This window comes from Gobius niger (assembly GCF_951799975.1).
Source record: "Gobius niger genome assembly, chromosome: 22".
NCBI lineage: Eukaryota > Metazoa > Chordata > Actinopteri > Gobiiformes > Gobiidae > Gobius > Gobius niger.
Genome location: NC_136873.1, coordinates 8,128,293 through 8,253,058, shown reverse-complemented (window position 1 = coordinate 8,253,058; position 124,766 = coordinate 8,128,293). Strand labels below are relative to the sequence as shown.

The window sequence follows — 124,766 nt, the reverse complement described above, 5'->3', positions numbered from 1 at the left end:
ATATTGCAGTGGAGAAATACCCCCACAGAAGACATTGACTGCAGTCCAGCGCAGAGGCTGATGGCCCGGAGGCTGAAAAGTCCGCTCCCCGTCACAGACAGTCTTTTGGGGCCATGCGTGGTTACAGGTGTGTCAGAGAAGCTAAGGGCTAAGCACCAAAGAGCTAAGCTCTGGTATGATAGATCAGCCAGGGACCTGCCTGAACTAAACATTGGCCAGTCAATCAGAATGCAACCACTGCCAGGAGACCGGACGGGCAGGTGGAGGAGAGGTGTCTGCCTCCAACAGGTGGGCCCTCGGTCATATTTGGTGGATGTTGAAGGGACTGTGTACAGGCGTAACAGAGTAGCCCTAAGACCAGCTGAACAGGACACATCGGACAGACCCATTGAACCACAGGAAGGACAGGTACCAAACGTGGATGCAGCAAGAGCGGAAAAAGATATGCAACAAAACACAAATGATCAAAGGCCAGCTGAACAATTTACAACCCATTCACCAGAGACAAGGGAATACAGGACCAGCAGGGGCAGGCTGGTGAAGCCACCAAAAAGACTTGATCTATAATGAGAAGGAAAAAGAGAGACAGAGAGAAGTTGTATGTTTTCTGTGCCTGGTAATTACGTTCAAAGTCAAAGTACAGAAATGTTGTTTTTTATTACAACTATAAAAGGGGAGATGTTACGGGCTCCCCCTCTGTAACCTATAATGGTACAGTCCAGCCATACTGTGAAGCGGGAGTGTTCTATCACAAAGTGTATGTTTTGAAGACGCTACTAAAATAACAGCCAAACGTCAACTGCTTGTTGTGTCTTCATTCCTCCACAAACAGAAAACGCCTCCAGCCAAGATGTCTCCCCGAACTTTCAAGGAACACGTCCCTCGAGTTCAAGGACACACCCCCTTACGAAGCAACAGCCAATCACTATCGACTATAAAATGCATCTTTAGAACTGACCAATGAAATGGCTGACCATACAGCACGAAAAAACTGTTGTCTTCCGTTCCCATAGCAATAATATGAAATTAATTACGAAGAAATAACCTCACTTGCTTAAACCTACACATTAATCTGAAGCTTGAGTGACCTATGTTTAAATCACTAAGAATATTAATGATCTCCTATCATGTAATAACGAACATAGAGCTCCACAGTCCCGCCCCTCGCGGTTTTGTTGCTCCGGTCCGGAAGCAAAAAAATCCCCGTCTACACGACCGTCGATTTTCCAAAAATTCAAATATTAAGAGTTTAACGTCATCGCAAAAAGTAGTCAGCTCTGTAGCAATTCGTGACCATAAAATGTTTCATTTCAATCCAAAAAGACGACGACATGTTGAAGAAAAGGCAAAGGTACAAGGCTGTGACATCATTCACTTCCTGACTATAGAAACTCCGTATCCCAAGAACCATTGCGACATCGCGCCCGCTGGTCAAGGCAACCAGGTTTTCAGCAAACACGGCCAGTTTCTTTTACTTTGCAGACACAAGTTCTATATTATTTCACTATTAAACAATCTGAATCCTACTAAGTGGAATAAAAATGATGGCTGGTTTGTTTAATTGGATCGTTGGGAACATTTTTTTGATCCATCTGACGTTTTTGAGTGTTAGACATTGATAAAACGTCAACTATCTGCCTGCATTATGTTTGAATACATTGTTTGTAACATGTTGTCTACATTACAATAAATAAACACGTGTGGGAACGTGAAGCTCCACCAATCAAAAGCCTCGTAGTAGATCATGGGGCTCCCGAGCATCCTGGGTAATGTAGTTCTCGGACGAAGGCTCACAGTTAAACTAGATGGATCTCATACGTGCTTTTTTCACCTGCGTCTGACTTTGCGGTCGTTTTATAACCACAGAGCTGGATTCAGCCCAAGCTGACGGAGTTACCGAGTTAAAGACTTTATTCCAAATCAATACGGTCTCAAAGCAAGGGGAGTTTTACTTCCGGACCGGAGAGGAGGCGGGACTGTGGAGTTCTATAATACCATGGTCTGGGTGAATACTCGATTCTGATTGGCTGGTGGGTGCTAACAAGCGTGCATTATTTTCGTTTAACCGCACATGTAGTCCGGTAGTTAAATCACTGGGATATCACTCTGTGGGCATCGCCATCGCAACGACTTTAGCGACACCTTAGCAACCGTAGAACGCTCTTTAGTGATGACGTAGAAGGTATGTGCACTTAAAATACAGCACTCTTATTTGTCGGTATTTGACACTTTTTTCTTATATTGATCAGATTTTTTGATTTGCTATATTTATATTAACCCTTTACCGAGCACATTTTCCACCTGAACCGAGCACATTTTCCCCAGTCCAAAAGCTTCTGGAAAAAAGCTGTGAAAAAAGCAACAAAACTGAGACGAAAACAATGATGGAAATGTGACCAAAAAAATGACAAAAATGTGCCAATTTTTTTTGCAAAAATGTGATAAAAATTTGACTAAAAAGTACAAAAAATGTGACGAAAAAATGACACAAAAATGACCAAAAAAAAGTTGACTACCCAACAAAAAAATTATGGAAAAAAACTCTACTGACGTGAGGAAAAAGATCCTCTCGGTTCAGGCGGGAGTTAAGAGGTTAAACTGCATTGGTAATTTACTTGACTGTGTGTGGAGTCAGCCATTATTTGTATAAATGCACTTCTGGTGGAGTTTTCTTCAGCTCAGGTGTAGCTCGTTTTATTTTAGAATGTTTATACAATTATTTGATTCATTAAAAAGTTGCATATTTAGAAATGCACCTTATTTAGTTTCTTTTTAATATATATTGTTTGCGAAGTTGGTTCCACGCAGGAAACTAGCTCCTCCTTCACTTTGGGCAGCCTGCATCAAAACAAACGTAACCCGTTCATAAGTAATAACGGTATAATTACACAAAATTGTCCTTTTGGTTACTTGAATTTTGTCCATACCTGGCATTTGATACACTGTGCAGACTTGGTCCTCCAGCCACTTCTTCTATGTTTTTGTTTCTTCTTCGTTGACTTTTGAGATGCCCCTGTATATATTCGGGGTTTGACCCCTGCCTCTTCCCTTTGCAAATCTGATATTGGGAAGAGTTTGGGCTGGATCTTGTTAGCGGCACATGTTGATTGTATTTTTGTATATATTTTCGCCAGAGTAAACGGAGACCGCCTCCAAAAGTTACCGCTGTGTCTCGTGGCTTCTTAACACATCACCAACTGCATAAACTACACAACGCAGAAGTCCACCGGTCACACAAAAACATCCACCATGCTGACAGGACATACGTGCATCGGCATTTTGAGGAACAGCAGAACCACAGGTGTTCATTTTTTATTTTTTTTTATCAGAAAGTTATGTTACATTGGCTGCAAAACAACATGCCGGAGCAAGATGGTGGCATGAGAGTCGTAGTAAAATAAAAGGGCAGTGCGACACAATGAATGACAGGATGATGAGAGTTTATGACCAAACAGAGAGACGGTGCTGACCACACACTCCCTCCCCCTTCTATAAAAGAAGCCGCTCTGCTTTTGTGGGAGGACTGACAGGCTCCTGAGGGTGAGTACACTGCACCATGACATTTGTTTACTACTAAAAGTAAAATAAACAAGCCACCATTTAACTATTTGCGACTTGTGTTTAAGCCGTCATGAGCGCAGACGCAGAGGTGGAACAGTTTGATAGATAAGCGTACACTTTGTGGTGGATGATCCAGAGATGTAGCTCAATTGTAAAGTTGTCAGAAGATAGGGTAGAGAAGCCTCGTGTGAAACTGAAGGAGAAGTTGTAGAATTGACCGGTTCATTAATATACACAAACTTTCAGGAGAATCTGGACCCAAGCTCTTACCCACGGCATGTGTAACTGGAGCACGGGTCACCAACCATTTGCCCAGATTCCCTTCGGGGCTTCTCCAGTCGCCCTTAGACTTTTTCTATAAATATAACAGTACAATTGCTTACATCTTGATGTTAAAAATATAGTTATTTGAGTTCTTGAGACTCAGTGTTTGTTTTAAAGCATGAATTTGTCTTAGATTATGCTTCATAGTCTATAATTAAACAATTTGACTTTAAGTCTTCGGGATGTATTTTTAACTGGTTGCCCTTAAATGACTTAATGCTTTAAAAATAGCCCTCAGCTCTAATAAACTTAGTGACCCCTGATCTGGAGTGTGGCGACTGGAAAGAACAAAAAAAAAAACAGCTGTAATGAACATTTCTTGTTATCGACTGATTACATGGGGGATTGTTATTTGGTCCAATGTGATTTTTACATTACTATAAAAAAACATGACACAAACAGCAACTATACAGTTGATACCATTTACAACTTGGAAGGGAGGCAGCGCAACTGGCGGCACGAATGCTGGTAAATCCATGATGGCACGAGGGGCGTATGGTAGGAATGGAGCGGACAGTGGGGCAGAGAGGGGTAGAGGAGTGTGTTTATTTAAACTAGCCAGCGGACACTCTGAATGGCTATGAAGCTTTTGGTAGTTCCCCCTCAGATCAATAGCACTATCACCATGTTATGTTGATCAAATGTGTGCAACAGAACGGAAGACATGGCCGTGAGGGCTCACCTCAAGGGCTTTATGTGTCGAGCTTATCCTCACAGAGTTCTCTGCATCAGGGATCTATGTGAGGACAGATAGACAAATAAATGTCAGTACAATGCTCATCTTATTCTCACTCAAAATACCTACTCTGGGTTGTTCTGCGTCGTGGTGCGGTTGTGTCGGTGGGAAGGCATTGACAAGTCATCTTCCGCCCGCTCCCTTGTTATACTAGTACTTATTCAATTTCTCTATTGAGGACTTTGCTGCCCAAATAAACCAAAACTAACGAACTGAAGGCAACAAAAGTAATTGTTTATTCTTTTTGTATGTTATCATTATTCTAACAGAACACCAGTCTTCTGAACACCAAGAAGAAGCTGGAGTCTGATCTGGTCCAGGTTCAGGGTGAAGTGGATGACTCAGTTCAGGAAGCAAGAAATGCTGAAGAGAAAGCCAAAAAGGCCATCACTGATGTGAGCTCGCATGTCCAACAGCAGAGTACACTGTACAACAGTACACTGTTTATGGCAGTATGAACTTACTGTTGAAACATTTCAGGCCGCCATGATGGCTGAGGAGCTGAAGAAGGAGCAGGACACCAGCTCTCATCTGGAGAGGATGAAGAAGAACCTGGAGGTCACTGTCAAGGACCTGCAGCACCGTCTGGATGAGGCTGAGAACCTGGCCATGAAGGGAGGCAAGAAGCAACTCCAGAAACTGGAGTGTCTGAAATATTATTGGAAAATTTGGTCCAACAAGGACCTGCCAGGTATTTCTTATTTTTTATTCATTTTTTATTAACATTTTATTGAATTAACCAACATAAAAGGCAAAACACAAAGGACTAAACATCAGACCGGACATATTACAAGGACAAAAAGCAAAAAGACAGGCGAGACATACAAAACACCATATAAGACAGAACAAGACAAAAACCAGGGGATTCACAAGACATCGCCATGTGCTATAACAAAGTTTTTGTTTGAGCATCTCTGTATCCCACTAAACAGGTAGCTGGGCAAATTTGCGTCTAAAAATGATTGATCTCAGGACCACACCATAGCATGTGGATTAGTGTTCCCCTTTTGACCGCAACCTCCCCAGCATAAATCAGCAACATACGGATCTATTACTTTGAGTTTGGCTGGTGTTACATAAGCTCTAAGCAGTGTTTTAAATTGTATCATCCGAAGTCTCACTGATTTGGATATTTTCGTTATGTTCCTCCATATTGGTTTCCATTCTGACATGGGTATTATTTGGCCTACATCCTGTTCCCACTGTGATTTTGTACGTTTATTTACAGTACGATCGGAACAATTGAGCAATTTATATAGACCAGAAACAGTCCCTTTATTAACAGTCAACTCTCTACATTTATTGTCCATTTCACTATCATAATAATAATATTGTTCAGGTAACTTGGAGCAGATTGAAGCTATTTAGTCCATGGGCCAGACCAAATATCGGTACCGAAAAGGTGGCAAAGGCTATCGTTGATTTTTAAGTAGGTCCATGTCTGAGGTTTATATTTTTGTATGATAGCCTTTTCAGAGTTACAGCTTTATCATAGTTTCCAGCTATTGAAGTGAACCAACGCCATGTCAAAAAAGTCGCTTTTGACACTGGTCCTTTTTTTGGTTGAGGCCATTTCCAGCCCATTAGATACTGATTTACACCATTGTATTTGGTATCATTGTAAAGAAGACATTTTCATGTTTCATTTGAGCCCAAATGTACTACACTGTGACTATTACCATGGTAACCATAGCTCCTCAAACTCAAACCTGTGGACATGTTTTCACCATTTTCATAAAAACAGTTTTACTATGTTTAACGCTGTTTCTTAAAAGAACATCACAGAGACAAATGTTTGATATTGGGGAACTCTCTAGACTCTGAGGATTCAGGAAATGTATAAAATGTCAGTACTTTTTCAACTTAAGGCCTCACAGTGAGCCCTGAAGTAAAAGAATGTCCACCTTACATGAGCCTCTCCCATTGAAATAAGCCTATATCTGCCATTCTAAGGTTGGAACAGCTGGTGAGACTTTCTGTCCAGGAAAGGCCAACGCAACTTGAAATTACATTTGTGGAGAAGAACAGCTCTGTATTTTCAGCAAAAAGTTGTTTATCTATTTTATATATTGTAGATATTTATCATATAATATGCTATATACACACAATGCCATTCTGTTTCTTTCACTACTATACATAGTCCTGTACATTTGTCTAAAATGTCTCAATAATCCAAGATAATTCCAAAAGTGTGTCTTTGTAGACACCACATGGTTGTGCCAAAAAATACCATATTTTACACTAGATACTAACTTAGTTGTTAATGTTGAATTTGAAAGTTGAATTTGAAATTGAAGTTGAATTTGAAGTTGAATTTGAATTTTTCATAAACCACACGTTTGAACAACATCCTTTTTTACTGATTAGTAAGTTAATAAAGTAAAACATTTTGTAAGGTAATTTCAGTAAAGTTGTTTTATTTCATTACAAATAAATAAAATATAGTAGTATGGAGATGGTGAGGTGTGAGGTGTTATAGATTATAACCAGGACATGAAGAGTCAACTCAAAACTAAAGCTTAGCCTCATCCAGAACTAAATCACAGAGGAATTTCTCCAGCTTTTCTGTTTTTTTGTGTATGTGCTGTATTAATGTATTTGAGTTTTTTTATGTTGTGTAATTTATTTATTTTCTTCCCAGGCATATTGAGTCTGTGCACATGAAATATGCTGTATAAATGAATTATTAGTTTTATGGACAGAAAGACACAGCCAGGAACCGGAGGGTGTCTGGTTTGGGAACCCCAGGATCTCAGGTGTTGTTCTGTTGGTTTCATCAAATCAGGACCTTCAGCTGCCCTGGGGCAGTTTGCAGCCAAGTGTGAAGTGGGATGAGTATCAGCATCTCCAAATCCGAGGCCATGGGTGGCTTCCCCTCTCCAGGTCGGTGGAGAGGCCTTGCCTCAAGTGGAGGAGTTCAAGTATCTCAGAGTCGTGTTCACGAGTGAGGGACGGATGGAGCGTGAGATCGATAGACAGATCAGTGCAACATCGGTAGTGATCGTTGTGTCGGACTGTTGTGGTGAAGAGGGAGCTGATTTACTGATCGATCTATGTTCTGCCCACCTATGGTGATAAGATCTGGGTAATGACCGAAAGGACAAGGTCGCAGATGCAGGCAGCCGAAAGGAGTTTCCTCAGTCACCTAAGAGGAGCTTGGAATAGAGCCGCTGCTTCTTCCCATCGGGGAGAGCCATCTTAGGTGGCTCGGGGACACACTGTCTCTATGTGGCCTGGGAAGCTTCGGGATCCCTTCAAAAAAGCTGGAGGAAGTGGAGAGGGATGTCTGGAAATCTCGGCTTTGCTGCTGCCTCCATGACCTGACCATGGGTTAATTATCTTACCACCAAGTGTGGACTGAATGAATTAGTTTGGGCGACTTTTCTCATGTGAAGAGTATTCCTTATACTCATACTCTATCCTTTCTTCCCTAGTTATGAACTATATCTCAAGATATTTTAACTTGACCACTCAAAGCATGCCTCCTCTAAAACCCCAGACCTCAGACTTGCCGATGCCAATCCTTGGTGCCGTGTACAAAGTTCAAGGGCCAGATCTTGTGACTGGCACAGTCCGTGCGCAACTCTAAACGCAACGTGGTGCACGTGCGATCTTGCATGTGGCGCAGGTTTTGCGCTAAAGGCTGTGCTGCTAGGGAGAGGGCGTTGTTTAAGAAAAAAAGGCCGACTGAGGCGTGGTTCATTATAAGCAGCATTCGCGCTGCTCTTCTATGGCAACCTTCACATTATGTTCCTCTTTACATCGCGCTGCCTTGTCTTCTTCTACGTCATATTGAAAACAAAAGCGAAATTGCCTTGAAAAGTCTGTTTGAGCGTAGGTTACGCACGGCCTACTTTGATACAGTAGATCAACACACACACCCCTAACACCAAACACACCCCTACCACCAAAACAATTATTTTGTTTTCCACAAATAAACCACTCATGCCTCAAGTGCCACAACACCAGGTCTGATCTGAGTTTTAAGGAGACATTTCCATCCTGTGTCAGTGTTTACCTCCTGATGATGCTCCATGTGTAGCCACAGCTCAGTCCAAAAGAAAGAAGCGCATTTTACAGGGCGCATAGCAACGTTTTTTTTTTCCAATTCAGCCGCTCCAAGAATCCTGCAGCTGTAGCGCAAATGTTCCTATACGCTACAGTTATCTTGCAACTGCTGCATAACTCTGACCCCTCTGCAGCCGATATGATAGTTTCTGATCAATTAAATCCTGTACATTTCGTAACTTTGCGCATTCGAACGGTGTCCAGCGCGAGGCTGCTGCCTCTCTGTCCCGCCCGCTCAGCTTGGATCTGCAGCGAGTGGCTGCAGCAGCGGAGGAACACTTTTATTTCTTTAATCTTTATTAAACATTGCACGCTGCATCATGGATGTTACGCGTTTACAAGAGAACCCTCCCCTCGCTGAGCCACCTCTGCAGGGCTCAGCATCACCTCAGGCTGACAATAGTTATATCGAGCTCAGTCAAATGCAACTAGAAAACTGTCTCTTGGGAGCTCAGCAGGCACCACCTCTGATAGCTCTTGTTGCCTCTTGTGCACATTTTATCTCAATACCAGCATCTTTTATGTTAATGGAAGAAACCAAAGCATCCAAAGAAAATCTGTCCACACAGACAGAGGATGTAAACTCCACACAAAAACACCTACATTGAGCTTCATACTGAGAGGCAAGACAACGCTAAGCACTAAGACTAACCACTGAGGGCATGCAATCTCTCCTGCGCATTCAATAATTTTTGGGCCAGATCTTCCACCTGGCGCAAGGACAGCGCTGCTCCAAACAAGACAAGACCCACATTATTTTCCTAGCTTACATCGTGCTGCCTCATGTTCTTCCTTTAGTGTTATGGGCTTCTATAAGCTCTATCAGATCAAACAAAAAACTTGAGCTAACCACTGTCCGTGTCTGAGAGAAAAAGATGTAAAGCCGGTCCTGCTGTGGTTCCAGTCTGTACTGCCGTAATTCACCCCCACTTCTCCCTTGCCCCTTCACAGTCGCAGAGTCTGGTTGGAAGAAAACATAACATTGCTATTGGCCACAGGTCGCCATTGTCAACTGTTGCAGGAAAAGCTTGGTTCTTGCATAACCAACTGTCTAACCAACTACAGTTTGTGTCTCTGGGAGATAGCTCTCCCAGATCTCCCTCAGCTGCAGGAGTTATGCAGGACACAGAACTGTGGCTGTGTTTAAGCGGTAGCTAAACTTAAAATTTCCACAACTTCTTGGACATAAAGGTATTCCCTTCACCCTTTTCTATCAGCATAATGTTTTTTGTACAAGGGGATTCAAGAGTGACTGAATGTCTAGCTGTCACCTCACAGCAAGACATTCCTGGGTTGGATATCCCAGGCCATGTGGGACCTTTCTGCATAGAGTTTGCATGTTCTTCTTTTTGTTTCATGTCCCCTGAGTCAATTTTCTGTAGAATCCACTTCTAGTATGGTAGAACACCTTGGTACTTCTAACCTAGCTTTTGGCTCAAAATCTAGCAATAGTTAACCCCCTTTTGTATTTGTCCCGAGGGCCATTCGACTGCACAACTCTCTGGAAGCAAAAGACAATGGTGTCTGCAATGTTATATTGCTAGAAACTTTATTTATTTGCCAATTACCAATGTAGAATTATGTGGTTTCAGTAGTGAATGAGTGAAAGTGATTGAGTTGCATTGGCCTTTCCTGGACAGAAAGTCTCACCAGCTGTTCCAACCTTAGAATGGCAGATATAGGCTTATTTCAATGGGAGAGGCTCATGTGAGGTGGACATTCTTTTACTTCGTGGCTCACAGTGAAGCCTTAAGTTGAGAAAGTTCTGAAATGTAATACATTTCCTGAATCCTCAGAGTCTAGAGAGTTTCCCAGTATCAAACATTTGTCTCTGTGATGTTCTTTGAAGAAACAGCGTTAAACATAGTAAAACTGTTTTTATGAAAATGGTGAAAAAATGTCCTCAGGTTTGAGTTTGAGGAGCTATGGTTACCATGGTAATAGTCACAGTGTAGTACATTTGGGCTCAAATGAAACATGAAAACGTCTTCTTTACAATGATACCAAATACAATGGTGTAAATCAGTATCTAATGGGCTGGAAATGGCCTCAACCAAAATATGGACCAGTGTCAAAGGCGACTTTTTTGACATGGCGTTGGTTCACTTCAACAGCTGAAAACTATGATAAAGCTGTAACTCTGAAAAGGCTATCATACAAAAATATAAACCTCAGACATGGACCTACTTAAAAATCAACGATAGCCTTTGCCACCTTTTCGGTACCGATTTGCCAGATTTTGGGGTTTGGCCCATGGACTAATTTGGGCATATTGCAGAAAGGCATTTGTACATAGGCTATATTTGCTAGCCAGCTTCTTGAAGGACAACAATGAGCCTTGATGAGATTTGTAGTGTAGTAATTATGCTGTTTCCACATCTTATTTGTTAAAGGATTCTCTGCTGCTGTAATAGTCATATAATGCCATATATTTGCATTACTCATTTTCTGGTGCACTTTCTTTATAGTTTTACAAGTCAGTCGCATAATAGGGTTATCCAGTTTGGCGTGTAGGTATGGGTGGTGCCATAGTGATGGTAGTGAAAAGGATACATGATTTTCTTTCAATAATTGTTCCTCCAGCCAATCCCAACTTCCGTCCTCCCGTGCCCTCTTGCAGCTCTAAATCAGACAATATCTAGCATTGAATGCAATATAATAATTAAAGATATCTGGGATACCGAGACCTCCTTGGTCTCTTTGCAAAGATAATTTCTTTAAGCTTATTTGGGCGGTTTTCTCTTTCCATAAAAAGGAACAAAACGTTTTCTTAACATCATCAAACCAAGACATAGGTATGTTAAGAGGCACAGAAGAGAAAGGTGAGAGGATTGTTAGGAGAATATTCATCTTGATTGTTTCCCTTGATTGTTGCCCCACAGAGACAATGGCGAGGCTGACCATCTCTTGAGATCTTCTTTTATAGTATTAGTTAATGGTTGTAAGTTTCTCTCCATAATTGTATTACTTGGTAGCCCAAGTAAGGTATGTTTTCATGAGTGATACATAAACTTCCAATTAATGTCGATAATCAGCTCTGTGGTGTGAGAATAAGGTATTTATTTATTGTGACACATGTGTTTTCTTTTACAGACTGAAGAGGACAAGAAGAATGTGACCAGACTCCAGGATGTGGTGGACAAGCTGCAGCTTAAAGAGACGAGCAGAGGAGGCTGTATGCCAATTCAAATCAATACTACAACACCATATATCACACATTCATGACATGTTATTGAACGGGTTGGATTATTGTTTTGACATAAATCTTGCAGGAGGAGTATGTCCAGGCTCAGGAAGGTTCAGCATGAAGTTGAAGAAGCTCCAGAGCGTGTGGATATCGGCCTATGTCAACAAGCTCAGAGTCAAGAGCCGTGATGATGGAGAGGTAAGGACTTCATCAACTTTATTTTATTTTATTTCTGTCTCTCCCTTTGGTCAAAGTGAGGGCACCTTCTGCTTAGTGTCTGAAATCAGCAATGGGACGAGCCTTCCTGTGAACCGGCCTGTCAGGTCCAATCAGGAGGGGAGGGGGAGCTTAATAGTTTACTTTTGAAAATTCTGTTCTAGGAGTATCTTTCTGGTCCAATCAGGAGCAGGGGGAGGGATTTGTTGACTATCAAAGTCCACTCACTCTCACCTCACTTTGCAAACTTACAAAATATCTCTTACTTGTTTGCCTTTGTACCTTTAACCTTAACCTTAAACACACGTGACTTTCTATCAACTATTAAACCAAGAATTACAATATTAAATGTAGAAGTAAACAGGGTTAGCATTATCTTCTGCTGTCACTAATCAAAAGAATATAAAGAACACAAGAATATAAATTATATCATTTGATTATTGACACTTTGTACAAATCACATCAAGACAGTTTAGCATCTTCTAGCATGATTTATTCCATAATCAGCCAAGCGTAAAAAGTAGAAACATTACTACAAACTTACAGTTCAATAAGCACATTTAAAAGTGCTCTCCTCAGACAGGTCCAGCAGATGGTAAAAAATGAAAAATCAAGTCCAAGCGCCGAGAATTGCTCCTTAAGTATAACCGAGCATCAGCTCTGACTGACACATGAACCTCACATAGCAGATGCCTTTCTACTTTTACACTTTGACTCTGACATTAAACTAAAATGTTTAATGTCAGAGTGAGCAGTAATCGAGTCCCAAGATGGGTCAGAAATCTGATATCTTTTCCACAGTCCGTACCGAACCATGTAAAGGTCTGTAATCAGAGTTAGATTAATATTTATTTCAAGATATCTAGGGCAGTGGTTCTCAATGTTTTCAGCTCTGGGGCGTCCCTTTCATCTGCCTCTCCCTAACTATGTTACATCTGCACTTTAATGTCTTAATAATGTGTTGAAAAGAGTGGTTTTGTTCAGAACATTGACAGGATGATGGAGGTTATGTTGGCCACATTAACCTTAATAAGTCCATGTAAACTAGGCCACATTCTATTCTATTATAGATCGATCTTTTAGTAAGAGGTTTGTTTACCTGCTTTACTCAATTCAATCACTTCTTGTGATCTTCCTCAGTAGGTAAAACCCCTCTGACGCCTCCTCCAGGACAGACAGCACGGGAGAAGGCGTACGCGCCGGCGTCTACAACACTTTCACCACCAGGTGACTCTTCTGAGGAAGATTACTGCAAGTGATCGAAACTATAGCAGATAAACAAACCTTCTGTCTGACTAAAACAACAATCTATAATAGTTTCAACGAAGAAGACAGTATGAACCTTTTTCAAACACATTCACACGAAGGAGATTTTACCTCAGAAATATGAAATGGCTTTTGTTCCAAACTTTGTTGTGCTGATCTTGCCTGTTTTTAAAACAAAATGTGTCTTTTAATTCAGCACAAAAAAATTAGACCTCATGCTGTAATACAACCTGAAATTGTTAATTTGGCATTCCTTACTTTACGTTGTGCATCTGTAACCCACAGGTCTATAGGGCTATCTGAACACAAAGACCCCAGGGATCCAATGCAACAGATGTATCGCAGGTGCATTATTGCTGAGTAGGGGTGTTGAAAAATATCGATCCCCCGATATAGCACCCGTATCGATATTTAAACATCTATTTTTGGGGAAATATTCATAGCTTTCTCAGATACACCCTCTGAGAAAGCTACAGGAGACCCTCAACCTGCAGAACATCTAGTATTCCAGGGAGCCCATGGGACATAATGCACTTGGACAAATGATGTCAAACATCAGCAAGGCAGCTGCACTTTCGAGGCACTACACCAACCACAGCCTGCGCAGAACAGCTGTGCAGCTACTGTCAAAAGCCGGCCTGCAAACCAGAGATCACGACGGTTACCGGACACAGATGCGAGACCAGCCTAAAGAGCTACTGGGCTCCCACAACATCCGACCAGGAGAAGTGGGGCCAGATCCTTTCTGGTGAGTTGCCTAAGGCCTAATGCATTTTTCCGATCTACCCAGCGATGTCATGGCGATGTGAAAATAGGAAGCAACATCCCTCTCTCCTGTTACAGCTTAATTTTTTTTTTTTTACCTCTTTCTGCAAACTGTATTGTGGTTTCTGTGTTCCACATTGTTTTTCTGGATACTTTTGTACGCCTTTGCGGTGTTTTTGTGGAGATTTGGTGGATTTGAGTCCAAAATGGTCCTGAAGAAACAGCTTTTAAAAGGTAAACAAAAGCTAACTTATCAGGTAAACCCATTTGAGACCTACAAATGTCTTCTTCTGAGACACTGAAGAGGCACCAAGAGCCCCCACACCTGCAGCACAGTGGAGGCGTCAGTGGAGGAGCAACAGGAAACAAAAAAGGGACAAACAAGTTTCTTCCGAGTGCTACAGTTTCCCCGCAGCAGCTCAGGACTGACACCTGAACACTATTTCGTTGTGCGTTTGTAAAATGACAATAAAGCACTCAAGTACTTATCAAGTAGCCTATTCAGCATGGTATACAGTGGGATGCAAAAGTTTGGGCACCCCTGTAAATGATTTTCCTCTATTTATCATTGGTTGTCTGAATAAGAAATTTCAGTTAAATATATCATATAGGAGACAAACAGTGACATTTGGGAAGTGAAATAAAGTTGTGCATGTGCATAAATGTAGGCACCCTTGCCATTGTATTTATTTCAACACCTTTGACACCAATCATTAGAACTCAATTTTAGATTGTTAACCTCAGTGACCCTTGACCTCCATACACAGGGAAAGGGTATTTAAGGAGGCCAATTGTAAGTGTTTCTACTCTTTGTATCTTCTCTGAAGAGCGGCAACAGGATGGTGAGAAAAGTCACGTCAACCCACAGACCTACAACATCATCCTGCTGCAGATGAGGTCACTGTGCATCGTTCCACTATTCAGCGCACTTTACACGAGATCCTGTACAGACGAGTAACGTGGACGTTGGGGGTGAAATATTGAACAACAAATTTAGCCATCAATAATAATCCTCTGATCCACAGACTCCAAAACAGGGTTCGTCACATAGAGAAAGTACAATTGTTTTAATTCAAAACAAAGCTGACTTTTACTTCTACTACTTGTACTTGTACTGTAACATCAGAATGACCTTTTACGAAGGTTAAGAGAGTTATTTTTGTCGGCTGACAATTCTCAGCCAATCAGTACCCGCCAACAGCCGGCCCGTCTTCGGCTGCTACTGTCCTTCAGTATAGTCCTGCAGCATACCATTGAAGCAACTGGACACGGCCAAAACAGCAGAGCGACACTTCACCAACATCTTAGCTCAGAAATGGACAGGAAATATTATTATTTTTTGAATATTCAGCAACTATTGAAGGTCAACTTTTGAGAAATTCATATTTTCACCATCTATGTTGTACAATAATGTAATGTTTCAATGTGTAGTCGCCATCCATGAATGAGCAACAACAGGCATGATAAAAAAGAAAAAACAATATGCAATATACTAAAAAATGAAGAACCAGAATAAAAATTAGAAAAAAAAACAATAAAAACAACAATAACAATGCATGATACTTACTAAATACAGGGCAGTCGACAGACATGCTGGGGCAAGAAGATGTTGGGACTTGGGACTATGTTGCCATGCCAACAGCATCCATCTCGTCAAACAATGATACACAGTCCAAAAATGTTCTAAATGTCAAAAAAGGTATAGCAAAAACAGCAAAAACTTCATGAGCAATGACACAATTCTCACAATTTGAAATGAATATTGTAATCAACTGGAAACAACATGTAGCATCTGTCTGGATTTGCCAACTGCAAATTTCAACTGTCAACTATATATATAATTTCATCCTCTACTCATCAAAAAATGATCTATTCAAGATAAGGAGAGACACTACAGGGAGACTCCAAACTACAAGGTATGTTCTATGACTAGTTTATTGAAAGAAAAAAAAAACAGATCCAAAATCCCTCTGAGTACATCTTTGAAGCGAATATATCTACTAGTAAATGATCAAATAAAACAATCTGGCTTGATCCATTTTCTTTCCTTTTTTTTTTTCTTTTTTTTCCCACAAAATTTGCATTATTTTCTCATTTATGTCAGAAATATACAGCAACACTTTCAAATTGATATCACTAAATTATTTAGTTCCCCTATTCATCCAAGATTTTTGTGTATGCAGTCTAAGAGAGGTTTGATTGCCTGTGGGTTGTTTTTCTTTAGGGGTAAATAAAGTTGACTCCTCAGCGTAAAAATAGAACGCAATGTCGTATTTCCTCAGGATGGAGGGAAAACAGCAAAGGTCCAAGAAAGAAAGATTAGTCTCCCTTCTTTCATCAAAAAAATAAAGTTTTGTTCGCTCCATTCTTTAGTAATCGTCCATAGAAAATAGGTTTGAAAATGCTGGTTTATGACAGTGACTTTGATGCTATTATCTTTTACTTTATTGACATCTCAAACATCTGAACAGTGGTTTCCTTCTATAAAACAGAAGCATGTAGGTCCGGATGTGGGCTTGGTGTTAGCATTTCTAGCATGCTTATCAGGGGCTTTTTTTTTTAGGTCTGCCTCCTTGATCCCCGTTTTCCACCATTACTACGAAAACCACTGAAAACCAAAACCTGGTCAAGTGTAAGTTGCCTGTAGTTTTCCTTACGTTTGGCCATTCTCTCTGGATTTTCTCCACTTGTCTGAGACCACGTCAGATCAAAACAAGTATCTGCGGTTACTACTTCTACTACTTGTACCACAAGGATCCATTCTTGGACCTTTGCTGTTTTAGGGTACCCCACATGATAATGGGGCCGAGGAAGAAACAAATTCTCCAAGACCAACACAAAAAGACCTCCCATGATCTGAACCAGCCAAAGGCTGAAACACGAATCCACACGCAGTGCTCTAACCGGGAGGAGGAGGATCCCATGGTCAACAATATAAAAAGCGGCTGCACAGCAATTTAATGTCAAAAATCAAAGGCATATGGTTGGAGAACACAGCATCAAGTAAGTCAAGATTTTGGACAGACAGAGTTAAACTGAGGTCAAGAGTGTGTCCACGCTCTTGCGTAGGGCCCGACACGCGCTGTACCAAATTTAAGTTGAAGAAGTCCTTTGACAACGGCTTTTCAGGACAGTTGACATGGATATTGAAGTCGCCAACAATTAATAGCTTGTCATATTTTGATCTAGCGCCAGCAAGGAAGTCAGAAAAGTCACTGATACAATCCTTATTGTATTTAGGAGGTTTAAAAACGCTTGCACACAGGATTGGAACGGGGCGAGAAAAGTCAAAGGTACAAAGACCAAAGCTTGCATATGTAGAGGGAAGCGTTAACTGCTTACACTTATACATTTCTTTACATAGTCGCAATTCCTCCTCCACACCCCGAAAACCTCGGGGAATTGAAGAATGCAGACGGTAAAAGTTCAGAGAACAAACCGGACTCACCAACGTGGGACCTGAAGAAATCCTTGACAATGAAGGTTTTATTCCCAAGCGATCGAGCGTGTCCTGATACTTGCATCCTGGGCTGAAGAGTTCACCAGAGCAGTCTAATGCACAATAAAACGGGTTGTGTTTAAAGTCACTGTATGCCAGTCCCTTTCATTTTTCCCCTACCATTATGGGATGTTGCATAGCTTGAATAGTTGGAGAAGGCCCTACCTTCTGCATCTGAGGGCCAGTTTTTAGCCTCCTCTGATAATGGTGTTCTCTTTTCATTTGTTCTCTCTTCTCTCTCCATGACGTCTGACTTCTTCCTCTCCGCACATACATTTCTTTTGTCTTTTTCTGGAAAAGATAAGCCTCACATTAAAACAACAACAGCATCATATGAAGGCTGACTGTGACTGTCGCTGCCGTTTCATTGATGGATGTTTTGTATTATAACTCGTTACATTACAAAGTATGTTTTAAAACTTTGCCGTGAACGCGGAGCCTCAGACTCAAACCTAGACCAGAGTCTGTTCACGCTCTGCCCACGGCTCCTCTCCCTCCCTCCTTTACTTTTTTATCCCCTCCGCGGGCAGCACGGGAATGTACTAGTGCCGGGTTCGATCCCCAGCTGGACGGGGCCTTTCTGTGCGGAGTTAGCATGTTCACCCCGTGTCTGCGTCGGTTACCTCTGGGTTTCTTCCGGTTAAGCCACTATAATATCACCTGCTCTCCGCGCAGCTACATTCGGGTCACAATCAGACTAAAGTTAGGCTCTGGCAACAAATCAAAAAACTGCAATTTGTTTACTTACCGCAAATGCCATCATCGGATTCCACAGCCAAGTCAAGCACCGGTGGTGCTGTCTGTCCCTTTTAAGAACTTTATCATATATTCCCGTTCCCCTCTACGGTCTTCCTCTCTTTTTCTTTTTTCTTCTTTTTCCTGGTTTTCCCGTTAATGGGCCTGATATCAACAACAACAGTGTGCTAGATTGACATATGGACTTTTCCCGCTGCGGAACCACGTACGTGCGTGGGGTCAAACCATTTTCTTCTAAAATACATTTGAGTAGTTGAGCAGATTTTAAGTAGGAAACTTCATTTACATGTCATATCAATAGATTTTTATTTTTCTAGCTCACTTTGGAAATGAATCTGCTTTCATAAGTCAAAGGATGAGCCCCTCTGGTCGGTCATGGCCTTGTAGCTGACACAACAAGAAAGAGACATTGCTCCTGTTTAGGTCATGGTTTGGGAAGTATATTTATAAAGTCAGTGTAGGCTCTCAGACAGACAGGAGTACTCTGTCGTTGAATTGTCCAAAGTTTCCTATCATCCAAAAGGCTTTGTCAGCAATACTAAAATTACAGTTTATAGCAAGCTTTAGTTCTAATGAACATAACATTGAAAAAGAAACAGCTCTCTACCATTCTGTTTACCCAATTTATTTTGGTCCAGAGCGATATCATTTGATATGCTGGCATGACGACAAATAAATAGTCAGTGCAACCACATAGTTGAATCTAATAGACGGGTGAGCTGACATGGCCAGGCTTAGAGAGGAATCCCTTTCATAAACAATCCTGTGGAGAAAACTTAGTCTTTTTATTAGCATTCTGTTATTGCTCTCAAAGGAAAGTAGATGGGTGAATTTTATTCCAGATATTTGCCTGTCATGTAACTACACACTGGCATTTTGATTCTCATCCATATTTGAACATTGCTGGCAGGAAAATTGGATCGAGCGGGAGCCAAGTTTGTATTTCATTAGGATGGATTATTTTAACTTTGTTCACTGTGATCCAAATCCATTTACTTATTTTATAACTTTACATACTGAAGATGCTAAGCAGCTTAAGTATTTCAAAGCAAAAAAGATTACAGTGAAAATGTTACACACTTCTATCTACAGTATTTTATTATTTATGAAATATATAAATGCACATTATTACATTTATATATCCCAATAAAGGCAATGTACATGTGTGTGTTCTGTATTGAATTGAGAAGTAATGATATAAACAAAGGTAAAGCAAAGACACAGAAAAAGTACACATTCAGTAAGTAAAATAAAACCTGATTGCTGATGATGCTGTAATGTATCACTATGAAGCAACGTGGTGTGCAGGATTCCTGACCAAATTAAATGGACCTCAGTTGCTGATGGGGCAGATGATGTCTGTATAAAACCACTGCAAAGGACTTGGGCTCTTAACTGACAGGCATCTAAGGCAGGTGAGTGAACACACGGAGCTTTATGTGACTTATGTTATCATTGATGGTTTTCAATATTGGTGCTTGTTTATGACATTTTATTTAAGTGAGATGCTGAGTATTTTGAAGAAAAAAAAGAAAAGAAAATAGTTTATTGCTATATTTAGGTTAGACATTAAAAAAAAGCGAAGGACGGTCTATACATTTACAGCTGTTCCCATTAGACACTGAACAAGTTCATTTGCAATAACAGATAAATCCTTCATTTTCAAGGTTATTTTATTTGTACTGGTAGATTTGATTTGCCTTGAGATCAGATTCAACATCCTCATTCACACGCACGTGCACACCCACTCACACGCACGTGCACACCCACTCACATGCACACACAGTATCTGTTTCCTACTGAGTAAAAATAATTGTTTCTTTTTCCATTGTGAGTAAATATTTAAGCGACAAAAGCTTCATCTATTGTAATTTTAATACATCGATTGTATTTTCAATACAAGTTTTCTTGTGCTCTTTATTCTTTAGAATTATTTAGTTATTCTGCCATTTTCTTGGAAATGTCTTCACAAGATCAAAATTTCCACATGATCAGACTTTTTCTCTAAAACAGTTGCTCACAGTACTCAAGTAACTGAAGTTTTCTTAGTTTACTTTTACTTAAAGTTGCATTATGCAACTTTGTATGCAAGGGAAAAAAGTTGGTTTTCGTGCGTATTTGACCTTGTAGTGACCGAGCTGTATGAGTGGTCAGCATGGCGCCTGTACTTTCCATCACGGCGGCCTATACAACAGAGGGTCCGTCAGCAGTGAAAACCTTCCAAATAGTTGACCCTGGAGCGTCCTAGAGACCACTCTGACGGGAAGTAAAGGCTTCTACACAAAGACAAACAAAGCATACCTTGATATTTTTCACTGGTACTTTTCTGTTTTTGCAAATGAACCATTATCTTTTTCTATAAAAATGGACAGCCTTGTTTGTTTTAATGCTTAATATTTTGTAATAAATAATAATGTTTTTTCATCTTAATGTCACACAGCCAGCTGACATCTACCCGGCCCAGAACCTCATTTCTTCTGTAGTAGAAAAGGTACCATTAGATTGAACATTTTTATGAAACAGAATTTGTTTTGTTGACGTATGAATAATTGTGCAGACACAACCTACGTGCCACCATGAGCACGGACGCGGAGATGGAGCAGTATGGCCCGGCGGCTGTTTACCTCCGGAAGCCAGAGAGGGAGAGGATTGAGGCCCAAACCTCCCCCTTCGATGCCAAAACGGCCTTCTTTTGTATCGACGAGGCTGAGATGTACCTCAAATGTAAAGTCACCAAAAGAGAGGGTGGTAAAGCCACATGTGAGATTGAAGGAGCCGGTGCAAAGGCACGTTTCTATATATTTCAAAAATAGAATTCATATTTTGAGTTCAACAATTTTGAACGAGTGATGTATAATAATGCAAATGTGCCGTCTTTAGACTGTCGTTGTCAAAGAGGACGACATCCACGCCAGAAACCCTCCCAAGTATGACAAGATGGAGGACATGGCCATGATGACCCACCTCAACGAGCCGTCTGTGTTGTATAACCTCAAAGAGCGTTATGCCTCATGGATGATCTACGTAAGTTTAATCTTCTACAGTAGATCCACAGAGAGTAATAGAACCACACACTCATTACTTGTGTCTTTTATTCTTACTACTTCCTGCTTCTCAAGAGTAAAGACGTGTCTCAGTTTGCTGCTGTTGCTCGCCTCTATATTCTCTTTTTAATCATTTTTGGCATATGTCTTGGATGGGATTTTATTCTCTTCTTTTAAGTGAACAAAGACTTTTAAATATTTTTTTTATTATTACTACAGCGACGACAATCTTGTCAACATGGCTGAGGGAGTAAGGCAAACTTCTTATGAAAGCTGGCGGATATATAAACTAGAAATTTGCTTTCTATGGGACAAGATTTTTGCCTTAAACACGGTCTCTGCACTGGCTTCCTGTCGCTCAGAGGATAGAATTTAAAACAGCTCTGCTTGTTACAAGTGTTTTCATGGTTTAGCACCAAAGTACATCTCTGACATGTTAGAGCCGTATGAACCGTCTCAAGCCCTGAGAACTTCAGGGAGGGGTCTCCTGGTGGTTCCCAGAGTCAGGAAAAAACACGTGTTGATGTTTCATTGCTTTGATTTGCTTTCTTGTAATTTAATTGTGATTTGCCTTATGTTTGAACAGAGCTCTCTAAATAAACTTGCTTTGCTTCAGACCTACTCTGGGCTGTTCTGCGTCGTGGTGAACCCCTACAAGTGGCTTCCCGTGTACGATGCAACCTGTGTAGGAGCCTACAGAGGCAAGAAGAGGATTGAGGCCCCACCCCACATCTTCTCCATCTCTGACAATGCCTATCAGTTCATGAGCACTGGTGAGACACAACACGTGAAAAAAAGAAAAAAAATGCATAAATATTATAAACATTAATATGAAATATTTCAAATGAATGTTTCAGATCGTGAGAACCAGTCTGTTCTGATTACGTAAGTAGAGAAGGCACAGATAATAAGAATAATTGAAAAGGTATCAGTTGCTTTAAAATATGCTTGTCCTAAACCAGCGGAGAATCCGGTGCCGGAAAAACTGTCAACACCAAGCGTGTCATCCAGTACTTTGCAACAATTGCAGCACTTGGAGCTAAAAAGGGTGCCCCTGCACCTGGTGCTGGCAGCAAAATCCAGGTAAACCCTGTCAAATACAGACAGACAAATACATCAGTTATGAGGGGGGTAATGTTGCACCCAAACTTCTCCATTTCAGGGATCTCTTGAGGATCAGATTGTCGCTGCCAACCCTCTGCTGGAGGCTTACGGTAATGCCAAAACTGTGAGGAACGACAACTCCTCTCGTTTCGTGAGTATATACACATGTCACACTAAAGTACACATTCAAACCACAGGAGTTCATCAACATTTCTTTTAAATTCAGGGTAAATTCATCAGGATTCATTTTGGCACCACTGGCAAGCTCGCTTCAGCTGATATTGAAACATGTAAGTTTAAAACGAGCAAATGTGTGTTCAAGAAAGAGTGACTTCATATGTTGTTATTGCACTAATATTAAAAACAGGGAAAATAAATGGTACTTAGATTTTTTCGTCTGTTTTTACTATAAAACTTATTTATATTACAAAAAACAACAACTGTAATGGGGATACTAACTCAAATAGTTAGTTTATTGTAATGTTTCTCCGCACAGACCTGCTGGAGAAGTCCCGTGTGACCTTCCAGCTGTCGGCTGAGAGGAGCTACCACATCTTCTACCAGCTCATGACAGGCCACCAGCCTCACGTGCTGGGTATGTCATGTCACATAATGCCACATGTTTAGTACAGAGGTTACTGTCTAAAACACTGTACTTAAACTGAGTTTTTCAACATTTGTCCGTCAGAGGCCCTTTTGATCACCACCAACCCTTACGACTATCCGATGATCAGCCAGGGTGAAATTACTGTCAAGAGCATCGATGATGTGGAGGAGTTCATTGCAACTGATGTAAAGGAGAAAATACAACTCAACATGACAATCAATCAACCACTGAAAACAGACAGGCTGAGGAAATGCAGACAATACCACACTATAGTCCGTATAAGCAATTTCTCCAGTGTCTCCAAAGCACCTGGACATGATACTGCTCTGGTCAGGGCTCATAAGAACAGTTATCATTTCATTTTGTGAGTCCATGAGTCTCATCTTAACTTTATATGCAACATTTCTTTAGATGCGTTTAATGTGGTCACATTATTCTGCATGAACAGCTGACTGGCACTTGTTCAGCGAGGGACTTTCAATAGAATCCTGAGAGCATTGTTGTGTGTTACTTACACAACATTAGCTTTGGTGCAGCAGCACCACCATGTGGCCGTGCAGAGTGGTGTGCAGTAGGCTTTAATCAGAGTTATTTTCCATACACATTCCACATTTTTTGTTTGCTTGTGCATAGAGTTAACAACGGTAAAGAAGATATAAATGTTGCTCAATCTTTGTTCAGACTGCCATTGATATCTTGGGCTTCAATGCCGAGGAGAAGATTAACATCTACAAGCTGACTGGTGCTGTGATGCATCACGGCAGTTTGAAATTCAAGCAGAAACAGCGCGAGGAGCAGGCTGAGCCTGACGGCACTGAGGGTAATTAAAATAAGATCTATATGACAGTTCTTAATGGAAGGTTAGAATATCCTATGTTTAAACCTGTTTAACCAATATTTAACCTAATTTATTTAACCTTTTTCAGTGGCTGACAAGATCTGCTACCTCTTTGGCATAAACTCGGCGGACATGCTCAAAGCATTGTGCTACCCAAGAGTCAAAGTCGGAAATGAGATGGTGACCAAAGGTCAAACCGTCCCACAGGTAAAGCATTACTGAAATACACAAATATAATATCACTACATCCTCTACTTTTGTGATTTATTACTTTCTTCTTATGTCAAGGTCAACAATTCTGTCAGTGCTCTGTGCAAGTCTGTCTATGAGAAAATGTTCTTGTGGATGGTTATCCGCATCAATGAGATGTTGGACACGAAGCAGCCAAGAAACTACTACATTGGAGTGCTGGATATTGCTGGATTTGAGATCTTTGATGTAAGTTTATCACTAACATGAAACAGGCTTACTCACTATTGCTATGAAGCGCAATAGTAGTTTACCTTTGATTTGTAGTACAACAGCTTGGAGCAGCTCTGCATCAACTTCACCAACGAGAAACTGCAACAGTTTTTCAACCACACCATGTTTGTCCTGGAGCAAGAGGAGTACAAGAAAGAGGGCATTCAGTGGGAGTTCATTGACTTTGGTATGGACTTGGCGGCCTGCATTGAGCTTATTGAGAAGGTAATCTGAAACATTTGTAACATGAATAAAAAAGTATGCATTTCATTAACATAAGATAATTCTTGACAGCCAATGGGAATCTTTGCCATCCTTGAGGAGGAGTGCATGTTCCCCAAGGCCTCTGATACAACATTCAAGAACAAGCTGCATGACCAGCATCTGGGCAAGAACAAAGCCTTTGAGAAACCTAAACCAGGCAAAGGCAAGGCTGAGGCTCACTTCTCCCTGGTCCACTACGCTGGCACAGTCGACTACAATGTCACTGGCTGGCTGGACAAGAACAAGGACCCTCTGAACGACTCAGTTATTCAGCTCTACCAGAAGTCTGCAAACAAACTCTTGGTTCTCCTGTATGCCACCCATGGAGAAGGTAAGTGCATCTCTTACAAATTGGAACATGATATGACACAGAAAAATAATCAAATTGTATTTTTTTAGCTGAGGCTGCTGCTGCTAGTGGCAAGAAGGGTGGCAAGAAGAAGGGTGGTTCCTTCCAGACTGTGTCTGCCCTCTTCAGAGTATGTTTTTGACCTTTAATGTGATATGACATCAAGGAAATGTGCCATAATTCCTTATATTATGATCATCAGGAGAACTTGGGCAAGCTGATGACCAACCTGAGGAGCACTCACCCTCACTTTGTGCGTTGCTTGATTCCCAATGAAACTAAAACCCCAGGCAAGTATCCCTTTAAAAAAAAAAAAAAAAAAGAAAGAGGGGTCGTAGGTGATCTGTGTGATCTATGAACATCATTTTAATAATAAAAGTATTATACATTCAACTTCAGGTCTTATGGAGAACTTCCTGGTCATCCACCAGCTGAGGTGTAATGGTGTGCTGGAGGGCATCAGAATCTGCAGAAAGGGTTTCCCCAGCAGAGTCCTCTACGGTGACTTCAAGCAGAGGTACTTTTTACATTTCAAATTGAAGAGGTTGAAAGCAAAAAGAAAGAACGTATTATTAAAACAACAACTTTCTCAGATACAAAGTATTGAATGCCAGTGTCATCCCTGAGGGACAGTTCATCGACAACAAGAAAGCTGCAGAGAAGCTGCTTGGCTCCATTGATGTGGACCACACTCAGTACATGTTTGGACACACCAAGGTCTATATTCAGTTTAAGCTGTTATTGTGATTTATCATTATTTACCAATGTTTCATCACTCAATGTTGTAATAGGTGTTCTTCAAAGCTGGTCTGCTGGGTCAGCTGGAGGAGATGAGAGATGAGAAACTGGCTTCGCTGGTGACCATGACTCAGGCTCTCTGCAGAGGCTATGTTATGAGGAAGGTCTTTGTCAAGATGATGGAGAGAAGGTACAGATAAATTCCACTAAAGAATTCATAATGTCCATGAAGTATTGATCAATTCTTTTCTGCTTACAGAGAATCTCTCTACACCATCCAGTACAATATTCGCTCCTTCATGAATGTCAAAAACTGGCCATGGCTGAAGCTGTATTTCAAGATCAAGCCTCTCCTGCAGAGCGCTGAGACCGAGAAGGAGCTCCAGCAAATGAAGGAGAACTATGACAAGATGAAGACTGACCTGGCAGCTGCTCTGGCAAAGAAGAAGGAGCTGGAGGAGAAAATGGTTTCCCTCCTGCAGGAGAAGAATGATCTGCAGCTGCAAGTGGCATCGGTCAGCAAGAAATGAAACAATAGTAATTTCAAAGAAAACCTCTGTGAGAACCTAACATGTTCATCTTTATGCATCTTATATAGGAGGGTGAAAACCTCTCTGATGCAGAGGAGAGGTGTGAGGGCCTCATCAAAAGCAAAATCCAATTTGAAGCCAAACTCAAAGAGACAACTGAGAGACTGGAGGATGAGGAGGAAATCAATGCTGAGCTGACTGCAAAGAAGAGGAAGCTGGAGGATGAATGCTCTGAGCTGAAGAAAGACATCGACGACTTGGAGCTCACCTTGGCTAAAGTGGAGAAAGAGAAACATGCCACTGAGAACAAGGTTTGTTTGTCTGTATATTTAAAACGCTCCTTTTCATTCAAACTGCACTGGCTTGGCAGTTTTGTTGTAAATGTATTAATGCCATTTTTGAATGAACTAAATATGTGAAATGAACAAACATAGATGTAAACAGAGCAGGTTAAATTGAAGAATTATGACATGATAACGAAATGCTCTTACAGTAAAATTGTTTCAAAAAGTGAAAATATGTCAATGCTGTTTCAGGTCAAAAATCTTACAGAGGAGATGGCCTCTCAAGATGAGGCTATTGCCAAGCTGACCAAAGAGAAGAAAGCCCTCCAAGAGTCCCACCAGCAAACTCTGGATGACCTCCAGGCAGAGGAAGACAAAGTCAACACTCTGACCAAGGCCAAGACCAAGCTGGAACAGCAAGTCGATGATGTGAGGCTGTCAAAGTATAGTCAAAACTATTATACTATTATCTCAATTATTAAAACATTACAATGTTTGATAGCTTGAGGGTTCTCTGGAGCAAGAGAAGAAGCTCCGCATGGACCTTGAGAGAGCCAAAAGGAAGCTGGAGGGAGACCTGAAACTGGCCCAGGAATCAGTCATGGACCTGGAAAATGACAAGCAGCAATCTGATGAGAAGATCAAAAAGTATTTCTTACATTTAATCAAATGGTCTTTTGTTTAATAACACAAAAATGAGAAAGTTGTACTTTCTTTTAGGAAGGACTTTGAGACCAGTCAGCTGCTCAGCAAGATTGAGGATGAGCAGTCTCTTGGTGCCCAGCTTCAGAAGAAGATCAAAGAGCTTCAGGTAATAAGTGGTGCTGCTTCAGTTTGACAGTGTTTTGGTTCACACGAGGAAACATGTTGATCCTATGGTCTGTGATGAAATGTAGGCTCGCATTGAGGAGCTGGAGGAGGAGATCGAGGCTGAGAGAGCAGCTCGTGCAAAGGTGGAGAAGCAGAGAGCAGACCTCTCCAGAGAACTCGAGGAGATCAGTGAACGACTCGAGGAAGCTGGTGGAGCCACAGCTTCTCAGATTGAGTTGAACAAGAAACGTGAGGCTGAATTCCAGAAGCTTCGTCGTGATCTTGAAGAGTCCACTCTGCAGCATGAGGCCACGGCTTCAGCTCTGCGCAAGAAGCAGGCCGACAGTGTTGCTGAGCTGGGAGAGCAGATCGACAACCTCCAGCGTGTCAAGCAGAAGCTGGAGAAGGAGAAGAGCGAGTACAAAATGGAAATTGATGATCTCTCCAGCAACATGGAGGGTGTGGCTAAGTCTAAGGTAAACTGCTCCTCTCTGTGATTTTAAAAAATGGACTCTTGTCACTATAGTGAAACTTAAAACATTGTATCCTGACAGGGCAATCTGGAGAAAATGTGCAGAACTCTTGAGGATCAGTTGAGTGAGCTCAAGACCAAAAACGATGAGAATGTCCGCCAGCTGAATGACTCAAGTGCACAGAGGGCCAGGCTCCAGACAGAGAATGGTATGGTCTTAAACTGAAAGTGTTTTAGTTTTAAAGCCCATCGATGAACTAAATGAGGCTGCAATTACAGGCGAGTTCTCTCGTCAAATTGAGGAGAAGGAAGCTCTTGTTTCTCAGCTGACCAGAGGCAAGCAGGCTTTCACTCAGCAGATTGAAGAGCTGAAGAGACACGTTGAGGAAGAAGTCAAGGTATGAACAATCTTATCACTTAGCCAGTAAGCTCAAAGATATCTTCAAATGACTGCTGTACACTGATTATTAATGTTTACAGGCCAAGAATGCCCTGGCTCATGGAGTCCAGTCTGCCCGTCACGACTGTGATCTGCTCAGGGAGCAGTTTGAGGAGGAGCAGGAGGCCAAGGCTGAGCTCCAGAGAGGAATGTCCAAGGCCAACAGTGAAGTGGCTCAGTGGAGATCTAAATATGAGACCGATGCCATTCAGCGCACTGAGGAGCTGGAGGAGTCCAAGTAAGTAGAATGATTCTTTTAGTAGAACTCTAATGATCATAGTTATCTTAAGTTGATTCTCTTTGTGTCTCTATTTCCTTCATCACAGGAAAAAACTGGCCCAGCGCCTGCAGGACGCTGAGGAATCCATTGAGGCTGTGAACTCAAAGTGTGCATCTTTGGAGAAGACCAAACAGAGGCTGCAGGGTGAGGTGGAGGACCTTATGATTGATGTGGAGAGAGCTAATGCTCTGGCTGCCAATCTGGACAAGAAGCAGAGGAACTTTGACAAAGTAAAAAATTAATTAAAACACACAAAAACAGATGGATGTTTTCTCTCATTCATGTAAACTCGAATCTAATATTTCCAGGTCCTCTCAGAGTGGAAGCAGAAGTATGAGGAGGGCCAAGCTGAACTGGAGGGAGCCCAGAAAGAGGCTCGGTCTCTGAGCACTGAACTTTTTAAGATGAAGAACTCTTATGAGGAGGCCCTGGATCATCTGGAGACCATGAAGAGAGAGAACAAGAACCTGCAGCGTATGTACACCGACATTTTGGGATATACAACACTATACTATCATTGTAGCTGCACAGTAAGCAAGGTTGATGCTTGTTTCCTATTCAGAGGAGATCTCTGACTTGACTGAGCAGATCGGAGAGACTGGAAAGAGCATTCATGAGCTGGAGAAGTCCAAGAAGACAGTAGAATGTGAAAAATCTGAAATCCAGACTGCCCTCGAGGAAGCTGAGGTAACATTTCATCATTAGAGAAATGTGTTATATAGGCAATTGCAAGTGTTATTTCCATATAGGAATGAATGATAACACAAGTACAATGGCACTTCTAGGGCACACTGGAACATGAAGAGGCCAAGATTCTACGTGTCCAACTGGAGTTGAACCAGGTCAAAGGGGAGATTGACAGGAAGCTGTCAGAGAAGGACGAGGAGATGGAGCAGATCAAGAGGAACAGCCAGAGGATCATTGACTCCATGCAGAGCACCCTGGATTCTGAGGTCAGGAGCAGGAATGATGCTCTGAGAATCAAGAAAAAGATGGAGGGAGACCTGAACGAGATGGAGATTCAGTTGAGCCACGCCAACAGACAGGCAGCTGAATCCATTAAACAGCTCAGGAACGTCCAGGGCCAGCTCAAGGTCAGAGAACTGATGCAAGTTCAATTAAAGATTATGCTGGAGAATATTTTCATACAATGTTTCTCTGTGGTCAGGATGCCCAACTGCACCTTGATGATGCCGTCAGAGGACAAGAAGACATGAAGGAGCAGGTCGCCATGGTGGAGCGCAGAAATGGCCTGATGATGGCCGAGATTGAGGAGCTGAGAGCTGCCCTGGAGCAGACAGAGAGAGCACGTAAAGTGGCTGAGCAAGAGCTGGTGGATGCTAGCGAGCGTGTTGGACTGCTTCACTCTCAGGTTTGGAAAGAACAATTACTGTGAGAAAGTATGGTGCAAAATACATGTAAATACACAAACTATTTTTATCATTATTCTAACAGAACACCAGTCTTATGAACACCAAGAAGAAGCTGGAGTCTGATCTGGTCCAGGTTCAGGGTGAAGTGGATGACTCAGTTCAGGAAGCAAGAAATGCTGAAGAGAAAGCCAAAAAGGCCATCACTGATGTGAGCTCGCATGTCCAACAGCAGAGTACACTGTACAACAGTACACTGTTTATGGCAGTATGAACTTACTGTGGAAACATTTCAGGCCGCCATGATGGCTGAGGAGCTGAAGAAGGAGCAGGACACCAGCTCTCATCTGGAGAGGATGAAGAAGAACCTGGAGGTCACTGTCAAGGACCTGCAGCACCGTCTGGATGAGGCTGAGAACCTGGCCATGAAGGGAGGCAAGAAGCAACTCCAGAAACTGGAGTCCAGGGTGAGTGTCTGCTGAAATATGACTCTAGAATTGCATTTATGAAGATGATTATCATAACCCTTCTTATTAAAAGGTGCGTGAGTTGGAGTCGGAAGTTGAAGGTGAGCAGAGGCGTGGAGCTGATGCTGTTAAAGGAGTCCGTAAATATGAGCGGAGAGTCAAGGAGCTGACCTACCAGGTAAGTTCTCACTCGACTTGGGGAAGTTATTTTCTCCCACTCATCCTTTGCACTGTACCATTCAGGCAGTATTCATTACCAGTAAACTGTTGCAGAGCTTCAATACTACAATCACACTTTTTAAATTACAACATGCATCATTTTTTCGCGACCTTTCCTATATACTCATGCATAGACGGAGGAGGACAAGAAGAACATGACCAGACTCCAGGATCTGGTGGACAAACTGCAGCTCAAAGTCAAGGCTTACAAGAGACAATCTGAGGAGTCTGTGAGTTGTGAAAAAAAGAAAGAAAGAAACTTCATATGGCATGTTGTTTATGGATGTTTACAAATCAACGTTCAACATTTTCAGGAGGAACAAGCCAACACTCACATGTCCAGGCTCAGGAAGGTTCAGCATGAACTTGAAGAAGCTCAGGAGCGTGCTGATATCGCAGAGTCCCAGGTCAACAAGCTCAGAGTCAAGAGCCGTGATGCCGGAAAGGTAAGGATTTACAAAAAATGTCTATAACAGAAAGTGAATAAAAATCGATTGGATGTACTTTTTCTCCAGGGTGAATCTGCTGAGTAACCGTCTATTTCTAAATGAAGCTGTTAAATGTTCATAAAATATGACCACTTAAGTAGCTCTGTGTAAAACTTCAATAAAGCCGATATAAAATCCTCTTTGTTTTTTGTACTTAATCAGATATAAGAAAAAACATACAATAAATCATCAGCATTGATCATTTTGAAGAAAAACTACTAAACACAAAGGCTGTTGCACAAGACTTAACACCAGACTCAGCTCATAGGAGCAGGTCCCAGTGCTGGCCTTCAGAAACACTTGATTCTGGAAAGAAAAGCTGATCAACTTTTTCTGCTAGATTGCTTTACTATTCAGTGCCTCCAGTCTTTTTAACCCAGCGTGTTACTTAAGCGCAAAGCAAAAGAGAGACAGATGTCACTAGGCAACACATGGCAAGATTTAAAAGTGTGGACAGATTTCTCAAACCTTACAGACACCACACATGGAAACAAAACATGTAACAGTTTGGTCGTAGTGTGTGGTGTGCAGCCACACGGCAAAATCAACACACACAAACTGAATTCACTCACAAACATTCTCAGGCAAGATGGGAAATCTCTCAAAACCTATTGCGATGACTTCAGAGTAAACCAACAGAGGCAGTCATAGAAATAAAAACGAGAAGCTTCCTCCGATCCTTACGCATGTGGACAGTTTGCAGAAGTAGAGGCTGCTCCGATATACTTTTCACATTCCATTAGCCTGCTGAATGTATTTTCCCTATGGTGCCATGTCATTGGTCCGACAACCTATTAACCCTGAACCAAATTCTATTTTTCAACCCCTACACAATGGGACATTTTCGTAATACAGTCGTCCCGCTATAACGCGGTTCACCTTTCACGGCCTCGCTCTTTCGCGGATTTATTAGCACAATTTTGTATGCTTTTTTTAAGTGGCGCAACTGAGCACAGTACCTTTCAGGATTTGTAAAACATAGTAAGAAAAAAAAAATGGATATAATTTATGTCTCATGGCATGTGTTATGTTTCAGTTTGACAGAAGTACCTTAGTACAGGCGCATTGAGTTGCCTTGTGTACGAAATGCGCGGTATAAATAAAGTTGCCTTGCCTTACCTTTTGAAATGGATGTCATTTAAAAAAAAAAAAAGTTTTCAGAAGTTTATTCTTTACATTGCAATAAAAATGTTCTTGTATGCATGTTTGTGTGTATTCCTGCTTACCTCAAAGCAACAGCAAGTCTTTGTTTTGGCTCAATTGCAGCCCTGTAGTTGGTGCTCTGCCTGTACATTTCTGGTCCAATATAGGAGAGTAGGTGAACCATTTGCTCAGCACTCATCCTATATTATTGGTGGAGTCTTAGGCTGTCAACCCTCAGCTCGGCCACAAGGTGGTAGAAGTCACCTTGCTGATGATGCTGCTGGTTAATAGGTGGTTCACATTTAGAATGTGATGATGTCATAATGTCAGATGGAGGGCGGGGCCAATAAAACTCTATGGGAGAAATACAGTTTTTGTAAGAAATCTTCAAAACGAAAATTGACAAATGTTTTCCTCATGATCGTGATTGCATTCACAAACCTGTGATATTATTTTTATGTCTGAAAGTCCTTTCTATTGGACAACATCACAGTCAAGTTTTCGCATATTGTCACCACTTTTTGACGTTTTCCGGAGAAAATAATTGGACATTAGTTCATATGTGCTGACAGAGGAGACAATGAACTTTGTGACAGTTTCATGTTGATTCCTCCAGTAATGACTGAGATATGAGCCAAAAAACAAACACATCAAAATATGCATTTTGTCAGTTACCACAGTTACCATAGTTACCGTCAGTTACTCCACCTCAATTTTAAACCATAGGCTCTTTAGAATGTTGTGACGTTACATGAACGCAACCTATTGGATGTACCCATAGTCAATCGCCTGGTCTGTTGTCTCTCCTGTCTCCTCACTTCTTCTACCAATAATTCCATAAATTGGCAGAGCTTGATGTACGACTAGCAAAATGTATGATGTATAATTAGAAATGTTATTACTTACCGACTTATATAGGCAAAATTATTCCAAGTGATTTGGGGAAGAACAAAGAAACACACGCGTAGCTTTAGCTGCTCTGACGCTGCATCACATCATCAACCTTCCACACCAGACGCTTGGAAGGGGCTCTTGCCTGAATAACTGCTGTTTGGAGGCTCTAGCCCGTCTTTGCTACTGCCATGCCCTATAGACCGGGAGCCAGACCCCCTCCTCAGGCACATTTTTGCTACCTTTTCCAAACTAGTATCTTTCAATAGAGTATATCCTGGGTCATTACCAGTGGGGACCCCCCATTGCAACTCGGCCCCGTTCGGCTGTGGGACCCCAAAAAACACTTTAACGGGACAGGCTTCAAATGGAACTTTGTGATTCTATCCAAAGTGGTGCTGTGGTCACATACAGAGTCACAGATTAATGAAATTTAGAACACAGAAAGCTGACATGATGAGGAACAAAGGAATATGAGTGTGTTGGGCTTTAGCTTTTTCTTTTCCATATATTCAACTATATATCTGCAAAAATGAAAAATAAATGTCATATAGATAAGAAAAGCACTTCACAAATGAGTGCATTATTGTCTTTTTTGTTTATTTTTACCTTTTCAAATGTAAATAGAAAACTGCCCCAACTCATTAGCTTCACCTTAAGCCTAAGATGAGCTCAGTACCTCAAACGGATCAGCAGCTATAACAGAAGATGTGTTCCATGTTCCCTCTCAGAGCTGTGGAATTCTCATGCATTTGTCCATATAGGCCTGTGGGACCATTCTATGGTGTAGTTACAGCTTTTAGGACAACAGTTCAACTTCACCTTTTTGGATTTGCTTTAAACTTGGCACAGTCGATGTTGATATACTACATATTCTGTGAATAAAATTTGAGCTGCATATCTTTTTTAATTTCTGAGTTTTAGGGGTTTTCAAAGGGGGGTAGGGTAAAATCAGGCCTTGATGCAACAACAAGTTTCACCAACTTTGGGGACGTTGGACATTTGTGACAGACTGTTGGGAATTTTGTTACTTATTAAATTAATATACATTATGCATTATTATATCAAAACATTACAATGGCAATATATACCGAATATGTTGCCATTGTCATCACTAAGTATGATATATGACGGTTCAAACATATGTAACATTAACTTAACAACAACTAAGAACAGTTTAGGACCTGCTCATCAGCCTTATCCGACTTTACTTAAACTACTGAAGCAGCATGTATTGCTTTGTGGTTTACCATCTCTTCTATGCATTTTTATTGCACATACTGTGTTACTAGTCCACACGTGGGTATTAACGTATTGAGGAGAGACACAACTTTTTTTCATACAGTCATCAATTTTAGGTTCTTTGTTTATGTTTTCTCACTCCACATCTTAGTTTTATTGTCACAGTAAATATTGGACCAAATTCACACATTAAAATGACCATTTGTGAATATTCGCCTTTGGATTTTTTCCTAAAATTATTAGAAATGTGTGTAACACATTCTCCACTCACAAAAACCTGACCTGCCTGATGCTGTTATATTAGAGTAGATTGAACTTTAATGTCTACATCAGTTTAGATTTGTCTTTGGTTTACCATCAAGTGCTATAGGTTGATACCATGTACAATATAACTGAAGCACAATTCAACTTATAAAGCCTTCGTAAGGTTTTTAAGGATTTGTCTGAAGGGTTTTTCAATCTAATTTCTAGCCTGAGTTATAGGAGCTTCAATCCCTTGTGTTTTGGGGATTCAAATAATTAATTACACAGACCAACGTTTCAGGAATCATCCATTTCACTTCTTCATTGGGAAGAAGAATTTCAGTACCACTATATTGTAAAATGGCTGGTTATTCATTATTCTGAAAAACAGAGTATTCTTATCTCTATTCTAGACAATTGAGTTTTTAAATTCAATCTAAACCACGTCTGAGTCTATCTACACCTATTGTGGTTAAGCTTCGGTTTAGACCGAGTTTATGTGTGTTTAGACTGGATTTTAGATCACATTTAAACCCAGTCTAACCTTAAAAGAACAAGTTTAAGCTCTGAATAGGTAAACATAGACTCAGACTGTGTTAACTCAAGCTCCAATTAGACTGATTCAGGCAGGGTTGCCAGGTCCTTGGGCAGGTTTGACTCCTGAGACCTGGCAACCCTAGACTTAGGTCAGCTTTAGACTGGGTAAAGGGGAAGGGAATCTTATTTTATATAGTGTGTTTCATGACACAAGTCCCCCAAAGTTCTTCTCAAAAGGAATGGGGATTGTCATTCATGTCACACCAGCTGCAATGCAGCCAGTTTCTCCTGGGGCAGACTGACAGAAGCGTGGCTGCTTACATCTAGACCACCAACTCACACTCACTTAGATGTGATATTTAGATGGGCTTTAATTGGATTTAAAGTGGATTGGACGAGCTCAAATTGAAATGATTGAAATATTACCAAATACAAATACCACCAACAATTGGGTCTCGAGTACTCTGCAGTGATAAGCTACTGTTGTAGCCACAGGTGCCCTGGGAGCTGTGGCTATGGAAGCAAGGCTGCCAGTATATGCTTCGACCAATCCGACCAGCACCATTCACTCACACACTACATTCATATATAGACAATGTGGGCTAAGTTTCTTGCCCAAGGACACAATGGCAGTATGCACCTTCCGGAGCTTGGATTCTCCGCTTTACAATCTGAGCCACTGTCGAGGGTAGAAATGGGATTAATTTTTAGAAACAGTCCACAGTTACTGAGGTTTTATCAAATATGAATGATATCACATGTATTATTGTTATATCATTAAACCATACCAACCTTTTATCAACCAAGGGCGATTTCAAGAGCATTAAGTTGTTTGAGAGTTACCAGTTAAAAACAAATCCTAAAGACTTAGACGTTCTGTGTACTTGTAGGATATTGACCCCACATTATAGCAAAATAGTTTTGTTTTAACCTCATATTGAGTCACATGAACAGAAACAACTGTATTTGTATTTGATTCAAGAAAAATACGTTTTTTACACCTTAAAAAAAGTACTTTCGTAGGTGACCCCTGCGTTAAACCATTGTGTATCTTATTTAGAGATGACACTGGCAACATATTCGGTATTGATTGTCAAAGATATTTTGAAAAGTAGAAATAACTAATAAAATTCCCAACAGTCTGTCACAAATGTCCAACGTCCCCAAAGTTGGTGAAACTTGTTGTTGCATCAAGGCCTGATTTTACCCTACCCCCCTTTGAAAACCCCTAAAACTCAGAAATTAAAAAAGATATGCAGCTCAAATTGTATTCACAGAATATTTAGTATATCAACATCGACTGTGCCAAGTTTAAAGCAAATCCAAAAAGGTGAAGTTGAACTGTTGTCCTAAAAGCTGTAACTTCACCATAGAATGGTCCCACAGGCCTATATGGACAAATGCATGAGAATTCCACAGCTCTGAGAGGGAACATGGAACACATTTTGTGTTATAGCTGCTGATCCGTTTGAGGTACTGAGCTCATCTTGGGCTTAATGTGAAGCTAATGAGTTGGGGCAGTTTTCTATTTACATTTGAAAAGGTAAAAATAAACAAAAAAGACAATAATGCACTCATTTGTGAAGTGCTTTTCTTATCTATATGACATTTATTTTTCATTTTTGCAGATATATAGTTGAATATATGGAAAAAGAAAAAGCTAAAGCCCAACACACTCATATTCCTTTGTTCCTCATCATGTCAGCTTTCTGTGTTCTAAATTTCATTAATCTGTGACTCTGTATGTGACCACAGCACCACTTTGGATAGAATCACAAAGTTCCATTTGAAGCCTGTCCCGTTAAAGTGTTTTTTGGGGTCCCACAGCCGAACGGGGCCGAGTTGCAATGGGGGGTCCCCACTGGTAATGACCCAGGATATACTCTATTGAAAGATACTAGTTTGGAAAAGGTAGCAAAAATGTGCCTGAGGAGGGGGTCTGGCTCCCGGTCTACTATGGATCTCTAACTATACCCCCATGGACTACACCAACACCAGGATCTGCAGGAGCCCATACGATTAAAAAGACGGACATTATCTGTGCAGGTGGACAATGGTTTTTCGAGGTTACCCGTTAGCTTGTTATAATCGACTACAGCTCATTGTTGATGAAAAGTCAGCAATAAACCACAAATGTGTAAAGCCAGGCTCATTGTGTGATCATCGTAAAGGCTGCTTCGAGTAGTTGCTGCTTTATTGACGTTATTTGTGCATAATATGCTGCCTGTTTTCAATGAATGTTGTGAAGGTGAAGGTTGTTAGCTTGTCGCGGCTAATAGTGCCTTAGCTCCGGGAGAAACCACTCGTCTATGACCCATTGTAGATGAAATGTGAGCAATAAACTTCCAAATCAACAAGCCAGGCTCCGTGTGTGATCATTGTTAAACGGTTCTTTATGTGTGTGGTGGTTTTATTGACTTTATTCGTGCATATTTCTCGTTTTCATGTGATGACTCGAGGTTTAGCTTAGCATTAGCTTTCTCCGGAGGCTCTGTGCATCATCAAGGCCCAGCGCAGAACCAGACACTGAAGTGTTCTTGTCACCGGTTTTAATCCTGGGTGTTTAGGTAACAGAAACACTGATGTGTGTCTTTGTAAAAGTCTGCTGTGGCTCCGGTTCACAACACATGAAGCTAATCCTCCATGATGACTCTGTTTACATCTTAGGGCTACACACTGCGGGGAGGGGGTTCTGCTGAGGAGCAGTGGTTGGATACTCGGCTGGTGACGAAAGCTCGGAGGCGTCTCCGAGGAGGACTCAGGCAAACCTATCCCTAAAATGGCTGCCATCAGAGTTTTTAGATTACTCAAAAATACGTGAATGTGCCAAGGCAACACTTAGGCATGTTTTTAATGAGGGAATGGCATAATAACATGATGTAAAGCTTGAAAAAGTCGATTTTGCATAATACCCCTTCTTTAATCGACAACTAATTAGGCCTGGGGTAACCGTATTACCGCCATACCGCAGTCACTGGACGCACACCGTGGGTCACCTCACAATCATCACCGCCACAAAAAAAAAATGCCATCAAGTAAACGAAATTTAACCAGAAAAAGAACTAATAATAAACCAGAACAAGTGTCTCAACTAGACTAGCCACAGGTGAAAATAAAATGAAAAACCTGCCGCCTGGGTCACACATCAGGCCTACGTGAGCGCGTAGTGTGTGGATACAACTGCATATGTACCCAGGCCCTTTGTACCAACAAACTACATTTACAAATGAAAAAATAGGAACAGACAAAAGGCGCGAACTCTCTCACACGCGCACACACACGGTCTGAGCTGTACATTAACGGTCGTGGGGTCACTCACTCACTCACTCACACACACAGTACTCACGGCTCCGGAGCTCCCCGACGGTCCGACCGGAGTCAAAGCACCCTCGTTGCAGGCCTTGTTTTACTCGTGCTAACCGCTCAGGAGGTCGAACCCTCTCATAGGTTCAGACACTTCGATCTCCGTGGTCCGGTGGCTTGAGTGCGTTGAAATGGAGCGGTAACGGTAGCTCAACGTTAGCCCGCGGTTGCTTCTGCCTCGCTAACGTCCGTCCACACAGCGGTCCCCATGGCTCCTCCGGTCCCACGAACGATTCTGACTCACGAACCTTCCCGCCTCGGTGAAGGCGACTCACGAGTGCTAGTCGGCGTCTACGAGCCTCCCGCTCCGGGTCGCCGAGGTTCGTGAACGTCACTAACGTCACTAACGTCCACTGCTCCGGGAGGAAAACGCCTCCAGCCAAGATGTCTCCCCGAACTTTCAAGGAACACGTCCCTCGAGTTCAAGGACACACCCCCTTACGAAGCAACAGCCAATCACTATCGACTATAAAATGCATCTTTAGAACTGACCAATGAAATGGCTGACCATACAGCACAAAAAAACAAAAAACTGTTGTCTTCCGTTCCCATAGCAATAATGTTAAATTAATTACGACGTGCATTGTTTTTCGTATAACCGCACACGTAGTCCGGTAGTTGAATCACTGGGATATCTATGGAATCAGATTCGAGACAAAACTATTAAAATTACTTTTAAAGGAACTCAAATAAAAAAAATATATATAATATATTTTGGGTGAATTTCATAAGATATTTTTTTCATTCCAACATAAAAATAGACAATAACAAAATAGAAAAACTTTAAATGCTAAACATGAATAATAAAAATATTAAATAAAAAAGTCACTTAAGTAAAAAAGAAAAGAAAATATTATATATATATATATATATATATATATATATACATCTATTATAGAAAACGCTATCTCAATGGCCGCCGTCTGGGCGCCGCCATGTTTATTTCCCATATCGATTTTGAAGCTAAGCAGGGAAGTGCCTGGTTAGAACTGGGATGGGAGACCGTTTGGGAACACCAGGAAGCCTGGCGACAGTACTGAGTGTGTGCGTGGTTGGTGTTGGGGTCTGATGTGCGCAGCCTGGTTGCCTGTCCATGAATAATGCACCAAATTGTTAGGCTACTTTGAGCGTTTGGAAAAGCGCTATAATGCATTATTACTCTTATTATTATTATTGCATCCGCGGCCGGCCCCCACGTGACGGTCCCACCGCCCGCGGGCATTGGCCGCGGGTCCCTATGGACCGCGGTGCTGCTGTCCGAGGACAACCCGCCGTCACAAAAACGCGAGTGCTCGAGATCTGACTGCCGTGCGTGTGCGCGCATCCAAACAGGGCGATGTGTGTGTGTGTGCGCGCGTGTGTGTTCGTGCGTGTGTGTATGTATGTGTGCGCGCGCATCCAAACCCGCCGCTGCTCCGACTGATTTATCCTCCGTGTGAGTGAAAGCAAAAATGAAACTACAACTTAACGAGCGCATGGCCTGCACTGCGTAGTTTTTTTCTTTTTTTTTTACGTTGCTGCTGGACCATTTGTTTTTTACTTTGCTTTCACGTATTGTGAGCCCAGAGGTACATTTTATTCTAAAGCAGCTTTGAAAGCATTGCCAATTTCATTGTAAGGTTATAAATACTGTCTAACAACGATCATTAGGCTATTTCATTTCAAAACCAACTTATTATTTTTTGATTGTAAACTACCGTGATGCACCAAACCACGGGTCCTGCACCGTGAACTAAACCGTTAGAGCTGAACCCCTAATATTTATCAATAATTATCCCACTGTCTCTTGAATCCTGTTCCCCGAGTTCAGCGAACATATTGTCGTTGTAGTTTATAAGAAAGGAGCACGGGTGCATCAAACACTCCAATTGCAGTTTGTTTGAAATTTTTCTTAGCCTTCATTCTTTTACACATTTGTAGTGGCCATAGTTTTTGGACTGGGTTGGGAACCACTGGTCTACAGCTGAACTGTGTGACGGGTTGGACATTTCTTTGTTATAACTCATAATCTCACAATATCACATGTGGAGACTAGCGAGGCCCGGCCGAAGGCCGGGTCTCAGCTAGTATATATGTGTGTGTGTGTTTTTGCTAAAAAGCCGATAGGGAGGCGGGCCTTAGAATAGTGCTTTCTCATTGGCTGACAGGTGGCTGAAAGTAGTTTTCCGTGACAGAGAGAAACACTTCTTTTAGAACTGCTTTTACCTCACGAACCTTCACGGAAGTGTGATCCTCTGCTGCTCAGAAAGATCTAGCCAAGTAATTCAGAACAAGGCAGCAAGACTGGTCCTTGGACGCTCAATTAAAACTAATAGAGAGCACATGTATTCTACTCTGTAATGGCTCAATCTAAGTCAAAGAACACAAGTCACTTTGGGTACCTTAATATATGACAGCCTATCAGTCAGAATGCCTGTTTTTATATTCAATCAAATTGTTCTTTTAAACTCTGTGCATAATCATAATATTACAATGGCGTCTCAGAAAGACACGCTGACTGCTTAATGCTCTCTGCTAATGGGATCCATATCAGTCAGTCTCTGTACAAAAGTGGCCTGAATATATAAACTATCCACCCACCTGGAGGTGAATGTTTTCACTTGTCCCCAAATACCTGCGTAAAGGCGGTGCGTCTTTACACATCTTACCCACAGCAGCAGCGCCAAGTGTCAGAGGTACCAGCACGCAGAGGCACCAGGACCACCCCGAAATGCTCCAGCACTTCTACCCATCCCGTCAAGAAGTGTTGGCTACTCTTCAAGTTTGGCCTGTCTGAGTACGAAAACCACCATCTCCCAGCGCGCACCACCCATTGCCTCTGGATCATTGTGCGCTCTTTTGGCCCGGGGATTACAAATCTATACTACTGTAAATGGTGAATTTATGAATTCTTCAACTTGTCGTAAGAGTCAATATGCCAGATAAAGTTAAGTCTCCTTAAAAAGTAGTTTCTTCTTTGAAGTCTCCTGGTTGGCTTTCTGGACACACTGTAAGGATTATGCACGCCTTACTTTCTCACGCCTAAACCATTTTCTCTGCACTTGGCGTACATCCACCGGTATCCCTGCTGTCCAGAACCGTGCACACAACTACATCATTCTGGTTACGTATTCCTTACGCCTTGAGTGCCCCCTGTGCCATTTAGCCACCTAAACCTGGTGCTTTGCCACGCGCTGGTGCCAGCGCTGCTGCAGAGTGGGGAAGATGCGCAAAAGGTGCACGCAGCTGTTTGGGGACAAGCGACAAAATTCACCCTGGGGTTGGTGGATATGATCGTATATTCAGGCCAGTTTTGTCAGCTCGTAGGGGAGTGACCCTCTGTCCTGATCTCGGGCCTGGCTGTGCAAATCTGAAATCCTGTAACAATTCTCTGCCCCAAGATCGCCTCCCATGACTCTGCGACATCCTCCAAGACCTCGTACGTGCGTTATTTTGTAATAATTATTGTGTTTCATTGCAAAACTGTTGCATTATTTCGCATGTGTGAGGTGGCAAGGGCATCTGTTCCGGATGCCTCCTGGTCGCCTCTCGTGGGAGGTGTTCCAGGCATGTCCTATTGGGACAAGGCCTCGTGGAGGACCCAGGACACGCTGGAGGGACTATGACTCCGAGCTGGCCTGGTGTCACCTTGGGGTCCCCTCAGAACAGCTGGAGCAGGTGTGCGTGAAGTCTGGGCATCTCTGCTGAGACTGCTGCCTCTGCGACCCGGCCCTGGAAGGAAATGGATGGATAATTCGCAAAACTTTTGCAAAGTATTGCGAAATAACGTAATGATAAAATTGTCATGTCCCCTGGCGTCTCAACCCGTCTAATATTTAACAATGGGTTGGTGGTTGATGGCTATAATAGAAGTAAACAATACCAAATCTAAAACTGTGTGTTTTTCACTCATAGTTAGTGGTTATGTGAAACCATTTATGGTCAAACAAGTTTTTGAGTTTGCTATTTTTAAATCAAAATGACCGCAATTTTTTGTTGACAAGGCCTATGATTAAAAGTGCCCATACATACAGTGAAATATGGAGGTGTTTCGCTGATGTGGCTCCAGCAGAATAAAGTGAAGGTCCGTTAGTGCCATCTCAGTCTCCTGACCTCAATATCATTGAACCACTGTGGGGAGAGCTCAAATGTGCAGTTCATGCAAAACAGCCCTGGAATTTACAGGAACTGGAGGCTTTTTGCCAAGAAGAAAGGACCGCTTTACCATTAGATTATAAACAGAACCTTCACCACAACGACCACAAAAGACTCAGAGCTTCATTGATGTTAAAAGGGGCAATTCACAGTATTAGACTGGGGTATGTAAACTAAATCAGGGTCATTGTGGTACTTTTTTTTTTCATTATAATTTCAAAATAGGAAAGTCAGTTGTTTCACCACAAATGGCTATGAGTGAATTGTGTTATCTTTCATATTCTTTGAAAAATTGTTGACAAATCTAGAATTCTGCCAGAGTAATTAAACTTTTAGGCACAGCTGTATAATTCTGTGTTCTCATCTAAATGTCTAGTGTGTGAAGGGAGAGTCGTAGTAAAACAAAAGAACAGTGCGACACAATGAATGACAGGATGATGAAAGTTTATAACCGAACAGAGAGACGGTGCTGACCACACACTCCCTCCCCCTTCTATAAAAGAAGCCGCTCTGCTTTTGTGGGAGGACTGACAGGCTCCTGAAGGTGAGTACACTGCACAATGACATTTGTTTACTACTAAAAGTAAAATAAACAAGCCACCATTTAACTATTTACGACTTGTGTTAAAGCCGTCATGAGCGCAGACGCAGAGGTGGAATAGTTTGATAGATAAGCGTACACTTTGTGGTGGATGATGCAGAGATGTAGCTCAATTGTAAAGTTGTCAAAAGATAGGGTAGAGAAGCCTCGTGTGAAACTGAAGGAGAAGTTGTAGAATTGACCGGTTCATTAAGAATCTTGACCCAAGCTCTTACCCACGGCATGTTTAACTTGAGCACGGGTCACCAACCGTTCAACCAGATTCCCTTCGGGGCTTCTCCAGTCGCCCTTAGACGTTTTCTATAAATAAAACAGTACAATTGCTTACATCTTGATGTTAAAAATATAGCTATTTAAGTTCTTGAGACTTAGTGCTTGTTCAAAAGCATGAATTTGTCTTAGATTATGCTTCATAGTCTATAATTAAACAGTTTGACTTTAAGTCTTCGGGATGTATTTTTAACTGGTTGCCCTTAAATGACTTAATGCTTTAAAAATAGCTCTAATAAACTTAGTGACCCCTGATCTGGAGTGTGGCGACTGGAAAGAACAAAAAACCCAGTTTTAATGAACATTTATTGTCATCGACTGATTACGTGGGGGATTGTTATTGGTCCAATGTGATTTTTACCGTACTATAAAAAACATGACACAAACAGTTGCTATTGTTTTTGGCATTTACAGTTTGACAACCCTCTGGTACGTGCAGGGTGTTCCACTTAAACACCCTTAAACACCCCTCTGAGTTAGTTTAATGTTAATGATGCGAAATTATTTTATCATTTTGATACATCAGTCGTTATTTAGCTGACAATTATGCTTGTGTTACTAAATTTATATCTGGAACAGCAGCCCAGGCGCCTCCAGTTAAAGCCTTTTGGCCTGGAATGGCATAACTTTGAGTCTTAATTCAGTTATTGACTCATTATTTTGTTCTGACTATGCAAAAGCACTATGATCGAGCGGCACACTGGGAAACGTCCCGACTCTCCTGATTACCCTGCAAGAATTTGTTCAGTTTGCAAATATGGACTGTTCACACAAGGACTTACACTATGAACCCTTTGTTTTTAAAATGGTGAAAGACATACAAATGTAAACTGCCCACACACAAAAAGTAAAGGATTTCCAGGCTCTGTATTTACAGTTTTAGAAGGGGCACAACAGTGAAATTACAGAGCCTCTCGAAAGTATTAATACACCTTTAACGTTTGCAGATTTTGTCATGTTTACAACCATAAACACAAAGATTTTATTTTGATTTTTTTACTGAACGTTCAGACACAAGTATCAGACAACTGTGAAGTGAAAGCAAAATGATACATGATTCTGTTATTTTTCAAAAAATAACGAAAAGTGTGGCGTGCATAAGTATTCATACAGCATGAATGAATACTTTGTGGCAACTGCAAAAACAGCAGGAAGTCTTCTGGGGTTTGACTCTACAAGATTAACAAATGTAGAAACTGACATTTTAGCCCATTCCTCTTTACAAAACAACACAAGCTCTGTCACATTTGAAGGAGAGCGTTTGTGAACAGCAGTTTTCAGATTTTTCCACAGATTTTCAAAAGGATTTAGGTCAGGACTTTGACTGGGCCACGGCCGTGTCTTGGTAAGTTGGCAGTGGTGCTATGCTCTTTCCATTTCTGATTGTTGGATTGAACAGTGCTCCGTGAGATGGTCAAATCTTGGGAAATCTTTGTTTAACTTAACGCTGCTTTAAACTTCTCCACAGCTTTATCCCTGACCTCTCTGGTGCTCCTTGACCTTCATGATGTTGTTTAGTGACCAATACACTCCGACCACAGCTCTGAGGCCCTCACAGAACAGCTGTAAGTATACTGAGTAGATTACACACAGGTGGCCTCTATTTAATGGTTAGGGCAAGGTGTGAACATTCTGCAGTCATTAGGAATGTTATAAAGGCATATTATAAGTAAGTATATTATTTAATGCACTCAGAAAAATGCTGTATGAATACTTATGCATCCCCCACTTTTCTATTAGTATTTTTTTTTAACAAAAAGACAACAAAAAACACACATTTCACGTGAAAAAGGTGAAGTCACATACAAGACGAAGCAGGGCAGGGTGTACTTAACAGAAAATATTATGTTACATTTAATGTTTGTTGGCAATGAGATATGTGCCAACCCATAAGCCACTGCATCGAATTAACACTGTGTTAATGACCTCACTGTGTGTTCATGACCTCACGAGCATCTAAATAGAAAGCGTATAAATTACAAAAAAAATCATTAATCTCAATCACTGGGTCCATGATCTCTCTGTTCAACACCACAAATCTCAAAAACAAAATTATTTTACCTGCCCCCCACCTCATTAAATATTTAATATTTTATAGGCCTTCAGAACACTGTGATGTCACCTGAAACCCGGCAATACTATATGGGTAATATAGTTTTTTCTGAAACAGCTGTTGGTGATGTCACTTCCCCTGTGTTATCCGTCCTGGGTAAGGATGGCTGGATTGGGCAAATATCTCTAAAGCTCTAGTTCCTAACTGCATAGGGGTCTAACAGTTGATCCCATGAAAGGTTAAGGATCAGGAACTAGGATCAGGACATAGGAGCTATCATTTGAGCAATTCAGACGCAGCCTGCCATTTACAACTTGGAAGGGAGGCAGAGCAACTGGCAGCACGAATGGTGGTAAATCTATGATGGCACTGGGGGCGTATGTTAGGAATGGAGCGGACAGTAGGGGCAGAGAGGGGTAGAGGAGTGTAGCCAGTAGCCAGTGGCCACTCTGAATAATTATGAAGCTTTTGGTAGTTACTCTAGATCAATAGCACTATCACCATGTATGTGTCGAGCTTATCCTCACAGAGTGCTCTGCATCACGGATCTATTTGAGGACAGATAGACAAATAAATGTCAGTACAATGCTCATCTTATTCTCACTCAAAAGACCTACTCTGGGTTGTTCTGCGTCGTGGTGCGGTTGTGTAGGTGGGAAGGCATTTGGAAGTCATCTTCCGCCTGCTCCCTTGTTCTACTAGTACTTATTCAATTTCTCTATCAAGGACTTTGCTGCCCAAATAAACCAAAATGAACAAACTAATTGTTTATTCTTTCTTTTTATGTTTTCAATGAAGGTATTCGAGTCGTCTTCTGTACTCAGTGGTTGGAGCCTCGAAATGTTATTATTCTAACAGAACACTAGTCTTCTGAAGACCAAGAAGAAGCTGGAGTCTGATCTGGTCCAGGTTTAGGGTGAAGTGGATGACTCAGTTCAGGAAGCAAGAACTGCTGAAGAGAAAACCAAAAAGGCCATCACTGATGTGAGCTCACATGTCCATGTTTATGGCAGAATGAACTTACTGTGAAAACATTTCAGGCCGCCATGATGGCTGAGGAGCTGAAGAAGGAGCAGGACACCAGCTCTCATCTGGAGAGGATACATTATTTTCTTTCAATTGTTCCTCCAGCTAATCCCAACTTCCGTCCTCCCGTGCCTTCTTGTAGCCCCAAATCAGACAATATCTAGCATTGAATGCAATATAATAATTAAAGATATCTGGGATACCGAGACCTCCTTGGTCTCTTTGCAAAGATAATTTCTTTAAGCTTATTTTGGGGTTTTCTCTTTCCATAAAAAGGAACAAAACATTTTCTTATCATCATCAAACCAAGACATAGGTATGTCAAAAGGCACAGAGGAGAAAGGTGAGAGGATTCTTAGGAGAATATTCATCTTGATTGTTTCAGCTCTGCCCCACAGAGACAATGGCGAGGCTGACCATCTCTTGAGATCTTCTTTTATAGTATTAGTTAATGGTTGTAAGTTTCTCTCCATAATTGTATAACTTGGTAGCCCAAGGAAGGTATGTTTTCTTGAGTGATACATTAACTTCCAATTAATGTCGATAATCAGGTCTGTGGTGTGAGAATAAGGTATTTATTTATTGTGACACATGTTTGTTGTTTCTTTTACAGACTGAAGAGGACAAGAAGAATGTGACCAGACTCCAGGATGTGGTGGACAAGCTGCAGCTTAAAGAGACGAGCAGGGGAGGCTGTATGCCAATTCAAATCAATACTACAACACCATATATCACACATTCATGACATGTTATTGAATGGGTTGGAATATTGTTTTGACACAAATCTTACAGGAGGAGCATGTCCAGGCTCAGGAAGGTTCAGCATGAAGTTGAAGAAGTTCCAGAGCGTGTGGATATCGGCCTATGTCAACAAGCTCAGAGTCAAGAGCCGTGATGATGGAGAGGTAAGGACTTCATCAGCTTTGTTTCTTACTGTCTCTCCCTTTGCTGATTTCAGACACTAAGCAGAAGGTGCCCTCACTTTGACCAATGAGACGAGCTTTCCTTTGAACCGGCCTGTCAGGTCCAATCAGGAGGGGAGGGGGGAGGAGGTTTATCATTTACTTTTGAAAATTCTGTTCTGGGAGTGTCTTTCTGGTCCAATCAGGAGCAGGGGGAGGGATTTGTTGACTGTCAAATTCCACTCACTCTCACCTCACTTTGCTTATATCTCTTTTACTTGTTGTCAATATCATTTTCTTTGTCTTTGTACCTTTAACCTTAAACACACGTGACTTTCTATCAACTATTAAACCAAGAATTACAATATTAAATGTAGAAGTAAACAGGGTTAGCATTATCTTCTACTGTCACTAATCAAAAGAATATAAAGAACACAAGAATATAAATGACATCATTTGATTGACACTTTACAAATCACATCAAGACAGTTTAGCATCTTCTAGCATGATTTATTTGATAATCAGTCAAGCGTAAACTACAAACATTACTACAAACTTACAGTTCAATAAGCACATTTAAAAGTGCTCTCCTCAGACAGGTCCAGCAGATGGTAAAAAATGAAAAATTAAGTCCAAGCGCCAAGAATTGCTCCTTAAGTATAACCGAGCATCAGCTCTGACTGACACATGAACCTCACACAGCAGATGCCTTTCTACTTTTACACTTTGACTCTGACATTAAACTAACATGTTTAATGTCAGGGTGGGCAGTAATCGAGTCCCAAGATGGATCAGAAATCTGATATCTTTTCCACAGTCCGTACTGAACCATGTAAAGGTCTGTTAGGTCTGAGTTAGATTAATATTTATTTCAAGATATCTAGGGCAGTGGTTCTCAACGTTTTCAGCTCTGGGGTGTCCCTTTCATCTGCCTCTCCCCAACTATGTTACATCTGCACTTTAATGTCTTAATAATGTGTTGAAAAGAGTGGTTTTGTTCAGGAACATTGACAGGATGATGGAGGTTATGTTGGCCACATTAACCTTAATAAGTCCATGTAAACTAGGCCACATTCTATTCTATTATAGATCGATCTTTTAGTAAGAGGTTTGTTTACCTGCTTTACTCATTTCAATCACTTCTTGTGATCTTCCTCAGAAGCGCCCCCTGGTGGTGAAGTGACTGGGCAGCTCACATGGATTAACCTGTCAGTAGGTAAAAGCCCTCTGACGCCTCCTCCAGGACGGACAGGACGGGAGAAGGCGTACGCGCCGGCGTCTACGACACTTTCACCACCAGGTGACTCTTCTGAGGAAGATTACTGCAAGTGATCGAAACTATAGCAGATAAACAAACCTTCTGTCTGACTAAAACAACAATCTATAATAGTTTCAACGAAGAAAATATGAACCTTTTTCAAACACATTCACACAAAGGAGATTTTACCTCAGAAATATGAAATGGCTTTTGTTGTGCTGATCTTGCCTGTTTTTTTAAAATGTGTCTTTTAATTCAGCACAAAACATCAAATTCCTAAAATTAGACCTCATGCTGTAATACAACCTGAAATTGTTAATTTGGCATTCCTTACTTTACGTTGTGCATCTGTAACCTACAGGTCTATAGGGCTATCTGAACACAAAGACACCAGGGATCCGATGCAACAGATGTATCGCGGGTGCATTATTGCTGAGTAGGGGTGTTGAAAAATATCGATCTGCCGATATAGCACCCGTATCGATATTTAGACATCTATTTTTGGGGAAATATTCATAGCAGCGTCTCACTTTGGTCCTGCACTTTTACTCCCACCCACTAGATGGCAGTGCACCGCGCAGCCCGCTTGAGTAACACTAGAATCTAGTGAGAGTTAGTGAAACACAGGAAGAGTTCTACCATGGAAAAGAAAGAGCTATGAGACGCTCGGGGCTCTTTTAAAACTTTACATTTGGCCCCACTTTGCCTTTTATAGCAAAGACATAGGCCTGGATTATTACGAGAGCCTCCAGCTCTCAGGATTTAGCTTCGTAGCATTTTATTACGGAATTAAACGAATCCGAAGGAAAACTAAATACAGCAGCTCATGTTAAACTTGTGTCTCACCACTGCAGTACTACAACACTACTTTAACATGAGCTGCTGTATTTAATTTCCCCTCGGCTTCATTTGTGCTACTGCTAACACTAAAAGATTTCGCAGAGATGAGCGCTATTGTCACGGTGACAACGGTGTTGTCATTATGTCCCTGATCTACGAGTTATATCTGTTGTGGAGTAGATCAGGTTTGAAATACCCCGTCTGAGAAATGGATGAACTAAGTCCGTTTCATCCATAACAGTTATTACTGATCGCTAAGGACTCTCAACTATAGAAATACTAGAAAACGTACATCCCCAGTTAAGTTGGTTTCATTACTAGGTTTCCAAGAGTCTGTTTTCCGTTCCAAGTTACATAATCACTACAAAACACCACAGTCACAAGTACATTGATGAAAAGCATTTAGACGGACGGACGGACAGTCACAATGAAGGTGGACTAGTTTACTGAGTAGTTGTCTAATACATCAATATCGGGATATACAGTGCCTCTCGTTATTATTCATACACCTTGAGCTTTTGCACATTTTGTCATGTTTACAGCCCTAAACATAAATATTTTATTTTGATTTTTTTACTGAGCGTTCACAAACAAGTAACAGACAACTGTGAAGTGAAAGCAAAATGATACATGATTCTGTTATTTTTCAAAAAATAGAAAAGTGAAAAGTGGGGCGTGCATAAGTATTCATACAGCATTTTCTGAGTGCATTAAATTGCCTTTATAACATTCCTAATGACGGCAGAATGTTCACACCTTGGCCTAACCATTAAATAGAGGCCACCTGTGTGTAATCTACTCTCAGTATAATTTCAGCTGTTCTTTTAGGCCCTCAGAGCTGTGGTCGGAGTGTATTGGTCACTAAACAACATCATGAAGGTCAAGGAGCACCAGAGAGGTCAGGGATAAAGCTGTGGAGAAGTTTAAAGCAGCGTTAAGTTATACAAAGATTTCCCAAGATTTAAACATCTCCCGGAGCACTGTTCAATCCATCATTCAGAAATGGAAAGAGTAAAGCACCACTGCAGACTTACCAAGACACGGCTGTTCACGTAAACTAACAAACTGAACAAGGAGAACACTGGTCAGAAATACAACCAAGTGCCCCAAGATAACTCTGGAGGAGCTGAAGTCCTGCCGCTGAACTGGGGGAATCTGTACATGGGACAACTGTAAGTCGTATCTACACAAATCTGGCCTTCATGGACGTGTTGAAGAAGAAAGCCATTATTAAAAGGAGGCCATAAAAAATCCCGTTTGAAGTTTGCTAGAAGTCATATGGAGGACACAGCTCCATGTGGAAGAAGGAGCTTTGGTCAGATGAGAGAAAAATGTAACTTTTTGGCCCAGATGCAAAACGTTATGTATGGAGCAAACCTAACACTGCTCATCGTCCTGAGTGCTCCATCCCCAGTGTCAAATATACGGGGGGGGAGCATCATGCTGTGGGGCTGCTTTTCCTCAGCGGGGACTGGGAAGATTGTAAGAATAGTTGGGAAGATGGATGGAGCCAAATACAGAGACATTTTGGAGGAAAACCTGCTGGAGTCAGCAAGAGAACTGAGGCTGGGGCGGAGATTCACCTTCAGCAGGACAATGACCCTAAACACAAAGATAAATCTTCAATGGAATGGTTCAATAAAAACATATTAATGTGTTAGAATGGCCCAGTCAAAGTCCTGACCTAAATCCTATTGAAAATCTGTGGAATAATGTGAAAACTGCTGTTCACAAACACTCTCCTTCTAATGTGACAGAGCTTGAGTTGTTTTGTAAAGAGGAATGGGCTAAAATGTCAGTCTCTACATGTGCAAATCTTGTAGAGTCAAACCCCAAAAGACTTGTGCTCGCTTTCACTTCACAGTTGTCTGTTACTTGTGTGTGAACGTTCAGTAAAAATATCAAAATAAAATCTTTATGTTTAGGGTTGTAAACATGACAAAATGTGCAAAAGTTCAAGGTGTATGAATACTAACGAGAGGCACTGTATCTGTGTATCGGGATACGTACCATATCGCCTGAGACGAGGCGATACACACCCCTATTGCTGAGCCAACCTTCTATGCTTCTATGCCTCTACCTACACCCTCTGAGAAAGCTACAGGAGACCCTCAACCTGCAGAACATCTGGTATTCCAGGGAGCCTATGGGACATAATGCACTTGGACAAATGATGCCAAACATCAGCAAGGCAGCTGCACTTTCGAGGCACTACACCAACCACAACCTGCGCAGAACAGCTGTGCAGCTACTGTCAAAAGCCGGCCTGCAAACCAGAGATCATGACGGTTGCCGGACACAGATGCGAGACCAGCCTAAAGAGCTACTGGGCTCCCACAACATCCGACCAGGAGAAGTGGGGCCAGATCCTTTCTGGTGAGTTGCCTAAGGCCTAATGCATTTTCCGATCTACCCAGTGATGTCATGGCGATGTGAAAACAGGAAGCAACATCCCTCTCTCCTGTTAGAGCTAAAACTTTTTTTTGCCTTTTTCTGCAAACTGTATTGTGGTTTCTGTGTTCCACATTGTTTTTCTGGATACTTTTGTACGTCTTTGCTGTGTTTTTGTGGAGATTTGTGTGTTTTGAGAGTCCAAAATGGTCCTGAAGAAACAGCTTTTAAAAGGTAAACAAAAGCTAGCTTATCAGCTAAACCCATTTGAGACCAACAAATTTCTTCTTCTGAGACACTGAAAGTACTGACTATTACACCGAGTGGACATTCAAAGCCAGTTTGTGGGAAAATAAGACCTTTTCTTCATACAGGACCAATGAAGCTTCGGGCTGGACCAGGATGCTAAAGGTGAGAGTGGGCGAGGCTGTTGAGTGATGCCCAAACCTTTGCATACCACTGTATTCTGTTTCCAGATGTGCCTGCCACTACCTCTGTCTCTGTCCCTGCGAGAGAAGGTGAGGGAATTGCTCGTGAAGTTAACAGTAGTCCGATTTCGGCCTTCATAAAAGTGTATGAAGTTTTTTTGTGGTTGTTCAGTTGGCAAATAGCCATATAATAAGCGGGATAATGTATAAAACTGGTCATTGTTGGGAAAATAAATACCGACAGGGTGAACCAGACCCTTGAGGGGCAAAACAAGAATACATGTCTATACAGCGTTCTGTTGTATAGAACACTGTATAGACGAGCGTTCTATACATTATCCCTTTCACAGAGCCTAGTGCTATCAAAACATGAACACCAAATCAGGTCAAGTCAAGAATCTGAGTCCCTCGTGTTGCCTCTTCTATTAAGCTATGAAAAGCTATTAAAAGCTATATTCATTCCAAGGGATGGAGTGTTTGGCCTTAATTTGATATCTGAACCTTCTGTCTGCCAAGGTCGAGCTAAAAGCCCATACACAGCTCATTAATAATAGAGCATTTAATATTTGTATGTTGTTTGATAGAATAAACTCTCCTTTTGTGTGCGCGTGTGTGTGTGCTCTTTCACGTGCACGTCCATTCATGTTAAACACTAAACAGCTGAAATAGTTGGAATTCTACTGCATGTCATAAATTAGGGGTGAAATATTGAACAACAAATTTAGTCATCAATAATAATCCTCTGATCCACAGACTCCAAAACAGGGTTTGTCACGAAGAGACAGTACAATTGTTTTAATTCAAAACAAAGCTGACTTGTACTTCTACTACTTGTACTGTAACATCAGAATGACCTTTTACGAAGGTTAAGAGAGTTATATTTGTCGGCTGACAATTCTCAGTCAATCAGTACCCGCCAACAGCTGGCCTCTTTGGCTGCTACTGTCCTTCAGTATAGTCCTGCAGCATACCATTGAAGCAACTGGACACGGCCAAAACAGCAGAGCGACACTTCACCAACATTGTAGCTCAGAAATGGACAGGAAATATTATCGTTTTTTGAATATTCAGCAACTATTGAAGGTCAACTTTTGAGAAATTCATATTTTCACCATCTATGTTGCATAAAAATGTAATGTTTCAATGTGTAGTCGCCATCCACGAATGAGCAACAACGGGCATGATAAAAAAGAAAAACAAAATGCATTATACTAATAAATCCATAACCATAAAAATATATATATTTATTTATGGTGCTAAAAAAATAAGACGGAAAAAAAGACAAAATAAACATTAGGAAAAAACAATAACTAAAAACAACAATGCATGATACTTAGTATATACAGGGCAGTCAACAGACATGCTTGGGCCTGGGGCAAGAAGATGTTATATTTTTGTTTGAGGAAAAACACAATAACGTTTTCACATGTTTCTGAGGAATTAAGGCAGAGTCAATGGTCCTAAAAAACACACGAGGTTTATGACAGTTATTTGCAACTATATCAGAGAAATAGATCGTTTTTGACTCTTTTACAATTTTCTGATAATGGCGGCAGCTTTCTTCTAGGATTTGGAAAGATACTTCAAGTTTATCCACTTTGTACTTGCGCTCAGCTCATCTGCACTCTCGCCATAGATATAATATAATAAAGACGAGCGGGTTCCATTCAGCCTCATTCATTAAAAAAGGTTCCCGAGTCCTGTGTGAACTTTAATGGCGGCTCTGTCTCCTCCTACGCAGCTCTGGAGCCAGTCAATGTACTGAAAATGCTTCCAAGTTTCAGGCTTCTAAACAAAAACTAGCGTGGTTAAAAATGTTTCACATACCCCAGCGTGGTCACAAGGGTCATAGCTGTTTTTAGAAAAAGAAAAACTCTTTGGAGCCAGGCTTTTAAGCTGTTCTTGGGACGTTTGAAGTCCCATTAGAATCAATGTTCCCAAGTGTCTCTTTGGTGGTATAACAGCAATGTCAGCTCCCTGCCATAAGGACCATACAGAAACATGTTCCTCACCCATTGACTCTCGCCTAGCATCGCGGGTATTCTCATTTAACCAGGGCTCTGGCGTAGGCCAAGACGACCTTATTTTAACAGGAGCAACGGACCCTAGTCTGACAGACTGTATGAAATCTAGAGGAAAGCAATTCAGTATCAGTGCAAGTAGACTGGTCAAAAGTAGCAGTAAAAGTATCAGCAAACTGAGCTGCAGTAGAAGGGTTTGGCCATTACACACAGCAATTTAAAAAAAAAATCAAAAATCAAAGGCATATGGTTGGAGAACACAGCATCAAGTCAAGATTTTGGATAGACAGAGTTAAAACGAGGTTGAGAGTGTGTCCACGCTCTTGCGTAGGGCCCGACACACGCTGTGATTGGAACGGGGCGAGAAAACTCAAAGGTACAAAGACCAAAGCTTGCATATGAAGAGGGAAGCGTTAACTGCTTACACTTATACATTTCTTTATATACAATCGCAATTCCTCCTCCACACCCCGATAACCTCGGGAATTGAAGAATGAACATGCAGACGGTAAAAGTTCGGAGAACACACCGGACTCACCAACGTGGGACCTGAAGAAATCCTTGACAATAAAGGTTTTATTCCCAAGCGATCGAGCGTGTCCTGATACTTGCATCCTGGGCTGAAGAGTTCACCAGAGCAGTCTAATGCACAATAAAACGGGTTGTGTTTAAAGTTACTGTATGCCAGTCCCTTTCATTTTTCCCCTACCATTATGGGATGTTGCATAGCTTGAATAGTTGGGAATGGCCCTACTGTCTGCATCTGGGGGCCAGTTTTTAGCCTCCTCTGATAATGGTGTTCTCTGTTCATTTGTTCTCTGTTCTCTCTCCATGACGTCTGACTGCTTTCTCTCCGCACATACATTTCTTTTGTCTTTTTCTGGAAAAGATAAGCCTCACGTTACAACAACAGCAGAAGCATCATATGAAGGCTGACTGTGACTGTCGCTGCCGTTTCATTGATGAATGTTTTGTATTAGAACTCGTTACACTAGGTTTTAAAACTTTGCCGTGAACGTGGAGCCTCAGACTCAAACCTAGACCAGTCTGTTCACGCTCTGCCCACGGGTCCTCTCCCTCCCTCCTTTACTTTTTTATCCCCTCCGAGGGCAGCACGGGAATGTACTAGTGCTTGTGCTTCAGAGCTAGAAGGTCCCGAGTTCGATACCCAGCCGGATGGGGCCTTTCTGTGTGGAATTAGCTTATACTCCCCGTGTCTGCGTAGGTTGCCTCTGGGTTTCTTCCGGTTAAGCCACTATAATATCACCTGCTCTCCGTGCAGCTATATTCGTGTCACAATCAGACTCGAGTCCGGCTCTGGTAACACATCAAAACATCTGTAACTTGTTTACTTACCGCAAATGCCATCATTGGATTCCACAGCCAAGTCAAGCGCCGGTGGTGCTGTCGGTCCCTTGTAAAAACTTTATCATATATTCCCGTTCCCCTCTATGGTCTTCCTCTCGTTTTCTTTTTTCTTCTCTTTCCTGCACACCTCACTTTTGTCTAGCAATGTTTTCTCGTTAATGGGCCTGATATCAACAACAACAACAACGGTGCACTAGATTGACATATGGACATTTCCCGCTGCGGAACCACGTACAGTGCACGCGTTGGGTCAAACCCTTTTCTTCTAAGTTAATTTCAGTAGTTGAGCAGATTTTATGTAGGACATTTCACTTACATGTAATATCAATAGGTTTTCTTAAAAATAAAATCTATTCCTATTATAGGAATAGATTATTATTATGATTTTTTTTTTTTATCACATTTTGGAAACGAAGCTGCTTTCAAAAGTCAAAGGATGAGCCCCTCTGGTCTGTCATGGCCTTGTAGCTGACATTGCTCCTTTTTTGGTCATGGTTTGGGAAGTATATTTATAACATCTGTGTACACTCTCAGACGTCCAGGAGTTGTCATCTTTTGTACTCTTTCGTTGAATTGTCAGACGTTTCATACATGCCTCTCATACAAAAGGCTTTGTCAGCAATACTAAAGTTCCAGTTTATAACAAGCTTCAGTTACAATGAATAAACACTGAAAAACAAACAGCTCTCTACCATTCTGTTTACCCAATTTATTTTTGTCCAGAGCGATATCATTTGATATGCTGGCGTGACGACAAATAAAAAGTCAGTGCAACCACAGAAATAGTTGAATCTAATAGATGGGTGAGCTGACATGGCCAGGCTTACAGAGGAATCCCTTTCATGAACAATCCTGTGGAGAAGACTTAGTGAGTGCATTCATTAGCAGCCTGTTTTTGCTCTCAAAGGAAAGTAAATGGGTGAATTTTATTTCAGATATTGCCGTGTCATGAAACTACACACTGGCATTTTGATTCCCATCCACATTTGAACATTGCTGGCAATAAAATTGAATCGAGCGGGAGCCAAGTTTGTATTTCATTAGGATGGATTATTTTAACTTTGTTCGCTGTGATCCAAATCCATTTACTTAGTTTACAACTTTACATACTGAAGATACTAACCGACTTAAGTATTTCAAAGCAAAAAAGATTACAGTGAAAATGTTCCACACTTCTGTCTACAGTATTTTAGTATTTTATAAAACATATAAATACACATTACATTTATATATCCCAATAAAGGCAATGTACATGTGTGTTCTGTATTGAATTGAGAAGTAATGATATTAACAAAGATAAAGCAAAGACACAGAAAAAGTACACATTCAGTAAGTAAAATAAAACCTGATTGCTGATGATGCTGTAATGTATCACTATGAAGCAACGTGGTGTGCAGGATTCCTGACCAAATTAAATGGACCTCAGTTGCTGATGGGGCAGATGATGTCTGTATAAAACCACTGCAAAGGACTTGGGCTCTTAACTGACAGGCATCTAAGGCAGGTGAGTGAACACACGGAGCTTTATGTGACTTATGTTATCATTGATGGTTTTCAATATTGGTGCTTGTTTATGACATTTTATTTTTAAGTGAGATGCTGTGTATTTTGAAGAGAAAAAGAAAAGATAATAGTATATTGCTATATTTGAGCAATATACTTTTGCTCAATTAGAAGCTCATTTGCAATAACAGATAAATCCTCCATTTTCATTTTCAAGGTTACTTTATTTGATATGACAGCCTCTCACTCTCTCTCACACACACACACACACACACACACGGTACAAGAGTTTGCATATTCTTACCGTGTTCCTCTTGGCACTCCGGTTTCCCCTACCACTAAAAACATGTGCAATAGGTTCCCCTCAGGGGCCAGGACTCCCCTCAAAAAGAGATTCTTAATCTCATTGTGACTTTCCTGGTTAAATAAAGGTCAAATAAAATAAATAAATTACTAGTCATTCTCACTCCACTGAAGCAGAGGCGGGTAGTACTCAGTTACATTTACAGTTTTTTTTTGTATATATAAGGAATAGGCCACCGTTTTTACATACTGAGATATTTTCTTACTTGAGCTTTGACGAGTTCTTTAGGACCTGTCTGGTCTTCACCCCTGCCTTCAGTCACGTAAGGTCCTAAAGAGCTCATCAAAGCTGAGGTAGGAACATATCTCAGTATGTAAAAACGGTGGCCAGTTCCTTTAAGCGGCAAAAGCTTTATTTTGATCGATACAACGGATGTAGTTCGTCTCGTGCTCTTCATTCTTTAGACTTATTATTCTTGGAAATGTCTTCACAAAATCATAATTTCCACATGATTTTATGTTTTGTTTCATTCAATTTTTGGAATAATTGAAAATTAATCTACTTTTTTACTTTTACTTCAATAATTGTTTGGGTCACTACAATTTACTTGTACTTGAGTAAAAATATTTTAAAGTAAGAGTAACGTTGCTCTTACTTGAGTAAAGCTCGACTCACCTCTGAGAACAAGTCATGGCATTACATGAGCTCGGGACACTTCTACATTTTTTTTCAGTTGTACTTTTCTGTTTTTGCAAATGAACTGTTTTCTTTTTCTATAAAAATGGACAGCCTTGTTTATTTTAATGCTTAATATTTTGTAATAAATAATGTTTTTTCATCTTAATGTCACACAGCCAGCTGACATCTACCCGGCCCAGAACCTCATTTCTTCTGTAGTAGAAAAGGTACCATTAGATTGAAGATTTTTACAAAACAGAATTTGTTTTATTGACGTATGAATAATTGTGCAGACACAACCTACGTGCCACCATGAGCACGGACGCGGAGATGGAGCAGTATGGCCCGGCGGCTGTTTACCTCCGGAAGCCAGAGAGGGAGAGGCTTGAGGCCCAAACCACCCCATTCGATGCCAAAACGGCCTTCTTTTGTATCGACGAGGCTGAGATGTACCTCAAATGTAAAGTCACCAAAAGAGAGGGTGGTAAAGCCACATGTGAGATTGAAGGAGCCGGTGGAAAGGCACGTTTCTATATATTTCAAAAATAGAATAAATATCTTGAGTTCAACAGTTTTGAACAAGTGATGTATAATAATGCAAATGTGCCGTCTTTAGACTGTCGTTGTCAAAGAGGACGACACCCACGCCAGAAACCCTCCCAAGTATGACAAGATGGAGGACATGGCCATGATGACCCACCTCAACGAGCCGTCTGTGTTGTATAACCTCAAAGAGCGTTATGCCTCATGGATGATCTACGTAAGTTTAATCTTCTACAGTAGATCCACTAAGACCAACAACTGCAATCTAAATACACACTCATTGCTTGTAATAATGTCTTTTATAATAATAATAATAATAATAATAATAATAATAATAATAATAATAATAATAATAATAATAATAATAAATTTTATTTGTCGGTGCCTTTCAAAACACCCAAGGTCACCTGACATGAGATACAATGAAATGAGAATGAGAAATGAGAATTAAAAAGGGGCAGTGAGGTAATTTGAACTCCAGAGATTAGGGGCTGCGCGGCTAAAGGCTCAAGCACCCATGGTGGCTAAGTGGGCAGTAGGTACAGACAGAGGGCAGAGGAGGACCGGAAGGGGAGAGGAAGGGAATCTTATTTGTATAGTGCTTTTCATATGACACAAGTCACACCCCAAGGGCTTCACACATGAAAGGGAGGGGGGTTCATTCACTCCATGCTGATGGTGGTAAGCTACATTTGTAGCCACAGTTTCCCCTGGGGTAGACTCCATGCGACCACCACAAACCACTCACACATAGGCATTGGGTAAAGTGTCTTGCCCAAGGACACCCAGAGGGTGCGGTAGGGAGTAGGCACATGAACGGAGCTCAGTGAGATATGGAGGGGCCAAGTTATTGAGAGCTTTGAAGGGGAGGATATCTTGTATTCAATGCGATGTTTAATGGGGAGCCAGTGGAGCTGCTGGAGAGCTGGGGCGATGTGATGAGTGGACGGAGTTCTGGTGATTATACGAGCGGTGGAGTTTTGGTCGAGCTGAAGGCGGTGGAGTGATTTTTGGGGGAGACAGAAGAAGAGTGAGTTACAGTAATCTCATGTGACAAGACTGTGCACCAGAATGGCAGCTGTACTGGGGGTGAGGTACATGATAAATAAAAGAGGGCCGAGGACAGAGCCTTGGGGAACACCAGAGGAGAGGGGAAATGGCTGGGATTTAAATGATTTAAACTTAATGAACTGAAAACGATCAGAGATGACATGATTTGAACCAGTTAATAGTTGTGCCAGAGATGCCAACGTAATGAGTCTGTCAATTAGAATACTGTGTGAAATCGTGTCAAATGCTGCTGTTTCTTAGCTTATTCTTGTTCTCTCGCTTCCTCCTGCTGCTCGCCCCTTTATTCAATTTTTAAATCATTCTTATGCCTTTTTTTTAAAAGAACTTTTACATCTGACGAGCCAGCGACAACAATCTTGTCAACATGGCTGAGGGAGTAACGCAAACATTTCCTTGTTAAAGCTGTCAGATACATCAACAAGAAATTTGCTTTCTATGGGGCAAGATTTTTTCCTTAAACATGGTCTCTGCACTGGCTTCCTGTCGCTCAGAGGATAGAATTTAAAACAGCTCTGCTTGTTACAAGTGTTTTCATGGTTTAGCACCAAAGTACATCTCTGACATGTTAGAGCCGTATGAACCGTCTCAAGCCCTGAGAACTTCAGGGAGGGGTCTCCTGGTGGTTCCCAGAGTCAGGACAAAACACGGGTTGATGTTTCATTGCTTTGATTTGCTTTCTTGTAATTTAATTGTGATTTGCCTTATGTTTGAACAGAGCTCTCTAAATAAATTTGCTTTGCTTCAGACCTACTCTGGGCTGTTCTGCGTCGTGGTGAACCCCTACAAGTGGCTTCCTGTGTACGATGCAACCTGTGTAGGAGCCTACAGAGGCAAGAAGAGGATTGAGGCCCCACCCCACATCTTCTCCATCTCTGACAATGCCTATCAGTTCATGAGCACTGGTGAGACACAACACGTGAAAAAAAGAAAAAAAAATGCATAAATATTATAAACATTAATACGAAATATTTCAAAATGTTTCAGATCGTGAGAACCAGTCTGTTCTGATTACGTAAGTAGAGAAGGCACAGATAATAAGAATAATTGAAAAGGTATCAGTTGCTTTAAAATGCTTGTCCTAAACCAGCGGAGAATCCGGTGCCGGAAAAACTGTCAACACCAAGCGTGTCATCCAGTACTTTGCAACAATTGCAGCACTTGGAGCTAAAAAGGGTGCCCCTCCACCTGGTGCTGGCAGCAAAATCCAGGTAAACCCTGTCAAATACAGACAGACAAATACATCAGTTATGAGGGGGGTAATGTTGCACCCAAACTTCTCCATTTCAGGGATCTCTTGAGGATCAGATTGTCGCTGCCAACCCTCTGCTGGAGGCTTACGGTAATGCCAAAACTGTGAGGAACGACAACTCCTCTCGTTTCGTGAGTATATACACATGTCAGACTAAAGTACACATTCAAACCACAGGAGTTCATTAACATTTCTTTCAAATTCAGGGTAAATTCATCAGGATTCATTTTGGCACCACTGGCAAGCTCGCTTCAGCTGATATTGAAACATGTAAGTTTAAAACGAGCAAATGTGTGTTCAAGAAAGAGTGACTTCATATGTTTTTATTGCACTAATATCATTAAAAACAGGGAAAATAAATGGTACTTAGATTTTTTCGTCTGTTTTTGCTATAGAACTTAAATATATTACAAAAAACAACAACTGTAATGGGGATACTAAGTCAAATGGTTAGTTTATTGTAATGTTTCTCCGCACAGACCTGCTGGAGAAGTCCCGTGTGACCTTCCAGCTGTCGGCTGAGAGGAGCTACCACATCTTCTACCAGCTCATGACAGGCCACCAGCCTCACGTGCTGGGTATGTCATGTCACATAATGCCACATGTTTAGTACAGAGGATACTGTCTAAAACACTGTACTTAAACTGAGTTTTTCAACATTTGTACGTCAGAGGCCCTTTTGATCACCACCAACCCTTACGACTATCCGATGATCAGCCAGGGTGAAATTACCGTCAAGAGCATCGATGATATAGAGGAGTTCGTTGCAACTGATGTAAAGGAGAAAATACAACTCAACATGACAATCAATCAACCACTGAAAACAGACAGACAGGCTGAGGAAATGCAGACAATACCACACTATAGTCCGTATAAGCAATTTCTCCAGTGTCTCCAAAGCACCTGGACATGATACTGCTCTGGTCAGGGCTCATAAGAACAGTTATCATTTCATTTTGTGAATCCATGAGTCTCATCTTAACTTTAAATGTAACATTTCTTTAGATGCGTTTAATGTGGTCACATTATTCTGCATGAACAGCTGACTGGCACTTGTTCAGCGAGGGACTTTCAATAGAATCCTGAGAGCATTGTTGTGTGTTACTTACACAACATTAGCTTTAGTGCAGCAGCACCACCATGTGGCCGTGCAGAGTGGTGTGCAGTAGGCTTTAATCAGAGTTATTTTCCATACACATTCCACATTTTTTGTTTGCTTGTGCATAGTTTACAATGGTGAAGAAGATATAAATGTTGCTCAATCTTTGTTCAGACTGCCATTGATATCTTGGGCTTCAATGCCGAGGAGAAGATTAACATCTACAAGCTGACTGGTGCCGTGATGCATCACGGCAATATGAAATTCAAGCAGAAGCAGCGCGAGGAGCAGGCTGAGCCTGACGGCACTGAGGGTAATTACAATAAGATCTATATGACAGTTCTTAATGGAAGGTTAGAATATCCTATGTTTAAACCTGTTTTACCAATATTTAACCTAATTTAATTTAATTTATTATTTCAGTGGCTGACAAGATCTGCTACCTCTTTGGCATAAACTCGGCGGACATGCTCAAAGCATTGTGCTACCCAAGAGTCAAAGTCGGAAATGAGATGGTGACCAAAGGTCAAACCGTCCCACAGGTAAAGCATTACTGAAATACACAAATATAATATCACTACATCCTCTACTTTCGTGATTTATTACTTTCTTCTTATGTCAAGGTCAACAATTCTGTCAGTGCTCTGTGCAAGTCTGTCTATGAGAAAATGTTCTTGTGGATGGTTATCCGCATCAATGAGATGTTGGACACGAAGCAGCCAAGAAACTTCTACATTGGAGTGCTGGATATTGCTGGATTTGAGATCTTTGATGTAAGTTTATCACTAACATGAAACAGGCTTGCTCACTATTGCTATGAAGCGCAATAGTAGTTTACCTTTGATTTGTAGTACAACAGCTTGGAGCAGCTCTGCATCAACTTCACCAACGAGAAACTGCAACAGTTTTTCAACCACACCATGTTTGTCCTGGAGCAAGAGGAGTACAAGAAAGAGGGCATTCAGTGGGAGTTCATTGACTTTGGTATGGACTTGGCGGCCTGCATTGAGCTTATTGAGAAGGTAATCTGAAACATTTATAACATGAATAAAAAAGTATGCATTTCATTAACGTAAGATAATTCTTGACAGCCAATGGGAATCTTTGCCATCCTTGAGGAGGAGTGCATGTTCCCCAAGGCCTCTGATACAACATTCAAGAACAAGCTGCATGACCAGCATCTGGGCAAGACCAAAGCCTTTGAAAAACCTAAACCAGGCAAAGGCAAGGCTGAGGCTCACTTCTCCCTGGTCCACTACGCTGGCACAGTCGACTACAATGTCACTGGCTGGCTGGACAAGAACAAGGACCCTCTGAACGACTCAGTTATTCAGCTCTACCAGAAGTCTGCAAACAAACTCTTGGTTCTCCTGTATGCCACCCATGGAGAAGGTAAGTGCATCTCTTACAAATTGGAACATGATATGACACAGAAAAATAATCAAATTATATTTTTCTAGCTGACGCTGCTGCTGCTAGTGGCAAGAAGGGTGGCAAGAAGAAGGGTGGTTCCTTCCAGACTGTGTCTGCCCTCTTCAGAGTATGTTTTTGACCTTTAATGTGATATTACTTGAAGGAAATGTGCCATAATTCCTTATATTATGATCATCAGGAGAACTTGGGCAAGCTGATGACCAACCTGAGGAGCACTCACCCTCACTTTGTGCGTTGCTTGATTCCCAATGAAACTAAAACCCCAGGCGAGTATCCCTTTTTCTTTTTCTTTTTCTTTTTAAAGGAGTCATAGTGGATCTGTGTGATCTATGAACATCATTTTAATAATAAAAGTATTATACATTCAACTTCAGGTCTTATGGAGAACTTCCTGGTCATCCACCAGCTGAGGTGTAATGGTGTGCTGGAGGGCATCAGAATCTGCAGAAAGGGTTTCCCCAGCAGAGTCCTCTACGGTGACTTCAAGCAGAGGTACTTTTTACATTTCAAATTGAAGAGGTTGAAAGCAAAAAGAAAGAACGTATTATTAAAACAACAACTTTCTCAGATACAAAGTATTGAATGCCAGTGTCATCCCTGAGGGACAGTTCATCGACAACAAGAAAGCTTCAGAGAAGCTGCTTGGCTCCATTGATGTGGACCACACTCAGTACATGTTTGGACACACCAAGGTCTATATTCAGTTTAAACTGTTATTGTGATTTATCATTATTTACCAATGTTTCATCACTCAATGTTGTAATAGGTGTTCTTCAAAGCTGGTCTGCTGGGTCAGCTGGAGGAGATGAGAGATGAGAAACTGGCTTCGCTGGTGACCATGACTCAGGCTCTCTGCAGAGGCTATGTTATGAGGAAGGTGTTTGTCAAGATGATGGAGAGAAGGTACAGATAAATTCCACTAAAGAAGTCATAATGCCAGCGAAATATTGATCCATTCTTTTCTGCTTACAGAGAATCTATCTACACCATCCAGTACAACGTTCGCTCCTTCATGAATGTCAAAAACTGGCCATGGCTGAAGCTGTATTTCAAGATCAAGCCTCTCCTGCAGAGCGCTGAGACCGAGAAGGAGCTCCAGCAAATGAAGGAGAACTATGACAAGATGAAGACTGACCTGGCAGCTGCTCTGGCAAAGAAGAAGGAGCTGGAGGAGAAAATGGTTTCCCTCCTGCAGGAGAAGAATGATCTGCAGCTGCAAGTGGCATCGGTCAGCAAGAAATGAAACAATAGTAATTTCACAGAAAACCTCTGTGAGAACCTAACATGTTCATCTTTATGCATCTTATATAGGAGGGTGAAAACCTCTCTGATGCAGAGGAGAGGTGTGAGGGGCTCATCAAAAGCAAAATCCAATTTGAAGCCAAACTCAAAGAGACAACGGAGAGACTGGAGGATGAGGAGGAAATCAATGCTGAGCTGACTGCAAAGAAGAGGAAGCTGGAGGATGAATGCTCTGAGCTGAAGAAAGACATCGACGACTTGGAGCTCACCTTGGCTAAAGTGGAGAAAGAGAAACATGCCACTGAGAACAAGGTTTGTTTGTCTGTATATTTAAAATGCTCCTTTTCATTCAAACTGCACTGGCTTGGCAGTTTTGTTGTAAATGTATTAATGCCACTTTTGAATGAACTAAATATGTGAAATGAACAAACATAGATGTAAACAGAGAAGGTTAAATTGAAGAATTATGACATGATTACGAAATGCTCTTACAGTAAAATTGTTTCAAAAAGTGAAAATATGTCAATGCTGTTTCAGGTCAAAAATCTTACAGAGGAGATGGCCTCTCAAGATGAGGCTATTGCCAAGCTGACCAAAGAGAAGAAAGCCCTCCAAGAGTCCCACCAGCAAACTCTGGATGACCTCCAGGCAGAGGAAGACAAAGTCAACACTCTGACCAAGGCCAAGACCAAGCTGGAACAGCAAGTCGATGATGTGAGGCTGTCAAAGTTTATCATATATGCTGTATAGTCAAAACTATTATACTATTATCTCAATTATTAAAACATTACAATGTTTGATAGCTTGAGGGTTCTCTGGAGCAAGAGAAGAAGCTCCGCATGGACCTTGAGAGAGCCAAAAGGAAGCTGGAGGGAGACCTGAAACTGGCCCAGGAATCCGTCATGGACCTGGAAAATGACAAGCAGCAATCTGATGAGAAGATCAAAAAGTATTTCTTACATTTAATCAACTGGTCTTTTGTTTAACCTGTTCAGGACCGCCGTCCCTGATCAGGGACTGATTCCAGTTCCATTGACTTGCATACAGTATTTAGGCAAATTATATTTCGAGCAATATAGACATGTGGCACAGATTTTTAAACAGGCAATTTTCCCCTAAACATCTATTCCAGTCATGGAACACCATCATATAAATCAAAACATTAATTAAGGACAGAAAAATAAAAAAAAACATGAAAATCGAGCATTAAAATTAAGCATTTCTTATCCATATTAAATTATTTGTGGTCCAATCATAGGTTGACTGGATTTTTTTGGTCCAAAATACTCATGTAAAATATAATTCAACAAAAATTTCAACAAAATACTATTTTTGGAAAATTTGGCTCATTATTTTCACGGTCAGAAATTACCTAAAAATACTCCACAAATGAGAAAATCTTCTTGTAAACAAACTTTTTGGCAATTCCAGTTCTGTTCCCTTAATCCTAATGACTATTCTCTTCAAAATTAGCTATTTCCCAAAGAAATCCATTGATATTTGTGCTGGCAGTGCTCAGTGGGTGCCAGAAGCACATGTTAGCCACATGTTAGCCACATTAGCATTTAGGCACAAACTTGTTGATTTCACAGTGGACAGTGGTACATCTGCGTAGAGGTTCATTGTCTCTGTCCAACAATCTGCCATAGTCCAGATCAACAGTGAATGAAGACGTGTAAAAGCTTTTTTCTGAGCAAACAAGGCGGCCATTTTGTTTCGGGGGAAGGTGTGACTGACGCACCTTTGTGCACTGAGATAAATATGGAAAAGAAATTACCCACTTCATTTTGCTTTGATTTAGTCCATTTTTGGGAGGTTTGTTGTTACTGCTGCACTTTTGTTTGACACATTTGTGAAAATATTTTTGCTTTTATAACATTTGGCACTTTGGAGAGGTTTGTGCACGTTGCTAATGAGATATAGCACCAAAAAATTGAAAAGTTTACAAATCCAACATACTTGGACCTAGACTTCTGAAATTTTGCACACATGCTGAGCACCAGTAAGGTTACAACTGTACTCAATTTGGAGTGTTTGCTATGAAGTATATTTTCAGGAAAGACATTTCAGTTTATGTGTAATTTTCGATATATAAAAAAGCTATATTTGTATTAATTTTATAACTAAAGAACCTTTTTACATGTTTTTGTCACAATGTCCTTCTAAATGTACAGAGAAGCTACTTCTTGTCCTGATTCCTGTGATGGTTCACATAAGCAATTTGGACAAAGTATGTTGTTTTAACAGTAATTTTAATATGGAGAGGTTACTGTTTAATTTAGCCAGGCGAGAGTACATCAAAATAGGTGGTCCTTCACAGGTTAATAACACAAAAATGAGAAAGTTGTACTTTCTTTTAGGAAGGACTTTGAGACCAGCCAGCTGCTCAGCAAGATTGAGGATGAGCAGTCTCTTGGTGCCCAGCTTCAGAAGAAGATCAAAGAGCTTCAGGTAATAAGTGGTGCTGCTTCAGATTGACAGTGGTTTGGTTCACACGAGGAAACATGTTGATCCTATGGTCTGTGATGAAATGTAGGCTCGCATTGAGGAGCTGGAGGAGGAGATCGAGGCTGAGAGAGCAGCTCGTGCAAAGGTGGAGAAGCAGAGAGCAGACCTCTCCAGAGAACTCGAGGAGATCAGTGAACGACTCGAGGAAGCTGGTGGAGCCACAGCTTCTCAGATTGAGTTGAACAAGAAACGTGAGGCTGAATTCCAGAAGCTTCGTCGTGATCTTGAAGAGTCCACTCTGCAGCATGAGGCCACGGCTTCAGCTCTGCGCAAGAAGCAGGCCGACAGTGTTGCTGAGCTGGGAGAGCAGATCGACAACCTCCAGCGTGTCAAGCAGAAGCTGGAGAAGGAGAAGAGCGAGTACAAAATGGAAATTGATGATCTCTCCAGCAACATGGAGGGTGTGGCTAAGTCTAAGGTAAACTGCTCCTCTCTGTGATTTTAAAAAATGGACTCTTGTCACTATAGTGAAACTTAAAACATTGTATCCTGACAGGGCAATCTGGAGAAAATGTGCAGAACTCTTGAGGATCAGTTGAGTGAGCTCAAGACCAAAAACGATGAGAATGTCCGCCAGCTGAATGACTCAAGTGCACAGAGGGCCAGGCTCCAGACAGAGAATGGTATGGTCTTAAACTGAACGTGTTTTAGTTTTAAAGCCCATCGATGAACTAAATGAGGCTGCAATTACAGGCGAGTTCTCTCGTCAAATTGAGGAGAAGGAAGCTCTTGTTTCTCAGCTGACCAGAGGCAAGCAGGCTTTCACTCAGCAGATTGAAGAGCTGAAGAGACACGTTGAGGAAGAAGTCAAGGTATGAACAATCTTATCACTTAGCCAGTAAGCTCAAAGATATCTTCAAATGACTGCTGTACACTGATTATTAATGTCTACAGGCCAAGAATGCCCTGGCTCATGGAGTCCAGTCTGCCCGTCACGACTGTGATCTGCTCAGGGAGCAGTTTGAGGAGGAGCAGGAAGCCAAGGCTGAGCTCCAGAGAGGAATGTCCAAGGCCAACAGTGAAGTGGCTCAGTGGAGATCTAAATATGAGACCGATGCCATTCAGCGCACTGAGGAGCTGGAGGAGTCCAAGTAAGTGGAATGGTTCTTTTAGTAGAACTCTAATGATCATAGTTATCTTAAGTTGATTCTCTTTGTGTCTCTATTTCCTTCATCACAGGAAAAAACTGGCCCAGCGCCTGCAGGACGCTGAGGAATCCATTGAGGCTGTGAACTCAAAGTGTGCATCTTTGGAGAAGACCAAACAGAGGCTGCAGGGTGAGGTGGAGGACCTTATGATTGATGTGGAGAGAGCTAATGCTCTGGCTGCCAATCTGGACAAGAAGCAGAGGAACTTTGACAAAGTAAAACATTAATTAAAACACACAAAAACAAGATGGATGTTTTCTCTCATTCATGTAAACTCGAATCGAATATTTCCAGGTCCTCTCAGAGTGGAAGCAGAAGTTTGAGGAAGGCCAAGCTGAACTGGAGGGAGCCCAGAAAGAGGCTCGGTCTCTGAGCACTGAACTTTTTAAGATGAAGAACTCTTATGAGGAGGCCCTGGATCAGCTGGAGACCTTGAAGAGAGAGAACAAGAACCTGCAGCGTATGTACACCAACATTTTGGGATATACAACACTATACTATCATTGTAGCTGCACAGTAAGCAAGGTTGATGCTTGTTTCCTATTCAGAGGAGATCTCTGACTTGACTGAGCAGATCGGAGAGACTGGAAAGAGCATTCATGAGCTGGAGAAGTCCAAGAAGACAGTAGAATGTGAAAAATCTGAAATCCAGACTGCCCTCGAGGAAGCTGAGGTAACATTTCATCATTAGAGAAATGTGTTATATAGGCAATTGCAAATGTTATTTCCATATATGAATGAATGATAATACAAGTACAATGGCATTTCTAGGGCACACTGGAACATGAAGAGGCCAAGATTCTACGTGTCCAACTGGAGTTGAACCAGGTCAAAGGGGAGATTGACAGGAAGCTGTCAGAGAAGGACGAGGAGATGGAGCAGATCAAGAGGAACAGCCAGAGGATCATTGACTCCATGCAGAGCACCCTGGATTCTGAGGTCAGGAGCAGGAATGATGCTCTGAGAATCAAGAAGAAGATGGAGGGAGACCTGAACGAGATGGAGATTCAGTTGAGCCACGCCAACAGACAGGCAGCTGAATCCATTAAACAGCTCAGGAACGTCCAGGGCCAGCTCAAGGTCAGAGAACTGATGCAAGTTCAATTAAAGATTATGCTGGAGAATATTTTCATACAATGTTTCTCTGTGGTCAGGATGCCCAACTGCACCTTGATGATGCCGTCAGAGGACAAGAAGACATGAAGGAGCAGGTCGCCATGGTGGAGCGCAGAAATGGCCTGATGATGGCTGAGATTGAGGAGCTGAGAGCTGCCCTGGAGCAGACAGAGAGAGCACGTAAAGTGGCTGAGCAAGAGCTGGTGGATGCTAGCGAGCGTGTTGGACTGCTTCACTCTCAGGTTTGGAAAGAACAATTACTGTGAGAAAGTATGGTGCAAAATACATGTAATTACACAAACTATTTTTTATCATTATTCTAACAGAACACCAGTCTTATGAACACCAAGAAGAAGCTGGAGTCTGATCTGGTCCAGGTTCAGGGTGAAGTGGATGACTCAGTTCAGGAAGCAAGAAATGCTGAAGAGAAAGCCAAAAAGGCCATCACTGATGTGAGCTCGCATGTCCAACAGCAGAGTACACTGTACAACAGTACACTGTTTATGGCAGTATGAACTTACTGTGGAAACATTTCAGGCCGCCATGATGGCTGAGGAGCTGAAGAAGGAGCAGGACACCAGCTCTCATCTGGAGAGGATGAAGAAGAACCTGGAGGTCACTGTCAAGGACCTGCAGCACCGTCTGGATGAGGCTGAGAACCTGGCCATGAAGGGAGGCAAGAAGCAACTCCAGAAACTGGAGTCCAGGGTGAGTGTCTGCTGAAATATGACTCTAGAATTGCATGTATGAAGATGATTATCATAACCCTTCTTATTAAAAGGTGCGTGAGTTGGAGTCGGAAGTTGAAGGTGAGCAGAGGCGTGGAGCTGATGCTGTTAAAGGAGTCCGTAAATATGAGCGGAGAGTCAAGGAGCTGACCTACCAGGTAAGTTCTCACTCGACTTGGGGAAGATATTTTTCCCACTCATCCTTTGCACTGTACCATTCAGGCAGTATTCATTACCAGTAAACTGTTGCAGAGCTTCAATACTACAATCACACTTTTTAAATTACAATATGCAATATGTAAATTACAAATCGTTTTTTCACCACCGTTCCTATATACTCATGCATAGACGGAGGAAGACAAGAAGAACATGACCAGACTCCAGGATCTGGTGGACAAACTGCAGCTCAAAGTCAAGTCTTACAAGAGACAATCTGAGGAGTCTGTGAGTTGTGAAAAAAAGAAAGAAAGAAACTTCATATGGCATGTTTTTTATGGATGTTTACAAATCAACGTTCAACATTTTCAGGAGGAACAAGCCAACACTCACATGTCCAGGCTCAGGAAGGTTCAGCATGAACTTGAAGAAGCTCAGGAGCGTGCTGATATCGCAGAGTCCCAGGTCAACAAGCTCAGAGTCAAGAGCCGTGATGCCGGAAAGGTAAGGATTTACAAAACATGTCTATATGGTGAAAACAGAAAGTGAATAAAAATTGATTGAATGCACTTCTTCTCCAGGGTGAATCTGAGTAGCCGTCTACATGTAAAAAATGAAGCTGGTAAATGTTCATAAAATATGATCACTTTGGTAGCTCTTTGTAAAACTTCAATAAAGCCGAAATAAAATCCTCTTTGTTTTCTGTACTTAATCAGATATGGAAATAGCAATATGTTACACGTGTGGAAAGATGGGCCAACACATTTATTTTGGTGGCACAAGCTGTAAAACACGTACAAATACTATTAAAACCAGAGCTTGCTGCCTCTGCTTCACTCATATGACGTACTGGCAGGACTTCATCCAAAAATATTCAAAGTCTGGAGTTGAAAAATTTAACAATATTCAAATCCCTTAACAAAAACCTTTCAAACAGTTTTTAAAAGGTACAGGAGAAACTCTACTACAGTGTAATGTGAGTTTTACCAACCAGCTTACTTGTAAAACATGTACAAATGCTATGCCTCTGCTTCACTCATATCACTACTTCGTCTACAGCACCAGCTACTGATACCAAACGCACCAAGCGCCCTCTGCTGGTGTTGCCATGTATTGCATTAAAACACAGTTAAACCTTAACATTACGAAAAGATTTATAAACAGTATTTAATTGTAGTTTTATGACCTTAAAGAGTTTTTAATGGGGGGCAACTATTTAAATCTATAAAGTAAGACACCCAGTGCCACACATACAATAATCATCCAAAACATCTATCACTTTGAAGGAAAACTAAACACGAAGTTTGTTACACAAGACTTAACACCAGACTCGGCTCATAGGAACAGGTCCTAGTACTGGCCTTCAGAAACACTTTCAGCCTAAAGCAAAATCAACGAGTCAACACTGAGATTCTGGAGAGAAAAGCTGGAAAAATCAACTTTTTCTGCTAGATTGCGTTACCATTCAGTGCCTCCAGTCTTTTTAACCCAGTGTGCTACTTAAGTATAACACAAAAAGAGAGACAGATGTCACTATGCACTAAGGTGTTTTTAGGAGGAGGAAGATGATACTTCAACACAACTGAGTTTCCAAACTACGTTAACGTCACAGTCAGCTGTTACACACAAAGAAAATAATTGCATTGCACAATTGATTAACCTATGTCAAATACGTACCGGCAACAAAATAAGCTGAGACAATTCAAACGTTATCCAGGGAGGGAGGGGCTGTGGCCATGAAATGAGTCGTTTGTGCCGCTGACAGAGAAATGATAAGGGAGGCGCTGCTGTGTTTTTCTGTCTTTATCTCACTCTGTTATCGGGGACGGTAAAATCACTCACGTTTCTCCAAATCGGGTTTGATTTTCTGCGACTGAGGTTTAGTTGTGTCTTTCTGCCAAACACACTTCACGATTCGAACGCGAGTCCAGTCGTGACCCCCCCACACTATGAGACACGACTCTGTGCAACTGCCTTCGACAACTCAAGAAGACTCGGCACGACTGAAAATTAGAGCCAAATCGGGCAAAAAAGTCCTGTAGTGTGTGCTGACCTTCAACCTATCATTCTTTTTTTTTTTAATGTACTAAATTTTTCTCCCATTTATTTGGAATTACAAAAGTCTCAGGAAAAAACAGAATTGTATCTGCAAAGCAAACATTTATGGTGGGCTAGCCTTGCCAGAATTTAAGTATTATTATTTCACAACTAATATACAACTTGGAGCTTTCTGGTTATAGGCCATCGGCTAGCTCTCAGAAAGTGCTTAGAAATTGACTTTTGTTCCAGGAAAAAGGAAATACTTTATTAAGACTTTAGTAAAATAGTCAAACTTCTTCCACAAAAAGTTCCACACGCAGACTCCCTGCAGTTAATGAGAAATTGGCTCCTTAAGCAGGGAAGTTTGTGAAAAAAATGGACATTTTAGCCTCTACTGGCATTTTTGACTCCAGTTATTTCAAAACGTATAAAGGCCACGGATATCAAATTTCACAATAGTAAAGACAATACTAAAATATTCAATATGTGGAAAAAAGACGGATAGGAGTGATAGTTTTTAAGAAATAACTTTTCACATGTGGTCCCACTATGGGACCACACATTTATGTTCTTTATGTTCATAAAATCATAAATTAGATTTTATGAACATAAATAACACATTGCTCCAGATAAGTTTCAAACACTCTTTTATTTTCTGTGATTTTGGGGGGTTTAACCATCAGAAGCAAATCAAGTGTATCTGGACTAAAGCTTGACTTCAGTCTTGCTTGTTAGATCTTGTAATTCATTGAATGTAAGACTTTATAAAGCAGTTGTTCCCAACCTTTTATCTTGAAGCCCTCCTGCGCATGCTGTAGTCAGGCTGCGCCCCCTCAGTCCAATAAAAAAAAAACAACATAAATCTAAAATCAAAACATGAAAATATTTATCAATATGCATTTTTAACACATTTTCTGAAACTGGGTAGTTTTAAGCACCTGTACTCAGTTCCGTTGTGATTTTTAACCATTTCATTTGGGCACATTTATGACCTGACCCTCTGACCAGACAAAGCTCTGGGCCTCACCTGCCATCCCAGGAGCCCCCAGTGGGAAGGCCCGCACCCCAGGTTGGGAGCCACTGTTCTAACACACGATCCAGGCAAGGAGGCTGAAAAGTTCTTGTAGTCAATGTCCTGTGAAGACTGTCTTTCTGATGTAGAGTGTAAGTCCTGAACTACAGTCCTTGTTCAAAGTGTTTCAGCTACACAAGTTCATAATAATTCCTCAGATTACACACAATGATGGGTGAAAGGAACGAGGAAGTGGTTTCAGAAAGGGCCTCGGTCAGATGCCACAGGCACATTTTCTTTTCCTAGGCCCAAGTTTTCATTTCATGAAAAAATATATATACCTTATACCTTCTTTGATATTCATTGAGGCCAACTCAAATTCCTGTACATGCATGACTTGGGTATAAGGAGGTAATAGAAAAATACATTTACCTGTAAGCTGAGGCCTCTGACGACTCTGCAGTTTTACTGATGATCTTTAGAAGAGTGCTCGTCAGAATCATTTCTCTGTTGTCCAAAGTCCTCTAGACAATCACAGGAGATCTTGTATGTGGCCACAGATGGCAGGTTCTCCCACTGCAAAAATACAGACAAAGCACATTTTAAGTTTTTAACAAAAGGAAACTGAGAATTCAGGGCTTAGATTAATATAATATTTATTAGCATTTTCAGTCAAATAGTCTTCAAAATGTGTTAAAAACATTGCTATAAAAAAGGCCTCTAGATAAGTGTTGGATAGCAGTTTGCAAATGTTGAACATTTTGCAATGTGAATGCAGTTGTTCCGAGCCCGGGAGGATTCATTCTGAATGTCCCATGAATACATACCTCACTCTTTCATGTTGAGTCTTTAAATGAAGTGAGTCGATGCTTTACAGCACCAGGCCTCCACCACATGCTTCATCACGTAGTTGTCCTGGAAAATTAAAAAAGCAGACTCAAAATAACTACAGTAGTGGGCCTTATGTATCTTGTACAACTGTACTGATATTCTTCATTTAATGAATCATGGACTTTATTGGACTTTTCAGTGGAATAAGAGACTGAAAGGGTCAGTGATTCCAACTCACACCGAAGATACTTATTCCACCAATAATAAAATCTAAACCACAGCTTACAGCTACAACCACAGACTGTAAAAACAACAGCTGTTCACCAGTGGCACTTTTTTATTTACTATCTTTATTATAGCAACAACATTTGATAACTTTTGATACATTAAAATGTCTACACGCTTAAACCCATCGTTGGTGTGGCTAACTGGTAAAGTTAATTTGACATTATCATTTCTAAAGCAAATCAGACAAATGGGGAACTACAGCCAGAATCAGAACAAACTTTGAATATTCTTCGTGTTGAACATGCAACATAAAACACTAAAACTTGAGGCACAATACGTGTGTAGCTCCCTCAGGCATTATTTGTATTGACATTAGACTACACAATAAATAAGAACGTACTCACGAGTAGGACAACCGTCTGGCTGCCATTTTAGGAGTCTTTGCTTGGCATAGATCTGTCGATGTCTTTGAAGAGTTGGCAGGAAGTTTCCAGTTCTTTTTACTCGCTGTCCAGGGAGTAAAACAGGTCTATGGGCGATATCCACTCGTTTGCGATCTTCGTGAAAGTTGCCCACGCTGCTCGAGTTGTTCTCGCTGCAGAGGATCTAAATTTTCCTCTGGGCTGCGCGTTTACTTCCGGGTTGCGGAAGTAAACGCGCAGCCTGGTGACCCTAAAATCATACGCGTCAGAAGATAGTTTCCATTTCACACTCGAATTTCTCAAAAACTGGAGGGCTTCTGCGTGTGGAAACTTTATTTGACCCCTTTGGTGTAATATAGCTTCAGAATATGTAAATAAATTGTATTTCTGATTTCCTTGAACAAAACTTATTAGATGATACTGCCATCGTGGGGAATTGGCTAGGTACTACAACTGCCCCGAGTGTCTTCTCGTTCCATGTCACCTATTTGTCTCGGGAAGCCATGCTATTAGTCACATTCCGGTTATCCACAATACTGTTCGAATTTGGAGACTAATAAGGAAGGATTTTAAATTAAGAGCTTTGTCCTTATAGCTGCTAACCCATCGTTTACACCCTCACTGATGCTACAACTGTCCTCTGCATTTGACCCATCCTTCAATGCCGCTGAAGCAACAAAAGGAGCAGTGGGCGAAACCATCTTTTATATGTTACCATTAATGACAACATTTAGACAGCTTTTATGCCACAACACAGGCTTTGAGTGAACCTCCCTTCGCTGCCACGGCTTTAAACAGGGAGCATCAGACTGGGGGTAGAGGCAGGACCTTTCTTCTTTTTCTTTAGCAGAATTTAAAATGTACTGCAGCCTACGCCTAATGTAGGATCCACATGTGGTGAGACCAAAACAGGCTGAAGCATTGGTTTTCTTGTTCATGATGGCACGAGGCAACATCTACAATGGATTGTCTAATATAAACTACACACTCGAAAATGCTGGGTTAAAAGTAACACAATATCAGCAGAAATGATTAACTCACCTGTTAAACAGCCAATGAAAAGTCCCCCCTTGTCCATATTTTACTTGCTGCATCTTGAAGAGGACGGTATAATGTATAGGTATTAGGGCTGTCACGGTATGAAAATTTTACCTCACGGTTATTGTGACCAAAATTATCACGGTTTTCGGTATTACCGCGGTATTTTATTTAATGTGTTTTAATATGTTCAGAAAGCATTAATAGTCCTACACAAACTGAAAAAGTTTAACAGTGCTTGTTACATTAAAAAAAAAAAAATACGGAGCCTTATGAAAAGTGTAACTTTTCACATCAAAGTAAAGGAACTATAATGATGTGTTGTTGATCGTTTCGAGGGTATTACATGTGCTTTTTATAGCGCCAGAAACAAAGAAGAATATTACTGAACAAGATAAACTGTCTATATCAGACACGGCCTATGCTGGCGGTGGCGCTGCAGCCGCACTATGGGGCGACTCGTTACATTCTCCCTCAACCCAAAGTCCCACATCAGCATTTCAGGTAAAACGTTAACTTACTTGCTATAGAGCTGTGGGAGACGGTCACGCAGGTGAGTCAAGAGGTTCGAAGTATTGCTGCCTTCAGCCTAATAGATCCATGCCTTTAGCAGACAATTTTTCCTGCACGTTCCGCAAACAGGAAAACTGTCCATCAACTGTCCTTCGGCTTTCTTAAAACACCCAGAACATGTCCAGACTTCAGGCTTGGTCTCTGAGGCTGATCCTGCGCGCTGTCGTGTCGGACATGATTCCAGCTTCGAGAAAATTTGGTTTTGGTTGTAGCTACAGAGGCGCCTGCCAGGCGACTTTAGCAGATGAGACGGCGGCTCATAAGGCTCATTTTGCCTAAACCGCGGGCGCGGTAATCCACCGCGGTAAAACATTTTTTCAAAAACAAGACGGTAATTACCGGGGTTTACCGCTACACCGCTAACCGTGACATCACTAATAGGTATGTATAAAACCTTACCTTGGTGAAGTGACAAAAGCTTGAATGTTGAGGTCGTCTCAGAGGCAGGCGGACACTTCCACTGTGCTGGATGTTCCACTGGAAGAGAAACACGACATTTATGTTTGTCTAAAACTATAAAGGTTCATGTGATACTTTGTAAAAGTGTACTGTACTTACTGGGACTTGTGTCCAGTGATGCAGATGATGATGTTCAGACAGACAGAGGTGTTGGACGAGCTCAGAGAGAGTTTGTCTTCTATAGGACACACATTAACACAAGTTTGTATTTTAGCAAATGAATAAAACAGAGAATTAAACATTTTAATAATCATAAAACTGCTGCTTACCAGTAAAGCTTTACATGTATCAGCACTGGAGGTCCCACAAGGAGAGAGTGAAGTTGATCTGAAACACACAGGACAGAGGCTTTAAAATAGCCTAACTGAAAACTGTTTACACTTTTCTCTCCTGTCTGAGCCTCTCCTTCTCTCCTCTGCTACTGCTGCTCTTCTCCTCATCCTTTAGACTATAATAAACTATAGCTGAAGTAATTATGTAAGAAACAACAGCAGAGATTAGACACTGACGAGTGTTCAATAGGGCTCGCGCTAGCATTAGCATTAGCGTTAGCGTTAGCATAAGCTAACGGTTGTCCCGCGTATATTTTAACTCACTTTAACCGTCATTATTTCAGTTAATACTTGTCATATCAACACGAAATAAAAACTGGGGGAGAGAGTGAAGTGTCCCCTGTCAGGTGAGTTAACTACACACCTCTCTGTTAAAAAGTATTTTAGCTACAGCTCGTCAAAAAGACTTTAACCCTTTCTCTTCTATAACAGAAGCTAACAAGGTGTTAGTGAAACACGAAGCCAGAACCAAATTAATTAATTATTTGTGCCTAATCAGCCTCATTTGGATAAACACTGCGTGTTAATGACCGAGTAATAAAATAAAAACATGAATAAATACCTTTATGAGCAGTTTCTGTGGAGGAGGTGGAGGAGCAGTAATGGCGCCGCTGACAGTTGGTCCCTGTCCCCACACTGCGCCCCACGCTCCTACGCTCATCTTACGCTCGTCCTACGCTCGTGCTACGCTCCTCTACGAAGGGCACGCAAGGTTCACGTGCGCGGGTCACAAGTGCAAAAATGGCAGAATTTGGACAATGCAGCTTACGTCATTTTCAGACCTAAACTTAATAAAGTTGAAGGTAATTTCGTTCGGCCCTGTAGGGGTTAAAACAAGCCAACGTAAATGTATATTGGATTTTAGTATTATTATTATTATTATTTGAGCTTGCTGTATATTTTTTGTTTTAGAAGTAGAGTGGATAACCAAGTGGTATCTGGTAAGTTTTATGTTTTTATACATCCTAAGTTTTGTTGAAGTGAAAAGTTGAAATTGAATTTTATATGAATAATTGGAAAAAAAAAAAGGAATGAAATTGTTGCATGATGTCCGTAAATACTGGTGTGCAAGTCATCATAATGCTTCATCAGATATTTATGCTTCTTTCCAAGTAACAGAAAATCCTATAGCACATTCCTGTGCTGTGGGAAGAAGCTACCAAGCTCTTCCACGTTTCCCCTATTTAAATATGGTTACGTGAAGTGTTGCACTACAAAGTATAATCACACAAAATTAAACAATGTGGATTTTCTAAACGGATAAAAGGGGGAACTATATTGTAAGGCCTAATAATACCAGGGGTAGTTCGAAATCCGCGCAGTAATCTTCACTTTACTGTGCGGATGCTAAACTACTCCTCCTATCGACACAAACATTTATATGGTTAAAAAAAAACTGAGACGAAAACAATGATGGAAATGTGACAAAAAAGTGACGAAAAATTGATGACAAGTGGCAAAAATGTCACAAAAATGTCTCAAGAAATTGACAAAAAAATGTGACAAAAAAAATCACAAAAATTGACAAAAATTTGACGAAAAAAATACAAAAATGTGACAAAAAATGATCCAAAAAAAAAAATGAAAAAAAAAAAGTTACAAAAATGAGTTGAATACCCAACAAAAAAAATATGGAAAAAAAATCTGATGACGTGAGTAAAAGATCCTCTCAGTTCAGGCGGGAGTTAAGAGGTTAAAGGAAGCGGTCACATCATTCAGCTTCACCCTGGCCATATGTCCATTCTGGAAGAGCACAGAAGGGCCACCAGTCCCGCCTCAACCGAGCTGTACCCAAATCTAAAAGCTACAAAAAAAAGCATCAAAATAGCGAGAAAAAAAGGATGAAAAGTCAACAAAAACATGAGAAAAACGCGGACAAAAAATGATAGAAAAAATCAGTAATAAAACAACAAAAATATGACAAAAATGTGGCGACGTGACTAAAAGTTTCCGTCACTTTTGTAGGTCTTAGATTTCAAACGAGGCGTTGCATTGTTGATCTCCAGTCGAGAAGCTTTTAGATTTGGGTAAAGCCCAGTATAAAAAAAACATGAATCTAAAAGGAATTCCGTGGAGTATGGTGCACCATAAGGTTCAATTTTGGGACCACTATTATTTATTGTTTATATTAATGATTTTGCTTCTGTTTCTACGACCGCCTTTCCCGCTCTTTTTGCTGATGATGCCGATCAAAAAAATAATAATACAAATCCGAACTGGGGAAAATGCACTCGTTATTGTTAGGGCGGGGGGTAAAAGGTTAAAACATGTATTTGTGGAAGTGTCACAATTACGCTAATTTGGGCCAGGCTGGTCAGAGTCCAGGGCTGTTTTTCAGTCCCAGTCCGGCCCTGGTTGTGACAGTCCCCTACAGAAAGGGAATTCGTGTTGTTCTTGAGGAGGAATCTGCAAGCTTTCAGATGGGAGAGATAATGTTGATACTGCTTCACCACAGCAGTGTTGTTTTATTTTATAGTAAATGTAGCTGTGGAAATCTCGCATTTGGGGGTTTACTGCCTAAAGGAGATCTCAGAATCAGATTTTGTGTGTGTGGAGCATAATGATCTTTTGGATTATTGTCCTGTAGTCCCACACAAAGTTAATGACGCACCAGTGATTGTGCTTCACCACGCTTTCCCAGATGCCAGCTTTGGAGGAGGACTGGAGGCCGACTGTGGGAACTTACCAGGCCTGCAATGACAATTCTTCTGCAAACATTGATAAATATCGGGGTTGGAGTCGAAGGCAGATCTGAAATTGCTCAAAGAAGAGGACGTGTCATTGATACTCACACTAATCCAAAGTCCAAAACTAATGGCTGCCTGTTGCACAGAAGGTATTTTTTGCCCTTCGTTTTATTGTTTTATATAGAGCTCCACAGTCCCGCCCCTTGTGGTCCTGTTGCTCCGGAAGCAAAATATCCCTGTCTACACGACCGTCTATAGCTCCAAAAAAGCTCACGATAGAAGCTACCAAGCTCTTCCACGTGTTCCCTATTTAAATAAAGTTACGTGAAGTGTTTTCATGCGAAGTATATTTACACAGAAATGTAACATGTGGATTTTATAAGCAGATAAAAAGGGGGACTATATTGTCAGGCGTAATGATACGAGGAGCAAAACGTCCGCGCAGTAACTCCTAAAGACTTCCCCCGCTCACTTCCGTCAATAGAAGCTGCGTGACTTGTACAGAGCCTTTTACAACAAGCAGAAAATATATTTTCGGAAAGTGCTGCGCATTCCTACCTCATGGTGGAGCTCCTGAGTCCTGTGTCGTCGTCCGGGGTGAGTTGGAAATCTGTGAAAAATTACCACACTATATACTTTCTGCTTGTTATCACAGCCCGGCACGATGCACGTAAAAGGCATCGTTCACAAGTTATCCACGCTTCTTCAACTGTTCTCTGCTCGCTCTCTACAAGTCACGCAGCTTCTATTGACGGAAGTGAGCGGGGAAGTCTTTAGGAGTTACTGCGCGGACGTTTTGCTCCTCGTATCATTACGCCTCACAATATAGTTCCCCTTTTTATCTGCTTATAAAATCGACATGTTACATTTCTGTGTAAATATACTTCGCATGAAAACACTTCACGTAACTTTATTTAAATAGGGAACGCGTGGAAGAGCTTGGTAGCTTCTATCGTGAGCTTTTTCGGAGCTATGTGACATGTGGGAGAGGCTGCGTATGTGTGAGCGCACGGACAAAGACCAGACGGGGATATATTAACTCGTCTAAGGTTAGGTAAGAACATATCTCAGTATGTAAAAAACGGTGGCCTATTCCTTTAAACACTCAACATTCATACCATTCATACCACATTCTGTCAGACAGGTTTGTTGGTTAGCTGAGGCCCATTGTGTCCATTGGGAGGTGAGTGGGTCAAGTGTGAATAAGATAAGTTCACCACAACTGCCTCTAAAATCCTGCACTGTCCAACGAGCTTAATATAGAAGCTGCAGTGACACGTAAGACCTGAGGTGGCAGTAGTGAGTATAAAATGTCCAACTTGCGTCTATAGTCCCTTTAAGGGGCAGAATTATAACAACAAAATAACAATAAATAAAAATAGCATAACATTAGAAGAGACTATAAAAAGTACAATATTGAGGTTCAAAGTTTACAGTCCTAGTGCAGGTTGTCAATAACCTGCACTAGGACTGAAGAGATTATTGCACGTAGTTTTGGGGTTACTGCACATATTACTTCACAGTCTTGTACAGTCTGACAGCAGTGGGGATGAAGGACCTGCTCCTCCTTTCACAGACTAAAGCACTTTGTTTTACATGTATGAAAAGCGCTTTATAAATAAAGGGTGATTTGATTGATTGATTCTATGCTTTGTGCATGAGATTGTTTTATTTTAAAAGTATCACAGCTCACAGCTTTGTAAGTGAACAATAATTGACAAGATGTGGTTAAGCATCTCGGAACACTGCGCTCTCCTCTGGCTGTCGACCGTGTGGATCCAGAGCCGACAAGTCAATTCCAACTTTATTTAAATAGGACATTTACAGATTCCCAAAGTGCTTCATACACAGGCGATAATCAACACATTAAATAAGCAAATCAGAAATGCAGCGAGTGACGCATTTGATGAGGCGGACCTGAAACTTGTCGAGCAGGTTCCTGAATCTAGAGTCACACACGGAACAGCAGCAGCAGATCATGGACGCAGCTTCGGTGGCCCCACACACACAAAGGGCCCCTGCTTAACCCCTTCTGAAGGCCCCCAGCTCCACACAGGCAGAGGAAGGTAGTACTTTGTTACTCAAATACTTGTACTGGTGTAACTGACATAAAACTTTCTTCATGACTGAAAATCGCTGTTATTTTGAAGTATCAATTCGCGCATGAAAGCAAAACAAAGTGACTAAACCGTGGTCCAAATTATGATGCAAATTGTATTTCAGTATCATGAAGGTAAAAAAAAACCTCATGGATGGTATTGTTGTTGGGGATCTTTGAATCACTGACATTAATCTCAGAGACCTGGGATGATTAGTTGTCGGGTTAAGCCCAGTTAAGGGAAAAACTACTGAAAAAGGACGTTCCACTTTATTAAGCAGAACCATATTTTCAAGCAATATGGGAAAGAAAAAGGATCTCTCTGCTGATGAAAAGCGTGAAATAGTTGAATGCCTTGGTCTAGGTATGAAAACCTTCGATATTTCATGAAAGATTAAGCTTAATCATCGAACTGTTAAGAGATTTGTGGATGATTCAGACACACTCCGGATTGTGCAGATAATGGCACAATATGGACGGTTTCTGCCAGACAAACACATCAGATTAGGAGAACAGATGCTACAAAGCAGCAGACAGGTATTTGAAGCTGCTGGTGCCTCTGGAGTCTCCCGAACATCAAGGTGTAGGACCCTCCATAGGCTGCAGTTGTGCATAAACCTTCTATCCAGCCTCCCCTAAACGGTTAATTGAAGCTGAAGAACAGAAACGGCTGCAGTGGATCAGAAATACATGAAGACTCATTTTCAAACAGTCTTGTTCACTGATGAGGCCGTGTAGCCCTGGATGGTCAGATGGATGGAGTAGTGGATGGTTGGTGAATGGCCACAATGTCCCAACAAGGCTGTGACGTCAGTAAGGAGGGGGCGGAGTCATGTTTTGGGCCAGAATCATGGGGAGAGAGCTGGTCGGCCTCTTTAGGATTCATGAAGGTGTGAAAATGACCTCTTTCTGACTGACCACTGTCTTCTATGCTACAAAAAAAAGAGCTGTGTTTTCCTTAACAAGATCCTCTTCATGCATGACAGCGCACCATGTCCTGCTGTAAAGAAAACCTCTGCATCACTGGCTGCTATGGGCATAAAAGGAGAGAAACTCATGATGTGGACCCCCTCCTCCCCTGACCTCAACCCTGTTGAGAACATTTGGAGCCTCAACAAGAAAAACACTTCTATGAGGGTGGGAGGCAGTTTTCATCCAAACAGCAGCTCTGGGAGGCTATTCTAACATCCTGCAAAGAAATCCAAGCAGAAACTGTCCAAAAACTCACAAGTTTAATGGATTTAAGAATTTTGAAGCTGCTATCACACAAAGGCTCCTATGGTAGAATATAACCTGACCTGTTGAGATGTTTTTGTTTGAAATAGCTTTTGATTTCAGTAAATATGACCTCCTAGTGCTGCACATTACAAGCTTTCGATGAATTGCATCATCATTTGGAACAGTACATTTTTTTTACTATATTTATTTCTAAATAAAATTAATAAAATGTTATCATTGGGAGTTTTTTTCAATCAGATTCATATTATCCTCTAACATTTAAAGGTTTGAACATTGTGCTATCTATCATTTGAGTTGATAATTTAGAAATCCTTATAATAATAATTTGTAAGTCAGTGTATTAACAGTCTCTTGGTTCGGCTAAACTTGGCAGAGTTGTAAAACAGGGCAGTTGAATCACAGACCAACAACAAACCGATTTGCATTACAGTAAAGCCTTGTGTCTGTCATTAGATCACAGATGACGATCCACTGTCCCATCACTTCGAGCTCCTTCCATCAAGGCATGTGTACAGGAATTATTTTGTGCCCTCTGCCATCAAGGAGCTGAATAAGTTGTAAACCCTAATGTCGTTCAGTCAGTCTGTTCCTGTTTCTTTTGATGAGGTGAATCTGCTGCTGCTGTGTCTGCAATTAACTGATTTTGTTTACTTTAATGTATTATGGATTTTGATATATATTTGCGGGGAAAATGTATTTGAATGTGTGAGCCTAAGGCACATTTCTGCTTTCTGTGCATGGTAGACAATAAAGTTTTTCTTTTCTATTCTAATTAAGCTTAGTGATGACGTGATATTGTCATTATTATGTCATACCGCCTTTGCTCTGCCCAATCCCGTCAGACCTTGGAAGCTCAGCAGGGAAGGGCCTGGTCGGTACTTGGATGGGAGACCGTTTGGTAACACCAGGAAGCCGAGCGAATGTAGTGAGTGAGTGAGTGGTTGGTGGTGGTCGGAGGGGCCGATGGCGCAGACTGGTTGCCTCGCTTCCGTCAGTCTACCCCAGGGCAGCTGTGGCTACAATCGTAGCTTACCACCACCGAGTATGGAGTGAATAAATAATGCAATGTAAAGCGTCTTTGAGTGTCCAGAAAAGCGCTATATAAAACCGATGCATTATTATTATTATTATTATTATGTATTATAAACATAATTAATGCTCTTAAGAGCTGGCTCAGGAAGCCATGCCTTTTTTAGTTTTGCATTTAGCTGATATTTAATATTTTATTTCTATTAATTGTGATCAAAATAAAGTGATTATTTAATTTTCAGTTTTGGTTCTACTATTTCATTTATTTCACTTATTTTAGCTGATTGTTGGTTTTACTTGCTAGTTTGTGTATATTTTGCGTTGGTCCTCTGGGGCAGGGTGTGGTGCCTGGATGGAAGTGGCTTCCCCCGTCTCCTCTGGGCGCCCTGATGTGCTCTGGTGCAAACGGCTCCTCTGATAGAACTTGTTGTTGTATAATTGTAACAGTTATAAAGGTAAAGGGGTGGGCTGCTGCTGACAGGTTTAATCCCTGAGGCTCTTGGGGAAAGATGGGTCAAATGCAGAGAACAGTAATTTCTCTACTGGGACAATAAGGTCGACTCTGACGAATCTAATCTTGTGCAGATGGAGCCCATCGAGATTGTGGCCGTGGGGAGGCCTTTCAGCCTCGGGATTTTCTACGATTGTCGGAGCGACAAACTGGTCCCAGGTACAACCTCACAACAACTACACCTCAACTCACATCAGACTGTTGGATAAAGGCCATCGACCAAAATAAACATGTTGTGTACATGTTTTTTTAAATGTTAAATTTGCCTCACTCCACATATTTCAGGTATAGCCAGTTGATTAATGCCTTCATTTGTTTTAGTAGAAAAGGGCCATCCTATCTGGAAAATTAACCTGTTATTCTTAGTTTTTATAAACCAAATATCTGGGGCACTTCAATCACAGATCTATACTGTGATGATGATGACATTAAAGCCTTTTTGTTGTTAGAGAGTATATTTATTTTTGCCACCACAGTGTACATTGTAAACAGAGCAGAAAAACATTGTCTTTACCCCAATGTTTATTGGGCCATGAAAGATAGAAGAAGAATCTAAAATAGTAGTGGTCCTGCCGCTTCACTTTGCCACCGCTCAAAGGTGTAAACGGGTGTGAAACATGCACATAATTAATATGCTTCAACAATTCGGATGTGCAGGAGGGATTGTAAGAGGTAGAAGTTTGGGCCAAAACTAAAAATGTCAAAGTTTGAACAGGAAAAATCAGATACTCCAGCTTTAATCATCAGTGTCGTAGACTTAATGTCCGAGTGGACATTCTGATCAGAAAATTGCCAATTCCTAAACCGAACTGTTCAGAACATACTGCACTCTTTTGTATACAGCCCACTGTTGAGCAGATTTAAAAAGGCTCCTATGAAAAAGCTCAGAGTTGTTCATAATGATGTATTCAGAATCATATTGAAAAAGCCAAGAGAAACAAGTGCCAGTCCGCTGTTTTCTCAGGCTCATGTTTGTGCTTTAGATGCTCTCATGAGAAATCTGATGTACAGGTTTATACACCGTTTGAATGAGGAGTACATTGTCAGTCTGTGTGCACTGGTACAATTGTCTGTGTCAACTCAGATTAGCACAGGACATTCCATTTGAAGGCAGGGGCATTAGAAGTATTTGGAAGATAAACCGGTTTTGCAATTAGGCTTGTACAAAGGTTGAATGATGTAATCAGTGTCATGCTACGCAGCAGTGCTTCAGTGGCAGCCTGTATACATGAGCATGTTTTTTTCTAAGCTTTCATTGCAGATGGTGCGGTGGATTTAAGACGGCCAAAATGTCTGTATGTAACAAGCATGAGGTGCAGCGTGTCAGAGAAATCAGTCTTATCAGTGTTCTATTCAAAAAGATGAAAAAAAATGGAAACGAAGAGTCGCTTCTAATAAATTAAATAGTTACACACCATTCGGCTTGAATATAAACTTAAATAAGATCAAAGATTGCTTTGTGTGCTACGAATGCACAATCAACAAGGCTCAATGTAGCTTGGAAAGGGAGCGGTAGTGAGGCTATGATCAAGTGACAAAACCTGCAAAATGCAACTTTTTTTCATTTTTTTGCAGGGTAATTCAGTTAAGTAACACAACTAATAACTCGAATTGGAGTGATTTATTTCTTTGGACCGGACTTTTCCGACCAACAAACACTGGGAGACATATAAGTCTAAAATAAATACACAGGCTCTTAAGCTGGGACAATCTACTGAAGTTTCACCATATCTGTTCAGTTTACAAAATTTTGCACAATTTAGCTCCACCCCCTATTTCCACATTCATCACTGTCCAGTCAAACCGAAGCACCAGAGGCACCACCAGAGGAGACTGCACTATCCCCTTGAGGAAATCCGCATTCAGTCAGACTGTTTTCTCCTTCACTGGAACACAGCACCTTCATCAGTAAGAGAGGCTCCATCTTATCAGTCTTTTAAATTGAGTGCCAAAAAATGGCTAGTTGAGACGCAAATCTGTGAAACTACTATTTGAGTGTGTGTGTATATAAGCTATGTGGTTATCTTATTGTTATGTCTGCTACACTGTTCCATTTTATATTGTATTTTACTGTAGTATGTGATTTTTTTTTTATTTTTTAGGTTGCTTTATGAGATCTGGCAGGGGGACTACCGGTGAAAACTAGCCTTTTGGCTAATTCGGGTACATTTACATTGTCCTAATGTTCCTTAATGTACATTGTCCCATTGTCCCAGTGATTTACAAAATTACAAAGTTCTACAACAAAAAACAGATTCAAGCAGTAACTAGTTGAAACAGAGGCTACATCGCGACATGAACAAAGGCTTTAGGACAGATAGAATGGTAGTCTAACAAATAACATATAACAAACAAAACTTACTTTTAACCAACCTGTAATTGTGTAGCTCCAGTCTGAAGTAGTCGCCCATAGTTCTGCATTTATGAGAAGTTAGAACACCTTCGTAGTTGAACTACATCAATTACGTAAAAGCAAAGAACGTCAGTTAAAAACAACACCAGACAAACTTCTTTGCTTGGTGAAGTTGAAGCGGAGGCGCTCTTTGACAGCGGGTTTCAGTGGGAGTGCGTCATGAAAGTGGATCCGCAGTAACACATCCGCCGAGCAGTTCTGACTCCAGGGCGGATTTGGCGAACCGAGTCTGGTGTTATGTGGGTTACTCCCACGTCTTGTAATGCTTGCTTAATATGGAGGGCTACGATACACAAAGTTTTGCTGAGACCTTTTAGTTTTTTTATTTTATCTTCAAAATGTAAACAATGGAAATAATACCTGAATCTTTTGGACCTGCATGTCTTACAGTCTTTATCTTTCTCTTTCAGGCGTAACTCTGTGGGACAAAGAGAAGCTGGACCAAGACATGAGCGTGACCCCCAAACCCAACACTGAGTTTAAGATTGTGGCGTCTGAGTCTATCTCCGATAAGTCCTCTTCACTGGGAGTAGATGCTTCACTTAAAGCCAGTTTTCTTTGTGGCCTTGTCAATGTCGAAGGATCAGCGAAATATCTGACAGATAATAAAAGGTCGACCAAACTGGCCAGAGTCACTCTGCAGTACAAAACTACCACCGTGTTCAAAGCTCTGACCATGGATCAGCTCGGAAAAGGAAATATAAAGCACTGCGAAGTCATGGACAAAGGTTTAGCGACTCATGTAGTGACGGCCATCCTCTACGGAGCTCAGGCCTTCTTTGTATTTGATCAAGAAACTTCTGAAGGAGAAAATGTCCAAGACATTGAGGGGAATCTAAAGATGATGATTGAAAAAATACCTTCAATCTCCAGTGGTGGAGGCGGAGCTCTGAAAATGGAAGATAATGACATAGAAAAGGTGAACAAATTCTCCTGCATATTTTATGGAGATTTCCTTCTGGAGAAAAGTCCAACAACGTTTGAAGAAGCTGTTAGAGTTTATCAAGACCTGCCCAGACTCCTCGGCCCCAAAAAAGAGAATGTTGTTCCTGTGACTGTGCATCTGTTGCCACTTAGCGCTCTGGACTCTAAAGCCTCTAAGCTGGTCCGACAGATCAGCCTGAGGCTTGTCACTGAGGCTGAGAACATCCTTGAAGGTTTCACTGAGCTGGAAATGTGGTGCAATGATGTCCTGAAGAGTCCTGCATGCCAAAACTTCACACAACTTTCCAAAAAAATCAAAAGGTTCCGAGCTCTGTTCTCAGAATTTAAGCTGGGACTTCAAGGGACATTATCCCAGAAGCTGCCATCAATCCGTGGAGGAGGAGAGGAGGAGGCGGCTCTGGCAGAAGTCCTTAAGAAGGCTGCTGAGAGTCCGTTCAACAGCAACAGCCTGAACCAGTGGATGAAAGAGAAACATAAGGAGGTCAACATCATCAAATCGTTCGTAAAACTCATGAAAAACACAGAAATTGTCTCCTCTGAAAACACTCTCTCAGACAAAGTGTCCGACTCAGAGACTGCCCTGGTTTTCATGTTCACCTCTCTAGACTGCTCTGAGCCATTCCTCTCAGAGCTAGACCAATACTTAAGAGGATCTCAGTCCGAGGGCTCTGAAGCTCTGGAGCCAAGACGCTGGTACAGCTCTAATGATGTGATCGACTCAGTGAGACATAAGGCTACGCTTTTCAGTGATTTTGCGGAAGCCAACAAGGACAGGGACAGAAAGAACCTTCAGTTCCTGGCCGTGGGTTTAACAGATAAGAACCAAGAAGGTTCGGCCATCTGCCTGTATAAACACGGAAAGAGGGTCAGTGAGAACGTTGAGCTTCCTTGTAAACCTGGAGCAGTGACAGTTAGTGAATTAACACACAACTCAGTGAGCCTGCACTTCAGTGCCCCGTCAGAGGGGGCGCACAGCGTCACTGAATACAGAGTGGAGTTCTGTGATAAAGGAAAGGAGGAATGGAACCAGCGACCTCAGGCTGAAGCTGGAGAGGTCACTGTGACTGGTCTGAGCCCCAACACTGAGTACAGCGTCAGAGTGAGAGCCGTCACTGATCTGGGAGTGGGACCTGCTGCTGCCCCTAAAACCTCCATCAGAACCTCCCCCTGTGGACCACCAGAAGAGCTCAGAGGAACCGCCTCCTCCACAGAGATGAGAGTCTGCTGGAGGAGGCCACAGGTGACACAGGGCATCAACATTCACTCTTACATCGTCGAGTACGGACAAACTCAGGAGAAGATCCAGTGGAAGAGAGAGCAGTCCCAGTCTGAGGAGACGGTGATCCCTGGACTTGAACCTGAGACAGCCTACTCCATCAGGGTCCTGTGTGACTGTGGAGAACACGGCTTGAGCCGAGAGAGCTCCACTGTGATCACTACCACCACGGCCAAAGAATCCCCTAAAGCAGGTAAGGGTAAACATTTGACAAGAGGGTAGCACTGAGTTTTTACACTCGCCAGGGACTAGATCAATCACAGTTTAAGGCTTGTCAAACAAATACAAGATAAACTGCCTAAACAATGTAAATAATTTGCAGTAGTTATGCATCAATTTTCTTTATGTTGGTAAAAACATACGTGTTTTTCAAACTCTTCCATCAATGCATACCACATGATAAAATGTAGGTAAAGCTCATATCATTGTCATGGACATCCTTCGGAGTCAATATATGACATACATACATACAACATGTTATGCCATCATTTTATTTCTGCTACAAAGACATGAATCAGAGTGAAAAGTTTTAATATCTTTAATGAAGGTTCCTGAGTGTTCTTCTGTACTCTGTAGTTGAAGTGTAGAACGTTTCAGCTCTCATCCGTAAGGCTTCGTTATCAATACTTAAGTTTCAGCTCAGCCCGCAGTAGGGCTGGGCAATAAATCCAATTGATTCATGCTATTATAAACAGACAATTTGGAAAAAGGCTCAATCTAAATGGTCAACTGGAGTCCGCCGCTCTGTGTCCCCCCAACGTGTGGCCATTTTATCAGAGCTTCAGACGCTCTGCAGTGAAACGACACCAGTGGAGAAGCAGAGACTTTCTGACGATCTGCTGCTTCACAAAGGTGTTGTGTTTTAAGAGTTTCTGCTCCTGTGCCTTTCTCTCACTCTGTCTGAGCGGACCATTTAACTCCGCCCCTTTCCTGTGAGTCTCCAGGGAGACGGTTGGCAGAGGCATGAAGACGATAAAACTAAAACACTCCTGAAAACTCCCTGGTTTATTAAGAGGTTTTACTTTTGAGAGCAGACGAGGAATATCTAAAACAGAAATAACATTTTTAAATAAATGGTTGTGTTTTCTTAATGGGCCTTATTGTAGCTACATTATGAAATATTAATGAGCAGGACTCTGAGCAGTTTTCTTCATATCTTCAGAGGCACTCAAGCGCTAAGAAGAACATTATAATATGACATTATAGTACTTGTTATAGCCATTGTGGGGGATTTACAAAGGTACAATGATGGAAGATTTGCCCCTAAATTAACTTCAATGAACTGTTCCATCATCAATAAATAATCTCTAACATTGTTCTTATTTGATCTAGATTCCAATGTGGGAAAGGACCAAGACATGGTATCCGTATAAATACAAATTAAAATGATGGTATTTATACCAGTAAATTCAAATTCATTTTTGAATTGTGTTTTCCTCTTTTCCAGACGTCTGTGACGGACCTGTTGAGAAGACTCCACCTCCAGGACAGATCTCAGAATAAACTGACCTCTACAGAGTTTCTTCAGATCAAATCGACTCTGAAACATGAAGAGCTTTGTGAAAGTGACCTCTGCTCTGTTTATCTTCACAAACTGATGATGTTAGACTACAGGACAAGGTACATTCAGGCCAAACAGGACAACACTAATGTATGCAAACATGTAGAGACAGATGATTTATTTGCCACAGTTGAGAGCATATCTAATATGTCAGAACAGACCAACATCCATCCTCTGGACCTCCAGATGGCGGTGTTCCACTGCTCAGACAGCTTTCTAAAGCAGAAAATGATCACTAAACTGTCCCAGTGTCAGTACGCCTTACCTCTGCTGGTGCCTGACCCTTTCACAGGGGACATCGAGTGTCCTCTGTGGACGTTTCAACAGATTAAAAAAACCTGGAAGAAAAGTGAAACCAAAGATAATGAAACCACAGTGACCATGAAGTCGATGTCCATCTGCGAAGCAAAGACTCCGATGGTGCTGTGTTTCCGTCTGGGCTCTCTGTCTGGGTCCAAATCTCAGCTGTTAAACACTGTGATCCATGATCACCACAGCACCTTCTTCCACAGAAACTGCACTGGCAGCTCTAAAAAGCGCCTCCTGTTGGATGGTGTAGCAGAGATCGCCTGGTACTGTCCTTCTGGAAAACCCAACGACAGCTTCACTGACTGTGTGGCCTTCTGTAATCTTCACGGAGATGGTCTGACTCTCGACAGACAGCTGGAAATACTGATGGACAAGGCTTCACTCAATGTGGTTTTTGTGTCAACATTGGATCGGGAACATGAGAGTGCTGCAATGATCAACCGTTTAATAGAATTTCCAAAACCTCTCATAGCACTTATTGAAAACAAGGCCAAGTGTGTAATTCAGTACAAGAAAGGGACATATGTAGTCGGTCTTAAAGACAAAAGCCAGTCAGACGTATCTCAAGACCTGAAGACAATCATCAGAGATATTTTATCTGGTCCACATGAGTCCTTTCAGCTTGAATCCATGTCAGACACTAAACTCAGAGTGGACGAACATGACACCTGCTGCAAAAAAGGCTTTTCTTCAGCACAAACAATTATGACAATAATGAAATCTGTCTCTGGGTCTGAAGTTAAAAGGGAATTGCTCCCATGTCAAGGCCAAATGTGGCATGAGTGGAGCAGAATAAACAAAGAGCTCTATCGTCTCAAAGGAAATGTTGAGGAGGAAAGATGTAAAAAGCTGAATGCCTGTCAGAAACTACGAGAACATCAGTGCACAGCGTTCTGTCGTAAACTGATGGTATATTTTGTTGAGCAACTCTATCCCTTAGATCAACCAGAGAGAGAGTATTTCCTCAAATGGACTCAGATCTTATTAGATGATTATGCCATTAATCGTCTTTCTCCAATTCAACAAAACTATAACAAAAAGTGGTCGGAGGTGTTAGACCTAAAGAAGCAGTCTGAAGATAAGGAGAGGTCTGAGGACCCAGACTACAAGGAAACCTCTAGCAGATCTAATGAGTTAAAGTCCAAGGAAGAAGAACTTGTAAAACTCAGTAGGGACCTTCAGTCTGCCACATGTGGCCTGGAGCACATCTTCAGAGAAATGGCTCAGATCTGTGAAGCCCATCAGAGTCTACATAAACCTCCAGGACAGGAGTCGACTGACTGGTCTAAATACCCAGAGCTGGCAGCAGAGCTGATGATCTCAGGACACCCAATGGAGCTGATGGATGGAGATGCAGGTCACGTACCTTTGACTTGGATCTCAGGTGTTGTTGATCAGGTCATGATGAAACTGGGAAATAAGAGGGTCTTTGTTCTGTCCGTGTTGGGGATACAGAGCAGTGGGAAGTCCACGATGCTCAATGCCATGTTTGGACTCCAGTTTGCAGTCAGTGCAGGCAGATGCACCAGAGGAGCCTTCATGCAGCTGCTCAAACTGTCAGAAGACATGAAGAAAGATTTTCAGTGGGACTACATTCTTGTGGTGGACACTGAGGGGCTGCGAGCTCTGGAGTTAGATGGAAATAAAACCATTCATCACGACAATGAGCTTGCTACATTTGTTGTTGGTCTGGGAAACATGACTCTGGTGAACATCTATGGAGAGAATCCCTCTGAGATGCAGGACGTTCTGCAGATTGTGGTCCAGGCTTTCATGAGGATGAAGAAAGTTAGACTTTCACCGAGCTGTGTGTTCGTTCACCAAAATGTTTCTGATGTCAGTGCCTCAGAGAAAAACATGGAGGGAAAAAAGAAACTGCTAGAAAAACTGGATATGATGGTCCAACTCGCGGCTAAAGAGGAAGTTTGTGATGCTGAAAGTTTTAATGACATCATTGAGTTTGACATTCAGAAAGATGTGAAGTACTTTGCTCAGCTGTGGGAGGGAAGTCCTCCGATGGCTCCTCCAAATCCAGGATACAGTGAATGTGTCCAAGATCTGAAGAGCTTTATCCTCGAGAAAGCAAAGAAATCTCCTGGTGTTGCTCTCTCTGAGTTCAAAACTAAAGTCGAAGATCTGTGGAACGCTCTTTTAAACGAGAACTTTGTGTTCAGCTTCAAAAACACTCTGGAGATCGCTGTTTACAGAAAACTTGAAATTCAATATGGAAACTGGACCTGGGCTTTGAGAAGTGAGATGTTGAACATTGAAGAGAAACTTTATACAAAAATTACAAATGGAGAACTTGGTATTGTTGAAGACATTCTTCTCTATGAAGAAGTTACCAATAAATATAATGATGTTAAAGATTCGATGACAAAGTACTTTGCGGGCGAAAACAACAAAGACATGTTAATTCAGTGGCGTGCCGAACATGATCTCAAAATTAAACACTTTCTGGATGCACTGGTTCGAGGACTTCAGAAAAAACTAAATAATGTGATCGAACAGAAGAAAGCAAGTAAAGAGGTTGACGAACGAAAGACAGCATTTGAGAAGAACCTCCTACAGAAGAGCAAAGAGCTCGCTCTTAAATTGAAAAACAACTTACCTGATGATGAGACACTACGTAAACAATTTAATGTGTACTGGGAGACATGGGTCTCTGAACTGACCAGAGGCATAACACCCGCTGAAAAGATCAACCTAGAGAAGGATCAGACTCAGGCCATTCTTGAGCTGGGATTTGAACATGGCTTAATCACATCTCAAAAACGTTCACAATGGTATAAGACAATGTCTGAACATGGAGATTATACTGAGTATGTTGGTCAAAAGCACCTTGTAAGCAAGAGGGATAAAGAGAATATTAAAAGATCTCCAATCCTAGATGGTCGTCTTCCACATAAAGACCAAGAGCAGATGAGAAACCTCATCACAGATGTGGAAAAACAGGCTTCAGAACGAATAAAGAAAAACCCAGTGGCAGAAAGAGGCTACAGTTCATCTTACCTGAGTGAAATGAGCTCCAATGTTTTCACATCCATTACTGAATTTGAATCATTAAAACAATGGAAATACCCTTTAAAGAAAGAGTTTAAAGTCGATCTGATCCTGTTTGTGTTTGACAGGACACAACGGTGGATCTTAGAGTCTCATTCTGAGTTTGTCAAAAACAATGATGTCCACACATATTTAGAAAGTAAGAAAGATGAATACTACAGTGTCTTCAGGAGTTTCTGCAGAGGAAGCTCCTCAGCAGTTGTTCTCGCTGAAATGATCTGTGAGAAACTGAAGACCTCCATGACTGAAGCTGCGTGTAACCAGACTGCTATTGACATCGCTGGAGACATGAGATGTAATGTCCCAGCGTTCAAAGAAAACAGACTCAACCTGGAGAAACACATATTAAAGTCACTGGCAGAAAAGAAAGAATTTCAAAGATATATTACATACATCAGCGATCCAAAAACCTACACTGAGACTTTCATCAGAGAAGAAGTGGAAAATCTCCTCCAATCCAAGTACAAGGATAAATACCACAGTTTCTTCAAACAGAAAATCTCTCACATCCAAAAACAGATTCTTCATGCTCTTCACGAGGCATCAGAGACAACTAAAAAACAGAATGGAGACATAAGCATGTGGCTGCAGGAGTTTAGAGGATCCATAAAAGGCAGACTCACATTTGGAACAATAGATCCTCAAAGCTTTGCTGATGTGGACAACTTTGATTTTCTGAAGGAAGGAATAGAGAAAGGACTAAACTCCATCTCTGCCAATCTCTCAGTGGACGAACTGGCACATCTCCGCAGAAGCAACATTCACCCTAGCACTATTCAAATACTCTTTGGGTTAGGGTTAGGGCTGGGGTTAGTCCTGAGAGGGATAAAGCTGGTCAGACAGAGGCCAGACCAGATCCTCATCGATCAGCTGTGTGACTGCTGCTGGGAAAAATGTCCTTTCTGTCGTGCAGTTTGCACTAACACCATGAAAGATCATAAAAGTGCTAAAGACGGAGGTATGGATCATAGCACTCCTTTTCATCGCTCTTGTTCGGTCTCAGGCTGCCACTACGGGGACACAGAGGAGGTGTCTCTGGCCTTCTGCACAACACAAGTTGCAGGCAATGAAAGCTTTGGTTCTAAACAATCAACACGTCCATACTGGTCAGTGCCTTTCAAATCATACCGTACTGCAGGCCCTCCATATGACACATGGAGCATCATCCCTGACCTGTATCAGATGTCCTATTGGCAGTGGGTCGTGTGCACCTTTGAGAAGGAGATAGAAGAGTTCTATCATTTAAAATATGAAGGTAGAGGAAAAATTCCTGAGGATTGGAAAAAAGTCAAGCTTGAGGAGGCACTGAAAAACTTGGAGGAAATGTACAAATAGATGAAGAATCTGTACAATCAATACATTTGTACTCAATATCAGAAATGTAAAAAGAAACACAAATTAAAAAAGGAAAATAGAGAAAATAATGAGCCAAATACTCCTCTTTCTTGTTTTTCTTTCTTTTATTCTTTACTTTATCTTGAATGGACAAACTATGCTGCATATCGATATCAATGGAAATGATCTTATTTTTATTTTGCCATGTCAATCCAAGGAACAATATAAGGAATGATGAGATTTTTTCCAGATTGAATATGAAAAATGTGTGTAAGTGCAACTATATCAGCACAAACGTGATGTGAAAACTTGAAAAGTTGAATCATAATGACGATAAAGTGTATATGTAACAAACCAATGCAACAGTTAGATATATTATTCTTTTTTAAATGGTAGACAAAAGTGTGGGATATGAAACTAACATTAACCATGTAATGATTGTTGGATTATTATGTTGTGTTCATCATAGAAAAACATTTAATCTGAAGTGAGGTGACATTTTACTGTTAGTAACTATATCATCTTCAACATTAAAATCCTGTACAAATGCTCATTACAAAAGTTGTGTATTTACATGTTTGAAAACAGATTTGAATCATGTTGGAAAAATTGTCCTGAAGACATTTATATTGTGTATGAGAGATATATACAATTATAATAAAGTGATTATTGGTGATTGAAGTTGTGGTTTATTTTTATTAACTATTTTTAACTTTCCTGTTTCCATATGTGACTGGGCGTTGTGTTTGTGGATCAATAAGAGCAGCTCCGACTGGGTTCATTTTTTTTTTAACAAACTATTTAAAGAAAACAGATGGAAAACCATTGTAATTACAAAGTAAATGAAATCAAAACAGATTAGTTTAAATGGCTGCATAGAATTGTGGAGAGAATTGTTGTATTTATTTTCACTGTAGAGTTGGTCCACTCAGTCGTTCCTGCCGTCATTGAAATGGCCGCTATGTCGTGGCTACAGTGACTGAGAAGAGGGGCAGAATACGGTAGTTTCCCGGCCAAAATGGGACCCTTGACAGGCCGGTAGGGCTGCTCGATTATTGAAAAAATAATAATCACGATAATTTTTGTCATAATTGAAATCACGATTATTCAAACGATTATTTGTTGCCTTTAAAAAAATCCATCAAAAAAGTGACAAAAATCCATCAAAAAAAAGACAAAAATCCAGCAAAAAAGTGACAAAAATCCATTAAAAAAAAGACAAAAATCCAGCAAAAAAAGACAAAAATCCAGCAAAAAAAAGACAAAAATCCATCAAAAAAAGACAAAAATCCAGCAAAAAAAGACAAAAATCCAGCAAAAAAAAGACAAAAATCCAGCAGAAAAAAAGACAAAAATCCAGCAAAAAAAGACAAAAATCCATCAAAAAAGTGACTAAAATCCATCAAAAAAGTGACAAAAATCCATCAAAAAAAAGACAAAAATCCAGCAAAAAAGTGACAAAAATCCAGCAGAAAAAAAGACAAAAATCCATCAAAAAAGTGACAAAAATCCATTAAAAAAAAAGACAAAAATCCAGCAAAAAAAAGACAAAAATCCAGCAAAAAAGTGACAAAAATCCATCAAAAAAAAGACAAAAATCCATCAAAAAAAGACAAAAATCCAGCAAAAAAAAGACAAAAATCCAGCAAAAAAAAGACAAAAATCCAGCAGAAAAATGACAAAAATCCATTAAAAAAATGACAAAAGTCCATTAAAAAATTACAAAAATCCATTAAAAAATTACAAAAATCCAGCAGAAAAAAAGACAAAAATCCAGCAAAAAAAGTGACAAAAATCAAAAAATTAAAAATTAGAATTAAAAAAAAGCTGATTGATGATAATGTCCGGTCCAGTGAAGTTAGTTGGATATTTGGGGGATATTCAGAGCGGGAGCTGGAGCGGCTGTGAAGAGGCTAACGCTCGTAGACTAATGGCCGGTCAGATTTAGGGACCGTCAGCAAATTACTCTACTTAAATTGTGTTTGTGTAGTAGGCCAATGTGCCATCATAGACTGTATATAGTATAAATGGACAGCGTCTGCTCACTCCTCCCCGTTTACCATAATGACCATGTTCATGGGGGAAATCATGGCGGATTTACAGACTCCTCCTCCCCAGCTCTGATGAAGTTAGGCATAAGGCACAAGGGCGGGATCTTCACTGTAGAGTCCGACCCTCATTAAGTATGAGATTTCTAAAATTCTTCTTACGAAAACCAGCCTGGTCCCTTTAATTGTAACTAACCCAGCGTTGTCACAGGAGAAATATCTAGCTCTAGATAGTTCCAAAAAATTGGGACCAGGCTTTAAAGTTGTTTTTATGGATGATGATATGGAGGTAGGACTACAGCAATGGCGGAGCAATGGCGGCCTCTAGTGTTGTGGCCAAAAAGCAGAGCAGCCAGCGCCCATCTATGTTGACAGTATTTTCATACTGAGTCGGCACAATGTGTCCTTCCCGCGATGGGCCCTTCAGGTGCCTCTGGCCCAGCTCACATACACCACCGGTGAGAGTGCAGAGTGCGCTTGTGTCTGCACCTTTGCTCTATCTTCCACGTTTGCTTTCGCCCTCGAGATCGTGCCCCAACCCTGATGGGTTACTCAGGTGGGTCGGACCCCCCGCACCCCCCGTATTTTGCACACTATCTAAGAACCTCACTCAAAGTTAGGAAAGGAAATTATTCTTTAAATTCTTTGTTTGGTGCATGTTTTTGTCGACTAAAATATCTGGACATTTTAGCCACATGGAAAAACGTTTTGTGAGTTTTTGGACAGTTTCTGCTTGGATTTCTTTGCAGGATGTTAGAATAACCTCCCAGAGCTGCTGTTTGGATGAAAACTGCCTCCCACCCTCATAGAAGTTTTTTTGTTGAGGCTCCAAAGGTTCTCAATAGGGCTGATTTCAGGGGAGGAGGGGGTCCACATCATGAGTTTCTCTCCTTTTATGCCCATAGCAGCCAGTGATGCAGAGGTTTTCTTTACAGCTTTTTTTGTAGCATAGAAGACAGTGGTCAGTCAGAAAGAGGTCATTTTCACACCTTCAGGGAGCCTAAAGGGGCCGACCAGCTCTCTCACCATGATTCTGGCCCAAAACATGACTCCGCCCCCTCTTTACTGACGTCACAGCCTTGTTGGGACATTGTGGCAATTCACCAACATTCACTACTCCATCCATCTGACCATCCGGAGTCACACGGCCTCATCAGTGAACAAGACTGTTTGAAAATGAGTCTCATGTATTTCTGATCCACTGCAGCCGTTTCTGTTCATCAGCTTAAATGAACAGTTTAGGGGAGGCCGGATAGAAGGTTTATGCACAACTGCAGCCTCTGGAGGGTCATACGTCTTCATGTTCGGGAGACTCCAGAGGCACCAGCAGCTTCAAATACCTGCCTGCTGCTTTGTAGCATCTGTTCTCTTAATCTGATGTGTTTGTCTGGCAGAAACCGTCCATATTGTGCCTTTATCTGCACAAACCCGAGTGTGTCTGAATCATCCACAAATCTCTTATCAGTACGATGATTACGCTTCATCTTTCATGAAATATTGAAGGTTTTCATACCTAGACCAAGACATTCAACTATGTCACGCTTTTCATCAGCAGAAAGATCCTTTTTCTTTCCTATATTGCTTGAAAATGATGATCTGCTTAATAAAGTGGAACACCCTTTTTCAGTAGTTTTTCCCTTAACTGGGCTTAACCTGAAAACTAATCATCCCAGGTCTCTGAGATTAATGTCAGTGATTCATAGAGCCCCGAGACACAAAACCATCCATGAGTTTCATTATTATATTTTATTTTTTTTACCTCTTTGACACAAAAATACAATTTGCATAATAATTTGGAACGCAGTGTATAGCAGGGTTCATACAGTCCTGGAAAAGACACAGAATTTTAAAATCAAGTTTCCAGGTCTGGAAAAGTTTTGGAATTTTGAGAAACTTATTTCAGGCAGTGGTTCGGCCTGTAGCGGCGACAGGTCCCACCTGTGTTTGCTCTGAAGGAGCTGGGCTCCGTGAACAGGCAACTCGAGCTGAAATGATGACAATAATGCGCTTATGGAGGAAATGATTGGAGCTGCTTCATAATAATAACACGAACACAAGACCAGAGGAAGCAAAGCGGAGAAACGAAAGTTTAGCTTTGCAGACAACGTGAAGTTGGAGATGGACTTTTCCTCAGGCGAGTAAAGAATCAAGGACCTTGTTTCTACGCTGTTTATCGTTTACTTTTATCACGATCGCGTCTTTTCAACGTTGCATTAGTCCTATCGTCTCCGTGGTCAGAGTAGGTTAAAGGCGCATCTCCGGAGGATCGCCTTCACAGCAGTATTATCAAAATTATAAAAGTAACAAAGCTATAATGCCAGGCGTGCGATAGGATTAGTATTTTATCCTGCCTTTGTTTTAGTTAGTCACTGCTCACTACAGTTAGAAACTATTGACACAAAGCATATCCAACCTAGGGCTGTGCAATTAAACGAAATTCGATTACGATTTCGATTATTACACGAGACGATCACAAAAATAGCATAATCGAGAACAAACGATTATTAAGGATGCCCTCCCGCTCGTCCATCCAAAGCGCAAAAAGTCTGTCCTGCGATGTTTGTGTGACGCGTCTGATCAGCTGAAACACCAGCCTGACAGAACTGTAAATAATATCTACTAATATTTTTTTATACCTAACTTCAGATAACACCACTGTTAAGAGCTCACCTTGAGCTGCTTTAGAAGCCTCGACATCCTTTGCTCAGGCCCTGGTTTTGTTTAGTAGAAAAGTCTAAAACTCTTCTTCAGGAGCAGATCAACGGAGCTCAAACAAACTCTTATTATTTCATGCTGCTGAGATGATTGTTTCCGTTCCCTTCGCATTTCATGAGTGATCATTTGGATTTATTTTTCTCCTTAAATGTCTCTGTTTGGACACTATGTTGTTGTTGGACACTAGGGGGCGACATGCACTTTTGTTTGGCCTGCTCCACCAATAACTTTAAAGAAGAAGAAAAACAGCTGTTGGTGATGTCACTTCCCTTTCCCCTGTTTAAGGACGGATTGTTCAAATGTAGCTGAAGCTCTAGTTCACTAACGGCACAGATCTAACAGTCGACCCATGAAAGGTGAAGGAGTTAGTTGCCAGTGTTAGTGCTTAGAGGCTACGATATGATGGTTGCATCAAATTGGTTGATGGCACAGCTCTGTTGGACAGGTGTGAGGGCTGGCCAGCAGGGGGCAGGTATAGGATTAGTTTAGAAACGTGAACATATAAAAAAGAAAGGTTTTAATGTCCAAAGAAAATGCAGTCCATAGTTGTTTTTTAAAATAATAATAAAAATGAATAAATAAAATAAGGATGATAAGCTATAATTGTGTTGGGGGGACCCCATACCTTATACCAACCCCCACTTAAATGTATCTGACATTGTCACATCTGTCAGACACACAATTCATGAGAAGCACTTTAGAAACTGATTCATAATGATATATCAGGCTGCAATGTGTGTGACACTGTTATCAATTCCCAGTGATTCACCAGTTGTTTTTGCTCAGTGATGCTCTGTGGCACGTGCACAGGAGCGTGCGCAGGGCATCTTGCCGGTAAACTGTCACCTTTTTCAAAATGTCTGAGTTTGTAGCCAAGTCAGGAGGTGCCCTGGTCGTGGTCTCAGTATCATTGGTCTTTCTCTAGTATTCTGGTCTCGACTACAGTCGGCCTAATCTCAAAAATGATGGCATTGGGGTCCTGGAAATGTTGTTAAGGGTCATGGAACAGTCATGGAAAACCTCCAGAGAAAATCTGTACGAACCCTGGTCGTTCTCCTCCCACACTTTTATGCACAAGTTTTAGCACATTTCTTTTGTAAAATTTGTGTTCCGTGACTCTGTTCAGATCAGGTCTAGTTTAGATCCATTTATTCTGCAATCTCACATTTTTCCTGGCACAAATAGTATGCAGCATTTAGATGGGCTATGTAAATGTCTTTAAAAATGCTTATAATGAGACATGGACGACATCATCGTCCATCATGATGGTTCACTGTAAACATCGTCAATGGATAATTAAGGGGACTGGACAAGTCGATTTTGTTATTGGGCCAGTAAAAAATACCAGCCAAGCCCAGATGTCTGTTCTTCATCACATCTTAATATCTTATCAATGTAATAATAGCTATAAGTACAAACGATAAACCTCCACGATCAGACGCCTGGAGAGTTTGACCCGCGTGGGCACTTCACTTTCTTCTCGCGTTGTCGTCGTTCTTTCTTTGAGGCTGACTTTTTGTCTCCAGACCCGTTCTTCATGGAGCTCAGACCTGATTCTGTTCATTTATTGTCTCCTGGGCTCAATCTGAGGCGTCTGCTCTGGAGCTGAACATCTTCAGAATGAGTTAGTTTCAATCCCAGCTGTTGAGAAGCAGATCAGAAATGATTCATTACAGTATTTCACATTATTTACACACACATTTAAAAGGAAAGACAATTCAATATGGGATAAGGAGGAAGACTTTTAAAGCTGTATATCAGAGTGTGGGCTGGTGTTGTGACTGAGGAGGGAGATAAACTGAATATAATGATTATTGAAACAAAACTCACTCTAAGTCTGTTTTTGATGAGGATGACATGGTTAACACTTCATCTTCATTCATAACCTGATCTGTCGACCTTCCCTTTCAATTCATTTTTTCCCCCCAATTGACCGTGCTTCATTACATGTTACATTACACGTGTAACTGTGTTCCACAAACATCAGACATCAATTTAAACATTTGATTCCGGTAAAGTGTTATGTTAGGACAGTTCCAGAAGGTGTGAGCCGGTGAAGCCTGTTCCCGTTTTCCCGCTGTAATTTAAAGGGATATTTCAGGATTTTTGACATAGGGCCTCATTTCCTAGTTATCCAGAGTGTTGCTGATTTCTGGAGATTTTTTTTTGTACTGTGAGTCCAGATCAGAAGACTCTTTAAAACAACCTCCAACAGCCTGTGTTTTTATCAAAGAGACAGAATAGACAGAAAAAGCCCCGCTCCAGGTTCAGAGCAGTCTCATAAAGACTCACATCAGTGTCTCCAGTCGACAGTCAGGGCTCTGTTTGAGGACGAGGAGCTCCTCCATGTCTGAGTCAAGCACATCGTTGTTTAACAGCTCCAGGTCAGTGAGATGTGAGGGGTTGGACTTCAGAGCTGAGGCCAGAGAGGAGCAGCTGATCTTTGACAAACCACAGCCCCACAATCTGAATAAAGAATAGAAGTGATTAAAGATAAAACCAGAATAAAACAAACACAAAGGCCGACATTTTTAATAATAAAAGTCATGAATTCAAAGTGAATAGTTAATAAGAAAAAGAAAAAAATGTCGTCAGGGCTGCGAGAACTCTGGCTGTGATTGGCTGGATTTTTAGTGGCCGGGGTTATTTCTGCTGAAGCGGGAAGCGAGAATCCAATGTTTACGTCCTAACACCGGTGCGGAAAACGGAGACAGCATGGAGAGTTTTGAGGCACCGCTCGCGGCAGTAAAACACTTTGCTGAAGGACACGGACACGCAAACGGAAAGGAAGTCCTGGGGAGAAACACGAGGACGTTTTGGGCGAAGAGGAAACAGAAGAGCCTGGCGCTGCCTGCGTGAAAGAAGCGAGTGATAAAGAAAAAAGTGGTTCAGGCTTGTGGACAGAGGGAGACCAGGCTTGTACATCATAGACCCTTTCATCAAACACCGGGAAACGTCACCAACATGTTCAGTGAAGGTTCTTAGATGGACAAAACCTGTACTGAGCTACACAGACGTCAAACAACATGACTTTACCGAGTGACACGGAGGTAAACTTTTAACGTTAACGTTTTCTAACGTAATAAACCAGCAGGAGATGTGGCTTAACATGAAGTCAATCTTCAAAATGTTTGCAATACCGTGACTAGGGCTGGGCACCGTTAAACGGTACCGACTGAAAAGCTCCGGTAGGGGGCGGTATCGAAAAACTGTTTTTTTCCAGTGCTAATTTTATGTACTTTTTCTCTCCAAACGTCAATAAATGATCCACAGTGAGTCTAAAAAAGCCTGAACTCATGAGCAGCTTCAGCGCAAGTGCAGAAGCGAAGCTGTAACTTACTCACACTTCAGTCATTATCAGAGATGGCAGAGCCGCGGACTGAGCTAGGACTAAACCAGGACGCAAAATGCCCAAAGATGTTGTTAGCATTTGGCCTCTCCCAATGTATTCCTATAGCTCCAAATGGGGTGAAGTCAGGAGCAACCAATCCACAGGCACAAAAACCAGACAGGTACGTATCAACTCGTCTAAGCTCAGGTAAGAACATATCTCAGTGTGGAAGAACGTTGGCCTTATTTTTTTATCTGACCTTTATTTAACCCCTTAACTCCCACCTGAACCGAGCACATTTTCTCCAGCTTTACCTCAATCCAAAAGCTTCTGGAAAAAAGGTGTGAAAATAGCAACAAAACTTAGACGAAAACAAGGATGGAAATGTGACAAAAAAGTGAGAAAAAATGGACGAAAAAGTGACATAAAAATGGACAAAAAAGTGATAAGAATTTGACGAAAAAATGCGAATAATTTGACCAAAAAGTGATAAAAATCCAGCAAAAAAGTGACAAAAAACGAGAAGAAAATGACGATGTAAATTGACAAAAGTGACAAAAATCCAGCAAAAAAGTGAGAAAAAATTGACGAAAAAGTGACAAAAAATGGACCAAAAAAATGACAAAAATGGACAAAACTTTGACAAAAAAATGAGAAAAAATTGAGAAAAAAAATGCGAACAAATTGACAAAAAAGTGACATAAAATGGACAAAAAATGAACAAAAATTTGACAAAAAATTTGACAAAAACTCACAAAAATTTGACAAAAATGAGACGACAATTCAGTTTTGTAGGTCTTAGCTTTCAAATGAGGCGTTACACTGGCCTACAGGATTTGGGTAAAGCTGAACTGGAGAAAATGCTCTCGGGAGTTAAGACGTTAACCAGGACAGGATGAATAATCTCTCAGTTCTTACAGGCTTCCATTCCTCTGTTGAGACAGTGAACTCACTTGAGAGTCTGCAGGCGACAGTCTGGCATCTGCAGAAAAGAACACACATGAGAAGCTCCTGAGTCACACATGTCCTCGTTCTCGCCCAGGTCCAGGAAAGTGAGATGTGAGGGGTTGGACTTCAGAGCCGAGGCCAGAGAGGAACAGCTGATCTCCGACAAACGGCAGTCACTCAATCTGAATAAAGAACAAAAGAAGTGATTAAGTCTTCAGACCAGCACTGACCTAGGGCTGCTCGATTATTGAAAAAATAATAATCACGATTATTTTTATCATAATTGAAATCACGATTATTCAAACGATTATTTGTTGCCTTTAAAAAAGTCCATCAAAAAAGTGACAAAAATCCATCAAAAAAGTGACAAAAATCCATCAAAAAAGTGACAAAAATCCATCAAAAAAAGACAAAAATCCATCAAAAAAGTGACAAAAATCCAGCAAAAAAAGACAAAAATCCATCAAAAAAGTGACAAAAATCCAGCAGAAAAGTGACAAAAATCCAGCAAAAAAGTGACAAAAATCCAGCAAAAAAATGACAAAAATCCAGCAAAAAAGAGACAAAAATCCATCAAAAAAGTGACAAAAATCCATCAAAAAAGTGACAAAAATCCATCAAAAAAGTGACAAAAATCCATAAAAAAGTGACAAAAATCCAGCAAAAAAGTGACAAAAATCCAGCAAAAAAGTGACAAAAATCCATAAAAAAGTGACAAAAATCCATAAAAAAATGACAAAAATCCAGCAAAAAAGTGACAAAAATCCAGCAAAAAAGTGACAAAAATCCAGTAAAAAAGTGACAAAAATCCATCAAAAAAATGATAAAAATCCAGCAAAAAAGTGACAAAAATCCATTAAAAAAAATGACAAAAATCCAGCAAAAAAGTGACAAAAATCCAGCAAAAAAGTGACAAAAATCCATAAAAAAAGACAAAAATTCAGCAAAAAAGTGACAAAAATCCATAAAAAAAGACAAAAATCCAGCAAAAAAGTGACAAAAATCCATAAAAAAAGACAAAAATCCATCAAAAAAAATGACAAAAATCCAGCAAAAAAGTGACAAAAAAATCCAGCAAAAAAGTGACAAAAATCCAGCAAAAAAGTGACAAAAATCCAGCTAAAAAAGACAAAAATCCATCAAAAAAAGACAAAAATCCAGCAAAAAAAGACAAAAATCCAGCAAAAAAGTGACAAAAATCCATAAAAAAAAGTGACAAAAATCCATCAAAAAAGTGACAAAAATCCATCAAAAAAGACAAAAATCCAAAAATTAAAAATTTGAAAAAAAAAAGAAAAAAAAATAAAAAAATAAAAATACGATTTTTTGCAATTATGCTAATTTTGTAATTGTTTACTGTTGTAATCGAAATCGTAATCGAATTTCGATTAATTGCACAGCCCTACACTGACCTGAGAGAGGAGAGCTGACAGTGAGGACTCTTCAGACCAGCACACAGCACAGACACCGAGGAGTCGCTCAGGATGTTTAGACTCAGATCCAGCTCTCTGAGGTGGGAGGGGCTGGATCTCAGCGCTGACGCCACCACTTCATAGTGAAGCTCTGAGAGGAAACAGTCGACAAACCTGTAGCAGATGTTAGAGCGACATGTGAGTGATTATGACTGTGGAGCTTCTGTCTGTGACTCAGGACTCACATGGCCTTCCTGCAGTTCCTCACCGCTGGGACCAGCCTCCATCGTCCTACAGCAGATGTGAAGTACGTGTTTTGGTTCAGCTCCTCCAGGACCTGCTCTGACATCTGCAGCATGTAGGCCAGAGCCGAGCACTGGATCTCAGACAGTCGCACCTTAGATCCACCTCCAGACTTCAGGAAGTCCTGGATCTGCTGCTGCACAGACTGGTCCTTCAGCTCCGTCAGACAGTGGAAGATGTTGATGCTTCTGTCGGGAGAGACTTCCTCTGTGTTCATCTCTTTAAGGTTTGTAATGACATGTTTGATTTCCGATTGGTCCACTGGACTCAGCAGAGCTCCTAAAAGTCTGTGGTTGGACTCCAGACTGAGGCCATGAAGGAACCGCACAAACAGGTCCAGGTGGCCATTTGGACTCTGCAGGGACTTTTCAAGAGTTTGTTCGAGGAACTCATTTGGACTTAAACTTGAGACGGTTCCTTCACTTCCATTAAGAAACTCCCCGACCACCTCCTGGTTGTTCTTAAAGCAGTGGTGAAGGTAAACGGCTGCCAGAAACTCCTGCACGCTCAGGTGGATGAAGCAGTAGACTGACTGGTTGAAGACAGTCTCTCGTTTGAAGATCTCAGTGCAGAGTCCGGAGTAGACCGAGGTCTCGCTCAGGTCCAGACCCACCTGCTCCAGGTCTTCTTGGTAGAACATGATGTTTCCTGTCTGCAGATGCTCAAAGGCCAGTCTCCCCAGCTTCAGGAGCAGCTCTGTGTCGGCCTCTGTCAGCGTCTCCTCCTGCTCCTCTGGATCCTCCTCAGGCCTGACCTCCTGGACACCAGACTTCCTGGAGTTCTTCTTCTCTGGACCATCCTCACTTCCTGGTTCTAACTTCCTCTTCCTCTGCAGTTGTTTGCACTTCCTCTTCCTGTGCGTCTGCACCAACAGGAAGTGTGCGTACATGTCTGTGAGGGTCTGGGGCAGTGGTCCGCTCTGATGGCTTCTCAACACGTGGTCCAGGACTGTGGAGGTGATCCAGCAGAAGACTGGGATCTGGCTCATGTTGTGGAGGCTGCGGGAGGTTCTGAGGTGGGACAGGACTGTTTGAAGCTGCTCTTCATCTGAGAACCTCTTCCTGAAGTACTGCTCCTTCTGTGGGTCAGTGATGAAGCCCCTGACCTCCGTGACCCTGTGCACGCACTGCTCTGGGATCTGATGGGCCGCCGCTGGGCGGGAGGTGATCCATATAAGGGCGTGAGGAAGCAGAGCGCCTCTGATGAGGTTCACCAACAGTACGTCGACCTCTGACCTCTGTGTGACCTCAGAGATGAGCTCACAGCTGAAGTCCAGAGACAGTCTGCTCTCGTCGAGGCCGTCCAAGATGAACAGGAGTTTACAGACGGACAGAGTGTGGGCTGTGAGCGTCTGTGGGGCAGAGGAACATTTAACATCCATGACTTTATGTCTGTGCAGGCTCTCAGTTATACAGGAGTCGTCCATCTTCAAAGACGTTTCTTGAGTCATCTTGTTTACTCTGTAGTTCGACGTTCAACACAATCACAGAGTACAGAAGATGCCTCAAGAACCTTCTCTGAACACTCTGACTTTACACAACTTTCCTTAACTTTTCCTAACCCTAACTCTCGTATTTCAAATTTATTTACCATTTCTGGATTTGGTTTGTGGCGTCAGTCGCACTCTTGATGGGTGTGAAGGCTGACGGACAACTTTCAGTGCAATGTTTAATTAAGGGAAGAGTGGACTAAAGAATGCATTTTCTAATGAATACACAACGCTGGGTGTTTGGGACATTCGTCTGATGGTTGTTCATCTTTATAACCGCGATGTGTCTGTTTTTCATCTCCATCTGTTTAATGAAGCACTTCACATTGATCACCTGCTTCCTTTCTGGCCACAAGAGCGTGAGAGGATTCGCTTTAGGAAGGAGTGCAAGCCCCAACAAATGCCCTGAGAGCGATGAGTCATTTCAAAAGGCTGTTTAAATATATTATGTGACTAACTCCTCATAAAGTTAAAGCTTTATATAAATCAGAGTGACCTGTGGATCCAGCGCTGGATGGAACACTTGGATCAGCTCCATCAGACTGTAGCGCCCCCTTCTGACCAGGTTCATCTCTCTGAAGGACAGTGGCACCACCAGCTGCAGCTCCTGGTTCTCTGAGCCCTGGGCCCAGTCCAGACAGAACTTCAGGACTGAGAAGGTCTTCCCCACTCCAGCCACGCCCACAGTCAGCACGGCTCTGATGGAGCCCTGCTGCAGCGCCCCCTGCTGCTGCTCAGGGGGCAGAGCTTTAAAGATGTCCTGGCACCTGATGGTGATCTCCTGGACCTCCTTCTTCTTGGACTGTGTCTCCAGAATCCACTCCTCAGGTTGGGCTCTGGCCTCTTCACTGAGGCCCTCTGTGATGTACAGCTCAGTGAAGATGCTGTTCAGAAGAGTTCTATCTCCTCCTTCACTTCCCTCTGTCACACTCTCACATCTGCTGCTCAGGCTCTGCCTATGGTCCTTCAGAACCTTGTGCAGACCTTCACCTGGACACAGAGGAGGAGACGCCTGTTAATGTTGATGAACAGGTCTCTTATTCCCTGCTGTAGTTGATGAGTCTCAGACTGAGCAGACTCACCTGGTGCAGAGGCTGTAGATCTGCGTCTGTGGAGAGAAGATGATTCATGTTTGATGGGATTCTGAAATGTGAGCAGCATCTGGCCAGCAGGGGGAACATTACACAATTGAAAAACGTGCAACAGTTCAAAGAGACAATCGCATCTATGACTACAGTTTTTGAATTATTGCTGTTGCAAATTATTATATTCATGTATTTTCTACTACAAAGACCGAGCTGTACGTATACATACATTTTGATCTCACCGTTTCCTGCCTTTCCTTTCAGGGCTTGTGTAATATTTATAATTAATTCATGGTCAATGTTAAATTTAATGCTCCTCTATGTTGGTCTCATCTTTGATACTGGCAGAAAAATTACACGGTTACATTTTGTTAATTAGTAATACAGCACTGAATGGTAAATGGTTAAACAGTTAATTGCCGTTTTTAAAAAAAGCTATAGATAACTGTTAACCTCTCAACTCCCACCTGAACCGAGAGGATCTTTTTCCTCAAGTTATCAGATTTTTTTCCGTCATTTTTTTGTTGGGTTTTCAACTCATTTTTTGGTCATTTTTTCTCACATTTTTGTAATTTTTTTTGTCACATTTTCGTCATTTTTTTGTCAAATTTATATCACATTTGTGTATTTTTTTGGTAATTTTTTGTCACATTTTTGTCTTTTTTTTCCTTTTTTTTGTCAAATTTGTATCACATTTTTGTCTTTTTTTTGTCATATTTTGTCACATTTTTTGGTCTTTTTTTGTCACATTTTTGTCACATTTTGTCACATTTTTGTCACATTTTGTCAATTTTTTGTCACATTTTTGTATTTTTTTCATCCATTTTTTCATCCATTTTTCGTCACTTTTTTGTCACATTTCCATCATTGTTTTCGTCTCAGTTTTGTTGCTATTTTCTCACCTTTTTTCCAGAAGCTTTTGGATTGGGGTAAAGCCAAACTGGAGTAAATGTGCTCGGTTCAGGTGGGAGTTAAGGGGTTAAATAAAACACACCCAAAACGCTGTAAATGATTTTACAGCAACAGACTTTTAAATTCTAAAATACACTGCTGGCAAAAAAAATTACAGCTTAAATTATTGTAAATTCTACATTTAATAAGTTGGAGTGTAGTCCAGCTCGTCACATACGTTTCACCTGCACTTATTGCTGACTATGGGCCGGAGTGGAGCCTTTTAACAGAAATTATGGAAGAGATCATTTTTATCTACATAGTTTTAAGATACTGTTGCAGCTAACTAATAGCATGTGTTAATATCATGACAAAAGAGCTTCCAAACGTCTCTGCACTGAGCTTTTGAACTGTGTCTCGGTCCATTTAGGAAACTGGAGTGGTGGCATCGCCTTATCATGAGTTTTATTACAGATCTGTGAATGATCCACTCACTGGGATGGATTTTATTGCGATTGTCAATGAAGGGACATTCACAAACTACGGTTATTTTCAGTGCCATCGTTCAACCTGAAACATAATGTGAATTGAGTCCATGTGTTTCTTGCCGTGAGTCTGGAGCAGGTTCAGGACTGAAGTCTGGAACATGGGAAACATGGCTGTGGACTGAGGCTGTGGATCTGTGAGGGGAGAGAAAACAATCTGTTTCTGCTTTGTCTAAAAACACATTTGTCTTTGAAGAGGGTTAATCCCTTAAATCCCACCTGAACCGAGCACATTTTCTCCAGTTTGGCTTTACCCCAGTCCAAAAGCTTCTGGGAAAAAAGGTGTGAAAATAGCAACAAAACTAAGACGAAAACAAGGATGAAAATGTGAAAAAAGTGAGAAAAAAATGACGAAAAATTTAGGAAAAAATGGACGAAAAAGTGATAAGAATAGGACGAAAAAATGTGAATAATTTGACGAAAAAGTGATAAAAAACTGACAAAAAAATGGACCAAAAGGGACGACTGCCCAACAAAAAAAGTGATGAAAAAAAAATCTGATGTGAGGAAAAAGATCAATTTAGTTTTGGAGCTTTCAAATGAGGTGTTACACTGGCCTACAGGATTTGGGTAAAGCTGAACTGGAGAAAATGCTCTCGGTTCAGGCGGGAGTTAAGAGGTTAAAGTCGATAACAAACAAACTGACTTTGCCCCGTAGAGCTGTGGCTCAGCGCTGCCCCCTGGAGGCTTTGCTTTTCCTTCTGCCATTTCCTCCGAGTCTGGGGAGAGTCAGAGCCGTTAAACAAAGAGAGAAACCTCATTCCTGTGAACGTTGTTGCTCTTTATGACGAGGCAAACCTGTCATTTACACGCACAGGTTAATCATCCACTAACATGTAACCTTTGTAGCATGAGGTGGGCGAGGGCGGGGCCGCCCACTGCTCTGCTCCATTCAATATTAATGGATTAAGTCAGCAGAAAGGTTCCCAAATAATGTAGATAACGGGTCAATCATTTAAAAAACGTATATTTGAGCAGCATCAGCTTCATGGTTGTATAAGCTGCGCGGCGGCGGAGTGATCTGCTGGAAAATAGTCCCTCAGAATGCGTCATGTGATGCAGGTCAGTTATATTCCAAACTCTATGGACACAGACATGTATATGGTTAGTCTGGTGTTATAAGTGATTTGCCTCAGGTGCTCTGTGGAGCGGGTCACACTGTTTTTAGTGCAGGCTAGCTGATACCATAGGAATGCACTAGCCTAGCATTAGCCTAGCGCCACGAAGCGCCTTGAACTTCTGCACATTTTCTCATGTTTATAACCATAAACAAGGATTTTATTTAGATTTTTTTCCGTCATTTTTTGTCAATTGTTTTTTTTTTCGTCATTTTTTTTATCAAATTTTGGTCATGTTTTTGTCAATTTTTTATTACATTTTTCTCATTATTAGTCATTTTTTAGTCATTTTTTATCAAATTTTTGTCATTTTTTGTCACATTTTTATCACATTGTAATTTTTTTGTCATTTTTTCATCAATTTTTTGTCATTTTTTTGTAGCATTTTGTCATTTTTTCGTCATTTTTTAATCAAATTTTTGTCAATTTTTTCACATTTTTGTCATTTTTTGTCACATTTTTGTGTCACATTTTTAATCAATTTTTTTGTCATTTTTTCGTCATTTTTTAATAAGATTTTTGTCTTTTTTTTTGTCATTTTTTTGTCATTTTTTTTGTCAATTTTTTGTCATTTTTTATCAATTTTTTGTCATTTTTTGTCAAATTTTTATCACATTGTAATTTTTTTGTCATTTTTTCATCAATTTTTTGTCAATTTTTTTTGTCACATTTTTGTCATTTTTTCGTCATTTTTTGTCATTTTTTGTCACATTTTTAATCAAATTTTTGTCATTTTTTGTCACATTTTTGACAAATTTTTATTTTGTTTTTTTGTCAATTTTTTCACATTTTTGTCATTTTTTGTCACATTTTTAATCAAATTTTTGTCATTTTTTTGTCACATTTTTGTCATTTTTTTGTCACATTTTTAATCAAATTTTTGTCATTTAGCGCCACGAAACTCTTCAAATATAAGAACTGCATGAATTACAATAAAAAATATCTCCAGGTACCAGTAATTTAATCATGAAAACAAGGGAGTTTCCTGATTTCACAGTGTTAACACCATATCCCGAAAACTACCGTAACCGGAATATAGCTAAGAACCTTGTAAATGTAGTAGAGTGGACTGCAGGTTCTACCGAGCAGAGCCCAGACTTAGTTATTTTACCATTTTGCTTCTCATTACCAACCACTTATGTGAACGTAAATTTAACCTGCAGAAAAAGGCGACACAGATTCGTTAAAAAAAAAAAATGCATCCAGTTACTCTTTCTACTTGTTTCCACTGAGTCTACGTTTAGAACCTTTGATGCAGAATGTCCTTGTTTCAGTTTGTTTGAGAGATCAGCTCATAAATAAATCAGACGGTCTGGACTCACCTGGACCCGGCGCTCACAGAACCACACACAGACTGAGCTCCAGAGGAAACAGAGACTTCCTGTAAAGCATGTGACCTGCTCAGCCAATCACAGAGCGGTATGTGTGTGTGTGTGTGTGTGTGTGTGTGTGTGTGAGTGCAAACTGAGGTCAGAGACAGAGGAATCGTGAGTTCCTCTTTCAACACTTTAGTCTGAATAAAACACCTGAAACGAGCACATTTTCTCCAGTTTGGCTTTACCTCAGTCCAAAAGCTTCTGGAAAAAAGGTGTGGAAATAGCGACAAAACTGAGACGAAAACAATGATGGAAATGTGACAAAAAAGTGAGAAAACATTGACAAAAAAGTGAGGAAAAATTGTTGAAAAAGTGGCAAAAATGTCACAAGAAATTGACAAACAAAATGACAAAAATGTGACAAAAAATGACAAAAATATGATCAAAAACTACAAAAATATGATGAAAATTTGCCAAAAAAATGACAAGAATTTGACAAAAAAATGACGAAAAAATGTGACAAAAAATGACAAAAATGTGACCAAAAAAAAATCACAAAAATTTGATATAAAATTGACAAAAAAATGACAAAAATGTGACATAAATGTGATAAAAAAATGACGAAAAAAGGTTGGGTTGAGGTCAGGGGAGGAGGGGGTCCACATCATGAGTTTCTCTCCTCATGATGGATCATCTTTCATGAAATATCGAAGGTTTTTGTAGCTGTCACAGAAGAAATGTGTGTATTTTTTGTTTATATTGTAATTTAAGTTGTCCACAAATAGTTATGCCATACCTGTGTTGCGTTAGTGACCCCTTGTGGTCGATTAGGGAAATAGCAGAGCGCAAAGTCACGTGTTTAAACCCTTAACTCCCACCTGAACCGAGCACATTTTCTCCAGTTTGGCTTTACCCCAATCCAAAAGCTTCTGGGAAAAAGGTGGGAAAATAGCGACAGAACTGAGACGAAAACAATGATGGAAAAGTGACAAAAATGTGACAAAAAATGACAAAAAAAGACAAAAAAAGGACAAAAATGTGATTAAAAAATGACGAAAAAATGACAAAAATGTGACAAAATATTACAAAAAAAATACAAAAATATGACACAAATTTGACAAAAATGTGACAAAAAAGGACAAAAAAAATGACAAAAAAGTAACAAAAATGAGTTGAACACCCAACAAAAAATCTGATGACGTGAGGAAAAAGATCCTCTCGGTTCAGGCGGGAGTTAAGACGTTAAAGATCAGACACAGAAAGTCCAAGTTAAGCATTTTGTATTTGTTCAGTGATGCTGCTTTTGTTTGGAGAAAAAATGACAAAAGGAAAAAGAGAAAACATAGAACGGACATTCGTGACCAGAGGCCGAGAGTCTTTACTCAACAGTAATGTTCAAGTAAAAGTAAAAAGTACTGTATGATAAAGTAGCTACAATTACTTCCTAAAGTAAAACTAAATCAGTGTTTCTGTGGCACTGGGTGTTTTACTTCAGATTAAAATAGGAGAGGGAGAATATACATATGAATATACATATATATATAACACAACACCTACCGACATACAGTGCCTCTCGAAAGTGCTAATACACCTTGAACTTCTGCACAGATTTTATTTAGATTTTTTTCCGTCATTTTTTGTCAATTGTTTTTTTTTTCGTCATTTTTTTTATCAAATTTTGGTCATGTTTTTGTCACATTTTTGTCAAATTTTTATTACATTTTTTTGTCATTTTTTATCAATTTTTTGTCACTTTTTTGTCATTTTTTTATCAAATTTTTGTCATTTTTTTGTCACATTTTGTAAATTTTTTGTCATTTTTAATCAAATTTTTGTCATTTTTTTGTCACATTTTTGACAAATTTTTATTTTGTTTTTTTGTCAATTTTTTTTCACATTTTGTAATTTTTTTGTCACATTTTGTAATTTTTTTGTCACATTTTTGTCATTTTTTGTCATTTTTTCGTCATTTTTTCGTCATTTTTTAATACAATTTTTGTCATTTTTTTGTCACATTTTTGTCAAATTTTTATTTTGTTTTTTTGTCAATTTTTTTCAAAATTTTGTCATTTTTTGTCACATTTTTATCATTTTTTCGTCAGTTTTTTATCATATTTTTGTCATTTTTTGTCAAAATTTTATAACATTGTAATTTTTTTTGTCATTTTTTCATCAATTTTTGTCACTTTTTTGTCACATTTTGTAAATTTTTTGTCACATTTTTATCAAATTTTTTTCATTTTTTCCTCATTTTTTAATAAATTTTTTGTCATTTTTTTGTCACATTTTTGTCAATTTTTTATTTTGTTTTTTTGTCAATTTTTTTCAAAATTTTGTCATTTTTTGTCACATTTTTATCATTTTTTCGTCAGTTTTTTATCACATTTTTGTCATTTTTTGTCAAATTTTTATCACATTGTAATTTTTTTTTGGTCATTTTTTCATCCATTTTTCGTCACTTTTTTGTCATTTTTTCATCATTTTTTAATTAATTTTTTGTCATTTTTTTGTCACATTTTGTACATTTTTTATCACATTTTTGTCATTTTTTTGGTAATTTTTTGTCACATTTTTCGTCAATTTCTTGTGACTTTTTTGTGACATTTTTGCCAATGTTTTCTAACTTTTTTTGTCACATTTCCATCATTGTTTTTGTCTCAGTTTTGTTGCTATTTTTCACACCTTTTTTCCAGAAGCTTTTGGACTGGGGTAAAGCCAAAATGTGCTCGGTTCAGGTGGGAGGTAAGGGGTTAATACATTGTGTTTCCTCCTTTAGAAAACTTCAGGAACAGCAGCTATTTGAGCTGGAGTCAAATGACTGTAAAAACACACACACACAGCTCTGTGATTGGCTGCGCAGGTCACATGCTTTCCTGCAAATCTCCTGTTTCTCTTTTGCAGGACAGACCCCAGAGAAACTCTCCTCACATCTGTCTGAGCTGCTTCTGTGAGCGTCAGATCCAGGTCAGTCTTTATTCTGTGTTTTCCATCAGTGCGTCTGTTTCAAAGGTTATGGACGTAGATTCAGTGGAAACATGACCAGACTTAACTTCACGGGTCATTTGAAATCTTGACACTTTTCCTCATAGATTTCAGACAGCGTAACTGTGCAGCTTCTGTCCCACAGGTTTCCTTCAGATTCTTCTAGACTTGAAGCCTCTAAACGTTTGTGCTGCGTCAGTATTGTTCATGTCAGAGACGTTAAAGCCACTTCCTGCACTTGCATGTTGTCTTTGATAAACCCCTTAACTCCCACCTGAACCGAGCACATTTTCTCCAGTTTGGCTTAGAAAACTGCATTGTTCCTCCTGGATCCAAGGTTCGACTATCGGCCGGATCCTCCTCTCCAGCACCTGGAGTAGACCTTACCGGGGAGGCTAAGGAGGGTGATTCCTCTGTAATTGGAACACACCCTCTGATCCCCCTTCTTAAAGAGAGGGACCACCACCCCGGTCTGCCAATCCAGGGGCACTGTCCCCGACCGCCACGCGATGTTGCAGAGACGTGTCAGCCAAGACAGTCCTACAACATCCAGAGACTTAAGGTACTCAGGGCGAATCTCATCCACCCCCGGAGCCACCGAGGAGCTTTCTCACCACCTCGGTGACTTCAGCCCCGGTGATGGACGAGCCCACCTCCGAGTCCCCAGCCTCTGCTTCCTCATCGGAAGACGTGACGACGGGATTGAGGAGGTCCTCGAAGTACTCCTTCCACCGCCCGACGACATCCCCAGTCGAGGTCAGCAGCCCCCCACCCGCACTGTAAACAGTGTTGGTGAAGCACTGCTTCCCCCTCCTGAGGCGCCTGATGGTTTGCCAGAATTTCTTCGAGGCCGACCGATAGTCTTCCTCCATGGCCTCCCCGAACTCCTCCCAGACACGAGTTTTAGCCTCCGCGACCGCACGAGCCGCAGCACGCTTGGCCTGCCGGTACCTCTCAGCTGCCTCAGGAGTCCCACAAGCCAACAAGGCCAGGTAGGACTCCTTCTTCAGCTTGATGGCATCCCTTACTTCCGGGCGCCACCACCGGGTTCGGGGATTGCCGCCGCGACAGGCACCAGAGACCTTACGGCCACAACTACGAGCAGCCGCATCGACAATGGAGGAGGAGAACAGAGTCCACTCTGACTCCATGTCCCCCGCCTCCCCCGGAATCTGGGAGAAGCTCTTCCGGAGGTGGGAGCTGAAGACCCCACTGACAGAGGGATCCGCCAGACGTTCCCAGCAGACCCTCACAACACGCTTGGGCCTGCCAGGTCTGACCGGCTTCCTCCCCTGCCAGCGGATCCAGCTCACCACCAGGTGGTGATCGGTTGACAGCTCCGCCCCTCTCTTCACCTGAGTGTCCGAGACACGCGGCCGGAGGTCAGACGACACAACTACAAAGTCGATCATCGACCTCCTGCCTAGGGTGTCCTGGTGCCACGTGCACTTATGGACACCCTTGTGCTCGAACATGGTGTTCGTTATGGACAAACTGTGACTAGCACAGAAGTCCAATAACAGAACACCACTCGGGTTCAAATCGGGGAGGCCGTTCTTCCCAATCACCCCCTCCCAGGTCTCACTGTCGTTACCCACGTGGGCGTTGAAGTCCCCCAGCAGAACCATGGAGTCCCCAGTCGGAGCACTATCTAGTACCCCTCCCAGGGACTCCAAGAAGGCCGGGTACTCTGCACCGATGTTGGGCCCGTAGGCCGAAACAACGGTGAGAGACCTGTCCCCGACCCGAAGGCGTAGGGACGCGACCCTCTCGTCCACCGGGGTGAACTCCAACATGTAACGGCTGAGCTGGGGGGATATGAGCAAACCCACCCCAGCCCGCCGCCTCTCCCCGCGGGCAACTCCAGAAACATGGAGAGTCCAGCCTCTCTCCAGGAGTTGGGATCCGGAACCCAAGCTGTGCGTGGAGGTGAGCCCGACTATATCTAGTCGGTATCTCTCAACCTCCTGCACAAGCTCAGGCTCCTCCCCCCCAGCGAGGTGACGTTCCATGTCCCGAACGCCAGAAGCTGCGCATGTGGACCAGGTCGTCGAGGCACCCGGCCTCGACTGCCACCCAGTCCTCTCCGCACCCGACCCCTACGGATCCCTCTGCGGGTGGTGAGTCCACAGGAGGGCGGGCCCACGTCGTCCCTTTGGGAAATGCCGGGCCCCGTGGGAAAAGGCCCGACCACCAGGCACTCTATATTATAATATTATTTAACTCAAACTCTTGGTCCAGAACTGCGTTATATCAATTATACTATTATATTACTTAACAACACACCTGTCTGTCAGATATGATTGAAACCATTCCGACACATGACTCCAGACGGGATCTTTTTAAAATGGCCTTCATTTTGACCATATCAACTTTATCATTTCTAACCCTGTACAGAGCAGAAAACAGGAAGCTCAGCGTCGTCCTGCCTCAGATCTGCTCTCAGACGTCTTTCAAACATGTCTCTCTTCGTGCTCGTCTTCGCCCTGATGCTTCATACGCTCGGTGAGTACAGACACATTATAATAGTATCATAAAATCCTCTCTTTGTGCAATAAAGACACATTCTGCCATAACTCGCTATGATCTGATAAAACGTTATTGTACGATATTTGTAAATCATCATTTCCTCATTTCTAAGACTTTGTTCACCACTGTAATAAAAAAAAAGCCATTTCAACTCAAACATTTAAGTTATAAGACTGCCACCACATTCTTAAATTGGGGAGATTAACTTAAAGATTAAAGTTCACATTATTTTGTTCACGTAATTCATGTATTATCCTTCTTTCAACTTATATTTTCCTCATGCACAACTTATTTTCTTGTATTAGCACTAGGAAAATTCTATTGCTTGCTCAACTTAATTTCATTCATTGGCACAAGGTAATTTCTATTTCTTGCTAAACTCAATTTCACCTGTTCACCTATAATGTGATGTAGCGTGTGAGGGTGACCTATGCCCTATCGCCATGGTTACCGAATACCAGAGTTGAGCAAAACCCCCAGACCATTTTATGGCATTGGAATTTCTTCACTTCCTGTCTTGTGACTGTGACGATCTTATCCTCACAACCAGAGATGAGAACTTTTTAATGACCTTCAAATATTTATTTTTATTCACTCATTCTGATCTAAAGTCAAATCCGGACATTCACTCATGATTTCTAACGAGGCTTTGACTTCAATGTGGACGATGTTTGACAACAGCTGGAAACATCTGGATGGTTTATAATGTGTGATGTTTGGAGGCTAACGCTAGCGGCTAAGGGGAGATCACATTGAGCAGACTCAGGGTTTAAGTCAAATCTAATGCTTTTTAATGCCATTGTTAATGAACAAATACTCCATTTTAAGAAAATTAAAATCAATTTAACTTATTAAGATTTGCAAACATTTCATCAAACGGAGGAAAGAGAATCAGACGAAACAGGAAACTGTTTAAGATATTCAATATGTTTTAGACCAACATGAACTTAAACAATAAAATGTTATATCTATTTTATCAACCAGAGAAAACTCCTTTCAACTGATGAAGGCGGCCATTTTAAATCTGTGTCATGTGACCAGCAACCATTTATGACACGGCTTTTCTGTTTCAGGAGCCGAGAACGAGAATACAAGTAAATACACCACACACACCACACACTAACCACTGTGCCACCACACGCTAACGACTGCGCCGCCGCACGCTAACCACTGCGCCGCCGCACACTAACCACTGCGCCGCCGCACGCTAACCACTGCTCCGCCGCACGCTAACCACTGCGCCGCCGCATGCTAACCACTGCGCCGCCGCACGCTAACCACTGCGCCGCCGCACGCTAACCACTGCGCCGCCGCATGCTAACCACTGCGCCGCCGCACACTAACCACTGCGCCGCCGCACGCTAACCACTGCTCCGCCGCACGCTAACCACTGCGCCGCCGCACGCTAACCACTGCTCCGCCGCACGCTAACCACTGCGCCGCCGCATGCTAACCACTGCGCCGCCGCACGCTAACCACTGCGCCGCCGCACGCTAACCACTGCGCCGCCGCATGCTAACCACTGCGCCGCCGCACGCTAACCACTGCGCCGCCGCACGCTAACCACTGCGCCGCCGCATGCTAACCACTGCGCCGCCGCACGCTAACCACTGCGCCGCCGCACGCTAACCACTGCGCCGCCGCATGCTAACCACTGCGCCGCCGCACACTAACCACTGCGCCACTGCACACTAACCACTGCGCCGCCGCACGCTAACCACTGCGCCACCACACGCTAACCACTGAGCCACCGCACACTAACCACTGCGCCACCGCACACTAACCACTGCGCCGCCGCACGCTAACCACTGCGCCGCCGCACGCTAACCACTGCGCCGCCGCACACTAACCACTGCGCCGCCGCACACTAACCACTGTGCCACCAAACGCTAACCACTGAGCCACCGCACACTAACCACTGCGCCACCGCACACTAACCACTGCGCCGCCGCACGCTAACCACTGCGCCGCCGCACACTAACCACTGCGCCGCCGCACACTAACCACTGCGCCGCCGCACGCTAACCACTGCGCCGCCGCATGCTAACCACTGCGCCGCCGCACACTAACCACTGCGCCGCCGCACACTAACCACTGAGCCACCACACGCTAACCACTGCGCCGCCGCACACTAACCACTGCGCCGCCGCACACTAACCACTGTGCCACCAAACGCTAACCACTGCGCCGCCGCACGCTAACCACTGCGCCGCCGCACACTAACCACTGCGCCGCCGCACACTAACCACTGTGCCACCAAACGCTAACCACTGCGCCGCCACACGCTAACCACTGCGCCGCCGCACACTAACCACTGCGCCGCCGCACGCTAACCACTGCGCCGCCGCACACTAACCACTGTGCCACCAAACGCTAACCACTGCGCCGCCGCACGCTAACCACTGCGCCGCCGCACGCTAACCACTGCACCACCGCACGCTAACCACTGCACCACCGCACGCTAACCACTGCGCCGCCGCACACTAACCACTGTGCCACCAAACGCTAACCACTGCGCCGCCACACGCTAACCACTGCGCCGCCGCACGCTAACCACTGCACCACCGCCCGCTAACCACTGCGCTACCGCACGCTAACCACTGCGCCGCCGCACGCTAACCACTGCGCCACCGCACGCTAACCACTGCGCCACCGCATGCTAACCACTGCGCCGCCACACGCTAACCACTGCGCCACCGCATGCTAACCACTGCGCCGCCACACGCTAACCACTGCGCCGCCACACACTAACCACTGCGCCACCGCACGCTAACCACTGCGCCGCCGCACGCTAACCACTGCGCAGCCGCACACTAACCACTGCGCCACCGCACGCTAACCACTGCGCCGCCGCACGCTAACCACTGCGCCGCCACACGCTAACCACTGCGCCGCCACACGCTAACCACTGCGCCGCCACACGCTAACCACTGCGCCGCCGCACGCTAACCACTGCGCCGCCGCACACTAACCACTGCGCCACCGCACGCTAACCACTGCGCAGCCACACGCTAACCACTGCGCCGCCGCACGCTAACCACTGCGCCGCCGCACGCTAACCACTGCGCCACCGCACGCTAACCACTGCGCAGCCACACGCTAACCACTGCGCCGCCGCACGCTAACCACTGCGCCGCCACACGCTAACCACTGCGCCGCCACACGCTAACCACTGCGCCGCCACACGCTAACCACTGCGCCGCCACACGCTAACCACTGCGCCGCCACACGCTAACCACTGCGCCGCCACACGCTAACCACTGCGCCGCCGCACGCTAACCACTGCGCCGCCACACGCTAACCACTGCGCCACCGCACGCTAACCACTGCGCCGCCACACGCTAACCACTGCGCCACCGCACGCTAACCACTGCGCCACCGCACGCTAACCACTGCGCCGCCACACGCTAACCACTGCGCCGCCACACGCTAACCACTGCGCCGCCACACGCTAACCACTGCGCCGCCACACGCTAACCACTGCGCCGCCACACGCTAACCACTGCGCCGCCACACGCTAACCACTGCGCCGCCGCACGCTAACCACTGCGCCGCCACACGCTAACCACTGCGCCACCGCACGCTAACCACTGCGCCGCCACACGCTAACCACTGCGCCGCCACACGCTAACCACTGCGCCGCCACACGCTAACCACTGCGCCGCCGCACGCTAACCACTGCGCCGCCGCACGCTAACCACTGCGCCGCCACACGCTAACCACTGCGCCGCCACACGCTAACCACTGCGCCGCCACACGCTAACCACTGCGCCGCCGCACGCTAACCACTGCGCAGCCGCACGCTAACCACTGCGCCGCCGCACGCTAACCACTGCGCCGCCACACACTAACCACTGCGCCGCCACACACTAACCACTGTGCCACCGCACGCTAACCACTGCGCCGCCACACGCTAACCACTGCGCCGCCACACGCTAACCACTGCGCCGCCACACACTAACCACTGTGCCACCGCATGCTAACCACTGCGCCGCCACACACTAACCACTGCGCCGCCGCACGCTAACCACTGCGCCGCCGCATGCTAACCACTGCGCCGCCACACACTAACCACTGCGCCTCCGCACACTAACCACTGCGCCGCCACACACTAACCACTGCGCCTCCGCACACTAACCACTGCGCCGCCGCACACTAACCACTGCGCCGCCACACACTAACCACTGCGCCTCCGCACACTAACCACTGCGCCGCCGCACGCCAACCACTGCGCCGCCGCACGCCAACCACTGCGCCGCCGCACGCCAACCACTGCGCCGCCGCACGCTAACCACTGCGCCGCCACACACTAACCACTGCGCCGCCGCATGCTAACCACTGCGCCGCCGCATGCTAACCACTGCGCCGCCACACGCCAACCACTGCGCCGCCGCACGCTAACCACTGCGCCGCCGCATGCTAACCACTGCGCCGCCACACGCCAACCACTGCGCCGCCGCATGCTAACCACTGCGCCGCCGCACGCTAACCACTGCACCGCCACACACTAACCACTGCGCCGCCACACGCCAACCACTGCGCCGCCACACACTAACCACTGCGCCGCCACACGCCAACCACTGCGCCGCCGCACGCTAACCACTGCGCCGCCACACGCCAACCACTGCGCCGCCGCACGCTAACCACTGTGCCGCCGCATGCTAACCACTGCGCCGCCACACGCCAACCACTGCGCCGCCGCATGCTAACCACTGCGCCGCCACACGCCAACCACTGCGCCGCCACACACTAACCACTGCGCCGCCGCACGCTAACCACTGCACCGCCACACACTAACCACTGCGCCGCCACACACTAACCACTGCGCCGCCGCATGCTAACCACTGCGCCGCCGCATGCTAACCACTGCGCCGCCGCACGCTAACCACTGCGCCGCCGCACGCTAACCACTGCGCCGCCACACACTAACCACTGCGCCGCCGCACGCCAACCACTGCGCCGCCGCATGCTAACCACTGCGCCGCCGCATGCTAACCACTGCGCCGCCACACGCTAACCACTGCGCCGCCGCACGCTAACCACTGCGCCGCCACACACTAACCACTGCGCCGCCGCACGCTAACCACTGCGCCGCCGCACGCTAACCACTGCGCCGCCGCACGCCAACCACTGCGCCGCCGCATGCTAACCACTGCGCCGCCGCATGCTAACCACTGCGCCGCCACACGCTAACCACTGCGCCGCCGCACGCTAACCACTGCGCCGCCACACACTAACCACTGCGCCGCCGCACGCTAACCACTGCGCCGCCGCATGCTAACCACTGTGCCGCCGCCTGTTGTTTCAGAGTCGTTTCTGAGGTTGGTCGATGGTCAGAGTCGGTGTCAGGGGCGGCTGCAGCTGCAGAGGGCGGGGCAGGACTGGACTGATGTGTATCCATGGTTCATCCCTCTGGCGTTTGTAAACAGACTGTGTTCTGAGCTGGACTGTGGTTTTGCTCTGAGTCTGGAGGAGAAAACAGTTTCAATCAGAGACGCATTTGATCTCGATCCCGAACTCTGTGACGGCTCTTCACTGATCAGCTGTTTTCACTCTTACCCTCGTCGCTCTCGCCTCAGTCAGGAGCTGAGCTGTGCAGGTGAGTCTGAAACACTACATTCATAAATAATCCGACTCATAGTTTTCAGTGACTTAAAGGGCGGTAACCATGCTGACAGGACACACGTGTATCAGAAACATCCACCACATGTATTTACATGTATGACAAGAGGAGAGGTCAGCCTCCAAAATGAAACAAAAAAGTTTTAAATAATATTGTTCCTTCATTGAGTTATAGCTCTCTGAAGTTACTCCTTAACGTGAGTTTTTAAAGGTGTTATTAAGGGTTATTACAGTTTTTAGTTTGTGTCGACAGAATCATGTTTGGAATAAAACTGACCTGCATCATATGAATGATCGCATTTTGAGGGACTATTTTCTATCAGATCACTCCGCCGCCGCGCAGCTTATACAACCACGAAGCTGATGCTCATATGTGCGAATGGGAGCCATGTATTGTT

At 42.1% G+C, this 124,766-nt stretch overlaps 4 protein-coding genes and 1 pseudogene across 6 annotated transcripts; 4 read left to right on the top strand and 1 right to left on the bottom strand.

The window, feature by feature from the left end:
• The first annotated feature begins 20,848 nt into the window (after nt 1-20,848).
• Nucleotides 20,849-29,906, top strand: LOC306981673 (myosin heavy chain, fast skeletal muscle-like; annotated as a pseudogene). Its single transcript, XR_013794311.1, has 34 exons — nt 20,849-20,869; nt 20,936-21,164; nt 21,259-21,402; nt 22,039-22,195; nt 22,280-22,307; nt 22,385-22,505; nt 22,585-22,677; nt 22,753-22,816; nt 23,023-23,121; nt 23,215-23,318; nt 23,815-23,953; nt 24,060-24,178; nt 24,260-24,409; nt 24,488-24,658; nt 24,728-25,028; nt 25,097-25,176; nt 25,249-25,336; nt 25,446-25,563; nt 25,640-25,763; nt 25,838-25,974; nt 26,044-26,299; nt 26,383-26,625; nt 26,851-27,027; nt 27,101-27,246; nt 27,319-27,409; nt 27,495-27,884; nt 27,963-28,089; nt 28,160-28,278; nt 28,361-28,557; nt 28,646-28,829; nt 28,908-29,073; nt 29,162-29,286; nt 29,385-29,693; nt 29,768-29,906. The product of XR_013794311.1 is annotated as a myosin heavy chain, fast skeletal muscle-like (transcript).
• Nucleotides 29,907-58,632: 28,726 nt separating this feature from the next.
• LOC306981616 (myosin heavy chain, fast skeletal muscle-like) lies at nt 58,633-71,322 on the top strand. Of its 2 annotated transcripts, XM_079581223.1 has the most exons (39): nt 58,633-58,861; nt 58,956-59,099; nt 60,699-60,855; nt 60,938-60,965; nt 61,041-61,161; nt 61,241-61,333; nt 61,409-61,472; nt 61,682-61,780; nt 61,874-61,977; nt 62,476-62,614; nt 62,725-62,843; nt 62,925-63,074; nt 63,153-63,323; nt 63,393-63,693; nt 63,762-63,841; nt 63,914-64,001; nt 64,110-64,227; nt 64,304-64,427; nt 64,502-64,638; nt 64,708-64,963; nt 65,047-65,289; nt 65,515-65,691; nt 65,781-65,926; nt 67,338-67,428; nt 67,514-67,903; nt 67,982-68,108; nt 68,179-68,297; nt 68,380-68,576; nt 68,665-68,848; nt 68,928-69,093; nt 69,182-69,306; nt 69,405-69,713; nt 69,788-69,991; nt 70,076-70,201; nt 70,287-70,457; nt 70,531-70,635; nt 70,826-70,921; nt 71,006-71,137; nt 71,215-71,322. In XM_079581223.1, the coding sequence occupies exons 1-39, from the start codon at nt 58,652-58,654 to the stop codon at nt 71,227-71,229; spliced, it is 5,826 nt and encodes a 1,941-aa protein (XP_079437349.1). In that variant the 5' UTR covers nt 58,633-58,651; the 3' UTR covers nt 71,230-71,322. The 2 variants fall into 2 exon arrangements, with proteins under 2 accessions (XP_079437349.1, XP_079437348.1); XM_079581222.1 differs by lacking the exon at nt 58,633-58,861 and having other exon boundaries at nt 58,960-59,099.
• A 13,884-nt stretch (nt 71,323-85,206) lies between these two features.
• On the top strand, nt 85,207-89,554 carry LOC306981575 (verrucotoxin subunit beta-like; the record flags this gene model as incomplete). The annotated part of the gene is made up of 3 exons (XM_079581183.1): nt 85,207-85,291; nt 87,956-89,355; nt 89,501-89,554. The coding sequence occupies 3 exons, from the start codon at nt 85,207-85,209 to the stop codon at nt 89,552-89,554; spliced, it is 1,539 nt and encodes a 512-aa protein (XP_079437309.1).
• Nucleotides 89,555-89,638: 84 nt separating this feature from the next.
• On the top strand, nt 89,639-96,034 carry LOC306981574 (interferon-induced very large GTPase 1-like; the record flags this gene model as incomplete). The annotated part of the gene is made up of 5 exons (XM_079581182.1): nt 89,639-89,959; nt 91,099-91,127; nt 91,214-95,453; nt 95,703-95,762; nt 95,838-96,034. Exons 1-5 carry the CDS (start codon nt 89,704-89,706, stop codon nt 96,032-96,034), a joined length of 4,782 nt encoding a protein of 1,593 aa, XP_079437308.1. The 5' UTR covers nt 89,639-89,703.
• Nucleotides 96,035-103,085: 7,051 nt separating this feature from the next.
• LOC306981573 (protein NLRC3-like) lies at nt 103,086-111,509 on the bottom strand (the record flags this gene model as incomplete). The annotated part of the gene is made up of 7 exons (XM_079581181.1): nt 103,086-103,263; nt 106,489-106,662; nt 106,734-107,564; nt 107,637-108,142; nt 108,777-109,270; nt 109,363-109,388; nt 111,448-111,509. 7 exons carry the CDS (start codon nt 111,507-111,509, stop codon nt 103,086-103,088), a joined length of 2,271 nt encoding a protein of 756 aa, XP_079437307.1.
• Nucleotides 111,510-124,766: the final 13,257 nt, after the last annotated feature.

Excerpts from the sequence above, each read along its gene's own strand:
- LOC306981616 (XM_079581223.1), top strand. The coding sequence starts at position 58,652 with ATGAGCACGGACGCGGAGATGGAGCAGTATGGCCCGGCGGCTGTTTAC. Across the intron at positions 63,075-63,152 it reads CTGGATTTGAGATCTTTGAT|TACAACAGCTTGGAGCAGCT; the intron begins GTAAGTTTATCA and ends TTTGATTTGTAG. Across the intron at positions 69,094-69,181 it reads AGAGAACAAGAACCTGCAGC|AGGAGATCTCTGACTTGACT; the intron begins GTATGTACACCA and ends TTTCCTATTCAG.